Raw genomic sequence first — 121,896 nt, 5'->3', positions numbered from 1 at the left:
GCGGCATGGAGTAAGGAAAAGGCTAAGAAAATAACATAGCTCAGGGCACAGGCTTAGCAGGTTCCAGGCTCAGTCCTTGACATCTGACTGAATTTGCCTGAGACCCTGGAAACCTGTTGCCAGCCAGAGCAGACAATGTTTGATGGACAAACAGTTTGAACTAGCATAAAGAAGTTTCCCATGTTCTTATGTCTTCATTGTGAGGAGACTAGAGGCAAAAGACCCATCACCTTTTCTGTCCCTTGTTCATCATGTTCCAACTTCTCCCCCTATGGTGCATAAGGCTGGTATTCCAGCACAGGACAGCATCATTCCTGCTAGCCCATCCCGTGCTGTGAGGTCAGAGACAGTTTCCCCAAACAGGAAAGAGAATCAAACCGAAAACACACAGAGGTTTGGTTCATTGATTTCTTTTAATGTACTTCTAGAAGTCACAAAGCTGTGGCACGGACAAATACAGGCAACACAGGACACTGAGTTCACAGAAGTGTATTGGGAAGAGTACGCAAAACGAGTGCCACCATTGCAGCTCTGGCCAGGAAGATGGCTCAGTCAGACAGCGTGGAGAAGAGGGTTTTCCCATGCAAATCCAAGACACGCTGGGCAACCCCAGCCCAGCATTCAGACATGCTGCCATGTCCTGGTTGGCATGCATCACCCCAGTGAGGGAAGGTGGGGCAGGGGAAGAGAGGAGCTGCTCCACTGCTTACTGCTACTTTGCAGTATGCCGCCGACATACTTCTGCTAGACAAGATCTTTGTGCTGGATGTTAACATGATAGCGGCAGAAGTTATTGGTCCCAAATCAGACCCATCAGTTGTCTTACAGCACTCCCCAAGTTGGGGAGGCACTTGGGGACCTCACATTCTCTGTGAATCCCATCTAAGGGACACACACACCCCTTTCTGGACTCCTGCAATCTCCATGGCACCAGGCCCAGAATGAATCTAAAACCAATCCCCATTGTCCATCTGATTACTTAGTACATGATTCTTAAAATAGTGTCTGAATAAAAGAGTAGCCTGGGAAACAGGGATGGATCCTTTCTGGAGTGAATGTGCTGCCTGAAGTGAATAGGCTCCAAAGAGGGAGCCATGGATAGAAGAACGCCCACCCTCTTAGGCAGTGAGGAGTATACAGCAGTGGGTATGGAGTGATTCTACAATGTCAGCCAGGCTTGCCTCAGTCACACTCCTGCAGGCTCACAGTGGCACCAGCACTGCACTCAAAAGGCATGAGAAGGCCAGAGGAAGGGAAGGGGGGGGGAGTTGTGTGTGTGCAGGGAAAAACAATGGAGAACTAGTCAGTAGAAGAGAAGATGGCAGCTAGAAGCCCTTCTCGATGCTGAGCGTGCGACGGGTGACATGCTCAATTTTCCCAGACACATATTCAGTCAGGCTGATCTGGTAGTGGGCCAACATCTTCAGCATAAGGCGCAGGTTCAGCCACCATTGCTCCTTGGGGAGCCTGTGCCTGCAAGAAAGGAGGGGGGGGGAAGCGAAGTCAGCACCAGGGTTCAATCTGAGGTGGGGCTCAGCCCTGGAATGTGTGATGTCGTTAGCAATAAAAAGAGCAGCTCTGTGCACCTGTGAAGTCAATTCCCCTCTCCTAGTTGGGGGAATTCAAATCTTAGCAAACTGCAACAGGAATTGACCCCAATCTCTACCTCCCAGAGGGATGTACAGACCAGATTCTGTGCTGAACTTCACAACACAGAAGGCTCAAAAAGTGTAGCAAAATGCGTATTTTACGATAAGGTATAATTACAAGTGTGTACTTTGACGGGAAAAGCTTTCAGCAATTTGTATGTTGTGGGGAAAAGACATCCAAATATACATATTTAAACACTATTTAAACATTTTCTCCTGAAGTTTTTTTAAAACTCCAAGAGATTAATGCAGAAATGGGAGGGGATATGGCTGAACATGTGAAACTGACAGATCGGAAATAGACCGGCCCGCCCATATCCCTGTTCACAGGCAGCCTCCACCCATCTGTGCCTGTGGAGCATATCTTAAGTAAGAATTTATCAAGGGAGAGGCAGGCAAGGAACTCGCCCAGCTCACTTTTATGCTCAATATGCTAAATTCTGAACATTTGACTCCCCAGAGGGACGAAAATGTCCCCACTGGCAAACAAGTCACAAGGCTGGCCAGCAAACAGAGAGTACCTCACCATTTCCCAAAATATCTGGGCACTTTCCACTTCCCTTAGAAAGCAAGCACAAAACAGAGCTAAGAGAACTGGAGTTAACGCCTCACAGCCTCTCTGCCCACCAGTCCTTTCCATGAAAAGCACTGGCAGGAAGTGTCCTCCCTGCTCCCAGAATCTCACATTCCGTGACTCAGATGGCAAAAGAGGTGCCTACTTACTCAAAATCTGTGACTTTCTTGAGCTCGGTCACAGGGCTAAATGACACAGCCTTCCTCTTCAGGCCTATCACACAGGCAGAATCGGCAGAATTGGCAAATACCCGGCCTGTGGAAACAGAGAGGACTTTTACATGTGGTGCTGAGCAATTCTGACGTCAACCATACTTGAGAAGGCCTGGATGTGGCTATCCTGGTGTGCTTCGGCAGAGAGCCAGTAGCTATAGAGGCTCCTGGAACCCCAGCAAGTCAACAGGACTCAAGAACATTAGTTCCATACTGTTTTCAATGACTATGGGCACACACTGAAATGCTGGTCTTGTGAGCAGTCCCCACAGAGCACTCAGTGGCTTCAAAGCACAAGCACAGCACACCAAGGAGGCCTCACTTTAGGATGGCATCCTCCTCCTGGGTACAGGCAAGGTGCTTCAAATTACAAGGGTTCCCTGGGGCGCCACCCTGCACAATCCTGGCTAGGCCCTGGCAGGGAACGGACCATCTCTCATGGTAAGGGGGAAGGCACATGTGCACAGCAGCCTCCTGGCATTTGTCCCTTACTGAAGGAGCAGTGGTGCTTCACCCGACTCCCTTAATCCCTCTGCTTGGTTGATTAGCAACCGTAAAAGTGGTTGACAGGCAGATGGAGGCATGGCGCATAAGACGTTCACCTCATTCTGCCAAAGTTCTCCTGAGGATCTTCCCTATTACAAAACACCGGGGTGAATGTTTTCCGTTCCCAAGGTGATCCTCTCTGAACATACCCTTGCGGTAAACTTCCTTCAACTTCTCCGACATCCACAGTACAGATTTCACACCCAGCTTGGTGCCGTAGTTGCGGTCAAAGGGGGTTGGGGCACCTCCCTAGAGACAGAGACAGGGAAATGAAGGCAGAGCCCAAAGGGTGGCCATGCCACTCCTGCTGCAAGGGAGGCCCAGCTGTTCTTCTGCTGGGGCCATCCCACTGAGCAGCCATTTTGCATGCCTCTTCTGCAAAATGAAGATAGTTCAATGAAAACTAAACAAAAAACCCCGGTCAGCTGAAAGATGGAAAACAGGGCTTTGGCATGTACCCTACTGCCCTGAATGGAAGAAGGAGCTGATGAGTGTTTTCATGCAAGACAAAAAGTATTCCAGTTACAAACTCTCAGTTACAAGCTCTGCTGTTTTCCCCAGTTAATATCTGCCTCTCCACCACTAATCTTTTAATCCATTAGAAGCGACTTAGCCTGACACTGCCTTGTGGCTACCCAATATGTAGCCCCACTTGCCTGTTGGAGGTGGCCTAGGACGTTGATCCTGCAGTCAAATATTCCTTTCCCTTCAGAGGAGTATAAGTTGTAGAGGAACTCGGTGGTATAGTGCTCGTGGCACTTCTCGTTGCTAAGAAGACAGCAAAAGGGAGAAAGCACTTTAAAACACAGGCAGCTGCCTAATAATACCAAGTCAGACTCTCAGTTCATCTAGCTCAGTGCTGTTGACATGTGACAAGCAGTGGATCTTCAGGGTTTCAGGAAGGAGCATTTCCCCAGCCCTGGTGGGAATCGAACCTGGGGACTTTTGCATGAAATCTATGTGCTTTACCTGCTGAGCTACAGCCCCTCCTTCCCTTTGATTCACTAAGTGAGTATGACTGTATCTCTCACAGAAAATACAGCATAGAAAGCACCCCAGGGCCAACTGATTTAAAATGCTGAAGCCCTCGGTGGTGGAGTCTTGTGTTTTTTTATACACTGGCTTTTTCCATACAAGACCTTCTGCCCTCTGATTTCATAAGGAGGGCCCTGCTTCAGGTTTCATCCCCTGCTCCAAAACAAGAATAAAGGGTGGGGCTTTCTTGGTTAGAAATCCAATGAAACACACCAGGGCCACTCATTCTTGATCTTGTTTCAGTGACTGGTTCCTGATTGTATGCTGCATTTTTATCGGGTTTTTCAGGACATACGTTTTAGCTTTTAAAAATATTTTCTGAGGTTCTTAATTCTGCAGACAGACTTTATCTTAACTCCCAAACAAGGGAAAGACAGTTTTTGGAAAGAAAAATCAAAACGAAGTGAGTTTGTTTGCACAAGTTAACAACACCAGGGATAAGAGCTTTGGAGAAGAGTCCTTTATGATCCAAGAAGTGTGCGGGATTGAACGTTCTTAATGTTTTGCTCTGCCAGGACTACACAGGGAACTAGGTTTCAGGCAAATGCTTACAAAATTTAGACAAAGGAAGCAGAACTAAACCAGTGACAGTGTAGCCAGCTACTGAGCACATGCAAAACCATTCTCTCCCCCGTACTAGCCTTGCACTTGAGGAATCTCCTCTGCCCTTTTCCCACAGGACTGCGGTAGAATCCATCAGATCTCCATCCCGGCAGGGAGCCAAGCCCAACCTCATCACAATTCTAAACCATCCATCTCTTTTCTGTGTTTCAGAGGTTTCTAGGCTGCAATTCCTTTATTTGTGCTGAGTCACTATTCACCCATGCTACAGAGATGCAAGTCTTGGCAGTACTCCAGGGTTTGGGTCAGCAGTCACAGAGAACAGTGCCAACCCTGTGATCCAGGAGCAGGTGATGGCATCCTGCACTATTAGCTGGTGCTTCCCATAGTTCAGAGGCAGTGAACCAGTGACCCCCAGCTCCCATCATCCCTGAGCATTGACTGGGACTGCTGGGAGTTGTGAGTACAGGATCATTTAGAGGGCCACAGATGCTCCTCTCACAGATCTTGTACAGCATAGTACACTCCCTCTGCTGAGCACATCACTTGCTCCCTCATTTCTTGAAGGAGACAGTCTGAAAAAGACAGTCTGATGAACCCATTTTGAGCCCCAAATCTCTTTATGGTTTTTTCAGCCACCATCTCAGCCTTTTTAAAAGAGCTGCTGCCATAGCATTGGCACACTGAATATAAAACTGTGCATTCAAAAAGCTACAGAGATATAAGTTATTTCAATCCCAGATGACACTGAAGATTTCCATCTCCTTCAAGAACTGAAGCAAAGCCATTTCAGAGCCTTTTCCGCAACTCACCGCAATACTAGGCCTCTCTGAATGTCTGTTTTCATTTTGTCAGTTAAATGTTCAACATTTGCCTGGAAAGACACAAAGACCAATCGTTTTCATTGGAACAAATTTTGCTGATTCAAGAGAAAACTAAGCTCTTCAGAAAAAGGAAGAAGGAAATGTCACTTCTGAGCTACAGAGAGAATGAGATTAGATAAGACTATAAATGCTTTGCTCACGTCTGACTGTGTTAGAATCAACAGTCATTAAGTGCAACGAACAAGTGAAAAGAAAAGGTTAACCAGGAGGGAAACAGAATGTTTTAGCAACTTAAATAATCTTGGTCACTGTTGTTCTTGATAGCAACACATTTATATGAACAACAGTTGCTGCATTTGTTCCATTGAGATCAGTGTAAGTCAGTCAGCCTTCCCCAATCTGGTGCCCTGCAGATGTTACTGGACACCAACTCCCATCAGCCCTAGCCAGCCTGGCCAATGAGCAGGAATTATGGGAGTTGTAGTCAGAAATATCTGGAAGACACTAGGTTGCAGAAGGCTGTCTTCAAGTAAACCATTTTATAGCTTGAGTGTATTCATTGCTAGCAAAGATGGCAAAGGCAAAAGGCTCCCCTCAGAACAAGAATGGGGGGGGGGGAAATCAGAGATGGAATAGTCAAGCTTGGAGAAGTGGTCACATTTGATGATATCCTGCTCTTGTTTTATGATCAGGAGTTTGCTAGCACAAATGTTTGTACAAGGCATGTCTAAGGAGAGGGGAGATTGTTGCATTAAGCAAGCAAAATGCTTGCCTGATGTAACAGAGCTACTTTGAATTCCACCCTGACTTTTCTTGGGCTTTGGAGCCAAAATTTGCTGTAGCGGAAAAGGGTGGCAGAGGGATAATTCATTCTGCCTCTTTTTTAATTTACCCTGTAAAAGGAGAAAGACAATGGGCATCGCCACCACAGGTAGTCCAAATATCTCCTCTCTCTTTCAGCCAGTTCATCTCACCTACACTTCCAATATCCAGATAAGTTACAGGATTCATTGGGAACATTTCAGTCTTCTCACAGATGGAACATGACTTATGTAAGAAAGGATGTCTGCACTTTATAGAACTACATATGTAATTTAGGTCTTGCTTTTTCAAATATTGTTTAATAATAGCAATTATTATTATTATTATTATTATTATTATTATTATTATTATTATTATTACCCTGCCCTCCCCAGCCAAAACCAGGCTCAGAGCAGCTAACATAATATGTATAACACATTAACATAAAATCAGACAATCAATTAAAACACATCCAAAAATCAGATCAGGATCAGAATAAAATCCAATCAGATGGCAACCCACAGAACTGTTTGTGCTGAACTTAAATGAGCCAGTGAGAAAAACTGGGAGGCCACTTTCATGCAAGTTCTTATGAAAGGGGAGGGCTGTAACATGAAGTACACAAATCAATAACAACTTATAGGTTCCTGATAAGCATTGATTTGAAGTTTGGAATTTTTTTCTCAACCAGGATTCATCTTCTTTTCCATATTCCCTCCTCATCCACCCCCAATCATCAGCCAGTCGCCTGCCCTTTGCACATTTGACAAACCCTGGGAAACCATCTTTCTCTGCCACCTCACGGCATTCAAGCAGCACTTCACCGCGCACGTAACACACATGCTCAATTCTGCCACCAGCACACCTTTAAGTCGTGAATGGTGAAGGGATCTTCGTAGACGTAAGCAGCATCAGCTCCTGTTGCAATGCCAGTCACTGTAGACAAGTAGCCGCAGTAACCACCCATCGTCTCCACAATGAATACACGTCTTTTTGTGCCAGAGGCGGACTGCTTGATGCGGTCACAGCTCTATAGATCGGGAAGGAAGGAAAAGGATGCTTAGTTGCCCAGGTGTTAAGCAGAGTTTCTGTCTACCATTCTGGGGCAGGTGTAGTTATACCTGCTCTGTATTACTCCCCTGCTCCACCTCCTGCCTCCTCTATCTTTCTTGCCAACATTTCTGATATATGCAATAGAAATACATTGATGAAAGACAGGTTACATAATTCATCTCCCCGCGTGCCTAGTTCCCGACATTCTGTGGCTGCTGGCTGGATAGACCCATCTTACCTCCATGGCAGCATTGACAGCTGTATCGGAACCCAGGCTGAAGTCAGTGCCCGGGACGTTGTTGCTGATGGTGGCTGGAATCACACACATAAGGATGCAAAGCTCATCATACTGCCCACGTGCTTCCACCAATTGTAGTACTCCCTCATATGCCTGCAAAAGACAAGAGCGGCAGAAATGTAAGCCACATACCGAAGCCTAAGCACTGGGCTGCAAGAAGTACAAGATAAAAAGAAATTTTACACCTATTGAACATCTTAAATCAAAATTTCGATCGACTCTCTTGAGCTGGGTAGGAGTCATGACCTTGAAATGAACCCTTGGAAACTGGGTATCTATCAGTCCAGAGGTATTTTTGATACATAGTCATTTAAAGCATATGTTTACTAAACAGGATTGCAATTGTTGAAACAAAAGGTACTATGAAAAGAGACCCAAAAGTGACTAACTCTATAGATCTCACTATATACTATATTTAACTTAGTCCGTCATAACATGGTTTTTATTGGCTGTTTCCCAAGGGTCGAAAGGCAGGAGTAGGGGAAGGAGGATGGTCAGGGGGTGGGGAGAAAAAGGAAAACTCATATCTGTAGTACATGATGGGGGTGGAGTTTACAGGAAGGCCTTGGTGTGGGGAAGAAGGGTTTCTGTATATAACAGTTTTCGTTCTTTGGTGGCTGGGGGGAAGAGAAAGGAGGAATTGGGGAAGCAGCAAGTGGAACTGGCAGGGGAGTGGTTAAGGTGGTATTTGGAGATATGATGGGGAATATGGGAGGGTTATTTAGGTGATGAGTGGAAGAAAGCTGGAAAGGAGGAGGAATTGGGATGGGGAAGGTGGAAGTGGATGGGGTTAAAGGGGGCATGTGCTCTATGACTGAGCTGCAGCTCAATGTGGGTATAATTCCAGCCTTGCAGTCTGTCTACACACTGAAGTACCAACATCAGTGCAATCATGCCTGGCCCAGCTTTTTAGGAAAAGGAGAGAGGCATTTCTCATTCAAATCTGAAAGTGTCCAATGAACTTCTCCACACCTCAAATCCTCCAACAACCAGCAATGCATGGATGTTAAATTTCCGGACATTTTCAACAATCTTTTCCATGCATGTCTTGGGAAGAGTTCTGGCAAAACAAGAACAAAACAAGCTGTTAGAAAAGCTGCATCACAATGCCTGCCTCTTCCTGCTTTACTGAACCTGCTTTAGAATAGGATTGTCTTAGCACAGTGAAGGAAAAGAGAGGAGACGCCAATTCCATGAAGCAGGCAAAGAGATCCTTTGAAATCTTCCACATTTAATTTGCTGCATTACTTTCCAAGTAACAGCATAAAGGCAAGATAGGGCATGCACCAACGGCCAGCCTTTGATAGGATATGTTCTTTGCCAAGGGAGCAGAGACAGACAGGCTCACTCCCACAAACTGGCAAGTGCAAGTCATTTAGGAACAATGTGCCCTTTGTATTGCTTCCTGCAGAATGAATGGCCTACTGACCAGCAAGAGGAAACATGCTTATTAACCCAACTTCCTCCCACTTTGGCCATGCTAACAATTGAAGAGTACAGTCCAGATACTCTGGAAGACTCTTATGTTCAGATAAGAGGAGAATAGGAACTTAACCAGATAGCTCATAAAGGTCTGTGGTCAGTCTTCACCTGCAGAACTAAGCAGAAACGAGGCTGTCTATGTGAGGGAACATACAGTGGCACCTCTGGTTGTGAACGGGGATCCGTTCCGGAGCCCCGTTCACAACATGAGCAGTACGTAATCCGCATCTGCGCTTCTGCGGGTTACGATTTGGCGCTTCTGCACATGACATCATTCGACACTTGTGCGCATGCGCGAACTGCCGAACCTGGAAGTAACCCGTTTTGTTACTTCCGGGTTTGGCGCATTCGTAACCCGTGTTGTATGCAACCCACAGCATTCGTATCCAGAGGTATGACTGTAATCCTGGCAGTTCACATAGCAGGTGGTTACTTCAGTTGCTACTTATCACACTCCCTTAAGAAATACTGCACAAGTGAAGCAGGGTCAGTACAGGAAAGGGCAAAGGCGTAACATGCAAAACTGTTACATTTGCAATGGCCTTGTAAATGATTTGCAAATGAGTTCATGCTTGCAACCTGTGACTGTTCCAGCTATACAGTCTCTGCAATGGGATACAGCAGTGGTCAGCAAACTTTTTTTGGGAGGGGGCCAGTTCACCATCCCCCAGACCTTGTGGCAGGCTGGATCGCGCACACGTGCACACCCAGTGGAGGGGGCTTCTCTCTCTCCCCCTCTCCCCCAGCCCCTCCCCTCCTCCTACCTACCTATGGCGCTGCCGGTGCAAGGGCTGGCTGGCTTCGGAGAGGCGCTGCACTATGACAGCCACGGCTGCTGTGCCTGCCCTTGTGAACAGCAGAGGCTGGTGGCGGCAGCGGTGGGACGAGCAGCCCAAAAGGGCTGGCTGGCTCCGGAGAGTCGCTGCCCAAAATGGCGCTCAGCCCAGCCCCCTTCCTCCTCTACACAGGGCAGGGAGAAGGGCGAGAATCCAGGAGGAGGGAGGGAGGAGATGCCACGGTGTGTGAGAGGGAGGGGGGAAATGGCGCCCCCCCAAAAAAAATGGCGGCGCAGAAAAAAAATTAACGAAGGAATCCACACGATCCACAGACCGTCCGCGGGCCGGATCCTGAGGGCAACTGGACCGGATCTGGCCCGCGGGCTGTAGCTTGCTGACCCCTGGGATACAGCAACAGGATATACAGGGAAATTATCTGTTAAGCCGACACAGTACAGCTGAGACCGAGGACTGTAAGGAGACAAATCTCTGGAGGACTGAATTCCACAGGGATTCTTGACTGGTGAAACAGTCCAATGAAACTTGTGTCTGTAGCAGATCTGGTTTTGCATTCATTATCAGTTTAAATAAACCAGTTATTGTAGAGGCCGCATGCACTTTATGGCAAGAGTCAACTGGTGAACATTATCCAAATTCATACTTGGAATACACATTTTAAGTTCCTCTGCATGCACGCAAACCCCATCAAGTTTCAGACGCAATCATCACCATTGCCATCACATTTCAAACCCTCACAAAATTTCAGAGCCCACAGGAATAAATGGCAAGCTCAGTAGGTCCCTCTGTCGTGTTTAATAGAAAGGAGAGCAAGTTGGATGAGATAATGCTTCCTGCATGATGGGACTCAAGTCTCACGACATTATTATGCAAACCCAAGAGTTTGCAACATTTAAGACTCACCCTTCCTAACATTCCACTACTTGATTATCAACCTAAAGCAGGGGTGGGAATCTTTTTTGGCTTCACCAATGGAATCCTTATTAGGTTCTGCCTTGTGGGTCAAATTTGACAGGTGGATGGGGTCACTTACCTATCAAGCATGTGGCATCATTATGACATCACATGACTGACAGGTGGGCAGGACTGCCCAATTGTCAAAAATCCCTTTCACCCCAATATTAAAGGCGGAGGGCAGGAAAAGGCTTCCAAAAGCCTTTGCAGACCTCCCTAACCTTAAGTGAGTCTGGGGACTTAAAAGGGAAGCGGGGGAGGAACCTTGCAAAAGCCATTGCGAGCCTCCCACTTCAAGACTTGCAGCATGTGGGTGGCCTATAAAGAAATGAGAGAATGAAGCATGGCAATTCCACATTGAATAACTATTTTGGAAGCCCTCCAAATGAGACAATGAAGAATTGGCAAAGGAAGTGGGAAGCAGAAAATATTATGTTTGCTTATCGTACAGCACCAAAACATTCAGGAGAGGGAGATAAAGCATTCTATGAGAGAGAAATAAAATCATCAAAGGGCCATGAACTAACAATAATAAAGGATCTTGTAGAGATAATACAGGAGCATGATGACTGTCCAAGAAGTTCAGGCATGCACTTTCCATTTCCAACAGCTGAAAAAATAAGATAGAAGCTTGGCAATTTTAGGTTTGCTTCAAAGAAATGAAGAAGACAAATGACACTGGAATGTTAAAGGGGGAAAGTGCCTATGGAGAAAGTTGGTTATGAGATGATCATGGTAAGAAAAGAATATAGAATAGCAAAGGAAGAGTACATAGAAAAACTGACTGTCATAAGTTTGGTATGTTATCAAGAGACCTTTCAGAGAAATATGTTGATATATTGACAGTGGCCAGCAATTTTTAAGAATAAATCATACAGGAAAAACAATCACACAAACAATTAATTTCTACAACTGGAAGGCAGAGGCAAGATAAGCTGCAGGCGGAGAATTCTTAAATTACAATAGTTCTGTAATAAATTAAGCAGTGATACATCCCTGATCACCTTCATGAAAGGTCGGGAAAGGTTTGTTCTGTTTTAGGTGAAGGACAATAATGTGAAACTGCTATGCTATGCTATGCACCCCGAGACAATAATTCCATTTTAGAACAAAAGATCCCTAGGATGGAGTGCCAGATTGCATGTGAGAATTGTGGGCTTGCATGCTCACTACACACTATGTAACAGGTACCGACCTTTTGGAAGGTTTTACCTGTATCGTTGTGCCCTCTTTGAACTCGGTCCTGCAATTTCTCCCCATCTGCAGAGAACCACTCTGTGGGCTGTCACATCAACTTACCTTTTGGTCCCCAGCATGGATCCTCCACGCCCTAGCCAGCCTGCAACATCGTGCCAGCCCACCTCTCGGATCTACGAGAGGAAACATTTAATTAGACCTCTTATGATTCGCCCAGCTATTCCCAACTGCATCGCACCAGGTTGTCTTCCAAACCTTGGATTTGAAAGTGAAAGCAGCGTGGTTTAAAAGAAGATCAAATTGATATTTTGTTTCCTGTTACAACAAACTCTGCCTCACCTCCCGCCCTTCCAATCAGAAATTCATAAGTCATGGTGCCAGTTTTGCAGCAGAAATGACAGCTGGAGTTCCAAATGAATGTTGCCCTGTAGATGTTCTAGTTTACAAAGAAATGAGAATGACTAGTAGTCCGACAGGAGGGAGGACCTCCTCCCTTCCAATTAGAGAGACTCACCTGTCCTTTGCTCAAGCCTTCAAAGCCATCATTCACCACATACATTGTGTGGCCTTGGCAGATCCCAACGCGCACAGCTGACCGGACTGCTGCGTTCATGCCGGCTGCAGGGGCTCCCACATTCAGAATGGCAATATTGAAATTGCTCTGCCCGGAAGAGAAACGGATAATAAACAGCTGGAAGAAGTCATTGTCAGCACTCAAGAGGGTGCTGGGAGACCTTAGGACAGGCATCCCCAAACTGCGGCCCTCCAGATGTTTTGGCCTACAACTCCCATGATCCCTAGCTAACAGGACTAGTGGTCAGGGATGATGGGAATTGTAGTCCAAAACATCTGGAGGGCCGCAGTTTGGGGGTGCCTGCCTTAGGAGGTACCTCTGCTACAAAGCAAGCTATGTAAGAGGGCATTGTGCAACTTCCTTGTCCTACAATACTTCAGGTAAGTCTTTTGAGGGCTTCAGAGAAGATAATGAGTAGCCTCGGCTGAGATGTGCCTCACTTCCTTGCATAACCATCTAAAGCAACTTTTCATACCAAGCAGGCCGCAAGGGTACTTCGTCACAGAACCCACGGGCTGCACATTGCTTTGCTGCGGCGACGGGGGGGGGGGAGCTAGGCCACAATTTGACACCCCCTCTCAGTCCTTGCACTGCCTTCCCAAAACTGGCTAAGTGAGGCACCGGTCTTTGGGAAGGATCTGCGAGGCTCTGGCAGGGTCCTAGAGTCTTCTTCCCACAGCTGGGAAAGCACTACCTACGATTTGGGAAGGAGGCAGGGGGACTGCATTTCCTTCCCAAAGCCCGGAGCCTCACTTACCCAGCTTTGGGAAGGTAGCATAAGGGCTGGGGGGGCATCAAATGTTGCTGAGGGCTGCCAAAAAAGGCCACACATTGGACTACCCAGATCAAAAGACATGACAGGAAGACCATATATCAACATAACAGTTACAGTTCGCAAAATCTTTGCCTAACTTGGCTGTAGAAGAGGGTCAAGTTTTTCTATGGGTCCTCCACCCTGTGCAAGGAGTTCAGAGCTCTATATAGCAGCAGCAGCATTGGATCCTACTTCCACCTTCCCTCTCCATCTCTTTGCGACCTCTGTTCAGGCAGCTCAGGGAGTCAGGCATGGCACTGCTGCCTATGTCCTTGGGATGAAGCACACATGAGGGCTGTTGGCATTTCCTGCAGAAACCAGAGGTTGCTTCTGCATTCCTTTGTTTGACCCTTGAGCAAAACAGGCCAAGATCCTTTTCCAGTACAGATGGCAGCTCTTTCCTGGTCTGTAAGGTTACATCCGACCTCTATAGAGAAAGTCTGGACATGCAAGCAACTGTTTTGAGGCTGCAAGCATCTGCAAATGGGAGGGGGAGATGCCCAGGAGACAGCACTTCTTTCATGACTGTACTCAGCTGGAAACCTTTATTGGATATACAGTGTGAATTCTAGCATACACAGTGATTACATGAAAGGGAAGACATTGTTTTTACTGTCTGTGAAAATAGAATGCAAGTGCAATTTGTGAACATTTTTTAAACCTTGCATTGTATCCAATGCTGTGCCAGCAGGGTTCCACGAGTGCAATAGGACTTCAGTTTCCTTTCCTCCCCTGATGAATTCCCAAAATCAATTCGGGGGGGGGGTCCCCCAATATAATTTTAAGTGTGTACAGGGGGCTAGTGGGGACAGGAGAGGAAGTTCCATTGCACACAGAAGTCCTTTTTGGAGCTGCAGCATTGTATAGGTCCCTCCATCATTAAATTTCCAGATGCACCCTCTTGAGACCTGCTTCCTGCTGCCTTGGGCATTTGATTTGTGCTTGTGCACACAAACTTGTTTATGTATTTATTTATTTAATGGTGGCCTTTTCAAACACTTTCCTTACAAGGAGCTCACAAAAACAAATTAATAACAAAAGCAGCATGCTTACAACATGCAACAACAAACAACAGACCATGATAAATATGAAAACATTAAAGCAGCAAAAGAAATAACAGCTATTCCTTTCACACTGCAAGAAACCTGCAGAACAAAATCTGCTTCTCTTTGCTTCCTCACCTTTTCCACTGCAGGCTTCTGGTGAGCAAGAAGCTTGTAAATGTTCCAGTTGTTTTCAAAACTCCTGGTGAAACAAACCCACAATTATATTGGTAATCTTTTATTTTAAGAAACCACCAAAGCCAAGTCTAAGAGACAGAAAGAAAGTCTCTTCTCTTTCTTACCATGGACTCTAGAATGCTCCTAAGATGCACAATACCTTGAAACATAAAACTCTTTTTTGATGGATATAACTTCTCAAATTTAATTTAGCTTTTGCCTGAAAGTGCTGACCTATGGAAACTTCCACCTATTTCAATTAAGGTAAGTGAATTTTCTACCCATGCATCTTAAAGCATCCTCAGAACTTTTAACTTATATTTGTTTAAACAAAAAATACACACAAGAATATTTGCACTCCCAAAAACAGTCTTAAATTGCTATTCCTGTGTCTCCTTGCCAGGAAGATCACTTAAAGCAGGCTTCCTAATTCTCAGGGGAATTTAGCTATTGCTGGACTCCTTAAGCTGTTGTTGTTTTCCAAGTACCATTAGGTCCAGCAAGCATGGTCAGTGGTCAGGGATGATTGAAGCAAAAGTCCAGCAACATCTGGAAGGTCACAGGTTCCTCATCCTTGCTCAATCTGGTGTCCTCCAGATGTTTTGGACAGCACTAAGTGGGGAAGGCTGCCTCCCCACTGTGTACAGAATAAATTATTGCCTTGTTTTGCTGCAACTGGTTATCCGTCATTTCCTCAATATGTTATGCTTCTGTTTTCAAAATAGGCTGATAGTTTATCTAAGCCTTGAGTCTGTTATAGTGGTCACTGTGACACTGTCTTATAGGTGACAAGAAAAAGTGTTAGTCTGCAGTTCCTTCCTTAAGTATTAAGGTAAGGTAAAGGGGCCCCTGACCATCAGGTCCAGTCGTGTCCGATTCTGGGGTTGCGGCGCTCATCTCGCTCTATAGGCCGAGGGAGCCGGCGTTTGTCTGCAGACAGCTTCCGGGTCATGTGGCCAGCATGACAAAGCTGCTTCTGGTGAACCAGAGCAGCGCACGGAAACGCCGTTTACCTTCTCGCCAGAGCGGTCCCTATTTATCTACTTGCACTTTGATGTGCTTTCGAACTGCTAGGTGGGCAGGAGCTGGGACCGAGCAATGGGAGCTCACCCCGTTGCAGGGATTCGAACCGCCGACCTTCTGATCAGCAAGCCCTAGACTCTGTGGTTTAACCCACAGCGCCACCTGGGTCCCACCTAAGGCCTTACTTAAAAGAGTGACACGACTAGAATACTGGTCAAATAATCCCCTGTATCTCTGATGTCTAGACTTTCAGTGGCATTGCTTACGTAGCCAAAATGGCGCCATCCATGCATGAGGATAAAAACCAAGGTATGCAGAAGTACAAAAAACCTTGAAAAATGGGAACCCTAAGGAAGGACCCCAAAAACAGCCCAATGTGTGCTGTATCCATGGAAAGCTGACAGACTCTGAGGAAAAAGAACAGCGGAAAAAGGGAATGGTGGAATGGAGTGGCTAGAACCCTAAACAGAACCAATTCTTACAACAATGTTTTGCATAATTCTGCCCCCCCCCTCCCATTTTAGTTCCTGTAGCACTATACAGTTATGGAGAGACCCTGCCATTGAATGTGTGACCAGAACATATATACAGTAGTATGTATGTATGTTGTATGTCCACCCAAGTAGTAGTAGAACAGGGTTAAAATAGGAAGAAAACCAACTGCTCACAATCCAAAACATGTGTGAGATTTATTTGATTCTCGTGAACTAATGATCCATGAAGAAACAAAGTTAGTCCATATATAGGACACTTAACATGCCCATGTTGCTATTAATGTAAAGGAGATGGGCCAAGTGGGTTGCAGTAGAAAGGAGAATGAAGGAAAAGTAACCATCAGCTCTGATCATTTGGCTCACTACAAATAGGACTGGCCATCAGAGGTTGAAAAAAAGAACACAGCTCCACTAACATCTAGAGACTTCCTCAGACTGTGAATCACGGCTATGGGATGGGGAGTCAGGGTTTCTCTATGGGCAGGAAAAAAGAGGTAAAGAACTTCTGTAATATTAGAGGAGTTTTAAATGCTATTTTTGTACCTGACTTCACATTTCCTATGAAAAAAAAACACCTTGGAAATGTTAAGAAAGGAGAATTGAACAAATGAGTAACAAGTTCTTGTCTTTGCTACTAAATACCAAAGGTCTACAGCAAGACTTGCCTTCAAAACTGTTGTTATTTTAAATGTTAATATAAACAAACATATGAGTGGGAATTCAATTTCCACCCAGATCCCAGAAACCTCACTCACCTCCCTCTGAGCTGAATTGCTTCATCAAATCTTTTGTCATCCATTGCCTTCTGGACATCTTTGGTCTATAAAGATATTGTGGAGGTGGGGGGGGTTAGAGAATCATAGTGAGGCTCTGGTAGAAATCTAATAAAACTAAGGGTACAGTGAGATTAATTCATCTTCTGCCAATTCCTTTTCAGGGCATTCACAGACATGCTCATTGGAGGGCCATTTCAGGCACAGAGAAAAAAGCAGCATAAAGAAGGGAGACTGGAAGGACCAAAGGATTGCAAGAACCCCTGGGGGAGATGCACTGCCTTTCTACCCTCTTCTCCAGAAAGGCTGGGGCCATAGCTGCCAAGTTATCCCTTTTTTACAGGGATTTCCCCTTATGCTGAATAGGCTTCCTCGCGAGAAAAGTGAAAACTTGGCAGCTATGGCTGGGGCGGGGCAAACCAAGAAAAAGAACTCTCCCAGGCAGAGTTCACTGGCACAGCCTGTTCCATCCTGTATGCCAGACTCCAAATGTGTATGGCACTGAAAAGGAATGGTTCAGGGGCTCTGGAAAAATCCAAAACCATACACCCACAACCCCCATGTTGATGGGTTGCAACAAGTTATACATGCATATTGCATAGTTGATTTGGGAAGGTTTTTTTATAAAAAAAATCTATTTTATTTTGTCAAAACCCAGAACAAAATGGTTATTCTGGTTAATTATGTTTTTAAACAGTGCTTCATCCCAAAGGATCCCAAGGCGGTAAACAAATATTCCAATAATATACAACACATAGTAATATTAAACTATAAAGCAGTAAGTATTTGGGGCGGGGGAGTAATATATACAATTCTGCTGCTAGGGTTGCCAGACTCAATAGAGGACAGGGCTTCTGTGCTTTTAATTGCCCTGCTCTCTTTTGAGTTTGGAAACCTTAAAGAGAAACCAGCAAACCCTTTGCTTGGAAATTAAACAAAGGGTCTGCTGGTTTCTCTTTAAGGTTTCCAGACTCAAAAGAGAGCAGGGCAATTAAAAGCACAGAAGTCCTGTCCTCTATTGAGTCTGGCAACCCTATCTGCTGCAGACAGACCAACCCTTAAGCTCACATATCCCTAAAAACCTAGAAAGGAAAAAAAAACCAAAACACCATTTCCCCAATGTGTTGAAAAGCTGAGAATATGAGAACAGCTATATCTCCATTGAGAGGGAATTCCACAACTAGAGTGTAGTATGACAGAAAAGGCCCCGCATCACCACAGACCAGGCCTCAGCCATCAATGGGACCATAATAAACCTTCCTTGCAGAGCTTAAGACTCAGGCCTCATGGAAAAATATGGGGACAAAAGACAACTGGACAGCTATATATAAGGGTGCAGTTGCATGGGGAGAGGCTGGTACCTATGCTAATCAAGGCTGCATTCAGGCATGTTTTTTTCTGTTAATTTGATTATAATGCTAGATTTCTTATGTTTCTTTTACGTTTTAGTGTGTTATGGAACTGTGGCTTTTCAATTAGCATACCATCATGCCATCCTAAATTTTAATGGTGGGAAAGAACGCGTAAGCTGGGATGCCACCTTAGATTTTGTCATGTGCAATTACGACTCAAAACTCCTGCAATTTTCCATGTGAACAGGGTTGCAAATGGACTATTTTGGTAGAAACAATTAAAACGGAAATCAGTGCTAAACTTCCACTAGAATTCCAGAGGTGGTTTTTATGTTGTGTAAAAGATCACATAAAACAGGGGAATGAGCAGGTAAGGAAATGTAACACACACACACACACACAAAAACCCAACTAAAGTGCTGTCAGAATGCAAGATTAGTCATACCGTACCTCCTACCCACTGGGAATCTAGCAAAACCTCATGCCATGTTTTCAGATTTCATTCTACGTAGGCTATGAAAGCAAATATTTTTTGGTATTCCGTCTCAGATGCCATATTCCCTCTACATATGCACAATTTCCCCACCCCCAGAGAACCTTCCAAATATCTGCTTGTTTGCTGATTACAGTATCATCATCATGTGTGAACTGTGAAGTTCCCTGTCAACCCACTCACATATATAAAAATGGAGGCCTTTGCCCCGTGCCACCAATGCTGTGCTTCTCTACACTGCATATATTTGGCTTCTACGATCATGCGAAATACTCACCACTTGCACACATTCCATTAGGGGGAGGCGCACTGACTGGTTCCCGGAGAGACTCACCACACAGGCAGGAGTGTCTGGTGTTGCTTCCAGCAATGCCATCACAGCTTCCATCCCCATTTTGCTGCTCTGGAGGACACACAATGTATTTCCAGAGACAGTCAGGTATGTATACCTTGCATATTTAGGTGCACACTGTGTATCTTTGTGATTCTGCAGCACAACATGCTTTGGAAGGTTGGAGCCTTGTCTCACCAAGCACTGGGAATCATACTTCACCCCTTCAAAAATGTGTATGTGTTTCAATGTAAAAACCACTGCGATAGAGAGATGGGGTGATTGTGACGCAAGGGTTTTCACATCAGCGGCAGCACACAGCCTGTATAATATGCATCTCCTAAAGCTACAAAGAAGCAAGACTGCAAAGAAGTGCCAATGGGGAAAGGCTTGCCTTGGAGACATATAAAGAAACAAAGACTCCCAGCAGCAGGAATATGAACTGAGATGATGGGAAGAGCCAGTATTCAAAGTTTCCTCTGACAGAAAACACTCTTCCCAGGAGTTCACACATTAGGAGCAGCACAGAATGGCTTTGGCCCACAGCTGCTCCCTCTTACCCAACAAAGTTCTGCAGTGCTATCTGACATGTTCTCATAACAGCTGTTTTTCCAAACTACTGTATTCTCTCTCTTCTTAATGCACATTGCTAACAAATCATGTCAACCGATCTTGTTTAACAGGCCTAGAGAGCCCCCTCTTCAGAGGAAACTGAATACGTGCAACTAATTGGGTTGTTTGCTTTACTGAGAAACAGAAACCTGTCTTTTTCTGTTAGTTCCCATTCTTGGTAGTGGCAGATAGGAGCTGCCTTTACTTTGGGGACTGTGCTTCCTCTGGGTCATAGGGTCAGCTTGTAAAGATGCCAAGGAGAGCACTGCCAGGCTGCAACAAAAGCTGAAAAATAACTCCTCCTATCCTGTAGCACTGGATAGACCAGCAGTTTGCAAAATTCAGCTCTCCAAACACCAGGTTGACCAACTGCACAATTATTACTGTAAAAACACATCTAATGGACCATTTCCGAAAAAGAAAACACGAAGAAGACAGGACAGAAGGTCATCTCCAGGTCTTAGAACGCTCTAGCTTACAAATGCATAAAAATATTTACCCACTCCTTTCTTGCGGCACAGGAATTCCTGGTGCAATTTTCCTACCCTGTTTTAGAGTGTGTGTTTTTTGTGGGGGTGGGAAAAGACTGCCTTGTTTCAATACCATTAAGAGTGCAGGAAATCCTTTGAAGCAGTGGGAAAAGTTAAGACAAAAAGAAAACCATGACCTAATGAAAAGCCTCTCCTTCCAAGTCCAGTCCTAAACAAAGAGGAGGGCAAAAAAGGGAATAGAAAAAAGAAGTATCTAAGTATTCTGAGCTCTGAATGGAGCTCTGCTGAGAATCTTGCTTCTGACCACTCAAGACCAGCCAGGGGGAATTCCTAGCCCTTGGATTCTTTACAAGTTAACTACTGCTTGCAACAAGATGTGACACTATCTTGAAAGTGAAGACTGCCCCACCCCTGCATTAATTAAGAATATTGAGATCCTGGAAAATTTCAAAGGTTAACAAAGGTTTCTATTGATGTTAAATAGAAATGGATCAGACATTCTATGCAATGGAATGAGGAACGCAAGGCTGTCTCTATTATGCACAGCAGGGTCTATTGTTCAGACAGGACTAAGTCATACTCAGCGATCTAGAAGCACTAGTGTAACAGAAAGTCCATGAAGCCTCTGGATTTTACACCAGAGCCTGCAAAACCAGGACAATTCTTCTGTTTGTTTCCGAGTGGCCAGGCCAAGAATAAACAAAGCAAACACCATGCAGGGTGCAGGAAATGCCTTCTTGCCATCCAGTCTACTGCATTTGCCTATCGTGAATTCTGCATGCCAGTTTTGAAAGAGGACTTGCAGTACAACATACCAGCAGTGTTTCCTTTTAGTTATGGCTTACTTATCTCCACCTATATACAGTGGGGCATAATGCTTGACCAGTGTGGGCAACTGATCTATAAATGGCAGCAGAATATATGCACTCAGTCTGTGAGCTTCCTGCTTTTTCAGGCTCTTCAGCTCTGACTTGCTTTTCTACTGTTAACACAATGGCACTTTACCAAAAGAGTGGAAAGCCATTCCTTAGACATACCCTGAACGTCCCAGACATCTAGCAAAAGAAAAGGAGTAACACTTACCAGGACACGGTCAAATGCTGAGGGGGTCCCGCCACGCTGCACGTGGCCAAGCACAGTCACACGAGTGTCAAAACCCAGGCGCTTGACAACCAGCTGATCAGAAAGTGGGGAGAGGGAGAAAGAAAATTAATTTAATCCTGTTGTCCCACAGAAGAGGGGTGGCCACAGTAAAAGCCCTGCTCCAAGTTACCATAGGGCAGGCTTCTGAGATCTCTGGTCCTTGGAGGAGAGACTCTCTTGTGGACAGCAGGGATTCATTGGGTGTGTAAGAGGTAAGGCAGTCTCTCAAGTAACTTGGTCCTGAGCTATATAGGGACTTGTATGTTAGTACTAACACCTTGAACGTGGCCCGGTGGCCAATTGGCAGCCAGTACAAATCCTGCAAGCAAATTGTTTGCCCCACAAGCAACCTAGCCGCAGTTTTCTGCATCAGCAACATCCTCCAGATCCACTCCAAGTATAGCAACACATAGAGTGCATTGCAGTGATCTGTGAGGTTGCCAATGCAACGTTTACATCTGCATTGAAGCTGCAAATGCCCACTTTAAAATTCTCTGGACTGATTCCAAACCCAAAGAAAGCTGGGAAGCACAAGTGAAAAATGTACAGCTGTCAAGGTCACAGGAGATTTTTATACTCAATATAGTTCCAAAATATGGAAAAGCCTGTTTTCTAATAACCTTGTGCTGAAAAATATTTTCACTGCTGTGGCTCTACAACATTAATCAGTTACTTACATCCTTCACGTAGTTAGAAGTAATTGGTTTTCCATTTCTGTCTATGGCACCTTCAGCGATGATGATAATATTCAGCCGGGATCCTCTGCTTCGTGCCTATCCAAATAAAAATACGGAAGCCAATGACTGATCCATCAGGGAAAGGCAAGAGGCTACGTTAATGGAGACTCTCTCATAATCCTAACATTAACACCTTAGGCTTGACAGTCAAGCCTTTCCCCATCAGCAACTTTGCAGTTCAGGGATGGGGAAGTAATGGTTCTCCAGGTGTTGCTGCTCTACAGCTCCCATCACTTTTGACCACTGGTGATGCTGGCTGGAGCTAACAGGAGTTGGGGGTGTCCAACAATATCTGGAGGGACAAATGTTCCCTGCTCCTGTTGTAGTTCCTGCATGCTGAGAAAGGATGACTAAAGGCAGCTAGGTGGTTCGGTACCTAATACTAAGATATTAAGAATGGTCTGCTGGATCAGGTCAGTGGCTCTTCTAGTCTAGCATCCTGCTCCCACAGTGGCTAATCAGATGCCCATGGGAAACCTGGAAGCAGGGCCTGACCACAGCAGTGCTCTCCCCTCTTGCAGTTTCCAGCAACTGGTATTCAGGAGCATATTGCCTCCAGGAGTGGAGGGAGAATGCAGCCAGGGGGGCTAGCTTCTGATAGCTTCATCCTCCAGGAATTTGTCAAATCCTTTTTTAAAGCATCCATGTTAGTGGCCATCACTGCCTCTTGCAGGAGTGAATTCCACGTGCTTTGCGAAGAAGCATTTCTGTCCCAGATCTTCCAACATTCAGCTTCATTGAATGTCCTCAAATTCTAGTATTAGAGGAAGAAAAACTTATCTCGATTCACCTTCTCTGAACTGCCAATCCTCAACACTTTCTCTCACAAGATCCTGCCCCTTTCCCCCCCAGCTCCATGCCTCTGTCGGCCAGCTTTTCCTACCCAGTGTCACCTGCACTTATCTGCAGTACAGCATAACACACAAAGGAAGGTCTTCCACAAAGAACAACACAACAGCAGCACAGAGAGCTCTGGAATGCTGCTGTGAGCTGGTGCATTAACAGATCTGATTCTGCAAGCTCTCTAGAAAAATATATATGGGCCCATTAACTGAGATGCGACCACTAAAGGAGAGAATATAAATGAAATGCCCCACCATTTGTACTCATCAGAGAAAGAGCACACAATTTCATTTTTGTTGTGCAACAGATACCACCAACACCCACCTCACCAAGCCTCTCACACATGAAATCCTCCCAGTCATCCTCAGGAGGTGACTCAGGGATGAAAAGCCAGTCTGCACCAGAAGCCAAAGCTGAAACTAATGCAAGGTACCTGCAGAGGAAGAAGAGAGTCAGATTGTGAATGATGAACCTGGGAGTATCAATCATGGTGAAAGATTTGGGAGGTGTGTGTGTGGCAGGCATATACCCATGTTTAGATTTAATCCCCTAATTGGAAACCCAGGTCTCCCTCAACAAAACAAATAACAACAGAGCTCTCTCCTTACCCACAGTGCCTGCCCATCACCTCCAGCACAAATGTTCTCTGGTGACTGCAAAGCAAAATAAGAGAGTGAGGACTTGTCCAGATGGTCATTCAGTGCATGCTTCAGTTGCATCTTCTCACTAGTGCAGTATTTACACACACATTAGCTGGACAGGGGAAGAGACAGCATCAATGCTGGGAGCGTGAGCCCACAGATGTGCTTGAGAGCTTGCTGCTGGTTAGCTCATTTTTCATTTTATTTTCCTGCCAGTCTCCTAGGCCTTTGAAGGGGACTCTCCCAGGCCTTGTGCTGACTTTGGAAAGAATCAAAAAGTCTCCAGACGTGCTCAGCAAACCTCAAGGTGACAGGGATGAGCACCTGAAGTCGCATGCACATTGGAAGCGCTCAGAAGGATGTCAGAATTAAAGCTCCACATTCTCTCGCAGAGGGAGGAGCAACCAAAATCTGTAGAGCCTAGGTTAGGAAACGAGCCACACCAGAGAGGAGTGAGCGGGGAGGTGCTGTGGTGCTGCTTCTCCTCCACCTCTTTGAAATAGTGTAGGGTTGTGCATTTTAGCCCAGGATAGTCGCAGTGCACTGCTACTTGTGGAAGGAGCAGAAGGCTGCTGCGGCAATGGCTGCTTGCCTCTGAAGATCAAGGAAGGCAACCAGGTCTTGCTTCTGAACCATTTGGGCAAGCAGATATTGCTTACATGGTGCCTCCAGCACAGGAGCTCCAAAGTGAAACAGTGCTCATGTGACAAAGACTGCACATGTCGTGCAGGCGGGTAGGGATTCACATTTTCTTAGCAACATGTTGCTGAATGAGTGGGGAGAAATATAACACCTCAGCAACACAAGTGTCATCTTTGATGAAGACATCTGTGTACTTGGCAAATGAGTTCCTTTTTATAGTGCAAGGGAAAATGCCAAGGGTGGCATTCAACTAAGTTTTACTCAGAATATACTCAATGAAAATGACTAAGTTAGGTCCATTGATTTCAATGGCTCTAACTTAATTGTTCTGGGTGGTGCAATTATCTGGGAAGGCTCTAACAGGAGTTAGTCCCAGAGAAGCAGGTTCATCACACCTACACACCCCTTGGAAAAACGTGTCCACAGGGCAGGAACTAACTGCTGGTTGCATAGCTCTCAGTCTTGTCCAAGGCATGCTGCTGTCTTTTGTAAAGGAAGATAGGAAGCAAAAGACCTGAGAAATCATTTGCTGACCTCTGGGCAGTAGTGGTGATTGCATCAATGACCTCCATGATACGGTGCAGGGCAGAGTCAGTGCCAATGGTCATATCTGTACCACAGAAATCGTTGTCAATGGAGCCCACCAGGCCCACAATGTTTAAATGACAGTATTTCTGAGACACCTCCTCAGTGATCTTCCCTGAGAAAGAAAGAGAGAGAGCAAGTATTAGCAAATGGATATGAATGAGAGACGGTCTGTCTAGGGAAAGGACTATGGAAATGACAATTACATATGAAGAGAACATATCCTACAGTAGAAAACAGGATGGAGTTAGCCCAACTGGAAATGGTTAATTTGAGTGAAGTTATATTTCTTTCCTATTAACTTGAGACTGTAAATGAGATTATACCCTTAATGTCTTTTCAACTTGATTTGCAATCGCATCTTGATAATCTGAAAACCATAATTTGGCACTGATACTAGCTTGATTGCAGAATCATGTTTTTAACTAGGAAAAAACAAGAATTTTAAGAAGGAGCAGGACAGCAAATTAAGCCCTACATATTAAGTTAGCATTAACTCCACTGAGAAAGAAAGCTTTCTAAACACAAGTACTGTATAACTAGTCTCATATACTAAATGTGTTACTATCGTGTAATTTTTAGAAAGATGAAAGAGCCAGACTTATTTGTTATTTGATTGTTTCTTTTCGAACATCTTGGCTATGAATACACAATATCACGTAACTGAATCACTGGCAAATTTTGTTTTCTAAACTATAAAGATTGCTAAGCAACTTTTTGCAGAATTAAGGAGTGCTCATCTTTAACTTTGCTCTATTTTGTTCTTTTGTAAAAAATCATGAACAATGTAGTGCTCATAGACTCTCTTGTATATTTGAGTTTCTTTTCCTCTCCATTGTATGAAATCAATATTTGTTTTTGGAAATTGAAGGTCTGCAAACTAGCAATAAACTTGAACAGTCCTCAATGGTCAGGCTCCTGTGTGGTTATTTCTGTGCTACTGAAGGTCCCTTCTGCTCACTGCATGCATGTATTGTGGAATGAAAGGGTAAGTGGGTGTGTAATTGAATGTAAAACATAGTCACAGTAAATTTCAAGGCCCTTAATAGCGATAAATATTCACAGAAGGTTGAAGTTGTAAGGACAATGCTGCCAGGGAGGGAGTTTGGGGAAATTAAATGGGGGGAAAGCATGTATATGAAACTGCTTCAGAACAAGTTTTTAAGGACCCATTTTTCTTCCTCATACCCAGTGTAGAGTTCTTGTACAGGTAACCTGAATTGTATGGTTCTTTTATTTACATTATTTGCATGGAAGCTGTGGAAGTGGAAATAAATAAATGGACAGTGGAGGAAATCCATTCTCTATTTATTTATCCCTACTCCCATAAAAGCTGAAATTGCAGGCTTACCCAGCTTTGGGAAGGCTCTGACAGCATCCCAGGCAGCCTGTGCGGTCCATGCACAGGATACAGTAAGTTGTAAGGGAATCAAGCAGGACATTTTACTTAAAACACACACACACAGTTTTTGGTTTTATTTTTGAACTGACACTCAACATTTTGAAAATATTGAGCAGGGGTCAGCAATTTTTTGAGCAGGGGTCCAGTCCATTGTCCCTCATACCTTGTGGGGGGGTCGGACTATATATTTTGGGGGGGATGATGCAAGAGCACCATGAGCCCCGGTGGCTGCTTACCTGTGTCTTGCAAGTGGCATGGGCTGGCGGCAGCGGAGGGATGATGAGTGGTGCACAAAAGGGCTCTGGAGAGGGGCTGATTAAAATGGCAGCCACTCGAGCGTTGCTGCTGCTGGCACCAACAAAGCCCAGCCCCCTTCCTCCTCTAGGCAGGGCAGGGAGAAGCCAGGAGGAGGGAGGGAGGAGGCACCGCCGCCGCTGCCGTGTGAGGGAGAGGGAAACAACGCGCGCACTGGCAATCCACGTGGCGATTCTCGGACTGTCCACGGGCCGGATCCAGAAGGCAATTGGGCCTGATCTGGCCCACGGGCCTTAGTTTGCTGACCCATGATATTGAGCAATGCATGCTCTTTCCTAAGTGGACTGGGAGTGGGTGGGGTTAAACCAAACCTCTTTTTTTGGCAGGGGGTACCTCTGCAAATCTAGCATGCTGATCCATCTCTCTTGTTTCTCGAAGGCTCACTTTTGGCTCGAATTCTATTGGCCATGTGGGCTTATTGTTATGGGGATTTCTAACTTCCAAGACTGCTATTGGGATTTCTCCGATATAGGTATCGGGTTGACACACTGGAGTAGTGCTGTGAAGGGGACTAAGGTTCACACATACCTTCTTTGACCAGTTCCTCCAAAAGACCACCCCACTCCGAGCGGAATATATTTGCCCCAGTCAGGCTTCCGTCCCCACCAATGACACACAAGTTGGTGATGCCATGCTGCACCAGGTTGTAGGCAGCCTGGAGGCGGCCCTCCCGGGTTGTGAAAGCTTTGCAGCGGGCACTGCCAATGACGGTGCCACCCTACAAACAAAGAAACCAAGTGAGAGAGGAAGCTCAGAAGACAAATCAGAAGTTAGCAGACAGATCCACGGATAAGCACACAGGTCATCAACATCTTGAAGGGCTGAGAGTTCCAACAGGAATAAAGCATGGGGACTTCCTACAGCTGGGTTGGGGATCCCCTCCAGATGTTGGATTACAAGTCCAACCACTCCCAGCTGGAATGGCCAATGAGAACTGTGGTCCACCAAACCCCAGAGGCCTACAAGTTTCCCAACCCTGTTCTAAACAGAGATACTGTTAAAAAGATGGTTTCTTTGAGGTTCCAGATTCAAGCAGAATTGATTGCAATATCCTCTAAATACAGAAGGCATATGCCACATTGGCCCAAGAAGAGTGCCTGATTCTTATTTCTAACCTGATGTACCAGGGGAACTCCAGTACTAGTGGGTATGAAGATAAACGCAATAACCCCAAGGCATGGGATTACCTGGATACACCATTATGTATACTGAAATGCGAAGAAGGGATATGGAAATGCCTCTTTCTCTATCCAGTCATGATGCCAGAACTGTGATCTTCAATGGACTTGGTGTTTCAGTCTTTAAAAATCATGTACTTTTGCAGTTCTTATAAATCATTTATTGATAAACAGCAGCCCCAACTATTGTCAGTGTAATATGCACCACTGAACAGCTGACTTCACTATCAGGCAACTCTCCTTTTGAAAGGGTCTTGGACAACACAGCTAGAGGAGCACAGGCCTGGCCCAATCTGTGTGCTGCAGCCCAACCAAGTGTGACAAATCTGCTCTGCTCCCCACCACAATACAGGGGCATCTCTTATTTCACTCAAAATCACTCCTGCCCCTTGATCAGTGTTCAACACATACATTGTTCGAGGTGCATTTTGTGACATGGAATTTTATTAGCGTGAGCGGTTTCTGTGCTATGGGTGCAGTAATGCGCCTAAGATTTCAGATTAAAACTGCAGAGTGGAAGAAAAGGAGCGCCTTTTTCTGCCTCCCCACTTCCAGCTACTCTCTGAAGACTGGAGAAGAGACCCTCTTAAGAATATTAGGGGGGTGGGCAGGGGAAGGACTAGACCATGTGAAAAAATGAACATAATATTTTTAGCTGCAGTTCATTCATTTTCAGCTTTGTATTCTTGTTTTAAAAAAGAGCAGCTAGACATTCCGTTGTTGCGCCCATAACCTAGGTTTAAGGTGCCATTTAGCTCCTAGCTTTCATATCTCAGTTTCTAACACTGCCTTTGATGCTCTTCACAAAGAACTGCTGCTCAGTCGGATCTCCTGCTGGGATCCTCACAATGTTGATGAACGCTGCTGTGACGGGAGAAATGATCTTCCTGAACGCCCTCCCCACTCTTGCACAGCACGAGAGCTACAGGAATAGCACCACAAACCTACATTCGTTGAGCTAAAACTCCAAACTATGACCAACAAGCGTCACTTTAGAGCAAGAAAACAAGAGGGGGTAGAGAAACACAGCAATGAGGGATGCAAGTGTTACTGGAATAAATACAAAGAGCAATGTGCTGTGAAGGTCTGTAGAGGGAGAACATGCTGTTAGCACAGTTAAGATTCCTGCCCGGAGGCTTGCCGTACCCTGCTAGAGGTGCGCCAGCACCACCGAAACTGACACAGCTGCCACCCTTGTCCTCATCTTTCGGAAGATAAGTCTACATGGGCAGGTAAAACAAAGTGCTGCAGAAAGCATGCTGGCCTTGCTTAAGCCCATCAGAAACAGCAGGCTGCACTGACAGCATCAGAAAGACATGGAGGGTGAGGGACAAGAAGGGGAAATCCTGCAGAGGCATGCAAGACCAGAATGTTACCTGAGGGAAAGGAGGCACACCAGTCAAATTGGGAAAGGCTCTAAGAAGGGGGAAAACAACAACACAAACACTATTAGGAGGGGGCTGAGCAGGTCCCAGTTCAGAGAGCTCCTGACAATCAGGATCACCTAGGAAGCAATTCCAGCTCAGTGGCGTGAGAAGTGCAGCACTCCCACCCTACCCGCAGGCAGTGGATGTTATACCCAGATGAATGGAGCTGTGTTGGATTAGACCCAGCCTACAGCAGAGTTTCTGAGACATCTGGAATTATCAGGCAATAACTTGGGCTGTTATGATGAGCCAGGTGGAAAGAAATAAAAACAGGAGTAGAGTCAAGAGCCAGAAATTGCAAATTACATTTAGTTATATTCTATGCACCTGAACAAAGCAAGGCCACTTCAGAGAGAGAGATATTTATTGGGAAAACACAATTCTCACATAGGTAGAGCTGCCATACGTCTGGATATAGCCGGGATTAGGCCCTCGTAAACAGTGGAAATTGTTCCAAGTGGAGTTTTTGGAGTATTTCCTTTAAAATAGCTTTTTAAAGTTTTGTGTCCAGATTTTCACTTTTAGAAATACCGGTATGATAACCTACATATATGTATACAACGCGGGAAGCTGTGGCCATTCCAGGGTTCCTTGAAATCTAGACATGTATCACACACATATTTTAAATATAAACATTTACTCTCATCAGGCATTTTAGGTAAAGAACTAAAAATTGACAAGGCTCTGATGATGATTTCTCTGTCAACACACACTTTTCGAGCCTGAGGAAGGAAAAAGGAAATTTAATAATAAATCATGTGACACAGATATTTTAAAACTGTGCCACCACAAATTAATTCCTATCACTTGTGACTGTGGTGGGCCAAAGAATGTATATGTCTAATCCACCCACAATAAATGGCTCTTTTTGTAGCACAAACCCAAAGCCACGATTTGACCTTCCCTGAAACCAAGCAGTGAAGAAATCATAAAGGTGAAAGGGCAAGTTAAGCATCCCAGGCAGACAGATGAAATTAAAGTCTCTCTGGAGGATGTCCATATGAAGTAACAATGACTGACAAGGAGATGTGATGTAATCTTTGGATTGGAGAATGCATCAGGTATGAAATAATGTGAAATCAATTTATTAGGAGATTTAACTGACTGGATTGCTTTCTCCAAAACTCAACCCTTTCTTGTGATTCCTCCAGGAAAATGTTTCCTGGTAAACTACTGCAAAGCTTATGCTAAATATCCCAATTCGGGGAGGGACCGTGCCTCATCTCACAACTGGAGCCATATCAGGTAGAGAGGCTACAAGGGACCTCTGCCTGAGACATGGAAGACCTTACATAAGAACACAGGAAGCCGCCTAATACAGAGTCAGACCAAATTGGTCCACCTGGCTCAGGATTCCCTACACTGACTGACAGTGTCTCTCTGTGGTTTCAGGCAGGAGATGCCAGGAATTGGATGTGGGGCCTCATGAAGATTGGCCCTTTCCCAATCTTCCTAAAGCTTCTGCTAGCTGGGACAAACAGTACCATGTTAGAATGAATGGATTCAATTCAGAGCAGCTCCTGCAATCTTACTATTCAGGCTTCCTTTAGAAGTCAGTTTAAGAGTACAATAATGTACCAAAACACTCCTCCATTCTCCCTGCAGTGGCAGCCAAGTACAACTCCCATCTCTCATGAGGCCACGCTAGTCAGCTACAGAATCTTTCTTAAACAGACCAAGGGATCTCATTTCCAGTGCTAGTCAACATATATTTCTGGTCTGTTACCTAAACAGCTGTGCCACAGCTATACCCACTGCTGTGAATTCACACATTGTAGACTCTTCCTCCAATTGATGCCTGTTTCCTCCCTTGTAATATGGAGCCTTCTAAGAGAAGGAATACCTCACTGCCTATCCAATCAAGAGTTTGGGAGCAGCCCTGTTATTTATAAAGGGCACAGGAAAGCAGGAGAGGTGGAACAGGTCGTAACTGGTGATCTGGGCGACAAAGGCCGAGAAGAACCTAACAGAGCTTTTGCAGAACTATGTAGGCCATGTTGCTACCCCAGCACAGTCCTTCTCCCTTCCTGTGAGAAGAAAATTGCATCTGCGTGAATTTGAGAAAAATGGGACCATGAGGGGAGGTGGTTTGTCTTCACTAACACCCATAAATTAGCACTTCAACTCAGAAATGTACAGCTAATCTAAACCACCCAGAGAGCTACTATAAGTTAGAGCTCTGTACTCTGAGATGTGAAATGTCATGAGGCCTGTCTGCTTCCACAGCAGGGAGTCAGGCAGCATGACCATTTGGGCCTTACCAGTTGAATGATGTTGGATACACTGAGCCAGTTTGCTTGCTTGATATTCTCTCCTCCTTCTACCAGTCCCTCGTAACCCTGCAAAGAGGAAAGAGAGCAGTGTGAATGCGTCATTGCACTAGGGAAAGCTGGCTCCATGAAACTTTAAAATTAATCCAGTATAAAGAGTGCTGCAAGAATCCATTAAACCAGCTCTAAGCCACCCATATTGTCTTCATACTCCTTAGATCACACAAAGACTGACAATTAAATGTGAAGCCCTTGAACAGGCATCCCCAACCTGCGGCCCTCCAGATGTTTTGGCCTACAACTCCCATGATCCCTAGCTAACAGGACCAGTGGACAGGGATGGTGGGAATTGTAGTCCAAAACATCTTGAGGGCCGAAGTTTGGGGATGCCTGCCCTTGAATATACAAAAACAAAGTTGCAAAAGCTTCAAGGACACACATTACAAAGACAAATGGCATGTTATCACAACATTTCTACAGGATTTGATCTTGAGGTCTGGCAATTTTACAGTACCACAGCAAGAGTTCTTGTATAACTTGCTGGACTGTGAGAAGCTCATGTGGAAAGCTATGGAACTGTCTGCCACAATTTATAGGCAGTACAAAGTTTCTTGTGGATTTACAGTTTGAAAGTTATCACAAGAACAAAGGCGTTTTTGCCTGTTTATCTCACCATTGCCATTGCTTTAACTTTTCTATGAAGAATATACTAACGTTTTTGAAAGATCCATCAATGCTGCACAGCTGCAGAAATATAATGTATTCAGCGTTTGTTCTTGTAAGGAACAAACTTGTTAATAATTTAATTGTTAAATTATTACACTACAATTTATTTTGTATGTCAGAGAATGCACAGATTGTCAATTTTTTGTGAAGTGGTATCCTTGGTGACATCTAGTTCTAACTTGATCATCATGCCTCCCCTGAGCCCCTGTGGGAAATTTGCAAAATTCACCTTTCTAGGCTATGGCTTTTTAGAGGGAAAGGAGTGAAACAGTCAGTTATGTTTCTTAATCACACAACCCCTGCTAAGACAATTTCTGAGCACCAACCTTCAGAGAAAGAGACTGATACTGTTACCACATCAATGAGACCCAGGCCTACTTTGGAAGATACTGTACTCTATCTTCTTCCTTTGACTGCGTAGAGTATTCTGCCTACCAGGGGCACCTGACCTGCTTTTGACACTCCCAATATGTTCCTACTGGAAGGAATTTTTTTATTTTGTTTCGAATATGTTCACAAAGTTTGAATAGCGTTATAGATCCATAAAATTCAATGCACATTAGCCCAAATCACACAGTCAATTTCCACCCTCACCCCGCCAAATCTGGGAACTGGCCCTTCCCACAGTGGAATTTATGCATGTATGCCCAATGTAAACATTACACTCTAGCATTGCAAGTGGTGTCAAAAGGATGGGTAATCACAAGGTGGGCAGGGCAGAAAGGTGTGATCTCACTCTCCCAGTGCTAAGAGGAAGAAGGTAGGAAACAGTATAATCCAAACTAGGCTCCACTGTCATTTACATGATTCCAGAGTCTCCTGGCAACTATCTAGCGATTTTAAAAAGAACAAGGATATACCAATAACCACCCACATGCAAAGAAAAAAACAAAACAACATTTTGATGGGTAAATTTTTTGAACCTCATAGATCAGGAAGACTTTTGCTCCAATATATATCCCCATGCGAGTCACGGCTCGGACAGCAGCATTCATACCTGGAGAGATAGAAGACAAAGTAAATAAATGGTGCAAACCTGAGCTAACCTGATGCAGGATTCTGCACTTTTATTTGGGTAATAAGCATAGCTAGTTTTGCATAAAGCAACACACTGCAAAAATGTTGAATTTTCACTTATTTTCAAGGAACGGCACATGAGACTTACAATCCCCATTAGCTCAACAAGACTCAGGAAGTTGTCCTAAATACACTTAATAAGGAGCAAGTTCCTTTGAACACAGTGGGATTTCCTTCTGAATGTTTAAGTTTGCTTGTTACAGTGCTCAGGGTGGCATTAGTGCCATGCAAGTTGCCAGTAACATGCTAAAACTCATTGCACAGAAAAACTACACTCAAAAACGAAAGCAAGAAACAAGTATAATTGGATAAGAAAAGAAGTATGTATGAAATCTCACAAAAATGGCACAACATACCTGGGAAAAAATTTTTTAAAAAGTAACTTCAAAATGTTTGTCTTGACGTATTCAGTGTGTATATTTGACTTTATTTCACTTTAGCTGCCAAAAGAAAATGCCAAATATTATGTTGCCTCCTTCTCACATTGGGCAGAATTATTGGAGAGGAGGGAAGTACTGTATGTTCTTAAATAAAAATGTATTAACTTTTAATAAATCATTATAAATTAACCAAGAGATCCACCTGACTTTGGCAAAACAGGCAAAACTTTTTTAGCTATTCTAGTTCCAGAGATTTTTTGATTGGAAATAAAGCAACAGTGTCTGCAATCTGTGACAGAGATGCAATGAGAAATAAGATACCCACTGAAGACTCAGATTTCATTAGCTTTTGGCATGAACATGAGGGAGTCAAACTAGAGAGGCATGAAATATATTAGAACCAGTTTCATTTGCCAACATTCATATACTCTCTTAACTCATCACAACAACGCTGGATCTTGGTATTTATATAATGCCTTTCCTGGTAACTCAAATCATTTTCACAAACATTATCTGTGCAACCCTAACAATAACCCTTGCAGTATAGAATGCTATTTATTATTACCCTCATATTGCAAACTCACAGTGATGGGGAGTTGGGGTTATAAGCATAAGAAGTACCAGCTTGCTTAAGTCTACCCACTGAGCTGGGATTTGAACTGTGAATTCCCAGCTTATTGAAACCACATTTTGCACTGTTTCACACGGCACAAGTTCCAGAACTGAGACAATGCAATTTGGCTCCACTGATCATGTTTACTTCTGTCCAGAGAAATGGGAACCTTAAAGCACAATTCCCCCCTAAGTACCATTTTCTCTCGTTAATCTGACAAAAGGCGGCTTATTGGAAGCCAGGAAATTTGAATGGACATTTTCCAAAAAAGGCCTCTTTCTCCTTTAGATAACTAATAAGCCAGTTATGCAGGATGTTTCTTTTTTCTTGGTACATTTAGTTGTTCTCTCTTTTCTTGTCCTTGACTGAGTGTCAGCAGCTAGTCTCTCTGTTTCTGTTTTTTTTCTCTCTCTCTCTTATGGCTCTTTCCCCACTCACTTGGCTCATTTGTTGGTTTTTTTTGTAACTTACTCTTCTCTTTTCTTCTCTTTTCCTTACTTTCACCTCCTTCCCCTTTGTATTGTACAGTATATACCCTTCCATCTTTGAGTCCCTTATTTTGCATCCCTAGATTTCCATAGTATCTCCATCAGATGCTCATGTAAAAAAGTTATCTGTCTGCAACACATATCCAGTGGCTTTGTATTTTATGCCAATAGATTTCCTTAACATGGGGAATTATGTGGTCTGAATTCTAATTTCAAACAGTCCAGTAGATACTGACCCCTCATAGTCACACTGAATCCATGGAGTCCAATTCCCTGCTCTAAAGATCCATCCCACTCTCCCATTGTAACAGGCCACAAGGAAAGGCAAAAAAAAACTTCTTTCAGCAGGGAGCTGTGTCAGCTACCTGATAAACAAATCACAGTGGGCAGTTGCACTATCTGGGCTTCATCCCTGCAAAATATGCAAGTAGATCAGCTTTCCTGTGAAAACACTATTTACGGAGACCTATTTCCCCTGGAGAAAAGCAGACAGCATCAAATTACAAATATGCCTAGTGTGTCACAATAGCTCAGACCAAATTTAACTTACTTCTCATAGGATGTTGCCTTGTGCATCTAGTCCAGTGATGGTGAACCTATGACACGCGTGTCAGACGTGACACGCAGAGCCCTCACTGCTGGCACGCGCCCCATTGGGCAATTCGCGCTGTTGTTGTCCCCCATTTGTTCTCCTGCTCCTCCTACAGCTTGTCTCCGCTAGAGCTTGTCTCTGCTGTTAAAACCCGGATCCTTTTTTGTTGTTGTTGCTGGTAGCCAGAGATTGGTTTTTTAAAACTTTCTGTGCTGTTTTTTTTCTGGCGCTTTGGCAGACTATGATTGGGTGTAACAGCGTTCATTTTTTAACCCATTCTGTGCTGGGTTTTTTGGAACTTTGGCAGACTATGTCGGTGCTGTGTGTTAGTTCCAGCGAAGGTATTATTCGTCATTTATTTCTGTTCTCTTTCCCCCCCCCCAAAAGCGCAGCGCTTTGGGGCATCCCCCCAAAAAAGCAAAGCAACTTTTGCACCCCCCCAAAAAAAACCTCCAAAACTTTGGTCAGCAGCTCCCCCCCAAAAGCTCATAAGGGGTTTTTGGTTTGGTTTGGTTAAATAATTAGTTTTTGGTTTATTAAATACAGTTATATATTACAATTATACATTTTTGTTATTTAAACTATAAATATCGCGAAATTATGGGTTTTTTCTCGAAGTGACACACCACCTGAGTTATGCTCGGTTTTTTGGCGAATTTTGACACACCAAGCTCAAAAGGTTGCCCATCACTGATCTAGTCCAACCTAGCCCAACTTGGTGCAGGATGTTTTGGACAACTCCTATTATCCAAGATATTCCCTTCTGTAAAGATAGGGACCCCTGACCATTAGGTCCAGTCGTGACCGACTCTGGGGTTGCGGCGCTCATCTTGCTTTACTGGCCGAGGGAGCCAGCGTACAGCTTCCAGGTTATGTGGCCAGCATGACTAAGCCACTTCTGGCGAACCAGAGCAGCGCATGGAAACGCCGTTTACCTTCCCGCAGGAGTGGTACCTATTTATCTACTTGCACTTTGACGTGCTTTCAAACTGCTAGGTTGGCAGGAGCTGAGACCGAGCAATGGGAGCTCACCCCATCGCAGGGATTCGAACCACCGACCTTCTGATTGGCAAGCCCTAGGCTCTGTAGTTTAGACCACAGCACCACCCACGTCCTCAGCTACCTGCCTCCGATCTGTATATGCCTGCTGTCCTTTGGTCCTTCATGTACAACAACTCAAAAGCAGCTCTTCTTGTCATGCGAGTCACCTCTGCGTTGGAGTTAAATGTGTAAAATAAGTCCCAGTTATTTAACTAATTTGCCATATTGGGGCATGTATTGCATAAAATACTTTTCAATACCATTAAAAGTGATGCCCAAACAACGAGAGATGAAAAGTTGATTCTGAGTATATTGCTATTTACTCTGCTATCAGAACATTATCCCATTTGCTCCAGTATACTGTGCTAAAACTTGCAAAGATTAAACAACGTATTTATTTTAAAGTTTTCTATTCTGCTTTTCATCTACTGTACTAGGAGAAATCAAGGCAGCTACTTAAGAGTTAATTTCCATTTTTTGTGCAAAAATAAAGCATTAAAACCACTGTAGAGAGAATCCAGACAATGTGAAGTTCTAAAACAGGAGCAGGAAAACTTTTTTACTGGAAAGCGGCATTGCCCCTTGGTCAATCCTCCAGGGGCCCCAGGCCTATAGTGGGCATGGCCAACTGGATGTAACCAATTTCCAGCACAAACACCACAAACATACACAGACATTTGCTGCCCTGAGCTCCTTGGGGAGGAAGCGTGGGACGGAATACTGTAATAGTAAAAATACACACAGTACCCGCATGCACACAAAGCAATTTTACTAAATTCCACGGATATGTTTTTCCCAATGATGCAAGGTGCTGTGATTTTCCGTGCTCAGTGGAGGCCTGCATCAGGCTGCATGCACAGAAGAAAAATCATTGCAACATTATTTTATTTTAAAACTTCATGACTTTTAAATTGGTTTTAAAACATTGGGATTAGGTGTGCCAGAGTACATGAAGTGACTTAACTGATTAGAGGCAGCAATCACAACTGGCCATCTGGTGCCATCTGTCTAGTTGTCATCATACTGTGCTTTGTTTACACAAGCGTAGCCCTTGCCAATATTCTGCCATGTCTACAGCTTTCTCCCTTGGTGGGCAAAGCATCTCAAAGAGACACTGGTTTGCTACAAGATATCACGGTGATGTCAGAAACCTTTATTGATGTCATCCCCAACAAGAGGCAAAAAAAAAAAACCCTCCAACAACCCTGTTTATGTCATATAAAGCACTAGCCAAGTGATAATGTTATGTACCTTCCTACCTTGGGGCGAGGGGAAATATAGGCATTTCTCTCAGGGAAAGTACAGACCAGCAAGACTTTACACATCAGAAGGCTTTGAGAAGGGATTTGCTAGGCATTGCCCTCCAAAAATTTGCTCCAAGCACCAAGTGAGCACACAGGTCCACAAGCATGCTTCAGAATCACAACAGAGATGTACAGTATTACCTCTTCAATACTAAATGGATTACATCCTTTACTGGTTTACGTTAGGCTGCTTCCACTGAAGATACACTCACATACTTCCACTTCAGCAATTAGGTAACTTTCCAAGCCCTGGAGCATATCCACAGTAAAGATCAGTAACTAAGACAAGGGAGTAATTAGTGGGACTAAAGGGCAAAAATCTTTGCCAACTGATGGTTGATGCAGGAACTGGATAGTTCAAAGTATGTTGTGCATACAATTTACTAGTGAAAGAAGGAAATGGTTTCAAGGACACATAACAAGGAATACTAAATTGATTGTTTTTACAGTGTTGTTATAATGCATGGTGCTTTGCAGGCAAGGTATGTGTCATAACATTCTTCACTCTAAACCGAATAGATTATTTCATTACAAATGACCACAGAAACTACAAAACAAAAAACAAGGGCAAAGAGAAAGCTGTGTAAGGGTAGAAACCTGTTCCAGAATTTCCCCCTCCACACACACATATCCAGCAAATTCAGTTTGTTTGAAACATTCTCATTTTATTCCTAGCTTTTATGTAATCCCCCCACAAAGTGAAAATTAAATTCAATCAGCCTTCACTGTGGCACATGATAAATTTATTTGGATCTCCTGTATTCTAAAAAAGCTCAATTCTTTTACTGCTAAAATGGCAGGGAAGAGGGATTTGAAATTAAAAAGAGTTGGATGCTAGAAAATTGTCTATTATTAGACAATATTATAACATCCAACCCTCAGTGTTATAACTTAACATCCAGCCTTAGGGTTGTATCCAAGTTCAATTCAGAATAGACCCATTGCAGTTAATAAAGGTAAAGTAAAGGTAAAGGGACCCCTGACCATTAGGTCCAGCCGTGACCGACTCTGGGGTGGCGGCGCACATCTCGCATTATTGGCCGAGTGAGCCAGCGTATAGCTTCCAGGTCATATGGCCAGCATGACAAAGCCGCTTCTGGCGAACCAGAGCAGCACATGGAAACGCCGTTTACCTTCCCACCAGAGCAGTACCTATTTATCTACTTGCACTTTGACGTGCTTTCGAACTGCTAGGTTGGCAGAAGCTGGGGCCGAGCAACGGAAGCTCACCCCGTCACATCAGAACCTTCTGATCGGCAAGCCCGAGGCTCAGTGGTTTAACCCACAGCACCACCCACGTCTCTTATTGCAGTTAATAAGCATTACCAATTTAGGTTCATTAATCTAAAGGGATCTACAATGAATAGAACTTATTTGTGTCCAACCCTTAACTCTGATTTTTCTTGGGAGTTTGTCATACCAATAAGTATTCTAAATGAATGTTTTAACATTCAGCAATTACAAACAAAATAGTGAAATACACTTTCCACCCATCTGCTTAACTAGGCTGGAGAAAACCCCACTACTGCCCTCAACAATATGTTTATTGTATAGAAGACCATCATGATATATTTATCCCTACTCCATCATAGTATACAGACTCAAAGATGGCTCTGTCCTGTCAAGGGCAAAGCAAATTGATCTGGCAAAAATAGCTGTATGTCTATTTTTAATAGGTTCCTATGATGCTCACAGCTGCACTACAACACACAACAAGGGCAAGTTCAAAAGAGGAAAAAATCATTAAGGTACCATTAACACAGAGAACTTCTACATATGCAACTGTCAATAGATAAATTAGCCCACTTATACCAGAAAACTCATTAACTGCAAATACAGGTTTTCCTTTCCTTATGAAGGAAAAATATCTTTTGTCAGTGAAGTATAAATGTAACAGTTGTTACATTCTACCTTTTTACAGAGATACAGGCAGGAATCACAAAATAAAATGGGCAAACCTTATCCAGGCCCCTGGAGCCATGTGTACTGTATAGTTTAACTGCAGTGGATGGGATCTAGAAGGGCCCTGATGTCACACTAAAATCATTTAGGGTATCTCATGGTTAGTGCCGTTTCAAAGAGTGCCTAAATATCTGTAATTAGCTTGCAATGCATCTCCTAAATTAGCATGTAGAAAATATGAAAATTAGTGTAGCCGCTCCCCCTCCCCATGGAATGATCAATAAATTTGTTTTGGACCCAATGCTTCAGTAGATCAGCACTTGTGCTGTATACCCTTGAAGCAGACCAGTGACCCTTGCCCTCCTGTGCCTAATCTTGGCATGCACTGCTAGAATGCACATTGCATAAATTTTCATGGCAGTTCTTACAAAAGCAGTGAACACCTGGCCAAGGGCCCAGTTAAGCCTGTCCTATTTGGCTGGCAAGGCTGTTTCAGCTAAGCCATGCCTACATCTTACAAGAAATCAGACATGGGGGTAGGTAGACATGATTTTGCCCAGAGGTCTCAGGGTGGTTCACACAATCGGGTCATGGTTGGGTCTTGGAAGAGCTGGCCCTGGGCTTCACAAACCTGAACCATCAGCTGATCATTGACATAGTGTACAATGTGCTGATTGCCTACAATGTGTGGACTGTGTCTTTGCCTGAAAAGTTTGACTTCAAACTGTGTGGACAAAAATGGGCCTCCTGGCTTTGTTATGTGAGGTGATTGACCAGTGGGTGGCTGTACCCACTTGTCAAACTTGGCCCATGGGGGCAGGAGGAGATAACGGTTTGGCTGCTGCCTTAAAATAATTATTTATGGTAGACCAGCATTTATCCCCATACTGCAGACAGAAGAGAGGGATAAGGCAGAGAGAGCAGCTTGCCTAAATAAAGCTAAGGAGTTCATGGCTGAGATGAAATTTGAACCAGGGACTCTCACATTCTTCTGCTTTTTCTCCCTCATAGAGCTCAAGGTGGCATATGTAAAATTCTCAGGTGGTTTCCCACCTAGGTGCCTCCTAGAACTGCTTAGCTTCTTCAAGGTGACTACTTTTAGCCGCAAGGTCAGGGACGGGAAACCTGGCTCCTTCCTAAGGTTGCTGGACTCCAACAACGCCAAACTAGCAAAGGCCCATCCATGGTAAAGGCTGACGGAAGTCCAGTGGGCTTTCAGTGAGAATCTGCTCCTTCTCCCCAACCCCAGATGTACAAGGCCTGCTTCTGCCCACTCATCAGGCGAGAGAACTCTTCACATGCTCCAAGTCGCTCTCGCTGCTGCTTCACACATTCCTAAAGGATCAGGCTCCGGGGCTCTTACTCTAGCGGCCTTCCCACACGCCTTGCAGCACAAGGATATGATCCTGAGCGTGACCCGAGGGGAGCAGCAGGGAAGCGCACACGCGCGCACAGCCCCGGAGGCGTCCTCTGAAGTAACTGGGGAAACGCACAGTGAGTGGCTGAGATTAAGCGGTGGGAGGAGCTCGCCTGCGGAGACGGCGGTCGCCAAGGGAATCCGTTTCTCTGGTTTCGATTGAGCAGGCGACCCTTCCCCTCTCCCCGCTCAGCCCCCTCCCTTCCTCGCCGCGCCGGCCTTCCATTACTCGGGCCTCGCAAGGAAGAGATGTTCTCCCGCCGTGTCCGGCTGCACGTTCCACCTGGCAGCGCGCGCGAGTCGGGAGTCCACCCCCCTTTCGCCGCCCCCGTCCCCGCCCCCGCCCCCCTCACGCAATATCCTCCAGAGTCTCGAGCGCAGGAACGCGCCCGTTTCCCTCGAAGGCGGCAGGAAGAGGAGGCGGATGGGATGCTGAGTAGGATCCTTCCTCCTCCTCCGACTGACCTTGTGCGTCGCCGCCGCTGGTGAGCACCGCGAGAGCCAGGCCGGCGCCCGCCATGCGCAGCTTCTCCAGGTCCAGCCCCGCCGAGCCCAGGCCGGATCCCGCCATTGCCACGGCTGCGTCCAAAGTGCGGAACCCAGACGAGAATAACAGCAGGCGACCGCGGAGGCACCCGGAGCCCGCGAGTCCAGCTCCCTTCAGCCACGCCCCCCGCGACCGCCCTCAGCCTCTGGCTCCGCCCACAAGGGGTGGGGCTACCTGCCTCGGCCGGGCAGCGGACGTCACGGCGCCGCGAACGCTTTCCCGGGGGAACGGTTTTCTGAGCTTCGTCTGAGGAGGAGGAAGGGGCTCTCTGCTCTTCCGGCAGACCAGACCACCTGAAAGGCCTGCAGAACTTGCTTTACATGTGGCGGATGGGGGACGACCGCACGGGGAATGAATGGCAGATCGTCTGAGCATAAAAAGGAGCCCCCAGCTCAGCATCCCGTTTCCCACAGTGGCCGCTCAGAGCAGAGCATGAAAGCCGCAGTAGTTCCCAGCAAGTAGTGGTCAATGGCATGTTGCTTCTGAGGTGGTAACATCGCAGATTTATTATTAGCCACCCTCTGTAAATCTGAAGAGGATCCCTTCCAAAGGCAACTTTTATGTGGCTACTGTGTTACTATCAATTTACACGTTGCCTTTTGCCAGTTTCGTGTCGGTGTTCACGTTTATCTCTATACCATGCAGCTTCATGAAACTCTTTGATGCAACATATAAGACCAAATTGCAAAAAAGAAAGAAAACCCCCCAGCATATTTTAAGAGTATTTCCTGTAATTACCTTTTTATTTTTTAATCTTCATTTTATTTGTCCTGTGGACACAGCCAGTTAATTTTATCACCATAGTCACACCAGTGAGCTGGCCAGAAAGATCTGTGGTTATTCCTGGGGCATACCTATATATCTGGCCAGCTCATGATGAATGCTAAAAGCGTTTATGAAATATATGGAAAATAATTGTGTACAGCTGAAAATGCTGGCAGCATTAAGATAAATTCAACAGTGTAAATAAGCTTTGATGGATGCAATAATGGAAAACCAACTGGTATAGTTTTTGCAAAATAAGATATGCAAAATGAACCATGGAAAGAGAAGGGGGGGAAGTCATTGATATCTTAAGTATGTAAAATGTTTATTTGAAATTGGAAAGCAGAAAATTTAATATAAACCATATTTTTAAAAATGATGAATGCTAAAAGCACAAAGGGAGAGTGAGACTGATTCTATAGTTATGAGATATAATGCCCAAAATTAGGGGGCGTCATACACAGAGAGTGCCAAGGGTGGATTTTCTTAAATCCGAGTCCCCAAAAATAGGGGGCGTCTTATACATGGGGGCATCGTATAGATGGAAAAATACGGTAACTGCAACAAGTGTTATTGAATTTATTATTTATTATTTATTTATTTATTGCAATTTGACCTTGAACATATTGAAGGGCACTACTTGGGGAAGGGGAAGGATGCATACCTTGCATGCAGAAGGTCCCAGATTCAATCTCTGGCATCTCCACGTAGGGTTAGGAAATACTCCTGTTGGAAAGCCTGGGATGCTGCTGCCAGTCAGTGTGTACAACACTAAGCTATAGAAGCCAATATGAGGCAGCTTCCTATGATACTAGGGGGTGTTTACTATGCTGATCTTTACATTAAGTACTAAGAGAGCAGAATATTTACCTATGGCTTCAAGATAAGAACTAGCACCAGGGTCAAAATAGTTCATAATGGAGATCTATTTTTATATCAAATTATGCCAGCTTTACTGATCTGTAGAAATAAACCGTAAGTTCAGATCGACAAACACCATTACAGTGGAGCTAGGATGGCCCAAATCCTTTAATGCCATTCAATTTCATTAACTATAATCCATAAATCAGTCCAGCACATGATGGCTTCCCATTTTACATTTCTGTTCCTTTTTATGTGTAATTTTGGTCAATTTTCATACTCAAAATACCAGAATACATAATTTAAAAGAAGCCTTTTCCCAGCACCAAACTGAAATGCTCAGGCTGACCGCACTCTGCATGAATCACCATGTAGAAGACCATTATTTTGCAAAGTGGAAACATGTTTTCACGTAAAATTATTGTATACAATAAGATTTCATACAAGGGGGTTGTGGAAAGAATGGAAGAACTTGTAGAAGATTGTAGAAATTGTAAGTTAAGGCTAAGAATAGTTTGTGACTGCTGGATGCACCCAAAGTGCAAAAGATAATTCTCAAAAATTTAATTGATTTGTTTCTACTACGGTATTAGCTGTCCTCATCTGATTTCTGTTGGTCCTTTTGTTTCTCAGCTCTAGCCATGTTAACTGGGCCTTCTTATTATCCATATTAATTGACTGACCTCAGATGTTCCGCTTTAGTGAGCTCACCTGTATCCACATCCAAGCAGCAACCAGAAATGCATTAAAAATCCAAGACTGCTAAACCAGGTTAGATGAAAATAAGATAAACTTTGGCGTTATTCTTTTAAATTAAAAAATGAGAACTGGATATTATTGCTGCACCTATATCTTCACACATCTGCACCATATAGTCTCATATATACCGTAGATCAGGGGTCCCCAAACTTACCCGGCTTTGGGCTGGATGCCTGCTGCGCCGATCGTACGGAGGGCGGGGAAGCGTGCGTGGGTGTGAACGGCCAGGCGCGCCCATGCGCAAGCGCTATTTCTGGCACACTCCGGACCTGGAAAGTGCCAGAAATAGCTTCTGTGCATTTGCAGGAGCCTCCTCCGACCCGGAAGTACACTGGAAATGACGCGCTTGCACGTGCGCAAGCTATTTCCGTTGCTTTTCCAAGTCGGAAGTGGGCAGCCGCGCCGGGCCGGTAAGAGCGGGTGGCGACAGTGGATGGCAGGGGTTGCCGGGGGCCGCATAAAAGAGCCTCCCGGGCCGTATGCGGCCCCTGGGCCGTAGTTTGGGAACCCCTGCTGTAGATTGAGCAGGAAAAGAAGCATGCATCTTAAACCTTTCAAGAATGCATAGAAGACTTCCTGACGACACTTAAGTTTGTTAACATCTCTGTTGCCCTTTGGGACTCCTTTGTTAGATATGTAACTACATTCAGCTGCTAACCTATACTTGCCCAACAATCTCAGTTCCAAGATGCATAACCTTTTGTGTTTATCCAGTTCCAATCTTCATGGTAAGTACTCTACCAGTTTCACACAAAACTTAAAATTCAAGGCATGTCTGAGTTTTGCAAAATAAAACATCTGTTTTTCTTCTGGAAAATTGTTCTGACTATAATTGTGCTGTTATGTTTTGGGACTGGCTGTGCAATACCTCATTCAAAACTCCACCAGTGCACCTCCCACAACAGGCTTTCTGAAACCACACTTCGTTTTCTCTGCAGAGAAGTGGGGGAGGAAAGGGAAGCATCCTTGCTATGGCAAGGCACAGTAACCAGGAAAACCATTAAAATAAAGAACACCAGAAACATGCTGTATAAAATAAGTCCTCTTGATAAGGTTTTTTACTGAACCCACTCCAGCTGGGACACTTAGCATTTTGATGTTTTAATAAACTGATTGAATCCTGACAATAAGGAGGCACAGTGGGCATGTCCAGATAATTGGTTAATTGCCTGCTTTGAATGTGGCCATACTCCTCTTAAGGAGCAGATTCATAGTATGGGGTGCTCTTTGACCCATTTTGTCACCAGAGTCCCAGTGGAGCAGAATATCACCCATCATATTTCTCCACTGCTGAAAGAATTGCACGGGCTGAGGGGTCTGATATCTGACCGCTGGAACTCTGTTAGGTGAGAAAAAGGGAGAATGTTTTGTGGGTTCCCCCTCTTCCTTAGAGTGTTGGACTAAGACTTGAGAGGCTGGGGTTCTAAGCTCAACTCAGCCATGAAGCTCACTGGGTGACCTAAGGTTAGTCACTGTGTCTCAGCCTAACCTACCTTATAGAGACCCATGTACACCACCTTGAGCTGCTTGGAGGCAAGGTGAGATATAAATATAATATGTACATACCTACTTACATACATACTGTGATCAGTGCCAATTTGCTTGCCTCTTTCTTTGGGCCCAATCCATACCACAGCCTAGAGGCAAAAGTTGCTGAGCAGCTGAACATGCAGTGAGAGCACAAAGCAGCAGCAGGATCTGGAACTCTACGGTTGGCAGTGGGTTGCCTATAGGGGTGATGCAGGGCTTTGGCAGGCACCCAGCAAGACAGACTTCTAACACCACCCCTGGAGACATGGGGAGATGTAGAAGTATGGATCTGGGTTTGCATCCCTTTGCCATACAGTCATATTACATTTTATATAAAAGCTTGTACTCTCATTTTCCTGTTGGCCTGAAATAAAGCCAGAGGTTTCCAGCCTTGCTTGCTAAAAGGCTTGCAGCAGGATGCTGGGATTTTCTGTCACACAAAGTCTATTGTTTAATTAAAGTTAGGGGCCCTGCATCACACAAACGAGATTTTGCTATCTGCTGAAAGGAGATTTTTCTAGTCATTTTGGTAATATCCACTATCTTGGAATTACTTAACTTACCGTAGTCATTGCTACTGATAGGGTTAATCAAGGCTGCAAAAGAAGTGGGTTTTTGTTTTAACTTTGGAACTGTGAGTTAGAAATGGTTTAGTCAACAATGAAGAGAGTAGAGAGCTAGAAAAAAGAAGGGGTCAGGCAGAAAAGGAAAGTAGAGAGTTTGCAACTCTCTACTTCCCTTTACACATGTGAGCCTCAAAATTGTGCATTAACTGTGAAAGTCCCTATGAACCCAAAAAGCTCTGCCAGAGGCAGAAAACAGGTTTTATATTCCAATGGGTAAAAATAGTATTTCCCCCACAATGCTCTATTTTGATATCCTCATCACATTTATTTCCTTCCCCACCCGCTTTTCACACAATAAAGTTGGGGGATCCTTTAAATAAATTGTTTTAAAAAATCATTTCCCAGTTACGGTCTGGGAATGTTGCAATAGTAATAGCTCTGGGAGAAAAGAGGGGCGAGGTCTGGCAAGGAAAAGGTGTCAGTTCCTCTATTGCAGATGAGGAAATACGAAGATAGATGGAATGACACGCTCCACCCTTCAATTCCCAAGAAACCCTGGGCTCCCTTGTCTCATCCTGACTGGGCAGGGTAGAGAGCTGGAGCGCAGATTTTGTTTGAGTTTCCAAAAGACTTCAGCTCACGGTGGCTTGAGATACAGAAAGCTTAGATTTCTTTCCACAGACTACAACACTGCACAGCACCTCCAGAACTCCTGGATTTTGCAAACAAGCGATCACCTCCTGGGAATGCTACTCCTGCAAACAATCTTCGCTTGGGCTCTCTGCCACTGGGTGTATGGCGTAGGTAAGTGAAAATGCCCTGTTCTCTAATGGTGCAATTCTACTCAGACGTAAGAAGTTACATTACTTCCAGAAAACGTCATACAGAATTATAGCATGCAAACTGTCAAAACAGCGAGTGGTGTATCATGGCATAGTGCATGCAGTTTTATTAAACTGAAAATGTTCGTTGAAAACTTTTTGGGGGCTCCCTTCATGTGTGATCTATATGTTTACTTCTGTATCATTAAAATAATCTGCCAACCTCCTGCTCATTAAAATCATCTGTCAAAATCCTCCATGTGTCTCTTCGGGGTTTTGAAGAACGTCTGCAAAGCAGAGGGGCTTAATTGAACACCCTCCTCAAGAAGTTTGCCTGGCGCCACTTGCAGCTGCTTAGGCATTAGAAAAAAACATTTGTATTTATCCAGACATTTAAATAGATTTCGTTTTAGCCAGCAATCCTAAAAGCACCCAGAGTAAACTCCATTCAACACAGTGGGGCTTCACTCTGCATAAACATGCACGAGGTGGTTCTGTTATTCTTTTGCTTTCATCCTTTTGTTTTTACGGTGTACGCTGCCTTGAAAAATGTTTTATATAAGTAAGACTATGGTCTGAAATCTGGGTTGGGTGGTGGTGGTGGAGAATCAGAACAAGAGATATTTGGGAATCTAGCCAACATTTGTAAGTTCAGCTTAGAGCAAAAGATGGAAACGGCTGGCAAGAACACAGAACTGCAAAGTAGAAACTGAGTTCAGCCGCATGTACAAGACCTGGTTATGGGAACAGCACTTGTTGGTCTCAACAAAACAGACTTGCCTGATCCATTAAAGTATATGCAGGCGCGCACACACACACACTACTTCAGAGTTGTCATATGGTTCAGTGAGACATCCATTACGTTCTATAGAGCAATGGTGTTTTTAAATGAGCAACAACCCTTAAAGGCAGGTGAGGGCTCTCTGACCCTCCAGAAATTGTTGGGCCCAGCCAGCATGGCCAATGGTTAGGGATGATTTGAGTTCTGCAACATCTGGATGGCCACAGGTTCCCTCCCCTGATTTAAAGAGTGTCTTGACACAGCTGTGTTCCACAAGGGCTGTCCTGGTCCCCTAACCCAGGGGTCAGCAACCTTTTTCAGCCGTGGGCCGGTCCACCGTCCCTCAGACCATGTGGGGGCCCGGCCGGACTATATTTTGAAAAAAAAAACCCTGAACGAATTCCTATGCCCCACAAATAACTCAGAGATGCATTTTAAATAAAAGCACACATTCTACTCATGTAAAAACCTGCTGATTCCCAGACCGTCCGTGGGCCGGATTGAGAAGGCGATTGGGCAGCATCCGGCCCACGGGCCTTAGGTTGCCTACCCCCGCCCTAAGCTAACCACAGATTGTCAAAGTTGAAGTAACATTTACTCCCAATCTAGTTAGTTTTTGTACATAGCAGCAGGCAGCAAAATGTTTTCGGTTGACTCTGGCATCTATGCTTGTACTATGCACCAGAGTTCAAGTTCTCCTGCTTACCATGGTACCATTACATAGGAAGAAAATATAATCGGGGATCTTGACTTTTTTCCATGTGGCACAAAAATGTGCTCCACTACAACAGAGACCATTATAGCCCTGGGCAAATATCACCTACTACTGATTCTAAATAACTGTCAGCTCTTGACCAGAATCTTGTGACTATTTGGGCACAGTCACTAGCATCTTTCTTAAAAGCAAGCTTTTGCCTGCAATTTGGCATAATGCTCCATTATTAATTATTATTATATTCTTATCACCATGCATCAAATGATTTATATTTGTTTTCAGAGAGAGCTCATCATTCAACAACAGCATTTGCAGCAGGTACCGTATATTATAGCATCCTTTTTCAAGCTCAGTATTTTAAACAAATTCCAAGCAAGCACCGACTGTAAAAATTACTGAATTTTTGTTTCCCTGTTTGAACTGAGGAAAAATTCCCTTTCGTTTTAAGCAGGAGAGGGACAGAAATGAATCAGGTAGGAAATGTGCCAACATTCCAGATAAACAAAAATATGGAATACATATATAATACATTCAGAATTATTGTAACTTTTAATTTTAATAAAGCATGCCGATTGGTTTAAAAATTCCCAGAACAGCTCCGTATGGCAGATTGTGACCAAGCCCTAACTACCTCTCACTACCTAGGGGTGGTCTTAATGGATTTTATTCTTTGCAGCTACAGCAAAATTCAAATTGATACCTCACTTCCACTCATCGTTAGTTTGAACTGCAGAGAGAGGATGGAAGCAGGGAAATAGCACTCCCTCTGAAATCTGTTTCCTAAAGTAGCCGCTTTTATCTTGCTTCAGAGAAAGGCCAGCCATATGATAAGGAGCTGGCATTTAACATGAGCACAGCATGCGCCTGCATATAGGAAGCTACCTGCTCCCTCCACGAAGGAGATTTATTTCCCTCTTAGCTGCTTTCGAGCAACAGAGCCACCACAGGAAAAGGTGGTGCCTTCCCGTCTAGGAACAACAATGGGATGGCAGTCAAATTCATGCCACTTTCAGCCCTGGGACTAGAAAAGCACCCCATTGAAGGTTAAGCCAGGAAAGAAACTCCATCCTTCCTTCCTATATGAAGTTTCCTGTCGACTTTAGTTTTATTCACTTGTGGTTGCCTCTGAGCAAAAGGGAGCAAGGATAGGGTAGTGTGAAAGAAAGTGCTTTTGCTATTTCTCATTTGCAGGTGGCTGAAGGCAATAACTTAGGTTGTTCTGGCTTTCCTCTCAGAATCCCATGCCTTCGTTATGACTCACCTGGCCTACTTCCCAAACAGCAGCTCAGTGGAAATGGTCGGTAATGCCACTCTGGATGGAAAACTTACCCACAGCGTGGAGTATCAAAATGAGCAAATGAATGCAAGCCAGTTGCTCCAATTGGAATCTTTGGATCTCTGGGAGCAGAGGAAGAGTGCACTGCAATATTTCCTCGAGCTTTTCAAGACATTGGTCAACCTGTATGCTCGCGAAAGGAAAATACCATGTGAGTATTGTGGTGCGATGGTAATGGGCACAGCTGTTGCCATAGCAACTGTCACAGCTGCTTAAGAAGATGGTATCATTGAGCACCAAACTTTGAGACGTGGTGTGATCATGGAGTAAACAGTTTATCTAGAGATTTGCATATGAGGGAAAGTATGGTGCCATTTACTGTTAAGTAAAATTAAGCCACGGTCGCAGCAGAGAAGCCACCTCCTATTATTGCAGTCAGCTATGAGATCAATTCTCAGTCTGTGGTGGAAATAAAGTTTATTTTAATATATGCATTCATTCATATTATATCCCTTAATGAACACTAAGAATTCTTAAGGTGCTTCATTTTGTATTATGCTTTATAACTAACACATTCCATGCCTTGTTCTAATTTGCTTGCATAAGTTTGTCTCATTAGTTTGTCAAATAAAGACACAGGTTTAGTAAAACTGACTTGCTAAGGAAAGCAAGAGATGGCAAAGGGGCTGTATAGTGAAGATGCATTGCTTTGATCCAGCAAGTTCAATGCTTGGATATTTTAGTGGGCAGCAAGTGCTAAAACTAGGGACACGGGTGGCGCTGCGGGTTAAACCACAGAGCCTAGGGCTTGCCGATCAGAAGGTGGCAGTTCGAATCCCCGCGACGGGGTGAGCTCCCATTGCTCGGTCCCAGCTCCTGCCAACCTAGCAGTTCGAAAGTATGTCAAAGTGCAAGTATGGTAGATAAATAGGTACCGCTCCTACGGGAAGGTAAACAGTGTTTCCGTGTGCTGCTCTGGTTTGCCAGAAGCGGCTTAGTCATGCTGGCCACATGACCTGGAAGCTGTATGCCAGCTCCTTTGGCCAGTAACGCGAGATGAGCGCCGCAACCCCACAGTCGGTCACAACTGGACCTAATGGTCAGGGATCCCTTTACCTTTACCTAAGTGCTAAAACACCTCAATAAAAGGTAAAATTGCCCTGTCTGGTGTCAGTTCAGATTTTGCACTGAGAGAAAGTGAGATATTGAAAGGAAAAAAATGATCTGTCTTCTCAAAATGTTCCCAGAGTAGGGATGCATTTGGTAACCCCTTCCAGTCTCGTATACTGAAGATTATTTCTTCTGCCCATATTACTTTCTTAGGTGTAGTTATTTTTTTCTTGTCTACCAAAAAGTATGAAATAGGGATGTGGTCAATTATTTGAAAACATGCACATCTTGCTTATTGTGTTGTATGCATATTTGCACTTTCTGGAGAGCTAGCATTAGCTGTAGCCTGTTTGCCACAATTTGATACTGTATAATATGTGTAATAGCTCTCTGTGGACATGTCAGGCTAATTTCCCTGAGAAGTGGAGACAGAATGCTTCCTTAGGCAATTCAGAATAGTGCAAGGGTGCATGTGAGAAAGCTAAGAGGCCGGTTACGGGAGAAATATTTCTAACACATTCACTTTTGTTGCAGACCCCCTACACATTCATTGTATTCTGGCGTGCCAGATCTTTGGCAATGGCACCAACAAAACCTCCTATGAGGTTTTATTCAATGGGACTGATTTCCTGAGATTCAATGCAGCCAATCAGAGCTGGGTACCTTTACAGGAAACGCCTGTGGCCAGCTATACCAGTATGCAGCTGAACAAATACTCTGAAACCAGTGCGGACCCAGCTTTCTTCCTGCAGGAAACTTGCATCAAGTTTGTAACAGAGCACACTACAGTGAGTGGAGCCTTTACAGGTATGTGAAACACTGGTGATGTGATGTCCGAGAAGCACTCCCACCCTGTGGAGGTTGTCTAAGGGAGGACACAACCAAGTTTCCGTCAGTCTTCTTACCAACACACACTAATGGACAGGGGTGGGTATATTCTGTGGTGTGAGGATGTTGGAATGAGGTACAGAATTCTGAATCACTGCCTTTCTTTAAAAAGAGAAATATAAGCACCTTGTCCACATGCTGAAGATAGTCTTGGAAGTGTTTGATGAAAGCAGGGACACAAAACACCTGACAATTTCGTAAGATGTCATGGGGCGAGTTGGGTGGAGAGGCAGAAAGAATGAAGCATATTACAGAGGCTTTCCAGAGATCCAGACTTTAGGACCCTTGCTAGCTTTGCTGCTTCTGACTAGCTGCAGAGCTCTGCACACATATAAAATCCTTTATTAGCTGCAGAATTCAGAATTCTCTTGGTGCAGAGAATATACCAGGCATCCCCAAACTGCGGCCCTCCAGATGTTTTGGCCTACAACTCCCATGATCCCTAGCTAACAGGGCCAGTGGTCGGGGAAGATGGGAACTGTAGTCCAAAACATCTGGAGGGCCTGAAGTTTGGGGATGCCTGGAATATACCAACTGACATTTGCTTTGAGTTTTCTCTTCCTTGCAAGGGAAGTGGACGAGTCCATCAGTTCAGTCATATTTCCCCCCCAAACACCATCCTACCCAACTTTTTTCACGAGCTGACTCAAATGGTTTAATTTTTTTAGAGCGAATGCATTAGCTCAGACAGAAGCACCTTAAATCTTGAAACCAAAAGTTCCCATCAGAAAGCAGCTGCAACCCCTCAGTTGTAGAAAAAACTCAAATCTTTTTTTTTATTTTTTTGCCTCACAGGGAAACATGAAGGACGCTCACACACTCCACTGGTGGTAGGCATCAGCCTTGGCGCCCTTGCTGTAATGGGACTAGCTCTTTGCATCTTCCTATGCACAGGCGGGAAGAGATAGCATCTCAAGTATTATATGGACCAGCAGCTCTGCAAATGGGTTAACCAAACGCAACAGAAGAACAATGAAGTTGGGATGGGTGAATCTGCCCATTTCCGTTTCTCATCTTTCCAATTTTAAGTCCACTTCTCCACATCAATCAGAATTTTATCTTAAGAGTCCTTATGGAAACTCATTTTTTTAGTGTGAATGTCTATGTTGTTTCCAATATATGCATTTTTGTACACATTATGTAGCTGGAGAGCTGCATTGCAAAATTTGGAGGAGTGTGGCTATATTTTGCTTTGTGTATTTTTTAAAGTAAGTGTGGATTAGGTAGGTTAGCATTTAAATATAAACTGATTCAAATTCATCCCATCCCTCCTTTTTTAATTTTCGTATGAAGAAACAAGCCAATGTGTATATGAATCTGTATCCCTTGCCTCACATCTACCTGTAAGAACAAGATGGGCTCTAGAACAGCAGCAAGATCACTGCCGGTCTCACAGGAATCTTTCCATTTCCTGTCATTACTACCAGGGCAAGCAGCCTCTCCCCATAGAACTTTAATGTTTCACCCACATCAATGGACAGACACCACAGAAGCACAGCATAAAAACATACCTGAACCTCTTTTTTCTCCTCAGTCACAGCCTCTTTTAAAGCATTCTAAATCTGGGAATTATTACTGCTCCTATTTGATATTATTTCAGTCCAACAGCATAAGATATTGAGATGGGATCGCTGTATAGTTTTTAAAATAAAGTCTTCACTGCCACAAAATGTGCTTATGGCTATTGGGCCAGACTAATTAATGAAGGATAGGTCTATCCACAGCTATTAGAAAGACTGGCTAAATGGAGCCTCCATATTGCTGTAGTGAGCAAGTGTGTGTGTGTGCATGTACAAACTACTGCCTTTATGCCCAGTTTGTTGGCTTTCTGGAATCATCTGGAATCATCTGGCCGACCACTGTTGAAAAAGAATGCTGGATGAGAAGGGATGTTTGAATGACTCTGGATCCAGAACTGGGCATTGCAGCATCTGTCCCCAGTCTTCAGAAGCAGCAGTGAGATCACGCTGTAGTGCAGTTTTCCAAACTTTTCATGTTGGTGATACACCTTTTAGACATGCATCACTTTGCGTCACATTAATTCAGTTCTAGCAAACGAGAGCTCAAACTAACCCCTTATAAGAGATGCAGACACACATCACGCAACACACCTAAATGCTGCAGCCGACACACTAACGTGTCGCGACACAGTTTGGAAAGCTCTGCTGTAGTGTTTCATGTGGCAGGTATATCCAAGGCAACGTGGTATACTTCAGCAGATTTCAGAGAAGAAAGCCATGTGCGACTCCTGTTATACAGTATCTTCATACCTCCCTTGGTATACCTCCCTTGGATATATAGCATGCGATACACAATGATACGTTTCAACAATGGCAACCCAACATCTCAGGAACATCTATCGACTGGGTGAGTGAGGAATCTCAGGAATATCTATCGACTGGCCAGGGAGGAATCAAGAGCCACGGAGATGTCTACTTTGATGAAAAGGAAGCCAAGCTAGAAAGATGCTTCTCTTACCAAAGCTAGTACTGAGCATACAAGAACACTTCCAGAAGCCAGGACTCCCATTAACTTTCTTTCCACAGACTTTCGTGAGATGACAGCAGCAAGGGAGAAACCAGGAGTTGCTCCTCAACTATACACATTTTATCCTTGCAACAGATCTGAGCGGAAAGCCAAAAGTCATTTAAAAGTGCTCTTAGGAACATCAGACAACTGCTCAATCACGCCTCACTGGGTTACCCCAAATAGGTAAAACTCTACTATTTCTGCAAAATAGCAAACTTGTCTCTTTCTGCTTTGAAATGGTAAAGGTTCTTTACTAAAAGCAACCCTAAAACCCTTCCAGCTCTCTCTTTAAGGCCCCTTCCCTTTATACATAAAAATACTTCCAACAGTAGGAGGAAGGATAGGAAGGGGCTGGCTTTCTGAATGTAGCAAATGCTGGATATTTTTATAAAATCACTCCAACTTATCAACAGTTATGTGGACATTTTCAATGCTAATCTATCTCTAGTTCTCTGTTCACATAGACTATGGTGACTATACATTACTTCAATGGCTGTTATTTCAGATAGCATTAGTGCCAATACAACACTTTGATCTTCAGCAGAGAAAATAAGCACTGATTCACTCTTATCCAGCACAAGGAGCTGATATATAAAGAAAAAAAAATCCAGCTAACATTTCACCAAGAAGAGAACATAGGCCATATTGAAACATACGCAACTAATTGCAGGGGATATACTTTAGGAGCCTGAAAGATTTTAAGATTGCTGTGCTCATTAGCCAAGGGACAGTTTGGATGACAAAGGAAGAGCTGGATACCATTCTGAGTCTTTCTGACTTGCATGAATGTATGTGTTATCAACAAGTCTTCAAAACAGTTGGAAGCAAGGGCAAATTCAGATACAAAAGTGTGTGTTGCATATATGCCCAGTGTTTGCAGGAGTACAATACCATATGCAGTGCAAAATGGAGGCATATGGGAAGCTCAGTGTCCTAGGCTGTTGAGTGGCTGGTGCCACCACATCACTTATTGCTGCAAACATACTTGTTCTGTAAAATAGGAATTGGCTTTACGGTTCCCACAGGCTACATGAGTATGTTGGCTTACATCAACTGCATAAAATGCAAAGACTGAATTTGTTGAACCATAGGCTAGGGAGGAAGTGTTTTGATGCAGTTTCTAAGAAATAGGGGGAAAGCAGCAACAGCTGTATAAAGGTAGGGGGGGTACACTTCTCTTTTGCTGCATGGAGCAAATTCTCTATCAGCAACAAGAGTCTTATCGCTTTCACCCCATATAACAAAGTGTAAACTTTCTCTACTCAAATGGTGCTCCGTCTAAGGGACTGCATAGTCTTTGCTTGCTGGATTGTCTGTTTATGAACCACAGATTACAAATCCAAACACATTTGCTACAATCTATAAAGGAAACCCAGTGTTAAGTACTGCTGCCACTCTTAGAAATGCATAGTAAGCTGTCAAAAATTTTCATGGACAGTGTCATGTACTGCAGCAATGCTTGTGCAGAACTAAATGCAAAACTGTGTGGCGGCAACGGCTACAGTACACTTCCACAGTACAAACAATAGGAAGTATCTGGACAGTTGTCAAACCCCAGAGGACAATGCAGAAAGCAAATGAAATTTCAACTGCAGAGATAAGGGTTTCTCATGCCTCAATTCCATTAGAGTGAGAGATAAGAGGACTAGGTATGTACAGAAATTAGGAGACTGAAAAGGTTTTAAACCCATATTTTCCAAGCTGGGCCCAAGAACAAAAAATGCTAGCAGCAAAGAACCCATTAGTTTAAAAGTCTGAAACAGAGACAATATAAAGTAAAATGGAGGGATAGGGGTTATGAAAATTCACTCAGAGGGCAAGAAAAAGTAACATCAAAATATATTTTAAAACCAGAATTTCAAACGTGGTATGTGTTTTAAAACGCCTCACATTTCTCAACTGCTGGAGCCTGATTGCTCCAGATAGAGCACCAGTTGTGTCCCAAATAAGGAAAATTCTTTTACCGTCTTCTGATCTGCCCCCAAATCACCTTCACTATTTGTAAAAATGGAGGGCTCAGCAGTCACTCCAACACCCCTCAGCTTTGTTCTACAACAACCAGAAGACCAGTTCATAGCACTGATTTCTCTCATTTGCAACAAAGTTCATTTGTCACCAATTTAATATCCCTGCAGTCCATTGTACACCTTCTGCACCGATGCCTGTTTCAGCAGTTGTTTGAGACCTGCAAAAGATTGAAAAAAGTAATAATCATACAATGTTCCAAATATGTCACAAGGAGGAAAGAAAATCAAATGAATCCAAGCTCTTCCAATTTTAAGCCAGCACATTCTGTTTCGATATTTTGAGACCGGCTCACTCAAAATGGTTTTGAGAAAAACTTCCGAGAATGATGTCTACGCAAATACTTCCCAAACATAGAAAAACAGATACCTTGGTTAATAACGAAAGCAGACTAGGAACAAGCAAGACGCCTGGAAAAGATCCCTGACCTTTTTTTAAATTTCACCGTTTGAAAAGTTAGCAATATTTAGAAAATTGTACAAAGCAGCAAAGGCTGCTCTCCTCCCTACCATTCCTAGTCTTCCAGAACATACCCCTGAAGAGATCCTGTCACTTTTCTAACAATGTCTGTAGTGATTGGGACCATGTTATAGCCAGAGCAGCCCTTTCTGACAGGCTGCAGCAAACTGGTTGAATCAGTATCTTGCAGCCAACCTATTCTAATAGATGGCATGCTTTTCTGAACACAGAATCTTAAAACTGGAAAATGACAGAATTATACCCACAAGATGGACACTTTAGATGACAAAGTAACTTTCTCAGCATGAAGAGTATATCAGTAAATGGAGGTTCTGATCAAACCATTTGGGATTTTACCATAGTAACACTATTCTAGGATACATAGATACAAACCTTCTCGTTGTTCACTTGTCAGCTGCTCTTTGGGAAAGTCTACATCAAATGTAATTATTAGAGAGCCTTTAATGTTATTGTTGTCAAAGTTGGGAAGACCTTCTCCTTTTTTCCACAGCTTGGCTCCAGGCTTTGTGGTTTTATCCCGGGCAACATGCACCTAGTAGATGGGAGTGTGGTGAAGAGTTTACAAGATTAGCACTTGTGACTAGATACTTTGACACATCAGTAACACACCCACACCCACCCCACATATTTTAGTGTCAACAGATGCAATTATCATGGAAATAACATAGGAGACCACTCTGAAAATGTATTATTTCAAATAGGAAAATGCTGCCTTACCTTATGCCCATCTAAATGGGCAATATCCATTTCAAAACCCACAAGAGCCTCAACCAGTGAAATAGTCACATTTGTATATAAATCGTCTCCTCTTCGCTCAAAAACTGGGTGCCTGTAGGAAAGATGTTAGAAGAATGTTAACATATTCTACTTGTTACTTCATCATTTTTCTGTATACTTGTCAAATTCTCTAGCATTTAACTTTTAAAAAATGAATGAAGGTTTGTGAATTATCCTGTCACTCTTGTTGCCAAAGGCATTAAGTCCACCTCAGTCTTTGAAGGAGGGGACAATTTCCTATGGGGATCATCAAAACCATCTGCAGCTTAGCAGGTGGAAATATTTATGCAAAATAGTTTTACATCATGATCAGAATGGAACCGACCCCAGTATGCTCATGTCATTTGCTCTAACCTAGTAGGGAGGTCATTTGTTGAATAGCTACTGAAGTCATGAAAGGGGCAGGCCTAACTCTATTGCAGTTACCCTCACAGATCCAAAGTGGATAAGCAAGAGTCTTCTGCCAGGAAATATTCGGCTTATCCAGATCTTGGGTGGTAAGGAGAGGAAGGTACTACTTGCTTTAGAATCCTATCCGTTTGGATAACTTCACACATACTTCTGTGTCCTGTGTGCCACCTCCCCATTCCCCAATGGAGGTCTGCACACAATATGACAAGCACTATTGTTAGGGAAATGCTTTCCTCATTGCAGCACTTAATTATATGGGTCACTTCCCATACAGGGAATACATTTTTCAATACACATATGGAACACTTAATCTTTCAACATAATCCAATGAGGTTTGTTCAGTGACTAGTTAATAAAATATTTTTTTCGGGTGTGTGTGTGTGAATTTCTGGGTAAACAAGGCAAAAATAACTAAGCGACTTACTTGAGAACTTTTATTCGGAAGCGCAAGTCACCTGGCTCTCCATCAACATGTGGTTCACCTGTGGAAGTTCAAATATGGATTAGGTCTGGTTTCAAAACCATTTGACTTCCCACAAATGAGAACTAGTTGGGGTTGAAGTGTTAAAGGAAAAGAGGTGCCAAAAGTTGATGCTTTCTCAGTTGTACTGATGGTGTGGTATTGTGCCTTTTCTTCTCTGCTGCAGCCTGCTAGAATAGCTGCTGCCAGGTGTCAGGGGAAGAACCCTGACTTCTTAGCTGAGCTAATGGAAACCCTGCATCCCTTCCTTATTATAGCCTAATGCAATAGCCTGGTGCCATTGATGGGGGCATGGCTGCTGCCCATGGCCAATTGGAGGCTCTCCACCAGAGCATCCTCTGGAACTGCCAGGACATTGCTGGGGTAGCTGTAGGGATAATGTTCTGTGTAGATAGTGCTGAGTTAGAAGAGGTGAATCTTTATTGCTGTTCTAACCCCAAAACAGGTTCTTTCAACAAGAAACTAATTTTAAAAATCAACTAGCTTTCTGACAAGTTCTACCCCCCCACCCAAGTTCTTTACTACCTCAGATCCAACAAGATATTAACTCCAGATAGAAAGGGGATATTGTACCTTCTCCGATAAAGGGATATTCCATGCCATCTCTCACACCAGGTTCTATCTCCACCTCTAGGGTTCGTTCTTCATTTACAAGCCTAAGAAACAGGAGAGAAAGGCAGCACTTTTTTTTTTAAAAAAAAGAGGTTTTCTTTATTTAATGATTGCACTACAGAATAGATGTTTGCTTTTCTTTGCTATTCAGACCATACTGTGCAAATGAACCACAGAAGTGTTGGGCCATTATGGAGCCTTCAAGCTACAGGTACAGGAACAAGGTGTTTCCAGATGACTCAAGAAGTTATCTACATGAATGCTGCAGGGAGCATTCACAAGTTCCATTGCATTCCACAACACAAATGAAATGCTCTATTTGACAGGAAAAAAAATCTATCAGGGAATCTATATTGGTGGGGCAATTGTTCAAATTCCAGTCAGTAACCCTGGTTTTCCAACAATTTCTCCTTTCTGCTTTCATACCCATAGATGAGCTACACAATACTCCACCATGTGGCTCAAAGTGGTAATGTAACCATTCTCTCTCTGCTACTTTTATGCATAATTGCAAACTATGCATGCACCAAAGAGCCAGAGGACGTGAGACTCACTTGACATTGGGACATTCATCACAAACTACTTCTTGGGTCATCTGGAAACGCCCCGGGCCTAGCTGGGTTGTCCTCATCTCTTGCCGGCAATTGCATTTCCGCTTCCCTGGTGCCTGCCTTGCTACCGGCTTGTTTCGAATAACCTGCAGAAAGATAAAAGAACCAGCGTCTCATACTCAGTTTATACACACAAAGCACTTTAGTCTTGATGGCCTTAGTAAAGAAGACACACATCCCACTTACCTCAGCTTGTCACCTTAGGCTTTGCAGCTGCCATGTCACATATATAAGGACAAAACAAGGCATCCCAGCAGAAGTGAGAGTGCTGCTTCTCCCTCTAAAAATGCTTATATATTTGGTGGGTAGGACTGGTTGTCTCTGTTGTATTAATGGGCCGTATCCAATGCACTCTGTTTGTGCAATGGATCCCTCCTGCACCATCCCTCAATCTATTCTGGAGGATTGAGGAGACCTACAGAACAGATCTGGTGGGGGGGGGCACATGGAGGGAATTCCATTGTGCAGCAGAAATCCTTACTCTGATGGAACAAGTCAGTTAGATACCAACATATCCTAATTTAGGTATGTGTCTGAAGAGGTGTTTTTTATAGCTGTTGATTGGTGAAGATTAAATTATGTATTTTAAAATGTGTATTCCTTATACTGCATGTTGCTAATTGTAAAGCTGCCTACACCTTTTCTGCATAGACGACTCATAAGTTTAGTAAATATTAATAGCAATCTTGACCTACTTATGAATAATAAAAGCACAACTTATTTCAATGATTTGTGAATACCTGCAGCAGTTAGAGCAGGAATCCATAAGTTTGGATAGGGCTTACCAGAAGCCAGCCCGTATTTGTGTCCAGCTCTGGTTGTTTCCCTCTGAATCCAAAGTATGCTTGAGGATTGAGGTAGGGATTTATCTCCCTTTGCAGAAGGTAGAAGCTGTGTTAAAGACTGTTTCTGAAAAAGCAACAGTAAATATGACCCAACCACTACCAGCAGTCTTCTCTTTTTTTGGCATTACAGTTTCGTTTCACCTCACACAAAACTCTCCAGAGAGCAAGACACAATTTGAGTTTGCTGCCACTTCCTTCTACACACACTAGAAGCAGAAATAACTTGGCAGCCTGCTCAATAATGACGAAAGGCAGAAAGATCAATTAGCAAAAGCTTTAGTTAGACCAGTTAAAATCGCTGCAGCTGTTCCACTGGAACATTAGCACTACCAGCTGTTCCACTGGAACATTAGCAATACCCTCAAGACTAGCTCAACAAGCACTCAGGTGACAACAACATTCTTCATTGTATGGTCTGTTAAAGGCACAAGTGCCAGGAAAGGCAGAAACCACAAACTCTCAGTAGCAATACAAAAGTGATAGTGGTTTGCTACTTTTCTGTATGCCATTCATGGGAAGAACACTTCTTTCATAAGCCTGATGACAAATTTCAGTATAGACTCTCATTCATGTTCAGACAAGAATATATAACTTCCATATCCCCAGAACTTAACAAAATAATAAGATGAGGCGGCAGACTGGAAAGCTTACTTCCACAAAATTTCCTGAGTACACTTCTTCCAGTGTAACTTCTAGGTCCACAATGATATCACTTCCTCTTGGAATGTTCCTATCTTGCTGACGAGGATTACCTCCAAACATGAAACCAAAGTCTCCAAAGAAACTGTAAAGAAATGAACCATCATTATTTAAAAGAGTAACGGGCCTATAGTGGTGCTCCTTCAATTCAACTAGTAGGAGAGTATGGATGAAAGGGTTAATTTCATCAACTCAGAAGATAGGAATAATCAGATTTGTATCACCTTCCTGAAAGGAATCTCTTCCCAATTTGAGAATAACTTCTGTGAAGAAGTAACTGTAATAAAAACAGGAAGAGGAGCTGCTTGCAAAAACAAAAGCAAACTGCACTGAAATAATCAAATTGCAAAAATCAAAACGTGAAAAAAGTTTACAGGGGCAATCAGAAACAGCTCAATTACTCAGTTTTGCATAGACTCTGAGCCCCCTTCTCAGTAAACTTTGCCTGGTCTATCCATGGGTGGGTTTGCCTACTCTTCTACTAAGTGTCAGAACAGGAAGGAAAGGGATGTATAAAACCTGCTTCACATCCCAGAGTGGGTTTTTAAGTGGTTGTGCCCTCTCAGGGCATGAAAATATTACAGAATATATCTCCTGAAACCAGAGGTCTGCAAATTTGTGCATCATTACAATACTGATACCCATGTGGACAGGGAAAACTATACAGTTGGCTTACTGATTCTTACTGATTTTTATTTATTTAACTATTTTAAATATACAGTGGTACCTCAGGTTAAGAACTTAATTCGTTCCAGAGGTCTGTTCTTAACCTGAAATGGTTCTTAACCTGAGGTGTGCTTTTGCTAATGGGGCCTCCTGCTGCCGCTGGCACGCAATTTCTGTTCTTATCCTGGGGCAAAGTTCTTAACCTGGAGCAACCACTTCCTGGTTAGCAGAGATTTATTAAGCATATCCACATGCTACCTCCAGAAAATCATTTGGAACAGCTAACATGATAACAAAAGGCTGCTGCGCCTTAGAAATAGGAAGCCATGATACATGTTGGAACTGGAGAGCCACTGTGAACTCTGCCATGGCTTCTGTGTCTAGAGGGTTAACAGCTCCAAGGATCAAATACGTTTCTGCCAAAATGAAGCAAACAAGGTAATCTCTGTTCAAGTGGCCTTGATATTTGGAGGAAAACCATAACCCTATCCCAAAGAAAGATGTGAAATCATTGGGGGGGGGGAACAGAATTGTAAGAGTGCTTTCTGCCTTTGCTTTCACTATCTGGAACTTGGAAAATAACTGTCCTGCCCTGGCATTCCCCTTGCATGTGAACTGAGCCAATGTTGGGCCTCTCCTTGTAAGGAGGATGAAAATGTCCACATGGAGGACCCATTCACATCAATCAAGAAACTGATGATTCAGACATTCTAGTTCAACTTTCAGATCCCCATGGAAGTGTTTGCTCCAGCAGAAATCAAATTTAATTGGTTCTGTCACAAGGGATTTAACTCTTCCCTGCCTCTTCTATAGCTGATTTTTTTATAAAAGGAATATTCACTTGTGTGATATGGATTCAGTGCAGTGTCTACTCACCATGACAGACTTCTATTGCTGTATGTAATATATTCTTGCAAATGTCACCCATTATGAAAGAAGCAGAGAAGAACCTCAAGACAATAAACTACAGCAATAGTGTTGGCTGCAATGAACTACCAATGATATCCCTTCACTGTAAAGCTTGTAATGTTGTGCAAATATGTTGGAGAAATAAAACAGACTTACTGTGAAAAAATATCTCCATGAGAACTCTGGTGACCCTCTTTCAATCCCTCTTCTCCATATGCATCGTACTGCTTTCGCTTTTCCTCATCTGACAATACCTGCAAGCGATAACAGTGAGCATCTATGTATTAGGCAAAACTTTAACATAACTGTTACAAAGCAGTGAAACAGTATTAATTGGTTCCATGTCAAGTGGAAACATGTTCCACTTACTGTATTTCTGTCAGGGAAATGCCTTCAGCAGTGGCCTTATGGCAGCCTAAAATGTTTGTTTGCTTAATTGCACTTGATGTCTTAAGGCTGATGGAAGATTTTGAATGCAGTTATGAACAATGGATTGTGTCCAATGGTGTCACTCACCTGCCAGTAAGGTTTCAATTAGTAGAATGAGCAAAGAAACATTTTTTTGGCAATTTCCCACTGGCAACCACTTCTCCCTTGGGCTCTAGAAGGTTGGAGGATCCTCCAGAGAAAATTTAGGGTGTGTGCAGGCGGAGGGGGGGGAATCACATAAAATTGTTTCTCTCCTTGTTTTAACAATGGAAGCTTTATTGTCAGTTGAGTGACACCTTTTGATATAACCAAATATCCACCGTAGAGGAGATAAGCAACATTCTCACCCTGTAGTACAGTGAAAGCTGTAGAAGGGCTTGCAAAATATTTTTTCACTGTTTAAACTTTATCATCAGAAGATGTATACCCTATGTGCTTCATTTGCACCCCAATCCTATGTTTATACAAAAGCAAGTCATACAGAATTTAGCGTTAATTGCATATTTAATAACATACTGCAGACTTTAATCTCAGCATAAGAAGCAGTCAACTAGATAAAGCTAGCTTGCAAGCTCCTGTGCAATAGTTCTTATTTCTCTAAAGTTCTCTTCCTGCCAACCCACACTACTGTGCATTCCATGCTCCAGCCTGTTCAAGTATCTTGATTCACTGAATTTACAGAGCAATGGATAAACTGTGTGACTGTCAAAAGGGGATTCCTGTTCTTCAATTCAGAAAATGGAGATCTGGCTATCGAGAAAAAGCTAGCAGAAACATGAGGCATGAGCAATGCATAAAATGTTTAGAATTTCATCTGTTTACCTCCCTCTGCCAATAACATTCCTGAGTTTAATTTCTGTAACGTGTCATTCAGTGGTTAGGCCAGTGTTTTTTTTTTATCCGTATCAGGAAGGTGCACCAGAAAGCCAGGCATGGCCTATCTAACACTAAAATCTCCACTTGTACATTAGCTTGGACTAGCATTTGCAAATACAAGAATCTCACCTAACTTTGGGCTCCCTGGAGATGTCATCTGGACTAAATACAAAATCTTTTGTTGTAAATTCCTTAGAGACTTAAAAAAAGAGCAAGCATTATATAAATTTTGTTAAATAAATCCTTCACCTATGCTCCCCAAAAGCACAATAACAGGCCAGCCAACAAGCTAATGGTATTTTGTTAACCAGCCATTAACTTCAAGAAGTCCTTTCACTATGTAAATTTAAAGACAATTGGTAGAGCATGTTAATTTGGCACTGATAAAATACAGATATGACACATTTTGTTGCTAATGTAAAAAAGAAGAGTTAAAAAACCCTGTGTTTTGTCTGTTTACCAAACTTAAAACCATCTACAGACCATTTTCAAATAAAGTCGTACCTTGGAAGTCGAAAGGAATCCATTCCAGAAGTCCGTTCGACTTCCAAAACATTTGGAAACCAAAGTGTGGCTTCTGATTGGCCAACTGGAAGCTGCAGAAGCCCAGTGAGACGTTCGGGTTCCAAAGAACGTTCGGAAACCGGAACACTCACTTTTGGGTTTGCGGCTTTCGGGAGCCAAAACGTCTGAGTACCAAGGCGTTCGGGATCCAAGGTACAACTGTAAAGGGTGTCAATAAATCATCCTAAAGAAATGATTGATAGGAAAGGCGATGGAGATGACTTTCCAGGAATGCCTGTTAATGACACTATCATAAACATGGTGTAGTTGACTTAAGACATTGTCCACTTACTGTTCACTCTGCTAAGGTTTTGCCAAACAGCAAAGATTGAAACAGAGAAAGCAATGGGTGCACTAGTTGGGCACAGACTTTCCCCAAATACACCAACCTCATAGGCAGCCCCAAGATCCTGGAATTTTTCCTGCGCACGTGGATCATCAGGATTCCGGTCTGGGTGAAGCTGCAGAGCGAGTTTTCGGTAGGCCTTCTTAATGTCTTTAACAGATGCACTACGGGGCACCCCCAATATCTTGTAGAAATCTCTCCTAAAAGAAAAATGAAGCCAGTTATTGTTGTGTATCTTCTTCCTTTAATGTGACCATATACTCAGGCTATAAGTTGGAGAACAGCAGGAGGGCTCAGTTTCCTTCTTTCCCTCTAATATTGTTGCTTACCACAACAATTATAACTTGTAATAAAGCTCTACAAGCATGGCATCCAGAGAATGACAGAAATGGTGCCTCCAAGGATGTATTAGAACTTCCAGCCAGAGAATACTTGGAGGGAAGGTCCTGTATTTAAAATGTGAGCTCACTGAAAACCACATGCCATATACACAGCCAGTCTCTCTCTAATAGTGCAATCCTAAACACACTTACTAAGGAGTAAGTCCTACTAAACACAGTGAGATATACTCCAGAGTAAATAAGCTTAAGATTGCCCTACAAATGTACTATGCGGTCTTAATCTACACATTAATAATATGCATATTCCCAAATGTCTACTCAATGCCTGCGTCCCCTGATGGGGAAAGAAAAAAGAAGAGAAACACAGGCAAAAATTAAGGAGCTGATGTGATAATAAGGCTACAATAGTGTGTTTGTGTGTAGGCAAGCATATATTAGTATTTAAACTGGATTGGATAACTATTTGTTAAAAAACCAGAAGCATTTCTTTTAGGTATATTAGGAGAAGAGATTAAAAAAAGATGTAAAGCTTTTCCAATATGCAGTCACAGCAGCTAGAATATTATTAGCCCAAAAATGGAAGCAAGAAGAATTACCGACAAAGGATGGATTATAAAAATGACGGAGTTCGCAGAAATGGACAAAATGACGGGAAGAATCCGAGAACAGCGGGACCAGAAATTCATCAGAGACTGGACAAAATTTACAGAATATTTGAAAGACAGTGGTACAGAAATGAAAATGTTAGTATGGTATGAATGAAAGAATCTTTGTAGATATGAGTAGTAAAGGACATTGTGAAAGGATAGAAGATAATGAAAGGATAACTATAAGAATTTGGACAATGTTAGAATAGTGAAATATATTTAGAAATGATAATGGAAAGTCATAAGACTGGAGTTGAAGGAAGTCAAGGCTTGAAAAAGCCGTAAGGAAGAGAGTTAATGAAAATATGATTGTAATGCTAAATGTTTTTGTATGTGGATGTAGATGTATGTTTGTTATTGTAGGTGTGTTTATGTGTATATATAAAAAATAAAAATGATTTGGCAAAAAACAACTGGATAACCATTTGAATACATTAGCAGAAAACGGATGCAAATAAAATGGGATGTGAAGTATATGAAATAAAAGGTGTTACCAAAAAAACACACAATTATAGTGAGAAGAAAAACAGAAGGCTTGCTTGGTCCTCACTCTTAAGCTTCTGTCATTTATTGAAAACATTTGTGTTCCAGTAGGCTTTTGGTCTGGTGGACTGAATTATTTTAATACAGTCTTAGTAGACTTAATATATGTTAGGCATTTACTGTCATACCTCGGTTTAAGTACATTTCGGTTTGAGTACTTTCAGTTTAAGTACTCCGCGGACCCGTCTGGAACGGATTAATCCACTTTCCATTACTTTCAATGGGAAAGTTCGCTTCAGGTTAAGTATGCTTCAGGTTAAGTACAGACTTCCGGAACCAATTGTGTACTTAAACCGAGGTACCACTGTATTATTTATTTAGGTAAATTTATGGATGGCTTTCTTCCACTATGGAACTCCAAGTGGTGTACATGGGGTTGCAAGACACACACTCATCTAGAAACAGACCAAACCAGGCATCCCCAGACTGCGGCCCTCGAGATGTTTTGGCCTACAACTCCCATGATCCCTAGCTAAGAGGACCAGTGTTCAGGGATGATGGGAATTGTAGTCCAAAACATCTGGAGGGCCGAAGTTTGGGGATGCCTCGACCAAACCCAGACATACTTAGCTCCAATAAGGTGGCTGTATCAGGCCACAGCCATTTATTTTAATTGTGTACGTTTCCCTGTTTATTGCAATTTCAATAGAAAGGAATGTATAAGCTAACAATTAAGTGAATTTACTTGTGGGATTTATGATACTGTACATTCCCAATCAACATCACGAGAAGGGGCAAGCAAACATAAGTTCCACACAAACTAATATTGGCCGTGTTTTATCTTGGAGCTCCCAGACCTTATCTTTATTCAGTGTTATTTGGTGCAAGCCTAAACATATTTACTCAGAAGTAAGTCACCCTGTGTTCAATAGCATGCTCCTGTACTTTATGTATTGTAGATTTATATTTTATATATTTTAATTAATTTAAAAATTTGTACACAGCTTAATCACACCATCTCTAAGTGGTGTAACCGGGTGGCTGGCAAAATTTCAATTCGCAATAAAACAAATCAAAATATATAAAAATAATATAAATAGAAAAAGCATAAAAACAAGCCCAACCAAGATAAAATGGATCAATCTGAATTAAAAAGTCTTGAGAAACAACAAGGCCTTTCCCTGAACCCAAAATGACATCAGAGTGAGTCTCCCTGGGAGAACATTCCACAATTGGGAGGCTACCACTGAGAAGGCCCCTTTTCCAATATTCACAACTGTACCTCAGATGGCAGGGAACCTAAATAAGGACCAGTGATGAAGATATTAATGTACAGATAGGCACACAAGGATAAGCGGTCCTTCATGTACCCTGAGCCCCAAATCATAAAGGGCTTGAACCAGCACTTTGAATTGGACCTTGAAATAGATTTGGAACCAATGCAACTGATGAAGCACAAGCATACATTATCATAATGCCTAGTCCCAGATAGCAATCTAGCAGTTGTAGTTTCTAAACTGTCTCAACATGTATTTTTTAAAATTTAAAAATTAAATTTGTATCCTTTCTTCCATTATTTTAGCAACCTCTAAAATTAGACAAAACCAACAAGAGCATAAAACGAAATATACAATGCAACCCTAAAAACAATTGATCAATCTACCTGTCATTATAAAACTATACAGGTTCTTACACCTAACATACTCAAAAGACCTGGAAGAAGGGATGGATAGGTCTTCAGCCAGTGCTGAAAAATGTTCAATGTTGGCATCAGTCAAGCGTCTGGGAGAGTGTGTTTCACAAGCAGGCTGCCATTGCCAGAAAAGCCTTCCGGTGAACCACAGACTCCCAAACCTTACTCAACAATGTTATTACCAAAAGCACCTCCCTAGCAGACTTCAAAGCTGAGACAGCACAGTGTGTAGGGGGGAGGTCCCTCTCAGGAGGTTGCTAGATCCTGTAACAATGCATCACAGCTGTCTAATCTGAGGGTTATCAGAGCATGGATAAGTCAGTAAAAGGTGCTCCATGACAGCAAGAACCTGCACCTTGACAATGATGGATGAACTATCTCCAGGCTGTGAACCTGTTCCTTCAGAGGAGACAAGCACGGCCCAAACAGTACCTCCCCCTTTTTTTGGATCGGGCCACAGTGTACTGGCCTCCATTCAGTTCCTGACTGTTTACTAGCATCTCAACCCTTACAATAACGCGATGCGAGAGGCAGCACCTACTTCTGTGTCACGTACCACATCTATAACCTGCCTTTCCTCAAAGGAGCCCAAGGCAGTGGGCACAGGCCTTCTTACAATCTCTCACAACAACCACCCTGCAGAGTGGGCTAGGCTGAGCGTGGTCCGTGGCTGATCAGGGCTTTCAACACAGTCCTGGCCGCATAACTCTCATACCCCGAACCACAGGCGGAAATACACGACCCTACCAACCAACCGAAACTCCCTCGTCTACACAAGCTGCAAAAGCGGCAGTAAACCGGCCTTCTTCCCGGTCACCCTGGGCGGGGGTCCGAGGGGGAGGAGGCGGGGGCGCCATAACGGCCGTAACCAGGGGAGGGGAGGACCACCCGCCCCGCCTGGGAAGAGGAAGGCGAGAGGTGGCGGCAAGGGGCGGGCAAGACGAAGGCCCCTCGGCGGCAGTGAGGGGCGAGGAGAGCAGGGGAGCTCCACCCTACCGCGAGGCCACCTGCGAGCACCGGTGGGGCGGCGCCGTTTCCTCCCGGCCCCTTCCCGCTCCCCTCGGCTCACCCGGCGACGGCGTCTTCGAGCAGGCACAGCAGCAACAGCAAAAGCCCGCCGAGGGAGCGGGGTGACATGGCGGGAGGGGGGGGTCTCTTCGAGCAGGTTCCAAGCGCGCCCCCTCCTCGCTCCTCTCACACGCCGGTAACCATAGGCACGCACGAAAGAGAACCCGGTGAAGCTAACCGCCCAATCAGGCTCCGACTCGGCGCCCGCTACTGGCCAACCACAACCGCACACTTCACCTGCGGCCCGGCTACAGCCGCCCAACCAGGCTTCGAGACGTCAACAAATTGGGACGGGGAGAAGCCGCGCGTCGCTGCCATAAACGTTGGGGCGTTGCGACGACGTCACGAGCAGACGCCTTCTGGGACGGGTCAGAACAGCAGGCAGCCTTACGGCGCTTTCAAGAAGGAACTTCCTACTTCCTTTCCCTGCCCTTAAACAACAACAACAACAACAACAACAACTATTATCATTCATTGTTTTGCCTGTGGCTCCTTATGGATGGTTTGCAGCAAACGGGAGGACTTCAAATGTCATTATTAAAAAATCAATCATGAGAATGATCGAAAGGAATGACAATCAAAACGTCAAGCGAATGCTGTTTTCAGTTTTCCTTTAAATGCCTCTGTGTGAGGCGGAATTGGGGAGCGCAGGGAGCGCTTTATCCCCAGATCTGTGTTCTGTCCTGTTTCTTAGGGGGTTGCGCCAACAACAGCCTTGCGGTGCCTAGAGAAGTAACAAATACATTTATGCCACAATTTGTATACTAGACAGTTCGCTACCGGATACCTGAAGTGTTATCCTCAGTTGTGGCAGATACATTAACATCGGCATATGTGTGCGAGGGGTGGGGATCAAAGCAGTGCTGCTGCTGCTGGGGTCAAATACTGTAGCAGAGAAATGTTAGAATCTGACGATTCCTCCCCTCCGCAGGGGGCGCAGTTGCCTCCGCTTGGCCACTCTGCTAGCATTCGAACTGGAATACAGTACAGTACTACAGTACACATTTTTAGCGGAAGTACTGAAAGCTAGAAAGCTGTTGCTCTTTCCGCTTGCCAGAGATTCGAAACGAAGGCCCTGCCGCTCTAGGAAAGCATCTCCTCTTTCTCGAAGGTGTCTTGGGTGAGTGTTTTATCTGCGGCGGGTGGCCAGATTCGTCTGTGCGCAGGCGCAGTAGTGGGCGGACGCTGCGGGCTTACGAAAGTAGCTCGGTCGCTGCAGCTGGGTCGGGAAAGGCGCCGACGGAGGCGCGCAGGTAACGGGAGGCGGGCGGGAGTTTCGTTCCTCAGCCTGAGGCGGGCTGTCGGGTCCCACCTCCCAGGCGGGGAAACGCCACTGTTTCAGAAGTTGGAGCCGTCCTCCGCCTCCTCTTCCTCCCTCTTGTCTTGGAGCCTTTCATGAGAAAATAGGGGTCGCCCTTTCATTCGCTCTTCCCCTCAAAAAGCGGGACTTCCAAGTGCATGTGGAAGGGAGAAACTTGCCGCCTTGCCCCTGCTGCACACTTGACATGAAGCAGGCACTGGGGGCTGCCCTCCGTTACTTGTGTTTAGAGGGAAAATGTGCCAGTGTTGACTGAGGGAGCAGCGGGATGCAGTGTAGAAACCTCTCTCCTTATTCTAGGGAATCAGCTAGAAGACAGAGATTTTCAACTGGTGGGTGGGAATTGTGGCCTGAGACAAGCTGGGTCACATGTTTCATTAATACCCTTGCCAGTTACTCTACAGCCGTGGCTCTCTCTGAGTGGCATACTAAATAAATGGATAAAAACACAATTAAAACATGAGTGTTGAGAAATAATTTTTAATCATTTGCTTAGGGAAATAAAAAGGGTTTTCACATGGTGCTGAAAATAAAAATTGCACTTGTCATGAGGAGGAAGTTTGAAAGGTGGAGTGCTGTAACTGGAAAGTCTTGATCTCCTTTTCACCACCCGCCTTAACAGTAACCTGTGTTCTTGGAACAAAGAGCTGCAGGGTGAAATTTGAGGTAGTAATTTTTTATTTAAATGAATAATAATAATAATAAAATCAATGGGGGGGCAGTGGCGGAGCTTCATGTTCCGGCACCAGGGGGCGGAGAGCAGGTGGGGGTGGGACTGGCGCGCGTCCCGGGGGCGGTGGAGCAGCCACAATGGCACCCCACCAGGATTGCGCTGCTAGGGGCGGTGCGCTCCCCCCACACTCCCCTTCCTCTGCCAGTTGGGGGGGACGACACACATGGACCTAGAGCAGCGTTTCTCAACCGCTGTTCCGCGGCACACTAGTGTGCCGCGAGACGCTGGCTGGTGTGCCGCGACGTGCGGCGACGAGAAGGGCGATTTGCCGGAAAGCAATATTTCTCCTCCTCTTTCCCAGAGCTCAGTGCAAACGAGCCTGGCGGCCGCCAATTCACAGCACTGACCCGCCGGAAAGCAATATTTGGCAAGTGTTTCTTACAGTCATAATTATAATATAGGGCGGCACAGAGTTAAATTTTTTAACTTTTTTAATGGTGGTGTGCCTCGTGATTTTTTTCACGGAACAAGTGTGCCGTGGCCCAAAAAAGGTTGAGAAACACTGACCTAGAGGAACTTGGAAAAGACCCTTAAAAATCTGCAAACACAGGTATGATAGCATTCTGTCCTGCTGCTTCTGGTAACTAGCACACAGAGGAAGAAACTTGTATGCAAAGCAGCAGGAAGACTGTTGACTATAAAGTTTGGGGCTTTAGAAATAATGAAAGCTGGTAAGATTTAATTGGCCTGGTATCTGGAGTCTGGGCAACAGGAGGTATGTCGTATCGTAATATTGTCTGGCTTTGAGGCCATGTAGTAGTACATGACTCTACTGTGCCTTTTGCTGCCTTGAATAGAGATGCTGTTATTGAAGAGTTCCCTATATTGAGTGAGCTGCTACAGTAGAAACTCCTGAGTGTTTTCCTCTTATGTACTGTATTCCATCTGCTCCCTCAAGGAGCAAGGACATAGGCAAATAGGAGTGTCTAATGTGAACAAGAGAATGGTTTGCCCAAGCTTCCTGCTGTTCCTACTGAGGAGGGATTAAAGAGCCAATGTTGTGTGCCTTTGAACTTTGACTTAATTCAAAATACAGCTTTAGCTACAAATATTTGCCAGTCAGGGCTATATGGCATCCAGTGACTGGCAGGACCCACTCAATATATTGGAAAGTTTAATTTCTAAATAGTCATTTCTGTGTTATGTAGAATGAGTTTGTGCATACAGTTTGGGACTGCTAATGTTTAAATATAGGATACTGAGCAGAAAAGAAGGCATAATAGATGGAGAAAATAGACCATTGACTTCCTTGCAAAAAAGTTAGATCTGAAAATATGGAAATTTTTATTTTTTGTATTACCGGTGTTTGTATTATTAATTTTTAACAGTTGAACTAACTTCTTATTTTCATTTTCTTGAAAATATAGATGTGAGTTTTGTGAACGGCAAACATGGATCAAATCAGTGTCAATCTCTGGGTGAAAATGGAACCTTTTATAGTGGGAGCCTTACAAATCCCACCTCCCTCCAAGTTTAGCATGCATTATCTTCGGAAGATGTCAACTTATGTCCGAATGCGCTCCAGTGAAGGCTATTATCCACACCTTTCTTGGCCTATGTGGCGACACATTGCCTGTGGGAAGCTGCAGATAGAAAAGGACTTGGCTTGGCTATACTTTGAATTATTTGACAGTCTTGTTGAACGGACTTCAGAGGAGCGACTGGAATGGGCAGAGGTGATATCCAGCTGTGCAACTGAGGAGGAGGCAGAGAAGCAGAAGAATAAGGCATGGAATGTCATATTGTCACTTTTAATACTGTGGGTGTATGCTCTTCATAGCAGCCTTACCGACCCAGGCTTCTCATGCACTCAGTGTGGAAGAAATGCCCCTGCCCAAGTACATTACATGCTGCATGTGAGCCACAATCCAATATGAGGTTAGCTGTTGGGCCACTGTAATTGCTTCTAGTTGTTAAGAAAATTAGCAGTGGGTTGTCTTTTCCTTTTCCACTTCACTACATGCTGCTACCGTAAATATAAAATAAGAACCCCTGCTAAATTATGTACTTGAATGTTCTTTAAAATAAACCTTTTTCAATCTCTGCTCAGTTGTCTGTGGACACTCTACAGTTCCTGCTGTTCCTTTATATTCAACAACTAAACAAGGTTTCCCTGAGAACATATCTACTGGGAGATGAGTGGCCGAATCCTAGATCCAAGTATCACAGTCTGACTGGAGAATACACCAATCAGATTAAGGTATTGCTTTGAGGTTCTTTGAGTTCTTCTTTCATCCGTGCTTTGGTAACCATTAGGTTAGATTGCTGCAATGTGTTATACGTAGGGCTGCCTCTGTAGACGGTTTGAAAACTTCAGCTAGTGCAGAATGTGGCAGCCTGGTTGTTCATTAGGCAAGATGGTTTTAGCATATCGCACTGTTCCTGCTGACTGAACTGGCTGCCAATTAGTTTCTGGGTCCAATTCAAAGTGCTCGTTTTGACCTATAAAGCCTTAAACACCTCAGGACTGCAATACCTCAAGGACTGCTTCTCCCCATATAAACGGACCTGGACCCTGTGATCATCATCCAAGGCCCTTCTTTGTGTGCCTTCACGAGATATCTGGAGGGTGCCAACACAAGAATGGCCCTTATCTGTGGTGGCAGCTCCTGGTTTGTGGAATGCTTTCTTCAGGGAGGCTTGCTTGGTACCTTCATTACATATGCTTAGGTGTCAGGTGAAAATGTTTCTCTATAACCAGGCATTTGGTTGACTAACATTCTATGGCCTTTAAAATGTGTTTGTGGGAGGGGGGGGGCAGGGTGGATTTGATTTAAATCAAACTGATTTAAATCACGATTTAAATCACGATTTAAATCACTAGTCAGTAAGGCTTGATTTAAATCATAGTTTTCTACATAAAGACTAATTCTTGCTGGTATAACTTTAATACGCAAGTAGATGAAGATTTTTAGAATAACAACTTTTCATATTAGTTTTTTATCCCCAGCTTAATAGGTTAATCATTCATATTTGGACAACTTTAGTGTTGTACTTAGGAAGGAGAAAAATGATCATTACCTTAATAATAACAATTTAAATAGATTTATTCAACTAAAACAATAACATTACAGCATATGTTATTTGCTTAAACAAACATCTATGTTTGTTAACTAATTTGGCTAAACAAAAACAAAATATATATATTTTAAGAAACTTACACTGTCAGCCTAGCCTACACATGAAAAACTTAAATACTGTCCACTCAAAACAATCAGAAAAATATTGTTTCTATTCTATTCACTGAACTTCTTGAAACTTAGCACTGAAGGGGTTGTTTCTGTATTCATAGGTTTGTAGAACAATAGGATTAAGGTCTTTTTCTCAACTCTGTTCATGTTATAACATTTTTGCTGTGAAGAAGAGGCATGTGATCTCTGTTGAGTCAAACTCAGTTTTGAGAACTGCAAAAGTAAACCAAGCATCTGTGATAATATCTTGTAGGCAGAGCAACTGCCCAATAATCTTACAAAAACTTCTGGAAGAGCATGACATTGTGAATTGATTAATGGAATTTATTTACCCAAAAATATAAACATATACAACCTTATTCTACATAATTAAAAAAACTAATCTTTATTTCATGATGGAATAACCTTTGGATGGTAATATATTTTCCTCAAAAAGCATTTTATTTTAAAAAATCCAATTTAAATCAAAAAAATCGATTTAAATCAAAAAAATCCGATTTAAATAAAAAAAATCCGATTTTTTTGATTTTTTTAAAAAAATCATTGATTTTTATCCACCCTGGGGGGGGGTTATTGATTTGTTTTTGTTTTAATATGTATTTTGTGTTCTCATTTTGTATTTTTATGTCGTGAACTGCCATGAAATCTTCGGATGAAGGGCAGTATTCAACAACAACAAAACTAGGATTCTGTTTGTTTGAACATCCATTCTGTATCTGATATTTTTCTGTTTTTATTGTTTTGATCTAAGAACTGGAATGACAACTATCAGCAAGACTTTATCCAGAACCATCTCCAGGATCTTCTTGAACTGTTGCTGGACCCGGATCAGCTCACTGCCTCCTCACATTCTACCCACAATAGCCTGGTGTCACCTGAGGCTGTTCGCGCTCTTGGCTTCCTTATTGAAGGATGTGTGAACAGAAACAGTACTGTCCACCCTCTGCATGCACTTGCACTCTGGCAGCCATTACATGCAAAGAGTGGCTACTCAAAGATCTCCAAAGCCTTCTCCTTCCCCAAGCTTGAGTCCTGGCTGAGGGCTTGTCTGACCGGTAACCCATTTGGAACATCAGCTTGTCTCAAGTCTGGGAAGAAACTTGCATGGGCACAGCAAGGTACAGTTATTTCAGGCCATCAAACCTTTGGCACAAGAATAAAATCTCCCTTTTCTCTTGCTGTTATAAAATGGCTTCTTTCACTTTTTTAAAAGCAGTGTTTAATTTTATTCTTGCAGTTGAAGGAACAACCAAGCGAGCTAAGATAGCCTGCAATACTCATATGGTCCCTTCAGCACACCGCATCATTGTGATGAGCCAAGTTTACAAGCAAACATTGGCAAAAAGTTCAGGTACCCTAGAAGATACGCACGTGAAGATTCATCGCTGCTGTGAATCCTTCATCTATTTGCTTTCTCCCCTGAGGTGAAAGAGCTTTCACCAGTCATTTTTTGCAACCACATTTCGAAGCTATGTGACCATTTTTGTTGTGTTATTTTGATCCAGCTTTAATTGGCTGCTTTCCCTTCTTCCTCTTTTAGATCTGTGACCATAGAGAAGTGCAGGAATAGTACCTTTGTACTTGGCCCAGTGCAAACAGTAGTTCACCTCCATAGCTGTGACAATGTCACACTAATTGCTGTTTGCCGCCGTCTGTCTCTGTCATCGACCACCAGTTGTACCTTGCATGTTCTCACCCCAACTAAACCTCTCATCTTACTGGGGAACCTAGCTATAACTTTTGCCCCATTCCATACACATTATCCAAAGCTTGAGGACCACATGGGCAGGACTGGCCTGGCTACCGTGCCTAACTATTGGGATAATCCAATGTTAGTATGTAAAGAGAACTGTGATCAAAATGTCTTCAGACTCCTCCCGCCGTCAGAGTTTTACCCCTTTGTTATCCCATTTGAAATGGAAGGAGACACCACAGAAATACCTGGTGGGCTGCCACCTGCATACCAAAAGGCACTGAGTCAACGAGAACAGAGAATTCATATCTGGCAGAAGACCGTGAAGGAGGCAGGGCTGACCAAGTAAGTAAACAACCTTCTTCCAGGTAGGAAGAACCAGCTGCAGCAGCAGATAAGAGCAGAATGTAGCAGTGTTAACAGATAAAAAGATTGCTACATGTATGTTGCTCAAGTATATATTCACAATTTCTGCAAGACAGCTATGAACCATTTGCTAATCTTTTATAAGTTATAAACTTGTTAGCTAATGCTTTTTAAAGTGACTCACGAAACTGAGAAAAACACTACATTGATTAATGAAATGCTAAACATGCTGTGTAACCTGCCACCATTTCTCTAAAAGTACTGTGCAGATGTGCAAGTAAATTTTCATTGAATTGACACCTAGATGGGATTGCTTGGATACGATGTTTACTATCTGATTTCCTCTCTTATAGCTGTAATCCTGTGCATGTTTACTTGGGAATAAGACAATTGAACACAATGGGGCTTAATTCCAGGTAGAAATGGATAGGATCAGGTTGCATGTCTCAACATCTTTTGGCCTACGTCCTAACCAATGGAACCATGGTAGACCTACTTGGTCAGGCATGTCTTTTGTCCAGGCTTTAAGAATTGTCTTGTCTTCCAGAAACACCCCAAACTTAGAGTTATTTTAAACCTCATAATTTCAGAGGCAGTTTGAAAAAGATTTGAATGCACATGATTGGCCAAGTCATCCAGTTTCCACTTAGAGTTGGTAGAATCCTCAATGTGTGGGGCACGAATGGTAAAAATTAATAGGAATTAATATACAAACTCAAAGCCGTCTTGGTTAGTGGTTCCCTTTTACTTGAGAGCATTTAAATAATCTCTACCCTCAAAGTACTGTATACAAAAAACGCCCAAAGCAAAATCCCATGAACAAATTGACTGTTTTTCCTTGCAGAATTCACACCTTTTATTGCAGGGTTCCTACTCCTCTGATGAGCAGAAATAAGTTCAACAGATTTTAAAAGACACAGGAGTGTAACTTAACTAGCATTCACCTGTTCTGCTTTCAAAAGTGTCCTGCTCTCTTCTCCAAGAAGGTAAACAAAAACAGTTACAAAGATATTTTGTGGAGGAAAGGTTTCCATATCTTTGAAAATTGACAAATATAGCTCTCCAACATGTAGCAGTACTTAAATAGTAAGTAGGACCATGAAAATCGCACACACACCCCCAACCAGAACTTCTGGGTCATGTGCATGCACTTCAGCAAATATTTTCATTGATGGGTCTTACATTCACTATATGCATTATAGTGCTAATCTTTTACTGGATTTCAGGGACCAGAGAAAGACGTTCCAGATGTACGTGGAGAACAAGTTCAACGAATGGCTAGTCCAGACAGGCAGTCGGCAACAACTTGACAGCCTGGTGCTTCCTGCTGCAGGTTCTAAGCAGGCAGCAGGATAAGAGAGCTTTTGAAGTACACAGTTATTTGGTGAGTCTGGAGGCCATGTTTTCTTCTGCTATTGTGAAAAGCTTGTATATTGTCTTTCACACATTACAAACTAGAATTGCTCAGATGGATCACTTCAAAGGTCCAGATAGTCTGGCACCCCTTCACCTGTGTTTCCTTCTCTTTCTCTCCCCACTCCCCTGGCAGACTCTGTTTCTTCCTCAGTTTGGGGAGGGGTGTTGTCTTAATTAATTGATTAGTTTAATTTACTAAAATTTAGATCAGTGGTCAGGGATGATGGGAATTGTAGTCCCAAAACAGCTGGAGGGCCAAGTTTGGCCATGCCTGTCATTCCATCTCTTTAGTATTTTCTGCAGTACCGATATAAAGCAAATGCTTTATATGTGTAGTATTGGTATTTGAATAAGTTTCTGGTACTTTTATTTCATTCCCGTGGCAGTTGCATAGTGGTGGTGAACTAAACTGGAATTTTACCCACATGGTGACGTTTTTGTAGTGGAGTGTGTGTGTTTGTGTGTACATGCAAGAGAGTGAGAGAGTGTGATGCCAGCTAATAATTGCTGTGTAGTCAGAAAGCAATGGGATTGTTGTTGTTTTGTAAAGAAGCAATGGGATTGTTGATTGCTGCATTCAACAAATGCAATCTGTTTATCTGCTTTGTTACAGTTCTAGAGATGAACTTTGCAAAACTGAAAGCGTTTTTACTGCAATAGACTGGAGCCAAGCTGATTGAAACTCTTATGGCATTGCTAATGAATTTGGAAACTTGAATTTGTTTTGTTCAATGTCAAGGCGAGGATCGACTTTCTCTCCCTGTTACAGCTGTCGTGGTACTGTATCTCCCTTCGTTCTACACCTTTCTCAGACAGCCAGTATCTATAGAAAACAAGCCAAGACTTTGCTGTTAACACTTCTATCTATGGCTGAAATGAAATTTATGTATAAAGGTACCCTGAAAAGGACTTTGACTTTCCTGGTGTGAAGATAGGAATAAGGTTCTGGCTGCTGAATGAACCTTTTCACTTCTATTAACTAAATTTGTATTGTATAAAACTCACAGATGTATTTTTATACCAGTTGTTTAACACTTCTACTATGAAATTTGATTAAATTCACGTGATTGCTTTTGTTTCTTTTTCTTCTTTTCCATATTTTAATTAAAAAGGACCTTTTTCAGTATTGTCTTTATACAACATAGTAAGGGTCATGGAGGCACTGTTTTTCCTCTTTAAAAAAACCCACTGGTATCCTGCTCAGTCCCCTGCTCCCTTAAAGTACTTTACAGATAGAGCATTCTCATCTGAAACATTCATCTCACTCCAAAGATGGATATACACATTGTGAATCCATAAGGTGTTCTGACTTACCTTGCTTTTTCTGAAGATACACCTAGGTAGGGCAGTGAATTAGCCCAGGCAAAGGTTTTTTAGAAATGGGAAGGTAAGGAAGTAAAATAACATGTGTCCAGGTCATCTATGATAACTGTAGGCACAACAATTTTGAACAAAAGTTGTTCAATTATAAAAAGTTAGTGGTTCAAGATATCTCCTCTTGCACCTTGTTAAAAGGAGAAGAAAGTCATTTTGCCTGCAATCCTATATATATATATATTTATTTAGGATTAAACTTATTTTAAGGCTTATTTCTGAGTAGAGCTGCATATTCCTCCCCTTCTACTCACGTTCTGCAACTTTTCTGTCATCCTGTGTATAAAAGTGGAGGGAGGGGGATTGTTTGTGTACTTGGTGTTGGCTAAATTTGAAGGCTAACATGGATGACAAAGTTAAAATCCTTCCTTTCTGAAATCATGGTGGTTTTTCTAATTAACTAAAACTATCTAGCTCTAGTATGCAGTGGGAAAAAATATTCAAGGGAATCAGGGTTTTAACATGGATGTCTTTCACATCATCAAACCCCAGAAGTGCTTTGTTATGCTTCTCATCTATAATGACTTCAAAGCATGCACGCCTAATTGGTCTAATACTACAAATGTCAGCTCTCATTAATACTCTGGATTCATAGTGCTACGAGAGCCATCTTAAAAATTTTCCATTTGCAAAGTCACATTTTCTTTGAAGCAGGAGAAACTCCCAGTTGAACAACTCTTCATTTTTATGGAAGAGGACTCAAATGCAAGTTTCTAGGTTCAGTTGTTGCAGAATTAATGTCAGAAACCATGATAACCATACACTAAAAGCTCAAACATACTGAAGAGGAGCACACACAGATCAAATGTCACACTATTCCTAAACCCATTTCATGTTTTTAAGAATTAATATTCAGATGTATACCTCAAAAATTACATCTTGCATATATTATAGATTTTGGATAGAAGCCTGCCACAGACTGCACTTCGCTACTTTCAAAACAGTTCTATTTATCGCTCTGGTGAATAAAGCATTTCCAATAATATGTTTGTTCAGATTTCTTTATCCTGAAGCTGGGTTGCCGTAACTTAAAATGAACAAAATAAAAAAATGCCCCAATCCTGTTCGATACACTGCAAAAATCCTGCTTCCCATGTTGCTTTTTAATGGTATGGGGATGAATCTTTAAGTTGGGGGGGGGGGAACTAATGGAAGAAGGCACGTTAAGTGAGGATGTTCCAATAAGCAGGGATGAAGAAGCGTGCAACCCAAACATAACTGCGTTTGCTGGAAGAAATCCCAATTGTTTTGAAAGAGCTGTTAGTGTTGCTCCCCCCTCACCCTTTGAAACCTGTGCAATCATGTGCAAAGAGCCTGGTGGCTTTTTGGGTACGTGGGAATGGGAAGAATTCAAAACAGAAAATCGCTGCAGGGTTCATCTAGTGGGATTTTTCTTTAGGTTGAAGAAGAGAAGGCTGGGAAGATAAATTGAACTAATGAAAAAAATACTCTTTACAAACAGTAAAAGTGCCTTCCAGTCTTCGGAACAACTTGTAAAATCTGATCCAGCAGAGGTTTGGGTCAGCAGTCATACTGAAGGAGGTCATTTTTGCCAGTTCCCCTCCCACTGCAGGCCCCTGCTGTGTGCTCCAGAAGGTTGGGAGGGCAGTAGTTAACCGAGGTTTTTATACTGCATTGCATTTTTTTTTATTTGCAAAGCTAGTAAACCGCAACACGTTTTTAAAACTTGTTTCTCTACATAACTACCATTCTAGGTAGTAATAGATTGAAAGAAATCCTGACCCTAGCAGTCCTCTTAAATACAGTTGACTTAATAATGTAAGAAATCTCAGTGAGTTTAATGCTAGAGGTTGTATCTGATGGTGTCCATCCACTGATGGGAGGCTTTTTGTCTTCTGTCAGCAGGAGGGAGATGAGGGGCATATTTGGCCACTTCTTCCCATGCAACCTCTCACACTGTTCTAAAGGGTCCTCCAGCATTCTGTAGCAAAATAGAGAGAGGGGAAGTGGGAGGAGAAATTGACAGAAATGGCCTCCCTCCCTGGTACTGCGGACAAACCCCCTCTGCATCAAAGAGCATCAGTGGAGGGACACCATTGGACATGGCCTTAGGCCTTTTCCCATTTCTTCCAATAGATGCTGAATCCTTGTAAAGCTAGGATGGAGAAGTACTGGTCCTCTAGATGTTGCTGGACCACAGCTTCCCTGACCATTGGCCAAACTGGCTGGCCTTGCTGGGAGTTGGAATCCAACAGCTGTTGGGTCACATGTTCCCCATCCCTCCTGTAACGTTTTGGGGTACCCTTTCTTCTGTCTCAAATAACCATAGAATGGCAAATAGATGGGGGAGAAAGAGAGCTGTAAACCAGCTTACGTTCAGGTTTTTTTTTGGTAATGTCTCTGACATTTCTTGGCTAGCCCATGTCTTCTGAAATTATTTTCTCTTATTCTCTTAATCTCTCTTCTGCCCCCCCCCCTTCCACCAATAAATCCATTTTGGGATTTTGCTGTTAAATAACGTCTCAAGTGTATGGGGATATTTTGCTAGCTGGTTGCAATGATGAGTGTAATGAGCGTCTAGTTAATTTTTTGAGCTGTACCATTTCAAACTTTTTTAATCTTCCCACACAAAGGATGATTAAAGCCCAAATTGTTCTGTAGAAAGTAAATTGGTTCTAAGAGCTCCACACTGAAATTCAACCTTCTGAGCAATTAATTGTGTGCATTATTGCAGTGTCCTGCTTTTAAACATGCCCGTTAGCAAGTATTTTAATATCTATGTGCAGGATTTGGCTCATTGAATTAGTTTTATTTTCTGTGTGTCTCTGTTGCATAGATCCTGCTCATTTCTCTTCTCCCACATCCAACTCAATGTAACATCTGAATGCAGCTGATCTCAAGTCATGATAAAAACTGGGTTGATGGCGCACAATTCAATAATCCTTTTATAGATTTGGATCCTTATCACTTAGGCAATGTTTTTGGGTTTAGCAGTGGACTTTGCCGCATTGAATAGCTTGGTGAAAACAGTTTTAGGAACTCCTTTGGTATTCTGTAAATGTGGTTCATTTAGTTAAAAGGTCAAATGTTTGAAAATAACGCAGTAGAAGATTAATTGTATGGTCAATATATCTTTAATTCTGAGTAGGGTAGCAATCCAGAGGACACAATGGTAGGTAAAGTTTAGGGCTACAATTTGTGAATCACCAGGATTCTGGGAAAAAATTGGTAACGGCTAGTCAAAAGCAAAGGAGTGTTCGCTTTGCTAAACACACTAAATTGATCTCAAATGGTTATAGTTAGGACAGAGTCTCAAACTAAGATGTGCTCTCCCAAGCTTACATTCCCAGTATGTTTGCACACCTATCTTGGTAATGTCTGCACTGACTTGATCATGTCTACAGAATGAAAGAAGGCAGAATCCTCAAGGACGTGCTGTACAGGGAGCTGGCTTCATGTACCAGGCCCCCTGGCAGACTAACTCTGTGTTACAAAGGTGCCTGCAAATGCGAAATGAGGGTTGGATGCCTTCATCTGCCCCAGCTGCAACAAGGCATGTCTCTCCTGCATCAGTCTCTACAGCCACAGCAGGTGATGCAACCTTCCAACAAGTTGACTTCACCTGCAAAGGCTCACGCTTTTATTTTCTCCTGAGACAGACGGATGCCAACTCTAAAAGGTAAAGGACCCCTGACAGTTAAGTCCAGTCGCGAACGACTCTGGGGTTGTGGCGCTCATCTCGCTTTACTGGACGAGGCAGACATTTTTTCTGGGTCATGTGGCCAGCATGACTAAGCTGCTTCTGGCGAACCAGAGCAGCACACAGAAACGGCGTTTACCTTCCCACCGGAGCGGTACCTATTTATCTACTTGCACTTTGACGTGCTTTCGAACTGCTAGGTTGGCAGGAGCAGGGACCAAGCAACGGGAGCTCACCTCGTCATGGGGATTTGAACCGCCAACCTTCTGATCGGCAAGCCCTAGGCTCTGTGGTTTAACCCACAGCGCCACCCACGTCCCTTATTGCAGTTAATAAACATTACCAATTTAGGTTCATTAACCCTTACCTCACTAATACTGCAGAGGAATTGCTCTGTGATATTGCCCCCTTCGGTCTGTGTAGAGCTTAGAGGCCCAGGGCAGGAATCTTGTTGAATAAAAGGATAAACTCAAACAAAAAAGCAGCTGGTCCTTGCTGCTCCCCACAACTGGCTTAGCCTTCTGAGGCCCAGGACAAGCCGCTACCCCTCCCGTTCTGCACAGGCCTGGCTCCTTTTGTCTCAGATCCTCAGAATAATAAAAGCCCTATCATTTGCACCCACTTCATATAATAGTTATAGGTGTATACCAAGTGGGTACAATATGTGATAGCAAACCTAGGTTTGCTGTTGTGTGATGCGCAAAAGCATTCCCATACTATGGTCTACAAATAATACATGTTGGCACCGCTCAGGAGTTATTTTTATGGACCATCTCTGGAGCATTGTAGTTGCAGAGCTTCTGTGCTCCAGTTTAAACTCCTTTTCCATGTGGGTTTGTGAAGCCGAAATGTATCAATATGCAAAAGCATGGCACATGCTTTAGTCAATAGCAGATAGTGTTACTGCCCCGCCAACCCCTGGGCAGAATCCCAAGGGCACATAGATCTGGAGGCCTCCTGCTGTAGTGGCACCAGTATTTTAAAATACTATTCCTGATGAAATCAGACAGGCAGATTTTTGATATTTTCTTGTTTGCTTTTTGTTTCATCAAACATTTTTAGAGAATTTATTACATCCATTGTTGGTCATTTGTTCCTGGACTTTATTATTCTATGATGTCTTAATGGTTTTTATTGTATTTTGGAACACGCTGCTGCAATGTTTTCCTTATGAGTTCGCAGTTTATAGATACCCTTAAGCAATAAAATACCCCTTGAGCTGTCTTTCAGAGGATTCTCTGTAAGCAACGGCACTTTTCTTCCTCTGCTAATGTTCCCCAGTTTACCTTCTGACTCATGCAAGGTTGAGGAGCTGTGTGGTTTTCTAGATTTTGAGTCCCACTGTAGGGTTTCTGTAGTTGAACTCATCTATACATATGTCAAAGTTGGGCTGGGAGTGTTGCCCCACTCCACTAAAATGGTACATATCTCCTGCTTGGCTGGTGCAATGTACTCTAGGTGTACACCTTTGAAGGTGATTGGGAAACTATAACTAAACCAGAATGCGGCAGCTAGACTGCTGACTGGGAGTGGATGTCAGGAACATAACATTCCAGCCCTAGAAGATCTACATTGGCTCCCAGTATGTTTCCAAGCGCAATTCAAAGGGTTCATGCTGACTTTTAAAGCTCTAAACAGCTTTGGGCCTGTTTACCTGAAGGAGCGTCTTCAACCCCAGCGTTCAGCCCAGACACAGAGATTCAGCTCTGAGGGCCTTCTGGCTGTTCCCTCACTGTGAGAAGTGATCAATAGAAGGCCTTTTAGGTAGTGGTGGCCACCTTGTAGAATGCACTCCCATCAGATATCAAGGACATAAACAACTGATTTTTAGGAGACACCTGAAGGGAAGCCCTGTCCAGGGAAATTTTGAATGTTTGCGGTTTTCTGTTTTTTAATATTTTGTTGGAAGCCGCCCAGAGGGGCTAGGGCAACCCAGTCAGATGGGTGGCTTATAAATAATAAAATTATTATTATTATTATTAGAGGGCAAGCACTTTTTATTTTGAATATTTCTGACAGGAGTTCAGTGTTCTGACTCAGCAAAGCATTCAGAACCTGATAATGCAACAGGCAATGCCCAAAAATAATAGGAGCAATGAAGCCTGCCTTTATTTTGTAATCCTGTTTGTTTTTCTAGAACAGATGAATAGCCTCAGAATCACTGACTCAATTTTTGGATCCCATTTTCATGACAAAGCGAATGTCTAGTCTAAAAATGAGCTCACTATAAAACGAGGCTTCCTGATTCTGGCTCTGGCAGCTGCTTCTAGTTCACCTCCTCCTCCAGGAATATTTGCACCCCACATTGATCATGTCCAAAACTGGAAGCAAGGTAAGTATGTTTGTGGTCTCAGGATGCCTCTCTTCCATTCATTGTCTTCAAGAAAACGAACCTCTTCTAACAGGAATGCATTCTTTGCTAGCTTGGCAGAACCAAGAAAAAAGCAGAGGGTTGAGTGGCTCCCTGTCTAAGGAGGCAGGTGGTTCATTTCTTGTGGCACGTACCAGGTTAGATAACAAACAAACACCTGGAATTATTAGCGGACTTTCCTAGTTTTCCTTGTAGCATCTCCAGCAGATATAATTCTGTCAATTTGAGATCAGTATTTGAAAATGACAACATTAGACAGTGTGAGATGCATATTTCCTTTGTTGTTGTTTTGTTTGTTCTGTGGAAGAGGAATCAAGAGGAACCTGGATTTACTGGCGTGTTTTTCTTTTAAATGCAGCTTTATTTCATATATAGAGTCAATGGTCTTGCAGAGGACTTTTGTGTGGCTTAGATGTCTTCCCTTCATGTTGCTTTGCACATCTGTTGCTATGCTATTTTGTCTTACATGTCCCGCCTGTAATTTCTGGGGAGATACTGCCATTGCTATTGTAACTGCAATTTGGAAAGTGGTTGCATAAGAGTAATGGGCCCCTGTCTGTGATGCTGTTTGTTCCAAAATCTAAGCAAATAACTACCAACACCCCCACCCCCTTATCTGATGAGCCTCTCTGGAGAGGGTTTGCCACCACTGAAGCGCTGACCACCTATCACACCTCATACATGGAGAAGGACATTTAAAGATGTGACACTCCCCTCATCCACCCTAGTCCTAATCTGGATTGCCTAATCGGGTCTTTGTACAAACAATGAAGTACAGAAATATAAATGTATTGTTTTGCGTGACCTTTAGATTCTTGTTCTTCTAAGTTAAGAAGAAGAGGTTTGACCAGAAATGGAGAACTTTTCCTGCCTCTGAAGTGTCAAGCGGCTACAACTTTTGGTACTTGGTCAGGGGTCCCGTAGGTAGACTCTGGTGGGAGCAGAGCTAATAGCAAATTGCTTTCTGTTTGCTCTGCCGGGGAGTGCTAGCAGATGGTGGGCCAGATTCTGCTGCAGGATTCATGTAGAGAATCGGGTGCAAATGTAATCCCCGCACTACCACTTCCCCCAAACAGCAATCTGGGTACCCACTGAATATTTGTACGGTTTGAATGCACGAAGGATAAGTTTCATAGCTGCCAAGTTCTCCCTTTTTTAAAACGGAAATTCCATTATGCTGAATAGGCTTCCTCGCGAGAAAAGGGAAAACTTGGCAGCTATGATAAGTTTACTGCTTCAGATAGAACAAATGGGGGGGTGTGGAACAGCTGTGATCTCCCTCTCCCTCCTTATGATCCTATCCCTGGATATGTTGTCCAAATAGAGTTTGTGTGAATTGGCTTTGATGCACATTCTGAAAGGGACAGATGTTTAAGGTAGCCTGGAGTTCCCCTGTCTTGAACTGGAATGTTGATTCCCCACCCCTTCTGGTGCTCTTGAGTAGAGTAGCAGGATGCGATTCATTACCAAGCTGCCTATGTTCTATCGCAACCTTATTATTCGCCCAGGCATTTTAAATTTTGGCATTTTGAGCTGGTTAACTTTATTGTGCTGTTGGTTTGTTGTATGCTGTATTTGTAATTTCACAGTTCTTTGCATACTGTCCTAAAATCCACATTTGGATGAAGGGTGGTTTATGCATTTTTTAAGTAAGGAAATGCTGTGAGCTCAAAAGAGTCATATCACACATAAGAAATGCAAAATGTCATCTGTACCTATTGCTGTAATACCGACTAACCTAATTGCAACCTTACCATAGACTTCCTGTTGATGCTCAGGGTACTTTTTGCCTAAATGTTCTGTCAGCTTGACAGAACTGGGTTGTTTGTGTTCTTTGGGTTGTTTATGAGCCTTGGCATTCATCTATGACAACTAAGTCACAGGTTCTCTTGTGCAACTCTCTTGTACCTAAAAATGGAAGAGGAATTCCTAGTGGAGCTTGTTATTTAGGTATAGGAAATAAATTTAATGTAAACTGACCTAAACATATATCAATATGTGACCTGAAATTTACACTTCTCCAAATTTTGTGACACAGTTCTCCAAGCAAAACAGTGCACAGAAATACATCTATTAAGGAAAATAGCTTTCAAAATAGTTGTCAGGAAAACTGCAAAAAACGAGGTAAATTTGCATGTAAAATGCACATTGTAGAGGATGCATTACCCCCACAAATTTTCATGCAGATGTGAAAGGAATTGGAAACTGATGCAGATATGGGCCAAATTGGAGTTAAACTTGAAAAAAATAGGAAATGGAGAGAAACTGAAATTGATATATGCTCCCATCCCTCGTGTCCATGTAACTTTAGCCAAGCTGCGCCATGTCCAGTGGAAGCATGATTCCTTTTGTACTTTGCTTGTGTTTCAGATCACCTTCTACGAAGGCAAGAATTTCCAGGGGCGCCGCTATGAGTCTGACAGGGACTGTTTGGATTTCCACACTGACTTGAGCCGCTGCAATTCCATCCGTGTGGAGGGGGGTGCCTGGGTTGTTTATGAGCGGCCAAACTTTGCAGGGAACATGTATGTGCTGACTCATGGGGAATATCCTGAATATCAACGGTGGATGGGCCTAAATGACCGCGTCAGCTCATGCAAATCTATTCAGCTAGTAAGTCGGACATTTACCTCCTCTCTGTTTGGCTCTGAAATGTGGGCAAATGGGATATTCACATAGTAAGATATTCAGCTAGTAAGTCGGACATTTACCTCCTCTCTGTTTGGCTCTGAAATGTGGGCAAATGGGATATTCACATATATTGACACTTGAGACAGGTTCATTTATAAGTCTCCTCTTTTTTTAAGTACACACAGATCCTCACACTGTATCTGTATCTAATGTTATTAACACGGATAAACACTGAAACAGGGGCGAGGAAACTGTGGCCCTCCTGATGTTGTTGGACTCCAACTCCCATCAGCCCCAAGCAGCATGGCCCATGGCAAGTATTGATGGGAGTTGTAGTTCAACAACAACAAATGGAAAGCCATGGGTTCTGCACCCCTGCATTGAAGAATGTGAAAGCTTTCTTGCTTCCAAGAACCCTGCTGAATCCAAGCAAAGACCCACCACCTAATCCAGCATCCTGTTCTCATAGTGGCCAACCAGATGTCTATGAGTTGATCCACCAAAAGCAAGAGTGGTCAGAGTGGTGCCCTCCAGATATTGTTGAACTGCAACTCCCCACCATCCCTGACCTCATGCTTTTGAGGCTGGGATGGCGCTGGAGGACTCACCTCTTTCGATAGAGCCTTTTGCCTGGGTCTGCAAAAGTTCTGGTAGGCTATAAAGCAGGCTTCCCCAAACTGCGGCCCTCCAGATGTTTTGGCCTACAACTCCCATGATCCCTAGCTAACAGTACCAGTGGTCAGGGATGATGGGAATTGTAGTCCAAAACATCTGGAGGGCCGGAGTTTGGGGATGCCTGCTATAAAGCATGGTTAACAGAATGCATGTCACATGGGACCTTGGAGTCTGATATGCCATGGGATATTAAAGGTGATATGTGCCATATTGGGAACAGCTTGCCCAGAGGGGTGAAGCTACAGCAACAGCCTCCTGGCAGCAACACGGCTGCCGCTTACTGGAAGGAAGGAGGCAAGATGATGTTGAGGAAAGAACTCTGCCAGTGCATTGGCAGGAGTGCTGGATTACCTTTGGCAATGCACCCGTGCAGCCCCAACTTTACCATTGCCTCATTCCTCCGGTAAGCAGCAGCAACATTGCTCCTGGGAGGTTATTGCTGCGGCTCCACTGCACTGGCCAAGCCACTCCTGTGCCATGTGCAATTCCCACCATGTGGTTTTACAACAGGGATGGGGGACCTGCGGTCTTCCAGAAGTTGAACTCCAACTCCCATCAGGCTAAGCCAGGATGACCATTGGTCAGGGATGATGGGAGTTGGAGTCCTGCAGCCACTGGGGGGGGCACAAGTTCTCAATCCCTGTTCTATACTCACAATTGGTAATGAATGAGATTCTTCCTGCTTCTTGCTAGGGGGCACTGGCTGACAGGGATCTCACAGAAAAGTATAATAAAGATAACTAAATCCACATCAAGGGGTGGTTGGTTCTGCGTCCACAGCTACAATACATTCTTTGCTTTATTGGGTAATGTCTATTTTCCACCCAATTTTGCAGTCTGAACTGTGCACAGCCTCTGCTCAGCTCCTCAATTGCATGTTGTGTTCTCTACCCTCCTCCTTCTAGCCCAGTGGAGGCAAATACCAAATCCAGCTCTTTGAGAAGGGTGACTTTAGTGGCCAGATGCATGAATCCACAGAGGACTGCCCTTCTGTCATGGATCAGTTTCACCTGCGCGAAATCCACTCCTGCAAAGTCCTGGATGGGGCCTGGGTTTTCTATGAACACCCCAATTTCCGTGGCAGGCAGTATCTTCTGGAGAGAGGAGAGTATAGTAAACCTGTCGAGTGGGGGTCTGCGTCCCCAGTGGTCCAGTCCTTTCGCCGTATTGCAGAGTAATGGGCAGCATTAAGTCTAAAGCCGATGTGAAAGCTGACTTGATGCCATAAATAAAGCACTTGTGAGTTCAGTTCCACTTGTCATCATTCATGGTAAAAATGTGTGTCTGTGTGTTTTCTTTAAGGGAGATGACTAATCTTTGCAACATCCATTCACAAGGAAACTTGAGTTTTGCTCAGATTATTGGGGGTGAGGAAAAAGGAAGTTTGTCCCTTTGCTTTCTATGACAGCCCATAGAATACTGTCTAACGGATATGCCTAATGGTTTGTATAACAGGGGAGTCAGAGGGCAAGGTTTCAGGATTCCCTTAAAGTTCTCTCCCATTTCCACCTGCACTATACAGTTAAAGAAGTATCACACCACTTTAAACAGTCATGGTTTTTCCCAAAAAATCCTGGGAATTTTAGTCTGTTAAGTGTTTCCTGAGAACAGGGATTGACTATTAAACCACTCTAGGAACCGTAGCTCTGTTGGGGGAATAGAGGTCTCCTAACAACTCTAAGAACTGCTGTAATTTCCATCATGGTAATCCAACAATTGGTTCCACCTTCTCCAACCTTTGCTCTCCAGATTTCTGGATTATTATGATTTGAAATGCACTGCCTGCCCTTCACCCCCAAAGTTGCAGGGCAGCTTACAACAATTAAAACTCAAGGTTAAAAACAGTTGAGAGCCACAGAAAGAAGGTGAGTTTTTTTTAAAAAAACAAACCTACCCTGCAGGTGACCCAAGTCAGGGTAAAGAGGATTGCAGCTCCCATCAGCCCTGGCCAGCACGTCTGTTAAATTGAAATAAAACTAATTTAAGTTTGTAGTCTTTCCAGCTAACTTAGTCTACTGTAAGCAGACAAAGAAGTCCAGGAGTATCTTTAAAGCTTCATACAATTATCAGATGAACACCCCCGTTTAGATAATAATAGTGGGGTGATTAACTCTTTACTGGAGTCTCTGTACAAAAAGCAAAATAAAAAAATAAAATAACAATATATGGACCAATGCATTCAGAATTTCCATCTCCCCATGGACATGTACAATTATAGAGTGGGTTTCTCATAAAAGGACTCTCAAGTATTGCTGAAGGAAGCACATTCAGTGGTGCACTCGAGAAAGCTCTTCTATATTTTAGATTTGTTAGATTCCGTAGATAAGATGCCATTGTATGAAGGGGACTAGTTAGAAAACAGTCATAGCGGGGACGAAGTTTTCTCATTGCAGAGAGATTGCTCTGTTGCTCAGTGTCAAACAGGCATTGCCTCAATATGTGTTTTGCTTTACCGAGACGTAGAACTTAGTAACTATTGTGGGGGAAAGCCAAGAAGGCATAACCTTAAATTGATGGCTTTCATCCAACTGCTTTTGTGGGAATCAGGCAGAGCTAAAGGAAGCAAGGCAGTAGTGGCTAAATTCAACTTGAGTCAAAAGTTAAATGCCCGAATCCAAACCTGTGTGGAAATGGAGGGAAAACCAGCTTTAAATCACAGAGCAGCAGGGCCGTCTTAAGCGTATCTGGTGCCCTGGCGGCGTGGTGCGAAGATCCCTCCGGCGCCCCTCCCCGCCCCGTTTCCCAGCACGGCTGTCTGGCGGGTGCAGTGCGGCTGCCGCGGGCACAGCAGCATGACGCCCCCCCCTGGTGCCCTGGCGCATTGCGCCACCCAGCCTTGCCTTAGAGCCGGCCCTGCAGAGCAGCATCCTGGTACAGGGAACATTTATCTTAAGGTATTAAGCAGTGCTCTTTTTTAAAAAAATGTTTAGGGGTACTCTCATTTTCCTACTCATATTGACATACTGCCCCTCAATGAGGCCAAACTTAGATCCACAAAATGTTTAGGGGTATGCATACCCCTGCGTTCCCCCAGGAAAAAAAAGCACTGGTATTAAGACCACAGAAGGTCTTGTAGGTTTTATAAGGCTCACCCAAATTTGAATCTAATGAAATAGTTGAGTTAAAGGTTTGGCCTTAAGAACTTCAAGCAGAGAAGGTATAAAATCATGACCTTTCATTTGGAAGTAATGCATTAAAATGTTAATACTACTCATAGCTTTTTCTACCACATTATTTTTGTTGAGCTGATGCTGCTTACAAACCACCCCTGGACATTTCCCCACTGTATTTATCAACCAAATGGTTTAGAACCAAACAATAATCTACAGTGGTTCTATCCTGCTCAAACCCTGCTTGTTCATCTGCCAAAGTGGCTTCCTCTTCTAACCAGCTGGTTGGTGTACTGTGCAGGTGCTCTGCATAAAATTTCCCAATTACACTTAAATAGGGACGCGGGTGGCACTGTGGTCTAAACCACAGAGCCTAGGGTTTGCCAATCAGAAGGTCAGCAGTTCGAATCCCCACAACGGGGTGAGCTCCCATTGCTCAGTCCCAGCTCCTGCCAACCTAACAGTCCGAAAGCACATCAAAGTGCAAGTTGATAAATAGGGATGGTAAATGGCGTTTCTGTGTGCTGCTCTGGTTTCGCCAGAAGCGGCTTAGTCATGCTGGCCACATGACCTGGAAGCTGTCTGCGGACAAATGCCGGCTGCCTCGGACTATAGAGCGAGATGAGCGCGCAACCCCAGAGTCATCAGCGACTGGGCCTAATGGTCAGGGGTACCTTTACCTTTAAAGGTAAAGGGACTCCTGACCATTAGGTCCAGTCGTGACCGACTCTGGGGTTGCGCGCTCATCTCGCATGATTGGCCGAGGGAGCCGGCGTATAGCTTCCAGGTCATGTGGCCAGCATGACGAAGCCGCTTCTGGCAAACCAGAGCAGCACATGGAAACGCTGTTTACCTTCCCGCTGAAGCGGTTCCTATTTATCTACTTGCATTTTGACGTGCTTTCGAACTGCTAGGTTGGCAGGAGCTGGGACCAAGCAACAGGAGCTCACCCTGTCACAGGGATTCGAACCGCCGACCTTCTGATCAGCAAGCCCTAGGCTAAGTGGTTTAACCCACAGTGCCACCTGGGTACCTTTATCTTTTGTTGTTGTTTAGTCGTTTAGTCGTGTCCGACTCTTCGTGACCCCATGGACCATAGCACGCCAGGCACTCCTGTCTTGCACTGCCTCCCGTAGTTTGGTCAAACTCATGTTCGTAGCTTCGAGAACACTGTCCAGCCATCTCGTCCTCTGTCGTCCCCTTCTCCTAGTGCCCTCAATCTTTCCCAACATCAGAGTCTTTTCCAAGGATTCTTCTCTTCTCATGAGGTGGCCAAAGTATTGGAGCCTCAGCTTCACGATCTGTCCTTCCAGGGAGCACTCAGGGCTGATTTCCTTAAGAATTGATAGGTTTGATCTTCTAGCAGTCCATGGGACTCTCAAGAGTCTCCTCCAGCACCATAATTCAAAAGCATCAATTCTTCGGCGATCAGCCTTCTTTATGGTCCAGCTCTCACTTCCATACATCACTACTGGGAAAACCATAGCTTTAACTATACAGACCTTTGTCGGCAAGGTGATGTCTCTGCTTTTTAAGATGCTGTCTAGGTTTGTCATTGCTTTTCTCCCAAGAAGCAGGCGTCTTTTAATTTCGTGACTGCTGTCACCATCTGCAGTGATCAAGGAGCCCAAGAAAGTAAAATCTCTCACTGCCTCCATTTCTTCCCCTTCTATTTGCCAGGAGGTGATGGGACCAGTGGCCATGATCTTGGTTTTTTTGATGTTGAGCTTCAGACCATATTTTGCGCTCTCCTCTTTCACCCTCATTAAAAGGTTCTTTAATTCCTCCTCACTTTCTGCCATCAAGGTTGTGTCATCTGCATATCTGAGGTTGTTGATATTTCTTCCGGCAATCTTAATTCCTGCTTGGGATTCATCTAGTCCAGCCTTTCGCATGATGAATTCTGCATATAAGTTAAATAAGCAGGGAGACAATATACAACCTTGTCGTACTCCTTTCCCAATTTTGAACCAATCAGTTGTTCCATATCCAGTTCTAACTGTAGCTTCTTGTCCCACATAGAGATTTCTCAGGAGACAGATGAGGTGATCAGGCACTCCCATTTCTTTAAGAACTTGCCATAGTTTGCTGTGGTCGACACAGTCAAAGGCTTTTGCATAGTCAATGAAGCAGAAGTAGACGTTTTTCTGGAACTCTCTAGCTTTCTCCATAATCCAGCGCATGTTTGCTATTTGGTCTCTGGTTCCTCTGCCCTTTCGAAATCCAGCTTGCACTTCTGGGAGTTCTTGGTCCACATACTGCCTAAGCCTGCCTTGTAGAATTTTAAGCATAACCTTGCTAGCGTGTGAAATGAGCGCAATTGTGCGGTAACCTTTAACTTTAGGGTTCCAATATTTCAAAAAAGTGAAAATCTGTGTATGTGAGTGTGTGTAGAAAGTAGCCTATTGGACAGAGGTTAAAATCTATATTCTGGCCACATCCACTACTAAGATGTGGCTCCCAGAACATTGCTAAGAAGGGAATGCTGCCCTTAGGATGAAAAAGTTTTCCCGCCTCTGCTTTGAAGAATATATTTGTAAACTGGCTTAATTTCCTTTGCCTGCAGTTAAGAACTGCAGTCTAGAGAAATTTAGCCATGCTTACAGTCCAGTGAGATAAGCAGCAATTAGACATGTCTGGTTCCTTACCAAGCACCCCAGGTTGTGCCCCAAGTTCTTTCCTGCACTCTCAATGCAGAATTCCCAATTCTTTTCTAATTTGAATAGATGTGCTTCACCGCTTTGCCACCAGGTGCCACCCTTTCTCTTCTTTCATCACACACAGAGACAGTGGGATGAAATCTTTGGGTAAACTGACTTCTATGCCATCTCGCCCCCCCCCCCCCCGCTTCCCCGGTTATGTTATGCCTCAAGTCTTAGAAAATAACAAATGTTCATTTTTGGGTGGACATTTTCTTTGCCGGGTACTCTGGGGAACCTAAGAATTTTTGCATATCAAGCAAGGGAACGGGGGACTTTAGATAATGATATTCAGCTTATAAAGTGTGCACTTCTATAGCAAGGGCCCTGCAGTCTCTTCCAGTTTGATATATGAGGTTATTATGGAGCAATGAGGCAGGGGTATGTGATGCTTGTCAACAGCTACAATAATGCAACCCTTGTGAATACCGTATTAATTAGGGACTGGCCAAGTAGGATACACACACTAATAGGACCAAGAGCGAGGAACTACTCTGCTTCAGTCTGGTTGAGGAACAGGAGCTTGTGGAAAGGCAGTAGCCATAGAATAATCGAATCGTAGAGCTGGAAGGGACTACAATCAAGTTACCAGATTTTTTTCCGATCAATCCAGGGATACTTTTCAACTTCAATAGATTTTGTATGGGGACTGATTTGTAAATCTGGGGACTGTCCCTGGGAAATGGGGACATCTGGTAACCTTAGACTACGAGGCTCACCTAGTCCAAGCTCCTGCAATGCTCGAATCCACAGCCCTGAGATTAATAGTCTCATGCTCCAGGATGTTGTGTGATGATCAAGGTGTACTTGAAAGAGATGAGCTGAGTAGTGGATTAGGGCCTCATCTGCACTACACAATTAAAGCAGTATCATACCACTTTAAACAATGCTGATTCTCTCCCCTCCCCCATGCCCACCAAAAATTCTGGGAGCTGTGGTTTGTTAAGAGTTGAGACTATATCCACATCCTGGATATAGTCTTTTTGCACCGTTGCCTTCAGGCAAGAGATACAGAACAATTAAATCAAGAATGAATAGATTAAAAAACAGTTTCTATCCAAGAGCTATAACCATCTTAAATGCTGTAACTAAATAATATGATCTTGGGGAATTGTGATGGGTGTGTATGTATGTGTGTGTGTGTGGCTGTAATTGTGTGGTTTTTTTCAATGGGATGACATTCAATTTTGTTGTACTATGTACAATGACAATAAAGTATCTATCATCTACCTACCTACCTTCCTACCTACCTACCTACGGTGGTACCTCGCAAGACGAAATAAATTCGTTCCACGAGTCATTTCGTATTGCGGAAATTTTGTCTTGCGAAGCAAGGTTTCCCATAGGAATGCATTGAAATTTAACTAACACGTTCTGATGTGGGAAAAAATAGCGCAAAAAAAGGCGCCAACTCACCTGCCGCGGCTGGAAGTTTTAAAGGCTCTGGGGAGGGGGAAGCAGGGGGAGGGCCAGGGAGAGGCTCCCTCCCTCCTTCCCCAGCAGCCGGACCCTCACGCCCAACCAGACAGTCAGCCTGTTTGCGCGCAGGTAGGCAGGCAGGCTGTCTGTCTGGTTGGCCTCTCCCGTTCGTGCGCACGCAGCTCTCCCCTGCACCCAGCCAAGAAGGGGCTCCACTCCCTCAGGGTTCTGCACGGCGGCTTAAGGTGAGAGTGAGGGGGGATCCGGCTGCTGCTCGGTTGCTGGCGGCCATTTCGGTGTGGCGCCGCCAATCGCCATGTCCCTGCGAAAGCTGGGCAATGGCGGTGGCGGAAGTGCGAGGCGGGCGGGCTCCCCGGAGGAGGCTCAGTCTTGGTCTGACTTTCTCCTCCTCATGGCGCCCCTGCCCTGCTTCGTCTTGTGAGTCTGCCAAAAAATTGCAAAACGTTTGCGTCTTGCGATTTTTTCGTGCCACGAGACGTTCGTCTAGCGAGGTACCACTGTATCTATCTATTAGGAGGTCCCTATTTTCCCCGCAGAGCTACAATTTCCAGATGGGTTTAACAGTCAACCCCTTTCCTCAGGTAATGCCGGGAATTGTAGCTGTGTGCTTTGAATGTATGGAGTGAAGGGACACTGAAATTGGAAAGAGAACAACTGATCTGATAGGTGGCGGGCAACTTGTTTGACACTGAGATGATATGAAATTCATTCAGCTGCACTAGGGACAAAGTGTACAAAGTGGTGCTGGGCAGGAAGTGTCAAGTTCAGTTTAAGCTAGAGCTAAAATGGCGCCGCAAACTCTGCACTCTAGGAGGAGAAAGGTAACCATTCTGCAGCATATACTCCATGGAGACGAGAACTTCTCAAACATCTTCTCAGGGAGCGGTAATGGGACACCCACAAAGCCTAAGGGTGTTGGAATACCAGCCACCATTTTGCACCACTGAAATGTCCAAGACCTAGCATCATTCCAGGGTACTGGGGTGGCGGTGCTGGTTGCCCTGCTTCAAAGGCAAAGGATATTTGAAGACTATCTTGAAAAATGTCCCCTTTTGTGGGAGAAGTGCGTAGAAAAGAAAAATCTCTGGAATATTTCTTCAGGGAAACTTTGACTCAGCTCTGGCTTAACCATGCCTCTTCCTCTCCAGGATCAAACTATGAAGAAACCGGTTCTACAAGTTTGTAAAAGCTGTCTGTGAACAACCTTGACAGGATGGCACCGACAATGATGGTACCAAGACATACCCCCCCCACCTCTCCAGAGGAGCTGAGCATTTAAAAATGTTCTACATAGCAATAATAAATAATAATAGAATAAAGCAATAAGTGGATTAATGTGCAGGCCTTCCTTGCTCGGAAACAAGCAAGCAAAAGGTCAGGCAGACAAGCAACCTGAAACATGGCAAAGGACTCAGGCTGGCAGCTGAGCCACTTGTATTTATTTATAAGATTTGTTGCCAGCTTTTCACTCTTAAAATAACCTCAAATTGGAGTGTAACACCAAGTCTTGTCATTTCAGTTGTGAGGATGGGATGAGCCCTAGTCACCATACACAGTGGCCAGGGGTGGAGGGAGTTGGCAATAGATGGAACCACAGGTTCTCCATTTATGCTTTGACATCTAATTGTTAGCATTATTATGTCCAGTGCTTTTTCTTAATAAATGTTTAGGTGTACTCTCTTTTTCCTACTCATATTCAAATACTTCAAATACTACTCAATGAGACCAAACTTAGATTCACAAAATATTTGGGGGTATGTGTACCTCTGCGTCCCCCCAGAAAAAAAGCACTGATTATGTCTATGCCTCAGGGGATTCTGTGTTTGTGTGTGTGTGTGTGTGTGTGTGTGTGTGTGTGTGTATGTGTGTGTGTAGGCCAAAGCTGGGAAAACAGAGCCTTGTCTAAGTCCACTTGGCAAGTTCCTAGCTGAAATGAGAATCCCAGCTCCCACTCTTAGCTAGTACAATATAGCAACAATTACAACACTAACAGCACTCCAGGCCTTTGTGCTGTTGATCCAGAACTAGACGATGGACAAGCAGGTTGCTTTTAAAGATCTGAAAAGTGTAAGATCGAAGTCAGAACATCCTGTGATAAGGGCGAATGCACATAAGTCATATCACCCCTACCCATGAGACCTCATTTGAGCACTGCTGCTGCGACAACTGGGGCTCCATGTATCCGCATGTACGCGCATACAGTGGCAGGACAGCTGGGCCAGGCATGACTATGTAAAGGGGGAAGCTGAGTAAGATTTGAGTGCGGTAGCCATTTTCCTTGCTTGTTCCACTTGTCCTACATTAGCATTTCCTTTGAGTGCCCTTTTATTGGATTGCTTGATCTGCCTAGCACCAAAAATGCAATTATCAGAGTTCCTTTCTCTCCCCTCCAAACGGCTCTTGCCCTCTGGTGAATTTCACATTGTGCCCCAATGTTGGCAACTAATACGAATAACAATAAAGTGTGGTAGGTGTTTTAGAAAAAAAATTTTTTTTTTAGATTACTTTTTCCAGTGGGGGCTCCCTTGTTGGAGCAGCAGACAGAACAGAGTGGATATGGATATGAGCCACAGACAGAGAGCAAGCAATCGGAACTGCTCAGCTGATGCCTTGCCTTGACAGCTAATTTCCATTTTTCAGTATCAGGGGGTCTGTTCCAGTAATTGGCATGCAGATTGTGTCTGATGGGCCTGTTAGACAGAAGAAAAGAATCTGCTAGTTAGAATAAACCAACCCCAGGCTGATGGATGGGGCATAAGGAGGTCATTCCAAAAGAGAATATATGTAGGTATATATACCACACACTCTACATAGCATGTATATAGAAATTCACAGTCCGTGCTCTCCCCTTCGCCCCCTTCTCCCTTTATCCTGCAAAGTCTAATTTATCATGTTCCATTGAGACAAATCCGGCTCCATTCCCCTCTCTCTTTCCCTTTTTCCCTTTAAGGGATATTTGATGGAACCTATTCTTGGTTTTAATAACAAGACGGTGGGGCAAGGAAGAAATTAAAGTGGTGCCATGGTTCATTACCAGCCCAAGATCCTCCAGAACTGGCCCAGTTGTTAATTACACTACAGGAATTAATTCCTTTCCTCCATCATCCTTAATCCACTGGGCAAGCAGGGAGCTCTTTGAGCCTGGCAGAAAATCTGGGCATTTGTATTTGCTCCTTCTACTTTGTCTAAATGATTGTTTATATTGGCTTTTAAACTTGGGATCTTTTCCAGTGCTGAAACGCGCTGGGCTGGAGCAACGTGGCCTTGAGTGTGCCGACTCAAGCTTTGCAGAGCCTTGGAGGCATTTCTGCCGATGAGTTGCCACTGATGCACGTTTGTGTGTGTGGCCCACCCTGGCCTCTGGTCAAAACAGCTTGGCAGGTTTTGTTGTAACTTTCACCAATACCCAGGAGAGAAACCAGCACTGCTGGTGTCTGTTTGATAGTGCCGGTGGGAAGCTGCACACTCACCTCCCCCCATAACACCTACAGCAATTTAGAATTGTTTTCATTTAAACAATTATTGTTGTTGTTGTTTAGTTGTTTAGTCATGTCCGACTCTTCGCGACCCCATGGACCAGAGCACGCCAGGCACTCCTACTGTCTTCCACTGCCTCCCGCAGTTTGGTCAGACTCATGTTCGTAGCTTCGAGAACACTGTCCAACCATCTCATCCTCTGTCATCCCCTTCTCCTTGTGCCCTCCATCTTTCCTAGCATCAGGGTCTTTTCCAGGGAGTCTTCTCTTCTCATGAGGTGGCCCAAGTATTGGAGCCTCAGCTTCAGGATCTGTCCTTCCAGTGAGCACTCAGGGCTGATTTCCTTCAGAATGGATAGGTTTGATCTTCTTGCAGTCCATGGGACTCTCAAGAGTCTCCTCCAGCACCATGATTCAAAAGCATCAATCCTTTGGCGATCAGCCTTCTTTATGGTCCAGCTCTCGCTTCCATACATCACTACTGGGAAAACCACAGCTTTAACTATTACTTTATTTAAAAAAGAGATTGGGTGTGGTTCATGTCGCTTTTCGAAAAGTAAAAGTAAACAACAATGAAAGGTTGCATGAGCACCTCCAGTTTCTTTAAAGAAGGAAACAGAGTTTCTCTCTTCTCACTATCTGCTATTCCCCCTGCAGCAAGATTCCCCCTCTCTTTCATTACATTTGTGCCCTTAACTTACCAAGCTACAGAAAGAGGATCTCAATGCTAGTGCCACCATGTTTACTTACATGTTGTTGTTGTTGTTTAGTCGTTTAGTTGTGTCCGACTCTTCGTGACCCCATGGACCAGAGCACCCAGGCACTCCTGTCTTCCACTGCCTCCCGCAGTGTTTACTTACATACAGTAAGTAATTAGCAGAGCTGGACAGTCAGTGGGAATGTGCTGGCCCCATAACCTTTGTTGGTTGAACTCCAATTCCACCCAACACACCATGGGAAAATGTGGGATATCAGTCTCATTGTTCTATCAACTTTTGTGCCTTCCATTGCCAAGTGTCCCTTTCTACTTGTTACGCGGCTGGAACAGCATAGTGAGTAGGATAGTTATAATGACTATAGCAAAGGCAACTGTTTGCTAGAGTCTTCTGCATCTGATGAAGTGGACGATGGTCCACAAAACCTCATGCCATAATAAAGCTGTTGCCAACACACACTCTCTTTTTTGCTGCAAGAGTCTTGAAGCCATTTCCCTCAAAAGTTCTCTGACATGGAATTTTAAATTATATTCTGAATATTCAGCAGATCAGGTGCCTAAAGCCAGTGGCGAACAGTGCCACTTGGCTGCCCGGGGTGGCACCCCCTAGCTCCACTAAGGCGCCAGCGCCACCCGGCAACTCGCTCCATAATGTGCTCTGCTGGGTGGCGCTGGCGCCGTAGCATGCTTTGCTTCTTCCTGCTCAGGTGGAGGAGGCGAGGGGCGGGCCAGGGGCGCTGCCCCCACCAGAGTGGAGCTAGGGGTGACCCGCCCCCTTCGCCCCTCCCTTGCTACGTGCCTGTCTAAAGCCAGTAGCATTGTAGGTGCCTGCACAGTTGTACCTTTAGGTTAACTGCTTACCTGTGATTTGAACTTGTGCTGATAAATGGGACCTGCAACGGAATGTTGCTGTCCAGGGTTTCAGCCAGGGCTTGTGTCCATATACGCCATTCCACATACAACCATTTTTTGACCCCCACAACAGAAAGTCAGAGCTCTATGCCCACTATGTATGCTCAATTCTCTCTCAATTCTCATAGGTTAATGCGAAAGCTTTTTTTCTATTTTGCAAACTTTGGGGTTCCTCTAAACCTGCTGATCTCTCTCTCTCTCTCATTCTACATATGGCATGCCACTTAGAATGAGGTATCCTGGCAATAATGGATGTACAGTATGGAAATATGGATATATTTCCACAGCTTTTTTTTTATAGAGTCAACATCGCTACCAGTTATAGCAAGGATGTCAGTAGCTTTGATCTCTGGAAGTCTGGCAATTTCCTGTCTCTGTTGCTCTTCTGCTTCTGAACTGAGGACATCTCTGTTGGTCCGAGGTTAAGATCAAGTTGTCCAAGTTCATATTTCTGGGACTTCTGAAAATGCCTTTGCAATCCATTGCTCACCTATTGCTGTAGTCTGGCTCTGTTGCAAAAATGTCCCTGCCTTTGTTTTTGATTCCTGTTTAGAAATGTCCATGTGGCAGCCTGTGAAGGGGAACAAAGAGGGAAGGCCGAGACCAACATTCAGCCTTCCTCCACTTATTCCACTGGCAATCTCTTGCTCTCTTTTAGTATGTTGTTAAGTACTAGCTTTTAGTAGGGTGTCCTGCTAGCTTAACTACAGTATGCACAATGTGGCCGTGAACTACAGGTTGAAAAATATATTTTTTATTCTTTCAGAATTGCCAGGATAGAGAATGGCTCTTAGCATTTGCCCTTGAATATCTAATTATACAATTCTGGCTGCAATGTGCACACAAGGAGAGAGATGAGTTAGCAACAGCTTGTAATGGATTGGTGAGCCTCCACAGAATTGAGCAAGACTCAGTGTGAGAGGAGTGCAAAAGATCAGGTCCTCAAAGCAAAGTAGCTCCTCTGAGGTACTGAGAGAGAGAGGCGGGGGGCTGGCTAGCATGGGGCTTTAAAAAGCACTATCACACTCAGTGAAAGATGAATCTGCTTGGAATCGGGAAAGACTTCAGAGTACCCTGTTAGGGACTGTTAGGGTAGCCTCAGTGACTTCAGTACTGTTGCAGTTACAAGATGCATCCTAAACCTATGGTGGCTGAGAGGAGGACATTGTGGGAGTTGGGGAGTCCTCCAGAGTGTGGGAAACTGGTTTTGGGAATACAAGCACAGGGAGAATAATAGAATCACATAATTGTAGAGTTGGAAAGGACCCTGAGGGTCATCAAGTTCAATCCCTGACAATGCTGGAATCTCAGCTGAAGCATCCATGACAGATAGCCACCCAGCCTCTGCTTAAAAACCTTCAAGGAAGGAGAGCCTACCACATTTCAAGGGAGGCCATTCCACTGCTGAACAGCTCTTACGGTCAGAAAATTCTTCCTGATGTTTAGTCCGAATCTCCGTTCTTGTAGCTTGAAGCCATTGGTTCTGGTCCTGCCCTCCAGAGCACGAGAAAACAAGCTTGCTCCATCTTCCATGTGACAGCTCTTTAGATATTTGAAGATGGGCTGTGAGAAATTGTGAGGAAAGCCCAGAATGATTTGAGAAATGCAGAGTATGCAACAAAAGAAGAGCTCTGAACAAAGCCTATTCAGTCCATGATTCTGTTTTCCACAGCTGCCAATCAGATGCCTATGGAGGCAGCCTGGGAGCAGAACAGGGTGTGTGACTGTCCTCTCCTCCAGCCGTTCCCCAGTAACTGGTCGTCTGAAGCATGAACTTGGAGGTAGCCATAGCCATCAAGACTGGTAGCCATTGATGGCCCTATACTCCATGAATTTGTCTAATCTCTTTTTAAAGCCACCCAAATTGGTGGCTATCACTTCCTTTTGCGGTAGCGGATTTTATCATTTAAGTTGGTGCCGTGCAAAGAAGTATTTCCTTCTGTCTGATTTAGCTTCATTGGATGACCATTGGTTTCTGGAATAATTTATGGCTTTCTTAAGAGGAAGCTAAGACTGGGGAGATGCACTGCAGCAAGTTGGGCATTAGGAATGCACCTTGTCCTCTGAGCAAGTCCGAGGCAGAAAAATTAAATTGTGCCTCCCCCCCCCCCAAGGCGGTAAAAATGTAAGAACCAAAAATACAATAATTGGCAATTTACTGCTCTTTAGTGTCTCCGTTGTCTTTGTCCATGGAGTTTTCTTGACAGGGATACTGGAGTGGCTTGCCAGTTCCTTCTCCAGGTGGATCACGCTTAGTCAAAACTCTCCACTATGACCTGTCCATCTTGACCAAACTGCGGGAGGCAGTGCAAGACAGGAGTGCCTGGCGTGCTGTGGTCCATGGGGTCACGAAGAGTCGGACACGACTAAATGACTAAACAACAACAAAGTGTCTCCGTTTACTGGGGACAGTCCCCGGATTTGTGAATCTGTCCCTGGACAAATTCCATCCCTGGAATGTCCCCGGATTTCATCTAATGTTCCTGGGAAATGCGGCAGCGGCAGCCTCAGCAGCCCGGAGCCAGCCTGGTAGCACAGTTGGCTCTGGGTGGCTTCAGGAGCTGCTTGCTGCCGTGACACCCACCATTTCCCCTCGCCGGAAGTCCCCATATGGTGGTGGTGCAGGGGCTCTAAGATGCAGCTTCTGGGCTGCCTCCACTTTCCCTGACCCCAGCAACTAAGCTGTGAAGGGAGGCTTCATGCTGCCTATTGGAGAAGCCCTAATCCAACTCCTACTTGTATGCAAGCAGGAGCGGGGCGGGGATCTCTCAGTTAGGCAACGGGAAGCCCCCCTTCCCAGCTGAGGGATCCCCACTCCCTCCTCCTTGCACGCAAGTAGGAATGGGATTGGGGCTGCTCCGATGGTAAGGGAGGCATTGCGCTGCCTGAGCCTCGCCGCTGCCGCCGCCACTCTCAGCCCTCCTTCTCCGCCTTCCATGCCTGACCCACCACACAGCGCTTCCCCACCACCACCGAAGAACCAACAACTCAGGGGCTGCCCAGGCTCATGGAGAAAGGAGAGAGAAGCCTCGGAGGAAAAGGAAACGTGGCGGTTGAGGTCAAAGCGGCGGTCACCCCTCTGCCACCGCCATCGCTGCAGCATCAACGTCCCGAATTTGATTTGATTTGTTTGTTTATTTATTTATTTAAAGTGTCCCCGGATTCATTTAAAAAATCTGGTAACCTTAGTTTAATAGGGCTGTAGACAACCCTGCATGAGGCAGTTGTTGTCATTTGGTTCCATTATTAACAATCTGGGGAGTCTTTAACAGTTAGAGCAGCAGGTAGGTTGTTGTGTTGTGCTGCCGTTTGCCTCCGAGTCAAGAATATCAGTCAGTCTGTAAATGTTTGTTAGTCTGTAACAGTTTAGCGCATGTAAGATGTTTTAGCAACTAAAAGAAAGATCCACCTACATGTTATATATATATTTAATCTTCAACTGCAAGTATACTAGCTACAAGTTACATGTTCTTAATTTTTTGTAATAAATGCTTTATTTATATTTCAATATATATATATCAAAAGATAACATGATAAGATGGGCACAGGATATTGGGCGACCCATCATGATGGCAGATTGGGAACAGGTTTGGAGGGTCAACATGAATTTCACCGCAAGTTATAGTATTAGAGCAGGCATCCCCAAACTGCGGCCCTCCAGATGTTTTGGCCTACAGCTCCCATGATCCCTAGCTAACAGGACCAGTGGTCAGGGATGATGGGAATTGTAGTCCAAAACATCTGGAGGGCTAAAGTCTGGGGATGCCTGTATTAAAGAAAACCTGCTAAAAATCCAGCACCGATGGTACTTAACCCCCTCCAGACTTTCAAAAATTTATAAAAACTTAACAAATATCTGCTGGAGGTGTGGGAGAAGTAAAGGCGATCTATTTCCTATGTGGTGGACTTGCAAAAAGTGACATGTTCTTTATAAGAGCGTGTCTTGCGTAGTTTTTATAGGAAAGAGAACTAAAGGGTCAAACAATCCAGGGCTGCTATCCACATACTCTGCAAATGGGAACTATCGTAGAGTCTAATTCCCCACACGTTAGAGGGGGGCTTCTCAGTAGTGGCACCTCATTCATGGCATCTCCTTCCTTCTCAGATATTGCTGGCACTGATTCCTGTCAGTTTTCGGCAGATGAAGATCTGCTTATTTGCCCAGGCTTTTAGGCGAGGATTGACGGTCCATCATTGTTTATTTTGTTACCTGTGTATACTCCATTCCTCTTTTGTTTTCATATGTGCTGTGTGCTTGACGTTAATGTAACCCACTCCGGGCTTGCTTTGGCAATGAAGGAGTTGGTGACAAATATTTTAAATAAATAAGGACACTATGGTTGCTGGGACTACAATGAATCTCTGCAGCTCTATTCTTCCTCTAATCTAACGGAAACCGATTGCTTCCGTTCCCTTCCCCCCACTAACCATCCTGTTTTTCACCTAGGCTTCTTCACTAGAAAATGTCAAAGACGTTAATAAGACAGGATGCGCTTTGTGCCAGGGGGCGTAAGTGATATGCTTAGGAATGAAGAATATTCCTCTGAATGTTGTCAATTTGTAACTTTTCAGAGATGCCTGGTGGCTGCTTAGCAAGGGGCACAGTTATCTTTGAAAGTGGGGATCAATGTGCAGATGTTCTGCCTGGTCTCTTAGATAGTGTTGCATAGTCCCAGCGGGACATGCAGAATTTTCTTTTTTTTTTACTAAGAAGAAAAGTTTAAACATCCAGCAGATCCTGGCTGCCTGTATGTATCACTTGGGCTAATACAGTATGACACCATTTAGTAGCTGGCTTTAATGATCACGGGCAGAATGCATGTCCTTAAAAAATGCGGTTATTAGCTACAGTGTTCAAAGCAACTGAATTCAGGAATTAGTTTGTAAGTGTAAGGTAAGTGAATATGTGAGTACAAAGAAATATCTTTATCTTGCACTCAAGAATGTGGAAAACAATCCTCCCACAATCCAAACTCTGAAGGTTTATCTTACCTCACTGACTAAAATTGGCTTAATAGACTTTCTCTCCCCTCAGGGATCTCTGGGAATTATAATTCTGCGAGGAATCTCAAAGTATTACCACCCTCATTGCATTTCCATTCCCAGTATTCTTTGGAGGAAGCCATGACATTTACATTTAATAAAGCAGATGTAAGGCTATAATATAGAATAGGGATGTCGGAGAATTCTTGCATAAATGAGAGCAGAAATTGCAGGTGTTTGCTTATTTATCCATGTCCAGAACCGAAATCAAGGCAGGTAATATGATTGATATTTGATGCTCTTGTTGCTTTTAGCCTGCAATGATACGTGACTGATCACATTCTGTCTTCCCCCCACCCCAAATTTACATTGAGTTTCCCTTGTACCGAAAAAATGTGGCCACATTTTTCTGTAATTATTTTTGTAAGCTATGCAGTTTCTGTAATTAATTAAGTCTGTTGTGTAATTTTGCCACAGCAGACAATGAGGTGGATAACATTTTTGATGGAAGATGAACCGCAGCAGGACAGAAAAAGTGTTGCATACACCATAAGTCTTAAAGAAATAGCCATCAATTTAAGTATAGTATTTACCTTTGTGTAGTACAAGTCAAAGCTTTCTATGTATAGTAGGGTGGGTCATAAAAAACTTTTTTTTGGAAAATGTTTCCTCCCTTGATCTTATATCAGGCATATGGTATAAACATAGTCAAATTTCAAATTTGGGACAAATCGGTTAATATTAGACCCTGCTCCTACAGATTGAAATTTTGCCTCACTACAAGTGATGAAAACATAGGAATTTGACTCATTTATTCTCAGTATGTTAAATTGTGAACTAATAAACATAAATTTTAGGTTTTATGTAGAGCAATAATAGTTGCATACTATTATTTTCTGCAATATTTATTTATTTAAGATAAAACGTGTTGATAATTTACATGAAAAACCAATGGTTTTGAACAAATTATATGCAACAATTAAGCAAACGGTGTACTAAACAAGTAAACATAAACAATAAACAATAAAACACCACTCATATTATGTGTTGCGTCAAAACATCACATTATACTTAATTACTTAGGTATAAATTATACTAAATGCTTACATGTTGTGTAATTAATAAAATTTAACATAGGAGCATATTTCAATTGTTTCATTGCCTGATGGAAATTACATTGGTGGTCATGTTACACTGGTTGATAGCAAGGTGAAATCTATTGCAAATTCTCTTATCTCATTTCTCAGAGAAAAAGACCTAGTGTGAGTCAACTTGCAGCAGTTGCTTGTGATGGGACAAACGCAAACATAGGTGTCCCGGGAGGAATTAACCATCTTATTGAAATAGACATTGGCTGGCCATTGCAGTGGAATATTTGCCTCCTTCCTGCCAATGAACTGCCTCTACAACATCTCATCATTGAACTAGATGGTCCCACATCTGGGGCTAACACCTTTTCAGGGCATATTGGTAAATTACTGCCCAGTGTCACCGATTTGCCAGTTGTTGAATATAAATGCTTTGCACAATCAGATTCAATCCCAGAAATGCCATAAGTAGTTTGGAAAATTCTATCTACTGACAAAAAGTATTTGTGGCAAGTTACATCTGCACTCATCGCTGGATAATTCAGCAGTGACTTACAGCTGCTCAGAATTGGGCCATGCAGCCATAGCAGGTGGCTCACTAGTGCCTGTCATATCTGCCGGCTGTATAGAACTAATGATAAAATGGTCGGAAACTGACACATATGGGCCACCAATAATCAGGAACATGACAAACAATGAACTGTTAAATATTGTGACCATTCCATTAACAATTCCAAAATTCAAGTGCCATTCGCAAATGGTTGAAAGTGCAGTGAAGGAGGTTACTAGAACATCTAGGATAGTTATTGGAGAGAAAAGACGTGATGCTACCATCAAAACAACAATGAACAATCGCTCTAAATTCCCAAAACAAGAGACAAATAAGGACTTTGCACCAAAATAGACGTTTAGTGTAAGGCATAAAAGCACATTTTTAGCATGATATAATATGGTGTACGTGTACAATGTATAATATTGCATAAGGCATAATTTTATTAATTACACAAAATGTAAACATTTAGTACAATTTATACCTAAGTAATTAAGTATAATGTGATGTTTTGACGCAACACATGAGTGGTGTTTTATTGTTTATGTTTACTTGTTTAGTACATCGTTTGCTTAATTGTTCCATATAATTTGTTCAAAAACATTAGTTTTTCATGTAAATTATCAACATGTTTTATCTTAAATAAATAAATATTGCAGAAAATAATAGTATGCAATTATTATTGCTCTACATAAAATCTAAAAATTATGTTTATTAGTTCACAATTTAACATACTGAGAATAAATGAGTCAAATTCCTATGCTTTCATAACTTGTAGTGAGGCAAAATTTCAATCTGTAGGAGCAGGGTCTAAATATGAACCGATTTGTCCCAAATTTGAAATTTGACTATGTTTATACCATACGCCTGATATAAGATCAAGGGAGGAAACATTTTCCAAAATAAGTTTTTTATGACCCACCCTAATGTATAGCCACACCTCACACACGCCGTCTTACGAATCCTTTACCTTTCATTTAACCCCAGGCTGAATTTATGTGGATGGGGGACCTTTTCCAACCTAAGGAGTGAATTCCCTCATGGGCAACTTTCCCAGGGCAGAGCCAGAGGCAGAAGTGGGTGGACCAACTATTACCTGATTTTACCTTTATTGTTAATAATAATTAAAATTAAAATTGGGAGGCATGGCTAATACCCCAGAAGACAGGATCACACTTCAAAATGACCTTAACAGATTAGAGAACTGGGTCAAAGCAAACAAGATGAATTTTAACAGGGAGAAATGTAAAGTACTTCACTTGGGCAAAAATAATAATAATGAAAGGCACAAATACAGGATGGGAGACACCTGGCTTGAGAGCAGTGCATGTGAAAAGGATCTAGGAGTCTTGGTAGACCACAAACTTGACATGAGTCAACAGTGTGATGCAGCAGCTAAAAAAGCCAATGCAATTCTGGGCTGCATCAATAGGAGTATAGCATCTAGATCAAGGGAAGTAATAGTACCACTGTATTCTGCTCTGGTCAGACCTCACCTGGAGTACTGTGTCCAGTTCTGGGCACCACAGTTCAAGAAGGATACTGATAAGCTGGAACGTGTCCAGAGGAGGGCAACCAAAATGGTCAAAGGCCTGGAAGCGATGCCTTATGAGGAACAGCTTAGGGCAGGCATCCCCAAACTGCGGCCCTCCAGATGTTTTGGCCTACAACTCCCATGATCCCTAGCTAACAGGACCAGTGGTCGGGGAAGATGGGAATTGTAGTCCAAAACATCTGGAGGGCCGAAGTTTGGGGATGCCTGGCTTAGGGAGCTGGGTATGTTTAGCCTGGAGAAGAGAAGGTTAAGGGGTGATATGATAGCCATGTTCAAATATATAAAAGGATGTCATATAGAAGGGGGTGAAAGGTTGTTTTCTGCTGGTCCAGAGAAGCGGACACGGAGCAATGGATTCAAGCTACAAGAAAGAAGATTCCACCTAAACATTAGGAAGAACTTCCTGACAGTAAGAGCTGTTCGGCCGTGGAATTTGCTGCCAAGGAGTGTGGTGGAGTCTCCTTCTTTGGAGGTCTTTAAGCAGAGGCTTGACAGGCATATGTCAAGAATGCTTTGATGGTGTTTCCTGCTTGGCAGGGGGTTGGACTGGATGACCCTTGTGGTCTCTTCCAACTCTATGATTCTATAAAGAGCAACTTGTTACTTTTGTTTACTTACAAAATGAGTGTGGCTAGTCTCTGCACCTTGGCATAATGGAGAGACAAGTCACGAGCATTCTGGAAGTAGTAACGATGGGAATGGAGAGGGGGAATGATTTAACGCGAGTGTAGAGGATAACAAGCTACTCTGGAAAAATGACCCTGAGAGTTACTTCAAACAAAATGGCTGCCCTGCAGGAGTTACTCAAAATGGCCTCTGTGGCAACTGCTCCATCCAACAAGCCATTCATCTGAGTCACCTCCCATGGTGGGATTTATCTCTGCAGCACTGACAACAGTTTCATAGTTACTCAGAGACAAACCACATGGGATACTTGACCCAGCTGGTTGAACTGGTACAAGTTAAGAAGACTGATGTGTGAGCCACATTTATGGCTATATATGAATACACATTGCTTCTCTTCTGATCTCTGATGTCAGCACAGAGTACTTCTCTTACTTCAGAATGGACCTAGCTTGCATATCATTAAAAACGCAAGTCCCCAATTATGCCCATAATGTCTTAAAATAGACATGCTCTATTTTCAATATCCAGCAGAGGGAACCAAAGGCATACTTACGCCACCCTGCCTTGAAGCGAGCAAGTTTCACTGACATCTGCCTTCATCCCTCGGTTGTGAAAAGTAGTCTACAAATCCTACTCAAAATTCCTGTTAACTTGATTTGCTTTGAATTGATTGCTAAATGAATAGTCCCTTGACTGGCAACATTTGTGTAATGGATTGCTATTGCTATATAGGCTCCGGGGGACAGAGGAGAAATCGACAAAAGGTCACGCTCTTTTTGTATTAACCTGCATTGTATTTAAACGTGCAAAGTGTCAAGGGTTCACAGAGCTCTTAAACAGGAAGGAAAGATCAAATATGAAGGTTAGTATGGCAGGGCTGGAGAACCTGAGTTCCTTGGGGCTCTTCTTGAACCCTGCCCTCCTCAGGCCACACTCTCTCACTGGCTTCCCACAAAGAATCATGGGAACTGTAGTTTGTTGTAAGGCTGCTGATAGTTTTAGGAGACCCCCTATGTATCCCACAAAACTACAATTCCCAGAGTTCCCTAGGAAGAGGGATGGACTGTTAGAACTATCAGCACTCTTCACAAACTACAGTTCCCAGGATTCTTTGGTGTGTGTGGTGGAAGCCATGGCTGTTTAAAGTGGTATGATATACGGTAGTTTGGGACCTTCGACATGTAAATGAAAGACTGCATGGAGTGCTCCCTCACACTGAACCCCAGGGAGAAGGCTTTTTCTTAAAGCTTTTTGTTTTTTCACAGAGAGATTTCTTCTTAAACACGCAGGAGCATGTAAATATGAAGTATCTTACCTGAGATGTTATGCTCAGGAAAGGTTTCGCTATGGGATATTTTTGAATGTGGTTCTTGGCGTCTGTGGCTATGACACAGGGCGAGTGCATCATCTGGCCTGGTTCTTACAGCTGGGCTGTGTCCATGTTGCTGACCAACATTTCTCACCTCAAATTAGAGTACAGCAGGGCGTGCGGACCAACCATGCAGTGAGGGACAATCCTTGGGCTACTGGCTCAGATGAATGGTTCTCTGCAGCATCAACTTGCCATATTATAGGAAGTCATTTTCTGTCTGGCAGTTCAGTCATACAGTATATGGCAAGCAATCCGAGAAATGACATTGCAACAGATCAATACGATGCGATGCAACTGAAACAACTAATTCTCCATTCCCGGACAATGTCTGCAATACGTGTCGGAAGTTCATGCTGCAAATTTCCACATGGGGGTGCTGCTCTCTTTGCCAAACTTGGAGATGACTAAAAAGATGCTGAATAAACAGAAGAGAATTCACAAATAAGAGGTTGTCGGGAATCTAATATTTGTGTTTCTACTATTTGTTTTTATATCAAAAGACTTAAAACAAAGTAACGAGGGCGTTATGTTGTTATGCAGTCCGGGTCTGTTAATGGGGGTTGGGGCATAGCTGCCAAGTTATCCCTTTTTTAAAGGGATTTTCCCTTATGCTGAATAGGCTTCCTCGCGAGAAAAGGGAAAACTTGGCAGCTATGGGTTGGGGTGGGGCTGCTGGGAATGCAAGCTGTTGGAACAGCTTCTAAGCTGGCTATCAATCTTAAAGCCTCAGACCTTGGGGCAGAATGTGTCTTTCCATGTCTCTCTGGCCTTTGAGACCCTTCCACAGGCCACAGCTCCTCTTCCCAGACCACACTCCTCACCAGCCCTTCTCCATGCCCTCCTCAAGAACTTTTGCCTGGCTGGAATATACCTTCATACTATGATAATGCATCTTGGTTTCCTGGATATAGAGGTTTCTGTAGAAAACTCTAATTTCCAAAAAGGTTGGGGGAACCCCCAGAATATTTCCCTTGCAGAAGGGTAAATCCTTTTTTCATATTTATTTTTTAAGAGACTAACAAAGAAGGGGGCGAAAGCTCAGTCAGGCACATGGAATAGCTCAGTTGGTAGAGCATGAGACTCTTAATCTCAGGGTTGTGGGTTTGAGTCTCACGTTGGGCAAAAAGATTCCTGATTTGCAGGGAGTTGGACTAGATGATTCTCGTTGTCCCTTCCAATTCTACAATTCTGTGATTCTGTGATTTTAAAAGAGGACAGAACCCACGCAGGCGACAATAATACACACTGCCAGCTCACATTGGGAACACAATAGCCATTAATACTTTCAGCTGAAATTAAACATATAAATTGATTTAAGCTCTCCAGATATCCAAATAGATATCCACGTGAAATTGGCATTCGTTAAAAATATATTCAAATATTTATCCTTCCACGCTTGAAGTAAGTCTCTTGGCAACCATAAGGGCTCACACACTTTTATATCCCATTGTTAACCTCCACACTACAGGAATATAGTTTAAAAGTACACAAATATCTGCAAATATCAAAGATTTTGCCAGTACAGCAGTTATAAAAAAACAACTTCAGACCAAAAAGAATATAATGTTGGACATGCCCACATCATGGGCTTCAACATGGCCTTCACAGCATTACGCTTCCAACATCTAGCTGTAATAGACAGTGCCTTCCTGTACAAACATTGTAGAGTCTAATATATTTGGGGAAAAAAATTATTGGTTCAATCTAGTTTCAAATCTAGTGAAATGTTCCTATATTCTTAAGCATTTTTTTAAAAAAAGTTTCACAGTGCAAGGGTAGATCCTGATATTCACCACCTGTTATTGTGACTTTGTGTTATCCAGAATTCCACTTCCCATCTCCCTTAGCTCCAGCAAACACAGATTTACTTCACTAACTTTCTTCCAAAGATGGAGTTAATGAACTGACAAACCCACTGATCATGCCAAAGACTTTTTTCTGTGTGGGTTTGCTCTAGGATTGATTTTTGTGGGACCTATATGAATGGACCACAGGGCCAATGTAGGTCACGTTGAAGGGCAATGGGTGAGAATAAGTAGTTTCAGTTCTGTTGAAAAGATGGTCTCTGTTTGGTCAGGACGCAGTCGCATGTGTATTTGCAAGGCAAAATATTTCACATAAATTGGCCTAAGATTTTCCATATTGGGCTGTGCAACAAATATAATTTCACAATGTTTGTAAGTTCAGCCAGGAGTGCCAACTTGAATAAAATATGGGGAAGGGGGTTGAGGTAAGCCCCACCCCACATAATTGATCATATGACGTGGTGTACACACACTACTTGAATGGTAATGCCCATCAAGTTGGCGGGGGGCTGGCCCTCTCAAATATTTTATTGGGGGGGGGCGGGGTGAAGATCCCTTGGCCCCTAGGAGTTGGCTCCTATTACTTCTGCTCTACATGAAGGTTTGCATTATCACGGACACAAATTAGCCCAACTGATGTTTATTTGTAACAAATGACTAGTAAGTATTCTTCAGTAGCTTCTGTCAGTTTAGGTTTTGATGTAGGTTATGTAGCTGCGAAACTACATATGAATTATCCTGTTTGACAGGAACAGCGAATATGAGGCAGGGAATAGAGATATTGTCGGTCATACTACTGGAAGAATAATATGAATGCTTACCAGGAAGTAGTCCTATTGAACTTTGTGGGTCTTCTGAGTGGACCTAAATAGGATTGCTCTTTCTGTCTTTCTGTGACATGTGCGTAAGCAGTTGCAGTAAGAGGGAGTACAGCAACCTTATGGGAATATTATAACTTTTTTGCTCCCCTGCTCTCTTCCTCTCTTCCCCATTGTTCCAGCAGCCAGAAAGTGAGGAAAAACACAAGAGCAGGAAAGCTTGAGCCAGCAGTGCCTTTGCCTCTAATAAAGGCAAGTTAATCCAAAGATGATGAATATATTCTCATACAATTACAGACATCCTTGTTTTGCATGTGGGTCACGTTCCAGACACCTGCGGGCTTAAGCCCGCCCCGCCCTGTTCTGCCCCACCCTGTTCCACCCCTTTCCGTGATATCTTGATGATGCTTTGAGGGCTACTTCCAGGTTTGGTGATGCACCTAAATCGGTCATTGCCTATATATCAGTTCTGGTTGTGTATATAGACAGCCATTCTTTCCCTGTGCCAGCACCCTGATTTATGGCATTGCCTGAAATATAATAATGTGACCAACTGGTTGGTTTGAATTATGGGTGGGGAACCTATGACCCTCCACAAGTTGGACTTCAGCTCCCAATAGCCTCAGCCAGGTCAGGGGTGATTGGGAGTTGTAGCCCCAAATATATATATTTGGGGGGTGTCTACAAGTTTCCCACATCTGGTGTGGCTAATGGCAGTTAAACTTCTGTCTAGATTTGCCTCTCTTATCGGTTGCTACCTGCTGATATCAGAATGATGGCTATGTTCTGATGAGGCGTTGTTCTCACAAGCACAAATGTGTAGAGGAAGGCCTATGGAAAGTACAAGCTCTTTTGATTGTTGAATTCTCAAGGACTTTGTCAGTCCACAAACACAGGCAGGGAAAAGAATATTCATTTAGGGTGTTCTAAGGTAACCGGAGTAATGGGCTGAAAAGAAGAACGGGGCAATACATTGTAGCACAGTCCCATTACTCTATAGCATTATCAATTACCTTTGGATTATTACTTATTCCACCCAAAGTGAGTCACGGACAGCTATTTCCTAATGGGGAAATGTTACAGGCATCGTATTAATGAACAATACATTGTTAAAGGGGAAGAGCTTCAAAGGCTCATAAATGCATTTCAAAGAATACAATATGGATGGAGTGTGTAGTCACATATCTGGGGGACATGGCAAAATGTGTATCAAGGAACAAACTGGTCCCAATGTAATTAACTAATTCTGATCAAAGAGGTTTAAGAACTGAATGGCCAGGGAATTCAATTATGGATTTCCCAATGAACCACTGTTTGCTAAGCGTGCCGGATAATTTCCTGTGGAAAGATGTAGCTGTGGATGTGGCCTATACTTGGAGGAGTGTGTATGTGCGTGCGAAAAACCGGAACCTTCCAAAGAGGGCCAGTAAAAGCTAATACTTGGCCATGAAAGGCTCAAAGCTATTTGGGGCTCACTTTCTCAAACAAGGTAGTGCTATTTGTGCACCTTCGTAATAATGGGCTTACTTCAGAGGTGAGTTTAGTTTGCATTAAGCAATTCAAATATAGGCAACAGCTGTCACTGCAGTCATTATTATTATTATTTTTAAAAAAACACCATATCCAAAGCCCAGCTAACCTAAAATCCCTGGACCTAACTGGCTTGTGTTAGTGGCCTCCTGAAATAATTCTTGCTTTCATCAGTGTGAAGATGAGTTCTATGATCTTGGCAAGTATTTAAGAGACTTCCTGAGTAATAATAATTACAGACTAGTTACCCCCATGTCTTGTATTGCTTTAAAAGGTAGAGGAGATTCTTGGAAGAAGTACTCAGTTAACTTGTCTGTCATATTAGCTAGACCCCCTAACTTTCTATCCCTATGTCAATATTTGTTCACTACACCCCCTGCTCACAGCAGCAACTGGTGCTCCAGCTTACCATATTTCTATAAGCTACTGCATGCAGTGAGTAGGGAGGACAGTTACAGATGGCAAAAAAGAGGACATATTTGCATTATGGTGCCTTCTCAGTCTGCTGACTAGGTGCTTACTGTTGGTGGAGAATCCCCCCCCTTCACAACAACCCTGTGAGGCAGTTTAGGCTGAGACTGAGTGACTGGCCCAGTGACTTTCATGGCAGAGTGTGTATTTGAACCTTGTTCTTCCAGGTCCAACACTCTTACCAGTGAGAGGGCATTGCCTTGCCTGGTTGTATACTATCTCCAGGATCAGAGGCAGACAGTCTCTCAATGCCAGTCACCGGGGGCTTAGCCACACTTTCTTTTTGTCCTTGATTTCCTCTGCTTTTTCTCTGACTTCCAGGCACTGGTTCAGAAAATCCAGCCTGGGAGAAGGTCAGCATCAGTTTCTGAGCCTGCTACCTCTGGCAAGGTTGCTGAAGAATTATTTATATGCCAGTTCAGGATTTGATTTCCATATCTCTGGATTGTGTGTGTGTGTGTGTGTGTGTGTGTGTGTGTGAGAGAGAGAGAGAGAGAGAGAGAGAGAATTTTGTTACTGCCTCCCATGCACATTTGTGCAACCACATAACACAGTGCCTCGCCCATTGTGGGCTCCATCCTCTACAAAGCCCTTTTCCTGGATTAAATAAACTTTTTATAAGGGGAAAAAAAGAGGAAAAAAATAAATTGAGTTTGATAAATTGATTGATGTTCTTCTGGTTCAGTGCTAAACCATGGGTTTTCCTGAGGAAAGCGGCGGGACAAGCAAACCCCACTCAGATCTCTGCCTAGAAGTCCCAGGACAAGTAGGGGGGAATCTTGGACCAGAAAGAAGTGTGGACAAGCCCTCAGGAACCACAGCAGGAGACTGCCTTGCCCTCAGTTCCTGCTTGTGAGCTTATCACAGGCATCAGGGTGGCCTCCATGAAACTGGATGCTGGACTGAGTAGAGTCCAATCTAGTAGGGCTCTTACATTCAGCCATTGTAAGAACCATGGCCCAGGCAGAGTTTGGCATACAGCCTTGCTCTTGGGAAGCCATACATTCCTTTCAGGTCCTATCATACATTCATACAATGGCTCTATTGGAATCAGACTCAACCTCTATGTTAAAAATGAATTCATCCTTAGTCTATGACATGAAAGAAGCCTCCTCCCTCCCTCCCTCCAGTAGTTTCTGCTATTGCACAAAGTTGGTTTGCTCACTTTACAAAGGGAAATGTATTATGAATTTCCCTTCATTCCCTTCTCTTTTTTTAACTACGTTTAACAACCGATTTGTGTGTTGCATGAAAGTTACACAGTCCTTTAGATGCATTTGCTATTTTATTTTTCTTTGATTCAGAAATATGTCAGTAATCTTTTTGTTAACATGAAAGATAAAGGATTAGTAATGCAAGATGCAGTTTTCTTGTAACCTTCTTGAAAGCAGACTATAGTTTCTTATCTGGCTCTAACATTCATTTTCCTGAAATGGAAAAAAAAACCCTACTTCTTTAAAATGAAATAAACTATATTTGATTCAGATGAGCAGTGCTAGCAGAGAAATTTATTGCAGTTGGAAGAATTGAGCAGATGCAGGATGGCCTTCTTCCCCAACAGCAGATACCTTTTTAGTATATATACATATTTTACATATAAAGCACAATCCCCAAAGTGAAAAGACCATGACAAAGTCCTGAATTGATCATAAGCAAATTATTACAAGACACAGCGATCCAGTTAATTCCACTGCCTGCTTAAGAAGCACAGAACATTTGGGGAAAACAAAACCAGACCAGAAACAACGGAACGAGAATGTGAATCTGCTAAGCTGGTGGGTCGCGAAAAGCAGTGCTTCTTTGCATAAGGAAACTGAAGATCCAGGCCTTCCCCAATGTGGTGCCCTCCAGATGTTTTAGACCAGGCACCCCCAAACTTTGGCCCTCCAGATGTTTTGGACTACAGTTCCCATCTTCCCCAACCACTGGTCCTGTTAGCTAGGGATCATGGGAGTTGTAGGCCAAAACATCTGGAGGGCCGCAGTTTGGGGATGCCTGTTTTAGACTTTCATCAGTCGCAAGCAGCATACCTAATAGTCATGGATAATGGGAGTTAAAGTCCAAAACAATTGGAGGGCATCAGGCTGGGAAAGGCTGATCCAGAGCACGATCTTCTTCAACAAGGGTGCAGCAGTCAGCAGCGGATTGATAGGTATGCTGCATAATACACAGAATTAGGCCCCCCTGTGGCTGAGGGCTCCCCAAGTATACATTGTTAACTAGAGGATATCTTGGAAATTTGACTACAAGCAATGCATTGCCACTGGTGAATTCTAGTATTTTAGTTTGCTGTGGTGTTTCCACCATACCTGCCAAGTTGCTGTCAGAGAAATAAGGGACCGGGCGGAAGTAGCAGACCGGAAGTAGTACTGCCGCCATTTTGGAACTGGGCGGAGCATGCTCAGAAGTGACTTTTGATGCTGCTTTGCCCAGTTTCAAAATGGCCTCTGCGCCAGAAGTCACATTGCAGCCATTTTGGAACTGGGCAGAGCAGCATCAAAAGTCGCTTCTGAGCATGCTCCGCCCAGGTCCAAAATGGCCACCGTGCCAGAATAAACCGGGGAAAAACAAAAACAGCTGGAAAAACGGGGATTTCCCGGGGAATATGGGAGACTTGGCAGCTATGGTTTCCACAGCTTATTTCTCCTGCTCCCCAATTAAAGTCAGTGGAGACTCTCCATTAGGGCGGGGACCCGGTGCCTATGAAGACCTCTATTGGTGCACTTGAGCTTTTCTTTTCTGTCCTGTCCTGTCCTCTCCTTGGCCCACCTAGAACTAAAGTTATGTGCAGGTACTCTTTTAAGCAATTTCTGCTAAATGAGCAGTTCTCGCCTGTCGGTGTTTTTAGCTAATGAATGAAGTTGGAGCTGAGATTAATAGGTGAGTTGTTGGACAACTGGTAACAGGAATTCCTGAAGAACCTAACATGGCTGAATAAAATATTGGTGGATTTGGAGTTTTTGCACTAGGGCCCATGCTAGCAGGGGTCCCAGACTCCGAGCTTTCATTTTTAAAAAGAAAGTATCTAGCTCTTCTAGAAAGAATGTTATGAAGCATAATGTGCAGGCAATCTTTGAAGCCAGGAGTGTCTGACTCCTGGCTCTGCAGCACAGAGCACTTGCTGGATTTGGAAGGGGCCACCAACTTCCAACTCCAACTGGTTATATGATGCTAACTCCACCCCCCGCCCAAATTTGGAAGGAAGGATTTGCCTGGGCATTTGTTGCGAGACAAAGATGGAGAGGAGGGATGGGTAGGATAGTTTCCCTTTGGGTGTTTGGAGGATGTTGGGGATGGGGGAATGTCAATGCTCTTTTGATGCCCGGCTTTTATTAAATTGGAGGCAAATAATGCAGATGGCTTGGTGGTTTGCTTGTTTCCTCTGCACTAGATTAAAACAAATAGCGGAGCCAGTGCAAAAGGCAGCCTGCATGATTTCTCCCCTCTATTTCTATCAAAATCTAGACTCTGGAATAATAAATAAAAAGTGGCCTTTAATCCTCTGGGAGGTCAGACTGTTCTAGTTTCTAAGCAGTAAATGCCAGGAAACACAATCAGTCCTCTTTCAACTCACTTCAGGGGTTTGGAGAAGAGGGTTACTGTGGATTAAGTGTTTGCTTTTATAAAACAGAAACAAAACAGTGGCTTTAAAAAGAGTTAAACACTTATATAAAAATGTCGGGCTGCATAAATAGCAATTAACTAATGGTCCTTAACCATAAAAAAACACCCTTGAAATATTCACCCAGCCTCCCCCCCACCCCCCAAAAAAGCTGGTTTTGCTAATATAGACTCAGACTAATGAGAAGATAGCACTCACAGTTTTGTTTATCAACTAATTTGTTGCTCCAAGAAAAAAAATATCAGTGTTTTCCATTATATAAAAATTCTAGGAACAATATGTACATAACGCTGCCCTGATTCTTCCTTACAGTTGAACAGTAGGCCATGATCCTTTCCCACACTAGCTTGGGAAGTAAGCAGCACTGAATTCAGTGGAACTCATTTCTACGGGAACATGCCTGTGACTGAGCCTTCACTGTATGTTTCTAAAAGAGAAAAATCTCATGATTTTGAAATAATAGATCTGTAATTGCATTTGTAGTCAAACTATGTTTTCATAGGAAAGGGAAATAATCATACTAGCATGGTTACTTCTGCTCCTTTTGCTTTAGCGCGCGCGCGCGCACACGCACACTTTTAATATTTCATATATTTTATAAGCTTTTATGCTTCTAAAAGAGAAGTGAATTTGTGGAGAGCTCTGCTTTCTGCAACTGTACTTCAGGGTTGGGAAGTAATTCAGGGTGAAGCCTGTATTAATCTCAGGTGAGAGAGAAATTTAAATTCAGGCAACTGGTGTGAATATAAAATGGGAATTTTTTTATATATATAAAAAAATCAGATTGTAATATGCAAAACTTAAAGAAAAAAAATGGCCCTGAGGGAACAGCTTTCTTCCAGAACATTTTGTTCCAAACATCATCTCTTGACTATTATGTATTTTTTTTATTAAAAACACACTCCCTTTCCTATTTTATATTTGAAAATTAAATCTTTCCGTTCTTAAAATGAAATTCTTTATTGCCATGGAATGGATGGTGTGAGAGGAAATTCTCACACCCGGGCGCAAGCACAGGGGGCATGGCTTTATCGGGTGTGAAATAATAAGGAAGTTGCGGTGTCGTCCTCTTGCTGGATCATGAACCAAATTCTCCTTTCTCTTTCCTACCAGCAGCCCACAACCATAGCCTGAAAGGCATCCTCGCAAACCTCATTATAAAAGCAGCGACAACCACCTCCTAGAGAACTCCCCGTGGCCCCGTCATTGTCTGAAACCACCACGAAGCTCTTCATAACCAGCTTTAACCTACTTGGAGGACATGCCCCTCGATTTCACCCACGTGACATTTTAATGTTTTGCAAAATAAAGCCCATTGTTTAAAGTACTTTCTCTACAGCAGTCTCCTAAAGTGTCCTCTTGAAAGGTCTGGGGACTTCTCCAGAAAGTATGTGAGGTGTGCGTGGATGCAGGCGAACTCGAGGCTACCTTTTGGAAGCTGCATTGTGTGGCTCCTTGTGAGTTCCGAAGGCTGATTCATACAACTGTTTATCTCATCATGAGTGCAATTAACTTGGTGTTTTGAAATGGCTGTTAGAGATGGAGCCTTTTAAAATCACAGCTCATGCCCTTAATGGAGGCGAGAGATAAACTTAATGCTTGGGTGACGTGCCTCAACTCAGGCATAAATAGTGACGGGGACAATGTCTCTGATCAATGTCAGGGCCTCCATTAATTCAAGAGGACACCTGGGCTGTTGTTGTACTATTGTCAGTGCTCATGCAGAGGAGGGGAAAAGTCTTTTACATCATGCTTTTCCTGAGTGCCATTATTTCCTGAAGTGATTCACATGCATTATCTCAACAATCCTTACAACAGCTGTGTAAGGATTGTTGGTGTGACTATACCCAAATCTATACCCACCCAGATTTGGGGTGAGGTGGAGAAATGCTGGTGTGCATTGGGCCATCAAGCCAATTCATGGTTCGGGCGAGACAAACCAGGATTTGCTTGGCTCACACTCTTGGCCACAAAATTACCCCAACTGTCAATTTCCCAATCCACATACAATTTAGCCCCCATTTTTGCCCTTTCAAAAGCTTCCTGGGTCAGTGGTTCACATCTTTCCATGAAATACTCAGAACTTTCTATCTAGCCATACTTGTGTGTAAGCCATGTGGTGCTGGGTGGCAGCCAACTCTGTACATGTTCTCTTTCCCCAACATCAGTGAGTACTGATTTGATTTTCTGATGTCTCAAATGATCAGACACAAAGAGCTCTATGGTGGGGGAAGAAGTGTGCTTATAAGGACAGATCTGTTTGTTGTAACTTTAGAACCTACAACCACTGTTCGGTTACTATCTTTGGACTCCGCTTGATGACCTATTTTTTTCCAGTATTCATCCTGATTTGCTTGCATAAGGCTTACAGATTTTAGATTATATCCAGTCTTTACTGAGCATTTATTCTGTTACACAACATAAGGTCACACAACAGTGAGCGTTCCTCCCCATGCAGGGTGTTTATTCACGTCCCCCTGAATCATTTGTCCATTCCACACTTTTCAAGCATTTCCCTGTCACTTTCCTAACAGCAAAAACTGGTTTCTTTTTGAAAGAGAATTTATTCTGCCAGGGCAATAGAACACCTTAATTGCTAATCTAAATTTCCTGCTCTGCACTTTGAATACTGACAGAATACCGGTACTGACAGGTTAGTGGCACCCTTTTGAGACCTGAGGGTGTTTGAAGAGCTCAGTAAGG

The 121,896-nt window shown here is 43.5% G+C and overlaps 5 protein-coding genes across 6 annotated transcripts; 3 read left to right on the top strand and 2 right to left on the bottom strand.

Annotated features, from left to right (window-relative positions):
• Nucleotides 1-209: 209 nt before the first annotated feature.
• PFKL (phosphofructokinase, liver type) lies at nt 210-41,555 on the bottom strand. The gene is made up of 22 exons (XM_060274597.1): nt 41,346-41,555; nt 32,990-33,063; nt 31,332-31,409; nt 26,994-27,183; nt 24,698-24,863; nt 23,489-23,533; nt 23,205-23,313; nt 21,978-22,073; nt 21,241-21,333; nt 19,001-19,126; nt 16,861-16,925; nt 14,550-14,613; nt 12,495-12,641; nt 12,083-12,153; nt 8,526-8,613; nt 7,494-7,646; nt 7,068-7,232; nt 5,390-5,451; nt 3,634-3,749; nt 3,131-3,226; nt 2,373-2,478; nt 210-1,473 (listed from the first exon to the last, which is right to left on the bottom strand). The coding sequence occupies exons 1-22, from the start codon at nt 41,449-41,451 to the stop codon at nt 1,326-1,328; spliced, it is 2,364 nt and encodes a 787-aa protein (XP_060130580.1). The 5' UTR covers nt 41,452-41,555; the 3' UTR covers nt 210-1,325.
• Nucleotides 41,556-46,115: 4,560 nt separating this feature from the next.
• Nucleotides 46,116-61,054, top strand: PROCR (protein C receptor). Its single transcript, XM_035133173.2, has 5 exons — nt 46,116-46,712; nt 48,508-48,543; nt 49,461-49,712; nt 51,146-51,418; nt 52,295-61,054. The coding sequence occupies exons 1-5, from the start codon at nt 46,430-46,432 to the stop codon at nt 52,405-52,407; spliced, it is 957 nt and encodes a 318-aa protein (XP_034989064.2). The 5' UTR covers nt 46,116-46,429; the 3' UTR covers nt 52,408-61,054.
• Nucleotides 55,855-69,183, bottom strand: DNAJB11 (DnaJ heat shock protein family (Hsp40) member B11). Its single transcript, XM_035133172.2, has 10 exons — nt 68,993-69,183; nt 64,803-64,959; nt 62,701-62,798; nt 60,922-61,054; nt 59,369-59,511; nt 58,776-58,858; nt 58,146-58,203; nt 57,251-57,362; nt 56,906-57,065; nt 55,855-56,213 (listed from the first exon to the last, which is right to left on the bottom strand). Exons 1-10 carry the CDS (start codon nt 69,058-69,060, stop codon nt 56,149-56,151), a joined length of 1,077 nt encoding a protein of 358 aa, XP_034989063.1. The 5' UTR covers nt 69,061-69,183; the 3' UTR covers nt 55,855-56,148.
• Nucleotides 69,184-70,006: 823 nt separating this feature from the next.
• Nucleotides 70,007-79,205, top strand: TBCCD1 (TBCC domain containing 1). Of its 2 annotated transcripts, none has more exons than XM_035133168.2 (8): nt 70,007-70,111; nt 72,410-72,769; nt 73,093-73,242; nt 74,985-75,351; nt 75,471-75,657; nt 75,774-76,271; nt 77,519-77,676; nt 78,322-79,205. In XM_035133168.2, exons 2-7 carry the CDS (start codon nt 72,434-72,436, stop codon nt 77,646-77,648), a joined length of 1,668 nt encoding a protein of 555 aa, XP_034989059.1. In that variant the 5' UTR covers nt 70,007-70,111; nt 72,410-72,433; the 3' UTR covers nt 77,649-77,676; nt 78,322-79,205. The 2 variants fall into 2 exon arrangements, with proteins under 2 accessions (XP_034989059.1, XP_034989058.1); XM_035133167.2 differs by lacking the exon at nt 70,007-70,111 and adding an exon at nt 70,157-70,244.
• Nucleotides 79,206-85,054: 5,849 nt separating this feature from the next.
• On the top strand, nt 85,055-89,598 carry CRYGS (crystallin gamma S). The gene is made up of 3 exons (XM_035133648.2): nt 85,055-85,075; nt 87,485-87,727; nt 89,326-89,598. Exons 1-3 carry the CDS (start codon nt 85,055-85,057, stop codon nt 89,596-89,598), a joined length of 537 nt encoding a protein of 178 aa, XP_034989539.2.
• The last annotated feature ends 32,298 nt before the right edge of the window (nt 89,599-121,896 follow it).

This window comes from Zootoca vivipara, chromosome 5 (assembly GCF_963506605.1).
Source record: "Zootoca vivipara chromosome 5, rZooViv1.1, whole genome shotgun sequence".
Taxonomy (NCBI): domain Eukaryota; kingdom Metazoa; phylum Chordata; class Lepidosauria; order Squamata; family Lacertidae; genus Zootoca; species Zootoca vivipara.
This window is presented reverse-complemented; position numbering and strand designations above follow the sequence as displayed.

Excerpts from the sequence above, each read along its gene's own strand:
- DNAJB11 (XM_035133172.2), bottom strand. The coding sequence starts at position 69,060 with ATGTCACCCCGCTCCCTCGGCGGGCTTTTGCTGTTGCTGCTGTGCCTG. Across the intron at positions 62,799-64,802 it reads ATCTTGGGGCTGCCTATGAG|GTATTGTCAGATGAGGAAAA; the intron begins GTTGGTGTATTT and ends TATCGCTTGCAG. Across the intron at positions 57,066-57,250 it reads CCCATTTAGATGGGCATAAG|GTGCATGTTGCCCGGGATAA; the intron begins GTAAGGCAGCAT and ends CCCATCTACTAG.
- PFKL (XM_060274597.1), bottom strand. The coding sequence starts at position 41,451 with ATGGCGGGATCCGGCCTGGGCTCGGCGGGGCTGGACCTGGAGAAGCTG. Across the intron at positions 31,410-32,989 it reads AAGTCTTCCTGATCTATGAG|GGTTACGAGGGACTGGTAGA; the intron begins GTTCAAAAAATT and ends TCCTCTTTGCAG. Across the intron at positions 3,227-3,633 it reads AGGCCACCTCCAACAGGCAA|GTGCCCCAACCCCCTTTGAC; the intron begins GTGGGGCTACAT and ends GTCTCTAGGGAG.
- TBCCD1 (XM_035133168.2), top strand. The coding sequence starts at position 72,434 with ATGGATCAAATCAGTGTCAATCTCTGGGTGAAAATGGAACCTTTTATA. Across the intron at positions 72,770-73,092 it reads CAGAGAAGCAGAAGAATAAG|TTGTCTGTGGACACTCTACA; the intron begins GCATGGAATGTC and ends ATCTCTGCTCAG. Across the intron at positions 75,352-75,470 it reads ACTTGCATGGGCACAGCAAG|TTGAAGGAACAACCAAGCGA; the intron begins GTACAGTTATTT and ends TTATTCTTGCAG.
- CRYGS (XM_035133648.2), top strand. The coding sequence starts at position 85,055 with ATGTCCAAAACTGGAAGCAAG. Across the intron at positions 85,076-87,484 it reads TGTCCAAAACTGGAAGCAAG|ATCACCTTCTACGAAGGCAA; the intron begins GTAAGTATGTTT and ends CTTGTGTTTCAG. Across the intron at positions 87,728-89,325 it reads CATGCAAATCTATTCAGCTA|CCCAGTGGAGGCAAATACCA; the intron begins GTAAGTCGGACA and ends TCCTCCTTCTAG.
- PROCR (XM_035133173.2), top strand. The coding sequence starts at position 46,430 with ATGACACGCTCCACCCTTCAATTCCCAAGAAACCCTGGGCTCCCTTGT. Across the intron at positions 49,713-51,145 it reads TCGCGAAAGGAAAATACCAT|ACCCCCTACACATTCATTGT; the intron begins GTGAGTATTGTG and ends CTTTTGTTGCAG. Across the intron at positions 51,419-52,294 it reads AGTGAGTGGAGCCTTTACAG|GGAAACATGAAGGACGCTCA; the intron begins GTATGTGAAACA and ends TTTGCCTCACAG.